This window comes from Hyperolius riggenbachi, chromosome 2, assembly GCF_040937935.1.
Source record: "Hyperolius riggenbachi isolate aHypRig1 chromosome 2, aHypRig1.pri, whole genome shotgun sequence".
Classification (NCBI taxonomy): domain Eukaryota; kingdom Metazoa; phylum Chordata; class Amphibia; order Anura; family Hyperoliidae; genus Hyperolius; species Hyperolius riggenbachi.
In genome coordinates, this window is record NC_090647.1 from 280,372,406 (window position 1) to 280,516,584 (window position 144,179).

The following is a 144,179-nucleotide window of genomic DNA, read 5'->3' on the forward strand; positions in this document are numbered from 1 at the left end:
AGCTGTACAGCCTTTTTGAAGCTTTCCAGCCGGCCAGTCAGAACTGCCCACAAAATTCTGGGCTCTACAAGATATAGCCTGCACATACGCAGTTTTACATGAGAAAATGAAAGAATAAAGACAGCTTGAGACTTTCCAGCCAATTTGTTCTGCACTAAAGCCCATCCACATAAGAAGGCTTTTCACACATCGTGGAAAAAACAGACTGCAGAGTGTTCAGCAGCCTTGAAATATATTTTAACTGCAGAATAGCTTGATGGAGTCATTGCAGCAAACATCATAAATGTGTCTAATAATAGGCATTGTTTGTTTCTTTCTAGCTGTTATTCTGAGACTGGTAGAAAAAAGGCTGACGTTATTCAACAACTGCACTAAATTGATCAATTTAAACTCCTTGGCAGTAATTTTTCAGCAACTGAATTTGTATTACACTCTGGAAAAACTGATAAGCTTACATACCGTAAGTTTCAGTCTATTTATATCTACAAAACGCTCAATGCAAAGATAACAACCTTGCATCATGCAATTGTTGTGTTATTTCTGTGGTTCTGGGGTACACTGACAAAGATTATGCACATTGTAAAGCAGATTTAGGTTTTTATTCAAATTCCAGCAGCTGTGTGTAATTCACCCACGGTACTAAATCAAAATTCATTTTGTGGCCTTAAAATGTTGGCCTTAGGCTAGGACTACACAGGTGATTTTTTTAATCACTTAGGTATGTCATTAACAACTTAAGTACCAGCGGTCTCTGCCCCCTTAAAGAGGAACTCCAGTGAAAATAATGTAATAAAAAAGTGTTTCATTGTTACAATAATAATGTATAAATGATTTAGTCAGCGTTTGCCCATTGTAAAATCTTTTAAATCCCCGATTTATATTCTGACATTTATTACTTGGTGACATTTTTACTGCTGGCAGGTTATGTAGCTGCTGCATGCAGTTTTGGCAGTTGGAAACAGCTGTAAACCGCTATCTCCCACAATGCAACAAGGTTCACAGACAGAAACTGCCAGGAGTACCACGGTCCTCAGAGTTTCTTGTGGGTGGGGTTCACCACAATGTCAGCCATACAGAGCCCCCTGATGGTCTGTTTGTGAAAAGGAATAGATTTCTCATGTAAAAGGGGGTATCACAGCTACTGATTGGGATAAAGTTCAATTCTTGGTCAAAGTATCTCTTTAAGGACCAGTGACCACTGGTACCAACAACGACGGAAACCCGCACTTACCCCTGCAATAGCCATACACGCCACACTTCGGGAACCTGGGCCACCCACTCTGCCTTCTCTTTGACGGCAGAGTTCCTGTGAGTCGGCTTTCATTGGCTCCTGACCCTGTCTTTCAATGTAAGCCAATGGGAGCAGTTTGCATTGAAAGAAAGGGCCAGGAGCGAATGAAATCGGCTCCTTACCCGCTCACAGTGATTTTAGAGACAGGCAGAGCCAGTGAGATGCGGCAAGAGACGTCGGGTTTGAGCATCGCGATCGGCGAGGAGCGACGGAAACGGCGGATGCGCACATCGGCGGCTAATTTAAATCTACACCCTGCCAGCCAGGAGCCCACCAAAACAGGGCGTAGATTTCAATTAGCTCGGTCCGAAAGTAGTTAAAATACCTTCTCTTTGCATGCATCACATAGTTGTTGAAGAGACTATAAAATCTAAAATAGACATTGTATGCATGGTGTTCTAAAAAGTTATGACTTTGGCAGTGTTTTCAGTACTCATCCTTTGAGTTCCTGTGTGCCAACTTCCGGTGGGTAGCCCTGCCCCCTGCAGCCGAATGCCATGGCACTCTCTGTATCAGAGATACAGAGTGCCAAAGAAGCGCCGAGAGCATACGGCTGCAAGGAGGCGGGGCTAACCACCAGAAGTCACTGCACAGTGGGTCTTGGAAGAAGAGTTAAACTGAAAACACTGCTGAAGTCATAACTTTTTAGAAGAACACTATGCATACCATGTCTATGATAGACTTTATAGTCTCTTTAATGAGAGCTGCTATATGTACAATTGTCAGCTGTAGCATGGAGTGATCAAGGGAGACCAACTAGTCAATTTAGTTCTCAGAAGAATGACACAATCTGTTGTGTTCCATCGCAATAGCCAACACGATGCAATTATATTTCAATGTTATATTCACATTGGCGGTGGTGTAGCTTCCGTCAGAACAACATACAGCATACTGTGCATGTTTATAGTTAGTTACAGTGAAGCATACTTGAATCTACTGTATGTTTCATTTGTATATGCACTGTATCGCACTCCTAATGCGCAATGCGACTTTTCACCACCCTTGCATTGGGATTCAACACAACGTGGATAGTCTAAAAGCCGCCTTAGTGATTAGTCTTCCAATTCCTGCTTCAAGGCAGAAGCAGATTCATCACTCAATTACACACTTAGGAGGTTAGTCCCCATTCTAGGTAAACACCTGGGAGATGAATCTCACAAGTCTGGTCTTCCAGCAACTGCTCTGAAAACTCCTAAAGCATCACTAAAGACTGATTTCATTTCTGAGATTGAAATAAAATTCATATATATTTGTATTACTTGTGTAAACCTAGGCTACCTTTTTAGTGACCATCGCTTTAAGATAGGACTCGGGCAAGGGTGGGGATCTCTTCTCATGTTATAGGAAGCAATTTTAGCGAGCTCCAAGCCAGGTTTACATATTCCAGACCTAAAGAAGCTTAGCAAGTAATGCTTACTGCATTATGGAGTTATCTGTTTTTTATTGAAAAACTGAGAAATCGCCTGTATCCAAAAGAGTTATATGATGAGAACGATGTAAACAGCAGGACTGCACCATACCCTAAGGTACATTTATATAGCACTGTGTAGGATTCCCTAAACAACCATAATAAGACCATGTAAAATGTGATTGCATATTTCTGGGGAATGTCCCTATTAATATACAAGGCTGTGTTCAAGACACAGTGCAACGAAATACACAGACTATCCTTATTACATTGCACTTCAAGAGTAAGGCCTGGGACCCACCTGTAGTGCTTTTTCAGTGCTAGCAACAGTGGAACCCTATGAGAGGTTCCACTTGCAGCATTGCAATCATTGAGCAAATCGCTGCATGCAGTATTTTAGGTGTGATTGCATCAGTGGCTTTAGAGCCAAGTCATGATTGCTCCATGAATCACGGTCAAAATTGTGGTCTTCTGCTATTTCGGAAATTGAAGGCGCTTTGCTATCTGTTGCAGAGCGCCACTAGTGGGTCCCAGGCCCTAGAACATAGTACAAATGGTACACAGCACTTAGCACTGCATTTGATAAACCCTGATCACAATGAAGTTACAGGCTTTTAGTTTTCCCAAGATATAGATGGTAAAGAAGCCACAATATTCTGCTGCACCAGTCACCAATACCGAACTGCAATTCCGCTAATTGACAGGAAAACTGAAGAGCCACGGGCTCCCCCAGCACTACAGTACAAGGAACAAACTGCCAATAATAGATGGTCCATCCTTTTATCAGAATCAGTATTACTGTACTTTGTTTCACAGTTCAAAAGGATATTGAACAGTTACTAGGAGGAAGATTTTCCAACCGCAACTGCACATTAACTTGTCAAAGCCTGTCCATATTGATCTGAGAAATAAACGGTCAATTTAGGGATATTTTTGACTAAACAATTTCCATAAATAAATAAACCGTTTCTGCACCATTCCTGTGTAGGTATGAATTGTGTACTACAAAGCTCCGCACAAACTGCAGAACACTGACAGTGTCTTTCTGCACACAACAGCGAAGGGAAGTCTTGCGCTTCTGGACACCGGGGATGTATGGGCAAAGGTGTATGGTTTCACACAGTAGGCAGCTCCTTCATGCCCGGCTAGGAGGCATTCTTGTAAAAAAACAGAAAACATGGAAAGCGGAGGAGCGCTCCATAGTGTAAAACCAATTTTAATGAGTTAAAATGCGTATAACACAATTGCACTTACTAGAAAGTAGATGCATACAAGCATATCAGATAAGGGCAAAGCCCTGTCCTGGGAACCTGGCTGAAATCCTGATCTCCTCGTAACAATACTTTGAATCGGTGATAAAAAAAAAAGCAGATCCAGAGTTATGCATTTGTTATGACTGTACTAATCTTCATTCTTGTTTGTAAGTCATTGTAATAGTGACTCAAAGCACTAAAAAATGAGTATTACATTGCTTATGTTCAAATGGAGGTCAGCACTCCATATCTCTCTTGTGAGACTCATTTCATTTAATTTCACAGAAAACCTATACTGAATATGAAGCACTCCCTATTTGGGTGCATATTAATTGGGCGCGGTGAGAGCCAAATGACGGCTCTCACCGCTGCCGCTAAACTCCAAGGCGGCGTTAAATACTATTCCCCCTCGGAGTTGTCGCAACTTGGAGGGAGATGTAATTCGGGGTCTGGCAGCCGCCAGAGCCCTGAATTACCGCTACGCTCCCTGTGAAGCATAGCATTACTGCTATGGGGCGCCCAGTTTCGGCGCTGGGCTCTCAGAGCCGTGCGCCAAAATCAGCTGATTCATTCATATTTACCTTTAATGCTTGTTTCTGAGTCTGTTTGCCTCACTTTACTTTTAAGCTGGTAGTACAGCTCCAAAGGGACAGCACACATGTGGTAATGCAGAGGGCGGGAAAGCTCATGAGAATCATTTTCTAGTATTTTCTTTAGACGCAGCTCCAACAAACCACTTTGGCATTCCCAGAAAGAACTCATAAATTAACACTTTTCATAAAACTTCTAATTAGACTTGAATTGTGGGACTCGCTTGCCAACAAAATGAGATCTATAAAGAGTCCAGTCTAGAGATGCTTTATGCTACATCACCATAATTACCCTCAGCTCTTAGAAGGACATTTAACTGTCTGGCAGCATTGAAAAACTAAGTGGAAGCGTTACCCATAGCAACCATATATCAGCATTCGCATTGAACAGTGTTTTGGGAACAAATACTGAAAGCCATTTATTTGCTTTGGGAAACAACATCACTTCTCATTACAAGTGACCCTTCCAGGACACTTCTGTGAATAAAACAAATGGTGAAGCAATGCAGGCTCATTAGCAGTGCCAAAGCTCTATGAGGCTAGAGGTGACCTGTTTGAAAATGTCCAGTCAAAATACTGAGATCAGAGCTCCGAACATCTCTTCATAGCCCTAATGTAGTAAACTGCGCTACTAAGCAGTAGAGACCCATATTTCCGGGTGGGTGGTCCTGTGGCAGAGGTTAGGCAGAGCATGAAGTGGATACTTCCAGACTACATGCTTATCTTTCACCTCTTAGTTCAGGATGTACGTTTGTAACACGCTATGTGTTTACTTTAAAATATTCCTAATGTGTCAAAATGGAGTCAGACAGCATGTCATATAATAAAGGTGGTCAAAGATAGGATGACTGATTACACTAGTCTGTAAGCTTGCTACAATAATGGGCGCAAGAACCTGTGGCTGCTCCATTGCCCCACCCTGAAGGCAGCAGCATCACCACCCCCTCCCCCTGTTTTCCCACTGCCCCCCCCCCCCCCCCTCCGCACACAGTCTGCTCTCCATCCCCTGCTCTCCGGACTGCCCCCCTCTGCCTGGGCAGCCAATCAAGACCCACTGGAGCCTTAAGGGGCGGGCATTCAGGGTGGCTGAAGTGCACATGAAGGAGGTGAGGGGGTCATCATGTCCACGCACTACGGCTGACACGGACGCAGGAGGAGGATGCAGCGACTCTTCAACTTTATTAGGCAAGATGCACAATTAGACTTGAACACCACTAGCAGAACAGGGTGGTAAACAAATACTGAAAATAATTGCAGAGTGACATTCTTGTCCAATCTCAAGGCAGATTCATAGGGGGTAAAATGTAAGGCAGGTAGAAATAAGACTGGAATAAAAGTGGAGCAGTTGCCCAACGCAACTAATTAGGCATTTCCTGTTACAGTAAATGAGGATTCTTACTTGTTATGAGGGTTCCCCCTTTTTTTTTAAACTGCTGTTGATAAACCTGCCCCTGAAGTTTTATGGTAGAACATCTCTTCTGTATGAGAGAATGCTGTAGCACATGAAGTGAACCTGACACTCTGGAAAAACAGCCATGTTTCAGTGGAACTTGTCAAACCGACCTTACATTAAAGCACAAAGGTTTTCAGTAACTCAGACTTATACATTCTGCACAAGTGCATCTTCACTGAGATGAAGAGATGTGTTACATACAACATTATGCTACAGAAAAAAACAACAACACAATAATAGCACTTTCTTATTATACAGTCTACTTCCTGTTACACCGACAGGTAGCAACATAGCAAAATGAAAAATGATCCTTTGGTTTTCCTTTAAAACTTACTTTCTACTTCAGTAAGTGCAAGAAACTGAAATGTGGAACAAATGGATATGAAATAATAAAGGATTAATCAATTAGTAATAAAATGAAAGCAAGAGCTTTTACAGGGATCTGATTAGATGGGCAACTGTGGCAGAACTGCTGACACAAAACAAACTGAGCCCACCTCCACAGTTATAAAACAAACATCTGAAATGTGAAGAAAATAAAAAAAGGTGAATAAAACATTTTTTAGGTCCCGTTTCCACTAGAGCGAATCTGCAAGCGTTTCCTGCATGCAGATTCGCATAGACAATACAAGAGGATGGGACTGTTTCCACTTGTGCGGGATTCTGTGCGGTTTGTCATGCAGAAGAAACCTGCATGGCAGATCCATCAGAATTTGCACGCTGCACACGATTCGTCGGTAATGTAACTAAATAGGAAAACCGCAAGGATTTTAGTCTTGCGGTTTTCCCGGCGTTTCCGCATGTGTTTTCGCTTAAAACCCCATGTCAATGCATGCCGGCATTGACACGGTTAAAATCGCGTTGTGCAAAACACGAGCGATGCCGCGTGAAAACCCGCATAGAAACGCCAACGAAACCGCAACTGTATGTGGATTCGTTGCCGCGATTTTCCCGTCGAAATCGCGCCGCACTAGTGGAAACGGGCCCTTAGAGATGGGAAAATCATCTGTGTTTCTGCTTAACCAAAAGCAAAAGAAAACAATCCATAATGAGCTCACATTTCTGGAACTCAAAGAGCAATTGTAAAGAAAACCTACATGCAGAAATACAGCTATAAGAAACACTGGTACATTACAGCAGGCACTACAATTGTGACCGATCTGCTGTTCATGACCTGCATAGTCCTATCCAGCACCCACAAGACAATGACTGGATATTTCATTTGGTCACCATGCCAACTGCTATGAGGACAGGGGTGCGACAACCAGGAAACTCAAGTTTCTTTAGTAACAGGTGTTTGACATTGTAACTGTCTACAGGTTTGCTTTAAAGAGGAACTGTAACAACATAGTAGAGTGCATTAAAGTATTCAGGATCCCCACGTTTACATTAAATATCCTGGTTTCAGCATCAGAAAACTTCCTGTCGCTATATATTGGTGCGTAGGCTTATCCTAGACTGTTTATCATGTGGAATTCTTTCTCTCTCCCCCCCCCCCCCCCAGAATTCTGGGAGACTGGGTATGGTTTTTCACTGGCTTTAGAACTCTCAGTAACGAACATTCCGCAGAGATCACTTGCCAGATGTTGCTGCCTGTGATACATTTCAAAAAGTAAATAAGGGAGAAGTAAGATTTTACAATGGGCAAACACTGACTGAATTTACAAATACATTTTGTAAAAAAAAAAAAAATGGTATTAATTAGGTTATTTTGGTTACAGTTCCTCTTTAAATGATTGTTAGCAATGACAAATGCATTGTCCCTGTTTTAGTGGGAAATGTTTCAATTATTGCAGGTAATAAGTAAAAGTAGTTTTTGGATGGCCAATTGAACAAATTAAGTTTTACCATAGGTAAGAAAAAAAAGTAACAAAAATAAAGGTAACTTAAAATGATTGCCACGTTGCATTTTGTTAGATAATGTCCTTACTTCTGTGACAGTCGTACTGATTCTGCGGCAGATAAACGCTTGGTGGTCAGTATTTACCCTGCTGACTGCTCACTGCTCCACAGAAAAAACAAATGGGCCATAAAATGCACAAGTACGTACTACACATCCAATGTGCACATTGACGTACCCTGGACTCTGCAAGCTTTAGTACCAGAGCAGACAAATGCAAATGTAATAAAACAAAGGACTCTCATCATATCCAACGTGTGAAATTCAAAAGGAAAAATTTGCATTTAGTATGAAATTATGTTTCCCTGATAAATTCGTACATCTTTAAGTAAACTAAGGGGCCTAAAATCACAGACTAGGCAATTTATCAATATCCTCTGGATTGTAGGAAAGGGTAAGTACCGCTAGATGGTTAAACAGATTAATGCAGCTTCATCAGTGTACTAATCTGGGTATTTTTGGTTTCTTCAAGGTATAAATTAACAACCCACTTTTCTTAGGATAACAACACACACATTATCTAAAAGTAACAGTGAGGTATTTTCCTCTTGAAGGAAACAGGTTTCAGAGCTTAAACTGCAGATCATCATCAACATATGTCCCTCCTGCCATGTACATGACTGCACGTCCCCTCTGTTCTACAGGACGACCCCCGTGTGCCACTTCCTTTACATCATGTTACACACAGCTTTAAGTCAACTCTAACATGAAAAGAACTGGTTGGTCTATGAGGCTCCTGATGCTTTTCTTTAGCCAACTCTACAAAAGAGCAGGAGGCCAAGGGCAACTCACAAAAGGGATACAAAGCAAAGAGACAGAGTGTCAGAAGTTTAGAGGCCATTCACCAAGAATGATGGATTAAGGGTGAGAGGATGCTCCATGCGGCACAGCCTCTGAATCATATGAAACCAAGCACTCAGTTACTCGCTCATTCTAAGGATAACACGTTCGGCTGGATGTTCTATTCAGGCGTGTCTCGGTCTTCAATCCCAGCCGTTATCCTTGATCATGTGAGCTAATTCAATGATGTATTTTCCTTCTTTATACTTCTGGCTGCTTTCAAAAGCATGTTCCTACAGAAAAAAAGAGACCTCCGATCATTATACGGACCATTACATAATGTAACCTTCTCAGTTATTAATGAACACTATACAGCAAACTGCTCAATCAAATATTCAAAGAGAACGTTTTGTGATTTTTCCACTTTTTTTTGATTAGTCGCAACACCATTAGGAAGTTAACGGATACAAAAAAATGACAAGTGCTGTGATTCAAATAGTAATAGTTGTTAATGTCCCATTTAATTTCTAGAAGTAGTAATTGGGAGGAGGTCTGTCAAGACCTGCCACTTTAGAAAGACACAGGGGCTCAGATTAATTAAATCATTCGATTTTCAGATCGATCCTGTCAATCTGATCAGATTGGTTGGGAGATTTTTGATAGTTAGTGGTCCCTAATGAACATTTCCGATCGTTTATTCGAAGAATTGTTCGTATACAATCATTTGGCAAATTGTATCATTAGTGGTCACCTTAAAGTGGTCTGAAACTCCGACATAACATTCAATAAAAATGTGTTTTACTACTTTTTATTACTCATACAGTTGTAATATTTGCTTTTGTGCACAAGTAATATTGTCTGTTTACAAATTACCAGTTTCCAAAGTGTAGTTTATCGTGCCCTAGAAGCGGTCATTGCATTTTATTCAGAACAAGATTGTTGCTGCACCAATGATAACAGTATGATGTGCTAGGATCCACTCTGAAGCACCGAGTATCAATCCATAAGCCTTCAAGATCCGCACCATCAAAAATCCAGTTTATGTAATGTATCAAAGTCATAAAAACATGATAAAATAGCATGGGTACATGTCAGATGACGCACAGGCGTTTCGGACCGTTACAGTCCTTTCTCAAATCATCATAGACCCACACTAACTATCCCCATTAAAACTCATGTTTATCTAACACATAGGAGGACCACATAGAGAACTATCTCATTATTGTTGCTGCATATGTATGTCACGGTCAGTTACCTGTCCAGGCGAGGCGGCTGGCACATGCGGATGCTGGCAGGCGTCCTGGGGGGTCCCGGCGGGCCTCCTTGCAGGGTGGTCTGTCGGTGCTCGCCAGTGCGTGTTGCGTTGTGCGGCGTGAGCATTAGCGCTGAAAGGCGTTGGTGTGAGGGCCGTCTGCGCGCGCGCGCAGGGATGTCTGTTTTATGCATCTTTCTTGTTTGTGCGCGTTTGCGCGTGCGCGGGCGCGCGCGTGTGTTTGCGCATGCGCGCGTTCGTGTGTGCGCATGCGCGCGCAGCACGTCGCACCGTGCGTGCGTGACGCGCTACGCCGTGCGCGCATTGCGCGGTGCGCGCCAAAAGGCCTATTTAAGCCTGGAGAGCCCAGACCTCTGTGCTGTAGTATTGCAGCTAGTTTGGTTCCCGTGACCTGACATTCTGTCTGCCTGTATCCTGATCCTGCTCCATGCTGACCTTGGCTTGTCTGACTATCCGCTCTGGCTTTGACCCTTGCTACTTACGACTACCCGCTCTGCTGCCGAACCTTGCCCGTCTGAGAACCCGCTTTGTTGCCGAACCCTGCTTGTCTGACTACCCGCTCTGTTACCGACCCTGGCTTGTTCACGGATCTGCTCTCCTGCCTACTGACTACAGGATCTGCGTGTCAAGACCAACACTGGTGTACGGGTCATTGCAGTACCAGACCCGTCCTGCGGAAGTCTCCAGTTCCGGTTTACTCCAACTACTGGTTCTGCGAGCACTTCTGCCCCGTGCCAACCAGAGTACCCTGTTCCCAGCTCAGGGCCTTTGGTTGGTAAGTTGCAGGAGTTGCTGTCCTCAGCATAACGGTCTCCATAACTCCAGGTACGTGACAGAATACTACAGCCACGACATGGAGACCGCTGAGGCAGCGAAGGTTCTGACTACCCTATATGAACAGATGGCGGCCCTGACTGATGCCATTAAGGAGCTACAGACCAGTCACTTACGCCTGGAAGGAAGAGTCGGTGCACTAACTGCAGCCGGGGGGCAAGCTCCAGTAACTAACCCTCCCCCAGTCAATAATACACCTCCTGCACCTCCAGCTGCAACACCTCCTCCTGAGCCACGTGTAATCATGCCTGAACGTTTTTCTGGAGACAGAACTAAATTCCGTGCTTTCCGTCACTCCTGCCAGTTATATTTCAACCTGCAACCCCGTACTTACTTCTCCGAGGAAATCAAGGTGGGACTCATTATTTCCTTACTTCAGGGTGAACCCCAAGCATGGGCCCATAATCTTATGGATCAGAAGCACGCGTCCCTAGCAACTTCAGAGACCCTGTTTGAGGCTATGGCCGTTTTATACGATGACCCGCAGCGCGGTGCTACTGCTGAGACCGCATTAGGTTACTTACGTCAAGGTCGTCGGACGGTGGAAGAATACACTTCAGAGTTCCGCCGTTGGGCGGCCGACACGGACTGGAATGATTCTGCTTTAAGATATCAATACCGGAAGGGACTTGCAGCCCATATCAAGGATGAATTGTCTAGAGCTGATGCTCCCACTACTCTGGAATTATTAATCACTGCGGCAGTTCAAATTGACAGGCGATTCCGGGAACGCCAGTTGGAGAGGGCTAGTGAGCGTAACCCACGTTTCAACTGGGTACCTTCCTTTCCTACCAGCTCTCCTGCTCCTGTGAAAACTGAAGATCAACCGGATCAGCCTGAGCCAATGCAGAACGGTGTAATCCGCCCTCGTCTTCCTCCAGAAGAAAGACAGAGAAGACGTCAAGGAAATTTGTGTTTCTATTGTGGGGCAGCAGGCCATTTCCTAGAAGCTTGCCCGGTTCGTAGGCCTGGTAAGAAGCAAGCGCCATGGATACGTCCTGTAGGTAATTTCCAGATTATCCGACCAACCTCTAATCATTTTTCTGTCCCTGTTTCTTTTCAGCTAACCGGAGGAAACCTTGAAGTTTCAGCTATCATCGACTCTGGCGCATGTAGTTGCTTTATGGACATTACATTTGCTACCACTCATCAGATTCCTATGCAGTATAAGAAGAACCCCCTTCTCATTCACCTAGCTGACGGTAGTGAAGTCAGCTCTGGACCTGTCATCTGGGAGACATTACCCATAGCCACAACTATTCAAGGGTTACATAAGGAACAGCTAACATTGGATCTTCTTACGTCACCTCTACATCCCGTTATTTTAGGATTACCGTGGCTTCAGGCGCATAACCCTGCTATTAATTGGTCTTCTGGCACCATATCTTTTCCCTCTACCTACTGTGACAAAAGTTGTATAAGGGAGCGGCCAGGACCAGTAGGTACTCTTCTTTGTACAACTTCTTTACAAGAAACCATACCTGAACAATACCATGCATTTCTTGACGTTTTTGATAAGAAGAAAGCAGACGTACTACCTCCTCATCGGCCGTATGATTGTCCTATCGACTTATTTCCTGGTTCAGCCATCCCCTTTAGCCGAATGTTTCCTCTCTCAGAGCCAGAACAGGAGGTGTTGAGAGAATACATCGAGGAAAATGTAAGGAAAGGCTTCATTCGACCCTCAAAGTCCTCTGCGGGTGCTGGAATTTTCTTTGTACAGAAAAAGGATGGGACTCTCAGACCCTGCATCGATTACAGGGAATTGAACAAAGTCACGATCAAGAACAGGTACCCTTTACCACTGATGCCAGAACTATTTCAGAAACTACGTGATGCTAAGATTTTTACAAAGCTGGATCTCAGAGGGGCCTATAATCTAGTAAGAATAAGGGAAGGAGATGAATGGAAGACCGCCTTCAGATCACGCTACGGTCATTACGAGTATCTGGTCATGCCCTTTGGGCTTTGTAATGCACCAGCCACTTTTCAGCACTTTATTAATGATGTACTAAGGGAATTTATTGATCACTTTTTAGTAGTTTACTTGGACGACATCTTGATTTTTTCAGCATCTTTGGAAGAACATAGGAGACAAGTCTGTCAAGTACTGGAACAACTACGATTGCATAGTCTGTATGCGAAGGCCGAGAAATGTGAGTTCGAACAACATACAATTCAATTCTTGGGGCTCATTATTTCTGCTGAGGGGTTCACCATGGATCCACAGAAAGTCCAAGCCATTCTGCAGTGGCCAGCTCCCATCAACCGGAAAGCAGTTCAAAGGTTTGTAGGGTTTGCAAATTTCTACAGGAAGTTTATTAGGAACTTTTCTGCCATCATCTTACCCATTACAAATCTCACCCGGCAACACATTCCGTTCAAATGGACAGCTGAAGCCCAGTGTGCCTTTGAAAAGCTCAAGGAGTTATTTACTTCTGCATCCATTCTCAGACACCCTGACCCAGTATTACCGTACATCCTTGAGGTGGACGCTTCGGACTCGGCAGTGGGTGCAATTTTGTCTCAGAGATCAGGTGAAAAAGCCGTACTTCATCCCATAGCATTCTTCTCTAAGAAATTGTCTGATGCGGAAAGGAACTATGACGTGGGGGACAGGGAGTTACTGGCTATCAAATATGCCTTAGAGGAATGGAGGTATTTATTGGAAGGAGCATCCCAAGATATACTGATTTACACGGATCATAGGAACCTGGAGTACCTGAAGACGGCAAAGAGACTCAACCCCAGACAGGCGAGATGGGCACTTTTTTTTTCAAGATTTTCGTTTCATATCACATATCGACCTGGGTCAAAGAACACTAAACCAGATGCGTTGTCTCGCATGTTTCCTGAAGATGATACGTCACCTGTAATGGACACTGTTCTTTCTAAACAGAACTTTCTATTGATACAACCCGATCTGATAGAGCAACTTCGTCAAAATACTTCAGACCCACCAGATAAAGTTAAAGCACAGTTGGTGGCCAAGGATGGCTTGTGGCTCTTTAAGAATAGAATCTTCGTGCCCGAGGATCATCGACGGGAAGTGTTCAAACTATATCATGACCATCAGTGGACCGGTCATTTTGGCAGTGCAAAAACATGTGAATTAATTCAGCGCACTTTTTGGTGGCCAGCTCTACGAAAAGACTGTGAGAAGTATGTCAAGTCTTGTCAGGTGTGTAATCGGAGTAAGGGTTTGAAGCTTAAACCTTGGGGGTTGTTGGACCCTCTGCCTGTTCCTCCTAGACCATGGCACTCAATTTCTATGGACTTCATTGTAGAATTACCAAATGCGGAAGGTTCAAATACGATTTTTGTGGTGGTGGATCGATTGACAAAAATGGCGCACTTCATTCCCATGACGGGATTACCTTCCGCCAGAATCACGGCTACAGTATTCATCAGAGAGATTGTACGTTTGCATGGGGTTCCTAACAACATTGTGTCAGACAGAGGGACTCAGTTCACGTCACAATTCTGGAAAAGTTTATGCCAATTACTCAATATACAGTTGCATTTCTCATCCGCTTATCATCCCCAATCCAACGGACAAACAGAACGCACCAACCAGACATTGGAACAGTACCTCAGATGCTTCATTTCAGGATTACAGGATAACTGGTCTCAGTTGTTACCATCTGCGGAATTTGCTTATAATAATTCTGTACATTCTTCTACTAAACAAACCCCATTCTTTGCTAATTACGGTTACAATCCGTCATTTTTGCCTGGAATGATAAAAGAATCTCCGGTTCCTGCTGCGGAAGAATTAGTCAAATGGCTGGCTCAAAATAATCAACTACTGCAACAATCTATGGCTCAGGCTCAAGGGAACTTCAAGAGGAAGGCTGATTGTCACAGGAGGGGAGACTTGGACTTGGGAACCGGAGATCGTGTGTACTTATCAACCAGGAATCTGAAACTCTCATGTCCGTCCAAGAAATTGGGTCCCAAATTTATTGGACCTTTTGAAATAAAAAGAAGAGTAGGACAAGCATCCTATGAACTCGAACTTCCCAGCAGGTTCAGAATACACCCTGTATTTCATGCTTCTTTATTGAAACCGGTATCACCGGAACTCTTTCTGGGACAAAACTCTGTACCACCTCCACCGGATATGGTGGATGGTGAACAGGAATTTGAAGTGGAGGATATCCTTGATTCCAGATGGAGGAATGGTGGTGTACAATACTTGATCAAGTGGAGAGACTATGGAGTTGAGGACAACTCTTGGGAACCAGCCTCGTTTGTCCATGCAACTGCATTGGTAAGGAGGTTCCATCAGAGGTTTCCTGATAAACCAAGCCCAAAAGGCATCCGGAGGCTGCCCGTAAGGAGGGGGCATTGTCACGGTCAGTTACCTGTCCAGGCGAGGCGGCTGGCACATGCGGATGCTGGCAGGCGTCCTGGGGGGTCCCGGCGGGCCTCCTTGCAGGGTGGTCTGTCGGTGCTCGCCAGTGCGTGTTGCGTTGTGCGGCGTGAGCATTAGCGCTGAAAGGCGTTGGTGTGAGGGCCGTCTGCGTGCGTGACGCGCTACGCCGTGCGCGCATTGCGCGGTGCGCGCCAAAAGGCCTATTTAAGCCTGGAGAGCCCAGACCTCTGTGCTGTAGTATTGCAGCTAGTTTGGTTCCCGTGACCTGACATTCTGTCTGCCTGTATCCTGATCCTGCTCCATGCTGACCTTGGCTTGTCTGACTATCCGCTCTGGCTTTGACCCTTGCTACTTACGACTACCCGCTCTGCTGCCGAACCTTGCCCGTCTGAGAACCCGCTTTGTTGCCGAACCCTGCTTGTCTGACTACCCGCTCTGTTACCGACCCTGGCTTGTTCACGGATCTGCTCTCCTGCCTACTGACTACAGGATCTGCGTGTCAAGACCAACACTGGTGTACGGGTCATTGCAGTACCAGACCCGTCCTGCGGAAGTCTCCAGTTCCGGTTTACTCCAACTACTGGTTCTGCGAGCACTTCTGCCCCGTGCCAACCAGAGTACCCTGTTCCCAGCTCAGGGCCTTTGGTTGGTAAGTTGCAGGAGTTGCTGTCCTCAGCATAACGGTCTCCATAACTCCAGGTACGTGACAATGTATGAGAAATGTCCACCAATCAGATACAGCCCAGGAGCTGTGATTGCCCAATCACCATACAGCCGACGGACAGGAAGCTGCAGAAGTACAAAAAATACCTCTATCAAATATAAAACCATAATCTGTGACACTCTCCACTTGTCACCCTCGTAATAGCCTACAAGGGACTTACGTTGTAAGATCATTGTGTCCACAAAATGATGTATAAGCTCCCGTCCATTGTAGAGCTCCACAGTCCTCTCCCATCCAATCAGAATGAAGCCGACGGCGTCCGCAACACAGAGAACTTCACATTGTCCAATCATAGGTGGCCAGTACCACCCACAAGCAGAGCGGCCAATAAGCCTCATGCCGACGTGCTTCACTTGTCATGCCGACAACGTCCGCATTGACAAAAGTCTCTGCGGCAGAGAAGGGAGTCCCATCTAATCTCATGTTAGATAAACATGAGTTTTAATGGGGATAGTTAGTGTGGGTCTATGATGATTTGAGAAAGGACTGTAACGGTCTGGATTTTTGATGGTGCGGATCTTGAAGGCTTATGGATTGCATTTTATTCAAACGGCTTTTTATTGTGTATGAACATCTTCTAATTCGCTGTTCTGAGCCGTTTGTGTGCTTGAAGTACAGAGAGCTTCACAGAGAGCTCCTTTTCACTTGTTACACACATGTATCAACGTTGGAATGCAAGATACTGTTATCTCCAGTTTGGATGCGGATTTGAAGCTGAATGGCAGGACAAAGTGCTTTGTTTAACCATTTCAGTGATGTTCTGCTAAAAAAAAAAATTCTGGGATCGTAGCTTTCAAGCTGCAAGGAATCTTTTAGAGCAAAGTAGAAATGCTGACTTTCAGACCACTTTAAAGAGACTCTGTAACAAAATTTTCAGCCTTATTTCTTCTATCCTATAAGTTCCATAACCTGTTCTAATGTGGTCTGTCTTACTGCAGCCGTTCCTACTTGCACTGTCTCTGTAATAAATCTTATCTCCTTTCCTCTGTCGTGTCTGTCGGGCAGAGGCTGGAATGTGTGGAATGTGCAGAACTGCTTGTCATTGGCAGAAGCTTTACACACACCCTCCAAGCTCTGCATGAGTCACACAGTAAGCTAGTTCTCAGCCTATGATACTCTGGTTAGAAGCCAGTCTTTTGTTTGTAAACACTGCCTAAAACTGTTCATTACAAACCAGGATTGCAGCAGGGAGTGGCAGAAACAGCACAGAGGGGTACAGGAGAAAATAAGGAATAGAATGGTATGCTTTTTATTGTAAGAATATTAGAGTACAGATTCTCTTTAAGTGATATTTTCAAACTTGTCATCAATAAAATGCCTTTTAAATCACCAGCAAGCCAGAGGCCCTTTTTCAATTTACTTTTTCTCTTAAGTTTTTCTAATAGATCATTTTTCATCTTTAGTGTAAAATAACTTTAAAAAGTAACAAAAAGTAGATGAAAAAGTACTGTCAAAATGATTCAATTTCAGAGTATGTCCTTGCTTGCTGGCTGCTTTTAAAAGCATTTCATTGATAAGGTATGTAAATATCACCTAGGAGAAACCTTAGGAGAAAAAGTGAATTTTATAAGGGCCATGATCTTTTTCCTTGATATTGTATCACTTTATACATTAATTCATCATGTCAAAACATACATTTTTCATTAAAACATAACCGGTTTTTATCTCATAATAAAAACCAAGTGACCTGTCCAACATGAATGAAAGACAAATACAATGAATTCAAGCAGGCAACAGCACTTTGAGAAGTCTTATTTACATAAAATGCTAAAAAAATTTTTTTTAAAAAAAGCTCCCAACCTATCATGAAATATTAAATAACACAGATGAAACTTTAATATTTGTTCAGAGCTCCAAGCTGTCAAGCTATATAAAGTTTAATACAGGTCTTGTTTAACCACTTTTTCCACCGCTACAGTATATCTCCGTCCTCTGTGACTTCATCTAAGCCTCGAGGACGTAGATATAAGTCGTGTAGCTGAAGCACAGCTGTGCATGATTGGGCTAGCTTCTATGCACTATCTGCTGCAACACCAATTGGTAAAAGCAAATATATGTTCCCTGAGCCAATAAGATTGATTTTTACCATTAAAAATAATTTTATTTATTTTCTTAGTTCATAGTGAAAAATGCACACTGTAACACTATTTCATGATCAAATATCTTCACCATAAATTGTGACAGGAACGTAATTTAAGTTTGGTGATAAACAGTAGAACTAGCCAAACAACATTTTTTTTTTTTAATCTACAATAGCGCTTTTTATGTTTAAAGAGAATCTGTACTCTAAAATTCTTACAATAAAAAGCATACCATGCTATTCATTATTTTCTCCTGGGCCCCTCTGTGCTGTTTCTGCCACTCCCTGCTGCAATCCTGGCTTGTAATTGCCAGTTTTAGGCAGTGTTTACAAACAAACAAGACATAGTTGTTACCAGAATGTGATAGGCTCAGAGGAGCTCAGTCTGGGACTTACACAGAGCCTGCAGGGGGCGTGGAGAGGGTGTGTATAGCTTCTATCCTATCACAAGCAGAGCTGCACATTCCAGCCTGAGTGCCTGAGCCCAACAAAGCTGTCAGAGGAAAGAAGATTAGATTATATAACAGAAGTGTAGGCCAAAGCCCTAATCTTGGTGGAGGGCTGTTTCACTTCACTTCACTTCACTGCTGGGAATTGCAAGCTCTGATTATATTATATTGCTGTTGTTTGTAAAGTGTGTTTTGCTGCTTTGATATCTGGTGGCTTGTGCATTGCGATTCATCAGATATCTAGCAGCAAGTGTTAATTTTTAAAAGTACATTTTTTTTCTCTAGTGTGCTAGGTAATTAGCTAGGGGGAGGGATTAGCTGTAACAGGAGGTATTTGGTCAGCTTCAGGACTCAGTACTGAGCTTGCTCAGTCTGTGGCTTGCTCACTAAGTGGCATAGGCGTTAAAAACAGGCGTTAAAACACAGGCACAAAGAGAGAGGTGAGAGGAAGCAGGTAAGGACTAAAAAAAAACAAAAAAAAAACAAACAAACCAATATTGCGTTTTTTTGCATTGGTTAGAATGTGCTAACACGTCGTGGTGTAGTCTTTAAGTTTTGAGGACTCCACCCCAGCTTCACTCACTCCCCCTCCTCTTCTCCCCTCCCCCTCCTCCACCCCAACTTTACTCACTCCCCCTCCTCCACCCCAACTTCACTCACTCCCCCTCCACCCCTCCCCCTCTTCCACCCCGGCTGCACTCATTCCCGAACTTCACTCACTCTCCCGTTTCATCTTTTACCGCCACAGTTTACTTTAAATAATTTTTCCCCACACAATAGTCATCATGTGTCACATCCTGCGACATGTATGCATGCCTTGATCAGCGGATTGAGGGTGTTTACTGTTGCCCTGGGTGTGTGCGTGTTGCTCAGTTAGAGGCGGAAGTCGCAGAGCTAAATAAGCATCTCGCAACACTGAGACGCATACACAACATGGAGAGGGGCTTGGATCTCACGGTCCAGACACTGGATGGAACCGGTGAAGATGAGGTGGGTGGAGTAAAGCCGGACCAAGAAGCAGAGGTAGCCGCTAGTTGGGTCACAGTTAGAAAGGGTAGGGGAAAAAGTGGCAGGGAGGCTAGTCCCGAGTTGTCCCTCACTAATAAGTATGCATGTTTGCGTAATATTGGGGAGAATGATTCTGGAGTAGCAATGCTGCAGCAGAATGTGCTCCTTAGCAACCAAGGGGCAGACTGCTGTAACGGGAAAGGAAATAGGAGTGCAGCTAAGGCAAGACAGGTACTGGTGGTAGGGGATTCAATTATTAGGCGCACAGATAGGGTAATCTGTCGAAGAAACCGTGGATGCCGTACAGTCTATGGCCTCCCGGGTGCTCGGGTTCGGCATGTAGCGGAAAGAATTGACAGATTATTGGGTGGGGCTGGGGATGACCCAGCTGTCATGGTACACATTGGCACAAATGACAAAGTTAGTGGGAGATGGAAGGTCCTCAAAAATGATTTTCAGGTACTTGGAGATCCAAGGTGGTGTGCTCTGAAATACTGCCAGTGCCACGTGCTACATCTGAGAGACAGAGGGAGCTTAGGGAGTTAAATAAGTGGCTGAGAAATTGGTGTAGGAAGGAAGGGTTTGGGTTCCTGGAGAACTGGGCAGACTTTGCAGTCGGCTACAGGTTCTACAGCATGGATGGGCTGCACCTTAATGGGGAGGGTGCAGCTGCATTGGGGGAGAAGATGGCTAAACGGTTGGAGGAGATTTTAAACTAGGATCTGGGGGGAGGCGGGAGGATAAAGTCTCAATATGTAGACAAGATAAGGTAAAAAGACAGTGGGAGCCTAACATTATGGGGGGTGGAGAGGGTGGTGAGGACAGTGTAAAGATTAAGGAGGTTGGTAAAACTTCAAGTAGCCCATTTCATGTAAACAAAATTGGTAAATGTGGTGGTAAAAATATAAAGTGCATGGTAACCAATGCTCGGAGCCTTGCAAATAAAATAGACGAACTAGAGTTCATTCTGAATGACAAAGGCTATGACATTGTGGGAATAACCGAAACATGGATGGATGAAAGCCATGACTGGATAGCCAATTTAAAAGGATACAATGTGTTTAGGAGGGATAGAACAGGGGAAAAAGGTGGAGGGGTTTGTCTCTTTGTTAAGAATTCTCTTACAGCTGTCCTCAACGATGAGATGGAGGAAGATTGCGAAGATGTGGAGTCCGTTTGGGTAAATATTCATGGTGGAAATAAAAGTTGCCTATTGCTTATTGGGGTATGCTACAGACCACCTCATATTAAGGAAGCTGCAGAACTGCGATTACTACAGCAAATTGAAAAAGCTGCAAGTAAAAATGAGGTCATAGTTATGGGCAACTTCAACTTTCCAGACATTGACTGGGGTATTGAGGCTACCCATTCTGGTAAAAGCAGCAGATTTCTGGCAGCACTACAGGACAATTACTTGACTCAAATGGTAACGGAACCAACTAGGGGGAATGCGTTGCTGGATCTGATCATTTCTAATAGACCAGATAATGTATCAAATGTGCAGGTTCAAGAACATTTGGGAAATAGTGATCACAACATGATAACATTTGATCTGGTGACTGATAGGCCACGGGGCAGCGGGACCACTAAAACTATGAATTTTAGAAAAGCAAAGTTCAATTAAATTAGGCAGACACTAAGTTTGGTGAACTGGGACAATGTACTACAAGGGGAGGACATTGAAGGGAAATGGCAAGCTTTTAAACTTATTCTCAATCAATATTGTAGTATGTATATCCCATATGGAAACAAAATGTCTAGGAATAAAAAAAGGCCTCTATGAATGATTAGAAAGGTTAGGGATAAAATGAAGAGGAAAAAGAATGTCTATAAGGTCCTAAAACAGGAGGGGACCGAGGCTGCACTACGCAATTATAAGGAGTGCAATAAAAATTGTAAAAAAAAGAAATTAGGCTGGCAAAGATCGAAGCTGAAAATCAAATCTCTAGGGATATCAAATCTAACCCAAAAAAGATTTACAAGTACATCAATTCTAAAAAAAAAGAAAGGTTGACTGTATAGGACTCCTAAAGGATGAGGGTGGGAACTCAATGGTGGATGACCAAGGTAAGGCAGAGTTATTAAATGCTTTCTTTGCTTCTGTCTTCACAAAGGAAACAGCACTGTTGCAAATTACAGAGGCAGAAGAGTCTCAATCTTCTAACTGTAATATTAAATACTTAACGCAGGAAGAAGTGAAGGCAAGACTAAATAAATTAAAAATAGACAAGGCACCTGGCCCGGATGGCATGCATCCTCGGGTCCTAAGGGAATTAAGTTCAGTTATAGATAAACCCCTTTATCTTATCTTTTGTGTGTGAGAGAACGCGGAAAAGCCGCCGCGTGTGCTGACAGCAAGGTGGCTGGTTCCGCGTCCAGCGCGGCGGTAGTTCGCACAGGCTTAGGAATACGCGCGCGCGCTCTGAGAGGCAGAACTTTTATGGTGGGCAAGGGGGGGTGGGGGGGGGGGAATCAGCTGACCAAGCCGGTCAGCTGGCCCCAGAGCTGGTAACTATTGGTTGATCACTTAGGGGTGGCGCCAGAGAGCACTACTCCATATATAGTTACTGCTGGCCAGTTACAAGTTGTCTGCCGTTGCGAACACTTTGTGAAAGCACTCAGACCTTAGTCAGATCCAACAGTGTGTTTGAACCAGGAGGACCTGGGAATTCACACTGAGCCAGATTACTTGTATTATCATTCTGTTATTCATCAGACTAGTTCCAGGGTGTAGAGACCACGGATCTCACACCCAGACTAGGGATCTTGTATTACCATTCTGTTATACACCAGACTAGTTTCAGGGTGTAGAGACCACGGACCTCACACCCAGACTAGGCATTGTTTGATATCTGTTATGACTTATTGCTTTCCTGACTATTCCTCTGATCTCTGATTCGGTACCTTGCACATCTGATATTCCGTTGCCAAACCCTGTTTGCCTTGGATACCGAATCAGCCTTCAGTCTTTGTACTTTGTCTGTCCTTGTGTTGCCGACCTGGCTTGCCCGACCTCGAGAGCTATCTCTCCCCTTAAGAGATAGTCTCCGGGTCAGATAGAGACATACACCTTCAGGTGTCACTCACTCTCTGGTCCTTCCTACCACCAGCCTGACTCCACCCCTTGGAGAGTCTCAGGCTGCTAGAAGGTTCCTGTACACTCTAAAAGCAGTATTGCCTATACTGCCAAAGTTCACCTGCTCATCAGGTGTGTTTCTTAAAGTATTACTGTTACACCAAACACTCTTATATACATAGGTGTCCAGAGGTTAGTAATATATCTGTATTATCAGTGATTCTGCAGATCATCAATAATCAGGTATATATCTGTATTCTTGGTGATACTGCAGATCACCAATAATCAGATTCTCTCTGCGTGCTGACACCGATCGTTACATTGTGACTCTCTTTCAACTGGCAGAGTCCCAGTGGATTGGCGTACAGCCCACGTTTTCCCATTATTTAAGAAGGGCAAAAAATCAGATCCAGGAAATTATAGACCTGTAAGCTTAACATCAGTTGTATGCAAACTATTTGAGGGGTTACTAAGAGATACTATACATGACTTCATAGTAGAAAATAATCTTATTTCTCAGCATCAACATGGGTTTACTAAAGACAGGTCCTGTTTGACTAACATGCTCAGCTTTTATGAGGTAGTGAATGCTAATATGGATATTGGGAATGCTGTAGATGTGATATACTTGGACTTTGCAAAGGCCTTCGACACTGTTCCCCACAAAAGTCTGGTGCAAAAGATGAGGATGCAAGGACTGGGGAAGAGTCTGTGTGCATGGATAGGGAACTGGCTAATGGACAGAAAACAAAAAGTTGTGGTCAATGGATCATACTCAAAATGGGAGACTGTTAGCAGTGGGGTCCCACAGGGGTCTGTACTGGGTCCAGTGCTCTTCAATGTATTTATTAATGACCTAGTAGATGCAGTAGTGAGCAATGTTGCTATTTTTGCAGATGATACAAAATTGTGCAGAATCATAAACTCTCAGGAAGATAGTGTCATATTGCAACAGGATCTGGATAGGATGGCTATATGGGCACATAAATGGCAGATGAAATTCAATGTTGAAAAATGTAAAGTCATGCATTTTGGTCGTACCAATGGTCTAGCACCAAACAAAATAAATGGGATACAGTTGGGGACATCAAACTTGGAGAAGGACTTAGGAGTACTCATCGACAACAAGTTAAATAATCGTACTCAATGCCAAGCCGCTGCAGCTAAAGCGAACAAAATTTTGGGATGCATTAAAAGGGAAATAAAAACTCGAGATGCTAGCATAATATTGCCCCTGTTTAACTCTCTAGTAAGGCCACATCTGGAATATGGAATTCAGTTCTGGGCACCACATTACAAAAAAGATATTGTAGTTTTAGAGCAGGTGCAGAGACAAGCAACAAAATTGATACGTGGGATGGAAGGTCTCGCTTACCATGTAAGGTTAGATAAACTGGGTTTATTTAGTCTAGAGAAAAAAGACGCCTTAGAGGAGATCTAATTAACATGTATAAATACATCAGAGGGCAATATAATAGCTTGGCGGATGAGCTTTTTGTCCCTAGGCCTTCTCAAAGGACTAGAGGACATGATCTGCGCATGAAGGAAAAACGTTTTAGCCATTTATTTAGGAAAGGGTTCTTTACAGTAAGAGTGATTAAGATGTGGAATGCATTGCCACAGGAAGTCGTTATGGCAAACTCTATACCTGCATTTAAAGGGGGCTTAGATGCTTTCCTTGCGTTGAAAGACATCCATGGCTACAATTACTAGGTAATGCCTAATGAAATTGATCCAGGGATTTTTATCTGATTGCCATCTGGAGTCGGGAAGGAATTTTTCCATTTTGGGGCTAATTGGACCATGCCTTGTAAGGGTTTTTTCGCCTTCCTCTGGATCAACAGGGGTATGTGGGGGACGGGCTGGAGTTGTATTTTGTACTGGTTGAACTCGATGGACGTAGATCTTTTTTCAACCATAATAACTATGTAACTATGTAACTATGAGATAATACAGCCACTGTGCAACTAGGAAAGGCTGCAGTAAGACAGGGCACATTAGAACAGGTATAGGAACTTATAGGATAGAAGATATAAGGCTGACATTTTTGTTACAGAGTCTCTTTAAACTGAAATTGCAAGAAGTTTTAAACCAGGATGATACCATTTATTAAACTGAAATTGGTAAAAGTGAAAAATAATGTGTTTTTTTCTATTTTTTTTCCTATTAAAATGCATAGCAAACAAACCTGTTCAAGGGAAAAAATGCCATACAATGAAAGCCCAGTTAGTCTTGAAATAAATGATATATATTTCATTTAGGTGTCATAAATAGGGATAACATTATTGCTAAATAGGGACATAGCTAAACTGTCAAAACTGCTCTGGTCCATAAGGGGGAAACAAGGTCTGAATGCGAAGTGGTTAAAGAGACCCTGAGCTCTGCATAAAATTGATATTTGGACTACCTGGGGCTTTCTCCAGCCCCCGGTAGACTGCAAGGTCCCCCGACATCCTCTTGGCTGCTCTCCCGGTCCTGCTGGTGGCTCTGTTAATTGGCAACTTTGGCCTGAAGTCACCCGTATAAGCCCGTGCCACGCACACTACGCATCATCACCCCGGCCGGCACGAGAGTCCTGCGCATTTCTTTTAGACAGAACCGCGCATGCGCAGGACTCTCACGCCGGCCGGCGTGAAGACAGGTAGCGTGTGGCGGGGGCATACACGGGCGACTTCAGGCTGAAGCCAATCAACGGAGCCACCAGTGGGACTCGGGAGAGGAGCCAGGAGGATGTCGGGGGACTTCGCAGGCTACTGGGGGCTGGAGGAAGCCCCAGGTAAGTCCAATTTGCGATTTTATGCAGTGCTCAGAGTCCCTTTAAAGGGCCAGTATCGTAGCAACAGCACTTTTCTACTATGCTGCTATCACGTACAGTATGTAGTAAAAATCTGACAGGCTTTGGACTAGCCCATCTCCTCATGGGGGATTCTAAACATTTAATTTATGCTTTACAAAAGCACTCATTGTAAAGCATCTAAAGATTTCATACAGGCTGCCTACTCACTTGCACACTATGTTGGCACTTAGAGTGTGCAACTGCCATTCAGTGCTTTTGAAAATAAAGAAAACCCTGAGAATCCCTCTTGAGGGAATGGATGAGTCCAAAACCTGTCAAATTCTTCTAACCCAGTGATCTGCAAACTTGGCTCTCCAGCTGTTAAGGAACTACAAGTCCCACAATGCATTTGCCTTTATGAATCATGACTGGGACTGTCAGACTGGTGCAATGCATTGTGGGACTTGTAGTTCCCCAACAGCTGGAGAGCCAAGTTTGCAGATCACTGTTCTAACCTGTTGTGACAGCGACTTGAAAAGAAAAATTATAGTGCATTTTACTCTGGGAAAAAAAAATCTAGATTTCTTATGGATGCACACACGTGCATTAAACCATTTTGGTATTAGTCCTTTAAATGTGGTGTAATCAAAACATTGCCCCACAGAGACAAAACAGAATTTGGACACTAAAGCTGCATACATACTATACACTAAACTTTTATCACAGGTAAAATTCTAGGGTGTATACATAGTCCTACAATGTCACCAGCCTCCCCTTTAGTGATCTGGCACTTGTCTTCGCCAACTGCCTTCATCTTTCTTTTGTAGTGCTTGCAGCTGCATACCTCCCAGTCTTCCTTTCCCCCTCCCCTCTCCATACAGCAAAACAGCCAGCTTGGTATAAAGCCAAGCAGTGCGTTTGTACAGCAACTGTTCCTAAGTTGTCATTTGAAACATTCTAGGTGACCGTGAAGTAGCATCTGCATGAAGCTTATAACCCTTATGTAGTGAAAGTTTATTAGACTAATCCTTCCCCTTTCTGTCTTTGTCTAAGTGAAGTTTAAATGTGCTTGTGTTCACAAAAGTAACTGCCTGCTCTGCCCATTGTCCTGTCCTCTATCTTGGTCTCGCTTTCCCGACATTATTTAAAGAGTAATCTGCACCTACCTTCCTTTTTTAGGGGGCAACATTGCACTTTTCACTAGAAGGGTTTTTGTTCTTTATACATTAACTCTGTAACTTGCATGAATGAAACAATCACAAACGGATGACAGACGTCTAAGGTCTGTACCAGACTTCAGTGAAAACCATTTGGCAAATTAATATAAATTACCAAGTTTTCAGTAATCATAATAAAATATGGTAAATTAATAATTTTATCAAGCTATCACTTATAATATTCATTAAAGGACGTCTGAAGTGAGAGTTATGTGGAGACCGCATACCAGTATTTCCTTTTAAACAATACCATTCTCCTGGTGTCCTGCTGAGGTTTCATGCATCAGTAGTGTCTGAATCGCATACTGAAGCAAGCATGCAGATTATCTAGTCAGACTGAAGTCAGAATTCAGGGTCCATTACTAAAAGTATTGGAGGCAGAGGATCAGCAGGACTGCCAGGCAATTGGTATTGTTTAAAAAAGCAATACATATGGCAGCCTCCATATCCCTCTCACTTCAGGTTTCCTTTGAAGTGGAAGTTAACTCAGGACTTCCTCTCTGCTAAAAGATAAGCAAAAGCATATTAACATTTAAAGAAAAACATTTCTTGTTACAGACTATATAACTCCTACTAAGATTCTGCAGAGTGGCTACTTCCTGGTATCCTTGGAACACAGCAAGGGTTAACCTCCTGTGTTTACATATTAGCTTAGAATTCAGCAGACAGCGGACAACTCAAATTACCCTAGCTCATTACTTGCTGAGAAGGGAGAATTAGACAGGCTGTTCTCTATAAACACACACAGGATGGATTTCTCTGTGTTTCCTTGCCTTTGTGTAAGAGTTCAGGCCCGCTTTAAACCAGTTGTAACAATAGAACTTGAATAATTTAGCAAATCAAATGTATGGTCTCCAGTGCTACTAATGGCTAACCTACATAAGTATACTTACATATTTCCAGCCCAATGTGGTCTTGCAATTTTCACAGTAGATGTCTGCTACTGCATGGAGCCCTGTAAGTAACACTCGCTCTTCTGCAGGCCCGCAACCAACATTTACACTGCATCAGAAGACAAAAAGGTATATTTACACTACAAATCAGTGAAGGAAAGTTTCCAAATAAAAATAAGCACTTAAGAAAACAATAATAGAGAAACAAAGTCTAGAGAATTATTTGAACTGCGTACCAAACTGTTTTCCAATACTGTAACATATACTTTATGGATTATAAAGGACTTAAGCATCTTCATGGAGAAACTAATTTCAAGCAAGTAAAATCTCACAGTTGTAATGGATTCTGTGTGGCATTTTAGATCATTACACATGCTTGTTTGATAGGGTTACTTTATTGTCATGAGGCGGAAGTGGGAATCGTGTTGCAGCTGTGTCCATCTCTCCCCCACTGAGCACCATAATGACACACGTAGAATAGGCAAGGTTGGTTGCAGAAGCAGAGTTTACCTGTCTTTTGGTTCCTGGTCCATTCCAGTTCAGCAGTTACATGTGGAAGAGCCTCCATAAACATTGAATGTTTGTTTGTTTTCTTTCCTTGCATTCAAATAATGCAATTACCTGAGATGAACAGTTGGTCTTTATGAAAAATTAAACACAAGGCTTCATACTACTGGCTATGTACCATAGATCCAGATTCAATAATGTATGTTGGCACTCTTGAAGTATATAAATAATAGCATATACTTCACTTCAGAAGTGCCACAATACATCATAGCTTATGCTGATGAAGAAATTTATACAGTTGGATACCAATTTAATGTTTGAGCACCTATTGTGTAAAACTTCTTAAACATAAGATGGGCAAGATGAATGGTTTGCGGCTTATCAGATAAATGTAACAATATTCCTGAATTGTGGAATGGAGCGAGAGCGAGTTCATCACTTGTTCATCATATATTTCATCTTGAGATGATAAAGTAGGTAATTTTTTTCTGTTATTTTAACTGTGTATCTTGATAAATTATAAAAGGGAATCTGTATCTTCAGGGTTATGTTTGACATTTCCTTAAACTATATAGTTGCTGAATTTTACCCTTTAACTTAAAGGAATACTGTAGAGGGGTAGGGGGAAAATGAGTTGAACTTACCTGGGGCTTCTAACTGTCCCCCGCAGATGACCTGTGCCTGCGCAGCCACTCAGCGATTCTCAGTTTCCTGCCTCTTGTTTACTTCCGGAATTTCTGACTTTAAAGTCGGAAAACCACTGCGCCGGGAGCGTACTGCGCAGGCATAGACCATACTGGGTCTGAGCCATAAACTCCCAGTGACATCAGCAGGTGCAAGGACACGGCCGCGCAGTGGTTTTCCAACTTTAAAGTCGGAAATTCCAGAAGTAAACCAGAGGCGGGGACTGGAGCATTGGTGAGCAGCTGTGTGGGCACAGGTCATCTGCGGAGGACCATTAGAAAGTCCCAGGTAAGTTCAACTCTTTTTTTCCCCTACAGTACTCCTTTAAACCCTTCCAGTATGTGAATCTTAATAATCTGATGATTTAACCTCCTGAAATTTTTCCAGCGATGGGGATAGTGCATGAGATGCAAATAATTCTAAGATGATACAGCTTGAAAATGGATCAATCGAATCCCACCTCAGCTTAAATCAGCTGGTCCATTTTCAAGGTGCTTATGCATAAAACTCTGCATTATTCTACTTGTAATTTTTTACATCTCATTGACCACTACCACTCCTGAATAGATTAAGAATGAGGCAGGCAATCGCGGCAGAGTACATATACTGTATATACGCCCCTAGAGCTAAGATGGAGTCTCAAGGGACCTGAATATACGGTTGTAAATTCAGAAAGTGGTTAATATACAAATTATTGAAAATAAACATTTCATTTGTATTTTGGAGTATCCATTTTTGGTAATGGGGAAAAATGATGGTACTTTACAAAAGCAATATCTCCAGTCCAAACTTGTTGACTAATGGTTAGAAACTGCTGTTCTCTTACTCTGCAGTACAACTAGGCCTGTTTAAACATAAATTTTGTCAGTCAGAATAGAAGTTGAGCAACTAGATTATATTTTTATTTGTCATATTTGATATTTTCTTGATTAATACCATAAAAAAACTTTTTTTTTTTTAATTAAACCTAATGACTACTAGGCATGTATACTGTCTGCAGTAATCAGTCAATAACCAAGTGGAAGTGTACACAGAGCTCAGAAAGAAATGAAACATCTATTTGCAAAATGTCACGTTACAAATTATAAAACTGTTTTTATTTTTTATTGCTACACACTACTACATAATAAAGAAAAAATGCTACAATTACAATATACACAGTACATAAAAAAAAAAAAGCTAAAACACTTTCTGATTGTACAGACAGAAGCAAAACTACGAAATATGGGGCCCTCAGCAAAAAACTTTAGTTGAGACCCCCTATGCTCACATCCCTCCCCTTGGTGACCCCCTCAGAGCCTGGGAGACTATCTTGCTAGGGTCATATAACTAGTGTGGAAATTATGGTCTTAACATCTACAACCAGTGTAGCAACAAAGACACCTGATCTAAAGGATGGACACCTGTATCTGGGAAAGGGAAGGTCAGTACTTTCCCCGACTGCTGTGTTGATCCTCCACCAATAAGTTTCCTCTGTAGGGTTGCGTTTTCACATCAGAAAAAAAATGCATGGTATCTTACAAGTGGTTTTATGCAAATGTTTGCAATGGCCCTAATTTATATGTTCTGCCTAGTGGCATCATAAGTTCCGCACATGAAAATTGGCATTATATGCAATTTTTCCCATTGTATGCCAACAGCCAAGAGAAGCTAATAGCTGGTGGTTAATTTAGCATATTGTAAATAATTACTGAGTTTACTAAATGAACATCAAGGATTTGATAAGCTCTGCTATTATAAATTTTAGATTATAAATAGATTTGTTTTAATTAAAAAAGAGAATATTGGCTTTTCATCTGGTCCATTTTGCTTTTTTATTATTATGTATTACAAATGAGAAGCCTATTATTTTCCCTACAAACTTGAATTTAAAAAATAATTGGGCAAGAGGTGCTACTAGGTTTGTTAAAGTAGACTTGAACTCTTGCACAGGACAGAAGGAAAACCTAGAGAAAAGTACCCTGTATGTCTTGAGATAGTTTAGACTGTTTCATTTCCCCTCATTTGTGTTTAATCACATGTTGTAATTTGATCTCTCCTCTGTGTCACATGACTGCCACGGCAGATAAGCTTATTTGAAAGCACAGGATGATAACAATAGTCCGCTTCCATGATCAGGAAGTAGAAACAATGCAGCTATATTTTAGGATTTGTATCAGCTGTAACAAAGAAATGTTTTTCTTTAAAGGTTATTATGCGGTTTATCTTTTAGAGCACAGAGGACGTTCTGAGTTCAGGTCCACTTTAAAGAGAACCTGAGGATTCCCGCATTCTCCTCCAGATCATCACCACTGCCCACGACCCTCTTGAAGATAGCATCTGCACTCCTCATGCACAAGCGCAGCTTTCCTGTGCAACGCCCGAGCATGGCCGCACCTGTGCAGCAGCTGCTTACTGTGCAGGCACGGCTGTACTTACACAGGTGCTATATGCATAAAGGGAGCATGGCCATGTAACATATTTGACAAGCTCTTGTCGGATATGGTCTGGGTGACCGCATGCTGCAACGGTGGTGGCCTGGGCAGGATCCAGATGCTTCCCTCTTTTTATGTATGGATCTATTTTTTTTTTAATACTGCCTCAGGTACACTTTAAGGACAATGGGTTTACCAATAATGAAGGACTGCACTGCCTGTGTGGCTGGTCTTACCCAAAAAAGAGAAATACCAACAGAACCAAGATTAACAGTGAGGCCTGTTAGCCCAATCCACTCAACCCAAGTACAGTGCTCAATAAAGAGAATGTTATGAAAAACAGGAGACATTTTTTTCCTTTGAACAACAAAATAACTTTCCTCTGAAACCCAAGGGCCTTGTGTGTTTTACAGAGAGCATGCAGTGTTCAATGGGTTATTCCTCTGAGTGACTCAGGCCGATTAAGTGTATGTGCTGTGCCAAGTAATGTCAGAAGGATTTCATGGTAAAAATAAATAAACTGTGCCTCGGAGTAAACTGTTATCATTTTAGAACAGAATCTTCTCGTTTTAGCGATAGCTTCTTTATGTCATCAGCTTATTATCGACCAAATGACCTACAATGCCATACATGCAAAACAGAGAAAGGGATTTTTCTGCTCTGCTTTGAAAACCAATATTATTTCCAGCAAACATATACTTTATAAACAAAACATGCAAGTCCAGTTCATTTAATTTGATACACTAGAAATAGCATAAGAAAAAAAATCTACAGAAATAGTACTTACACAGAATTAAATAGATAAGCTCGACCTTGACTACCTTGAAATGACTGCAAATAAAAAGAAAAGAAAATAATAAGAACAGGCTACTTTTCAAACACATACTAGTAGTCACAAAATTAGCATCAACTCTACCCCCCCCCCCCCCCCCAACAAGACATTTACATATTTCTACAGTTTGTACATAGTGACCAATGCATTTGTAGTCTGTACTGCTCTATTTGCCACACAGTCAACCAGCTGTTTTTGTTTTTTTATCTGCACTGCAGTGGGATAGTGAATGTTATTCTTCATTGATTTAAGCAGCTCCTTTTTTTTGGTTCTTCTTACACATTTACCAATTGTGATCAACAGTGATGTATATTGGAGCACCTCTGAATGTCTGTTGTATCTACAGTGAGATACTAAAATAATCTGATTTTCAGACAATGTTCTTGTTTTTAATGTATAATGTAAAAATGTATTCAAACTGTGTACCAAGCACACGGACATTTGTATCCTGCTGCCACTATTATTCCTCTACAATAAAATGTACATAAACTTGCATATAAAATAATCAGAGACAGGAGGCAAATAAAAAATAGCTGCTAGTATTGGAAGGGAGTAAGTTGCACGCCAATGAACTCCTCCTCAAAGTGCAGCAGATGCAAGTGATGGTGACACAGAGACATGCCACATGCCAAGGGACTGCTCTCCATTTCTTTGCACTTTAGGGAGGCACATGCAGTTGCAGACATTGGCAAGACAATCTTACTCAGTCATCTTATTAGCAGAAAGCAGTTAGCAAAGAGAAAACAAGTCGCATCACCTACTCTATCCAACCAATGACATCCTCTGAGGAGACCTCCCCTCCCCCTCCTTCCCCATAACACTCTCAGACCTACAGCACTTCCCTTGAACTTTTAGGACTATGCAGAACTGTTGGAGTAAAAGGAGGGAAAAAAGGTTGTTTTCCTGAAGACCAAAAAGAACAACAAAACTTTGTCAAAAGTAGTCAGATGCAGCTTTTGCCTATGTTCGTCTGATGTCAGGATCTTTATCGGAGTCAAAAGTTGCAGGTTTAGACTGACATCACCATCCATGACAGTAGCACTGATGAAGACTAGCAGCTGTCACAGCAGGCAAAGAAGCAGAAAACTAGGCTAAGGGAATGAGGGCCAGTAGACAAAGACTGCATTCAACATATAGTCAGACTCAGTGCAGCAGGTGTCAGTAAAGCTAGGCCAGAGGTGCAACTTTGTTTTTTGCTTGTTTTCAAAGGAGTAAGGGTTAAAGTCCTCATCTTTATTTGGTGCAGGAGTATTCACCAAGAATGAACCCGTGCCAACCATAGGATGGACACTAGAAACTAAATAACTGTTTAACCAAAAAGTAGCACAATTATTTATTTTTAGAAAGAATGACAGTTCTTGCTTAGTATAATATGTTTGGAAAAAGTATTATATGTTGTGCACAAATGTTAGTTATGTTAACTAAAAGTTGGGTCAACTGGCAGGCATTGCAGACAAGCAAACTCTGCCAACAATAGGGATATTTTCCAGACTTCAGTCAGAATAGATAAGCTTGAGGATAAGGGAAAAGCTATCATAGTAGTCCTATAGCTGCATACACACGTATGAGGACTATCTCCCGCTGGGATCAGAAAGGAATCTCTGATAACAGTTTGGGACCGAGTTCTGTATAGACATATGTCAGTAGCGTAGAGACAAACTATATGTCTTTTACTGTGGAGCGTGGAGGAGGGCTGATGCACGGCGGAACAGCTTCCAGAGGGTAGGGCGAGTAGGATAACAGTGCACTCGGGGGTTAGTTGGGCATCACTATAGGTCTGGCATGCTAGATCTTTTAGGCAATGTCAGGGGCAAGGATGGGCTTTCGAGTCCAGAAGGACTCGAATTCGGAATTCAAATGAAGTATAATTACTTCAGGTGTGACCACAGGCAGCGGGGGGTTAACTTACCCAGAAGACTTTGGGAACTTGTGTGTTCCATTATGCGTCATAGGCGCAATGAAAGCCGTGTTCCATGACTCACAATGGCGCTTTCTCCTTTCGGCTTGAAAGAGGAAGCACGATAGTGAGTCATGGAACACGACTTTCATTACGGAAATAATGGAACGCAGACGTCCCCGTAGACTTCTGGGTAAGTTAACTCCCTGCTGCCTGTGGTCACACCTGAAGTAATTATACTTCATTTGAATTCCAAATTTGAGTCCTTCTGGACTCCAAAACCCATCCCTACTGGCCATACACTATACAATTTTGCTTTCAATTGCAATTATGATCGATACTATGATCGGCATTACGATCGACCGACTAAAAAAAACAACAATGTGGTTCAGGGTTTTGATCAGAATTACGATCATAAATACTTAGATCCACTTCAATTTAGGATTTATTATGAGTTTTTGTCTTCTTGAATGTCTAATTGGGCAAAACAATTGTACAGTGTATTCATGTTGTGTTGTGTTGTGTTGTGTTAGAATGGCCTAGAGAACACAGAAGGAAAGCCACACATACACTAGGAGGACATACAATCTCCAAGCAGTGAGAATAGTTACCCCCCTTTCTATAGTTACAGGAGATGAACCTCTGAAGATGAAGATCTGAGCTTATAGGTTTTTAATATCATCTCTTTCTGAAAAACAACAACCTTCTAGTAGTTGAAGTGTACTGCCACATGTCCTTCCAGCAGTTGAATTGAACATCTACAATCTGATTTTCATCTACTGTATGTAGGCCGCTTATGCAGATATTCAAGAACTACATTTCTCATCCCTTCCGATCTCATCTATACTACATGTATCTTCACAATGAAAACAGGTTTGATCTGGTCTTGTGCTTTAAATCTACTGACCTACTATAGTGCTCAGACAGATTAACAATAGGAAAGCTAAAGTGTATGTGTCCTTGCAATAAACCTTGTATAGGCTAATCTGCCTACACAGCTCAGTGGCACGATCTATTCTATTAATTATGAATGACGACAAGTGTGTCAGCAATTGTATTTTCAGGTTACATTGACGCCAGAGGGGAAAAAAAAAAATCTATTGTTGTCGTTTATGTGCGCTGCAGACCTAGCATCACCTCCAGCAGCATACATACTGCAATAAGAGGATCAGAGTGTGCTATCTGTCAATGCATCATGACTGCATACACTGGCACTGTACAACCAAAGCAATGAGCTATTACTATATCGTCATGTAAGGTTACACAGATCAGTAACATGAACTTTCAATGATAGTATTTTTCAGGGTATATGAAAGTGTTCAGGTGGGGGACATGTCTGTAATGCCTAGTACACACAAAGTAATTCTCCATCAGATTAACAGCCAAACTGATTATTTCTAACAGGTCCGATACGATTTACGATCCTTTTTCTGATCAATTTTGTATAGAACGGACCTGTTGGAAATAATCAATATGATAGTCAATGTGACAGAAAATTGCACTACTGTAGAATGGAAAGGTGTAGCAATGCACAACAGACAGGGTTCCAGAGGTTGGTATGTATGAGAAAACAACGTCCTTGGAGGATGCACAGGCAAATGATGTCACTAAAGATCCGCTATGTTGGACCTTTAGGCAGGGGACAACACTTGCCAAAAGTGCAGTGCCTATATCCACCCTAGAGGAGCCAATAACACGCCAGAATGTAGTGGATGCCAAGAGGCTCGCCTCTCATTTACTTCCAGTTCTGGCATAGCAAAACATCCAGAGGAGACTAAAGGAGAAGGGATGTTGCCAACAGAGAATAACTTAAAAGTAAACTGTAAAAGGGGAAAAAAGTACTTTTCTTAATAGTCTTTATAAATCCAACTTCCTCCTATGCTTTATCAAAAAACTGTCCCAACTTTTGTCCTTGCCATACAAATCTTGGCAACCAACATAACCAATTAACTAAAATGTGTTTACATTGTGCCAGACTTATGCTGCAGGAAACCCTGTATATCAGCTTATTTTCAAAACCAACTCAAGTGTAGGGTAGCAGTAGTTTGTGAAGCAGAACTAAAGCGTTAATAATTAAAATAACATTAACTGGTTCAGCGCCGCAGTGCCGAAAATCTCATGCATCCGAGCAACGTTCACCTCCCATTCATTCGCCTATAACTTTATTGCTACTTATCACAATGAATTGATCTATATCTTGTTTTTTTCCGCCACCAATTAGGCTTTCTTTGAGGGGTACATTTTGCTAAGAGCCACTTTACTGTAAATGCATTTTAACAGGAAGAATAAGAAAAAAACGGAAAAAATTCATTATTTCTCAGTTTTTGGCCATTATAGTTTGAAATTAATATACGCTACCGTAATTAAAACACATGTATTTTATTTGCCCATATGTCCCGGTTCTTACACCATTTAAACAATGTCCCTATCACAATTTATGGTGCCGATATTTCATTTAGAAATAAAGGTGCATTTTTTCAATTTGCGACCATCCCTATTTATAAGCTTATAATTTTAAATAATATAATAACATATTCTCTTGACATGCATAATTAAAAAGTTCAGACCCTTGGGTAACTATGTTGTTTTTGTTTTGTTTTTTTAATTGTATTTTTTTTTTTAAATAAAAAAAGTGTATGTGGGTAATTTTTGGTGTGGGAGGGAAACTGCTAATTTTAAATGTAAAATTATATTTTTTTTTAATCAAAAATGTATGTGGGTGCAGCTTACTATTTGGCCACAAGATGGCCACAGTGAAAAAAGTCCTGGATGCGAACGATCTCGCATCCAGGAACTAAAATGCTGGCTAAAAGTTTCCTGGGGGCAGAAATACCGCGCTCTCTGGAGAGAAAGCGTCGGTATTTCTGCGGGGAAGCTAGATCGGTGAATGGGAATTATATTCCCATTCACTGATCGGGGGGCTAGCGGCGGGCGGCGGGTGCGCGCGCGGGCGCGATCGCGCGCACCAAGCAGGGAAAACAGCAGTGCCTATCTGGACGAGGAAACTCGTCCAGATAGGCCGAACTGGTTAAAAAACAAATCAGGAGAAAATTAAAAAAAAAACTAAAAATCTTACATTTTACTGAAAAAGGACTCTTATTACTCTGGATGCTGTCATTTAAAAGTTATCAGCAGTCCTTAATGTGGGTGGTGCAATCAGTGCCTCGGACTACCCCTGTCCAACTACACCTTAATAATGTTAAAGCAGGAGGAACAGCCATGCTACCCCAGAAAAAAAACAAACACATAAATACTTGCTCTACTTACACAACACATGTATTGTACTGTCCACATGGTGATTTTAGTGAATTTTATACAGTAAATAAAAAGTAAACTGTTCTTGGCATTTTCCATTTTTATCCCCTCTGACTGAAGCCAATCCTGATGTCATTTCCTACCTTACTTTTTCTTCTCCTAGAAACTGCACTGTCATATCTAGCTTGCTTTATAAACACGTGAGCACAGCATAGATCATATTACAGCAACTTCACACTGAACTGCCCTCAGCCAATCAGTGAGGAGCAGGAATGTGGGAGAGTGATGACAAGCTTCCTTCTCGTCAGCAATGTAGCAAATAGAGCCAGGCTGATTGAGATAAGAATTATTACAGCAGAAACATTTCTGATTAGATTGGAGTGCTTGTAATGCAGGGTCAGGTTGCAGGCTGCATAATAAACACACAGCAGTGGGTAAATGGAATTTGATTTTATGGCTGACAATCCTGTTTTAAGGGGTACCACCAGAATGATAACTGCCATGTCTGCTATTGCAGACTTTACTGATTTTATGATAGGTTCTGCATTGAAGCTCTGCTTTAATGCTTGATTAAGGAGGACAAGGTGAAAATATCCTGTGCTGCTGTTAGTGGGACAGGTTGACAATGACCGGAAGATTCCTTGATGATGGCCTTTTGTGTGCACTATAATGCAGCTTCTTCACTGGGAGGTTCCAGGTGCACTGCAAAAAAATATGTAGAAAAGAAAAGTGCCTATATAGTGCATTAAATATATGGTATGAGCATGCGATTTTGGGCTGGTTAGGGAGGCCTAGTAATAGAAGTACAAGGCGGTCATAGGAAAGGAGCTCAATAATAGGGCACAAGCTCATGTAGAATATAATAGGGAAGGAAGGACTCTGCTAAAGGATTACTATCTAAGGAGAGGTGGACACAGTAGGTAGGGTTGTAAAATTATTAACCAGTAGAAAGTTACTGTGTGGTAGAGGGTGGGTAGGCCATGTTAAACAGGTGGGTTTTAACGGCTTGCTTGAATGTGTTATAGGAGGGGGCAAGTCTGATGGGTAGTGGAAAGAAGCTCCAGAGAGTTGGGGTGGCTCTTGAGAAATCCTGCAGGCGTGCATGGGGGAAATGTGGGGAAGCTAGGTGAAGGTCTTTGAAGGACCGAAGGGGATGGCTTGGTATATACATGTGAACAAGCTCCGATCTGTAGGTAGGGCAGGTTTTGTGCACAGATATATAGGCCAAGCATAGAATCTTAAAATGTATCCTGAATCTGATAGGAAGCCAGTGCTCGGATTTACAAAGGGGGCATGTAGATGCATAGCGGTGAGAAGAATGGATGAATCTGGCAGCCACATTCATAACTGATTGAAGGGGGGCAATGCGGCTCGAGGGGAGTCCAGACAGAAGAGTGTTGCAGTAATCAAGCCGGAGATTAGGTTAAGCTTTAGCAACCTAGCTTAACATCCAGGAGGAAATAGTTGAAAGGCATGATGAGACCTTGTCCATGGTGGTGGAGGAGAGATCAGGGGTATGGGGGTAAATCTGAGTTGAGTAGGGAATTAAGGGTTGGAAGCTTGGGTTCCGATCATGGCTGCAAAGTAACATTTGTTATCCGTTTGGCTTCAGAGAGGGCAGTGTGGAAGAGTTGCAGCTTGGCCTTGTAATCTAGGAAATCGGGATTGAGACGTAATTTCCTCCATTTCCATTCAGATGCTCGAGTTACTTTTCAGAGGTTACATGTGTGCCAGGGTTGGGGGGCTTGTTAGGGCAGAAGATTAAGGGGACAGCCTCATCTAAAGCAGATGAAAGGAATAGATTATATTGTGCAGCTGCTTCATTGGGGCATGTGAGGGTGGGGAGGTGGGAGGAGAGGGAGATTATATCGTTATCCTATAAAAAAAGCAGCAAATCTGGGTACTTGGCTGTGAAAGCATTGGCAATTCTTACATAATCCTGATGGGTTTGTAAGGTAAAGAGCAACTCACACAACATTGTTCATACATTGGACTTGATTCACAAAGCGGTGCTAGGCTGGTGAAAAGCCCTTTATCACGCCTAAACTCAGTTTAGGCGTGATAAGTTTAGGCGTGATAACTATAGCACCAACTGGGTTAGCACCGCAGTGCACAGCTGATCAAAAGTTTTGCACTAGCAAAGTCTGGTGCACTTCGCATAGAGTTTAATGGCGTTGCTTTGCGTGCGGGACTTTGCACGCGATCTAAACTTATCTTATCACGCCTAAACTGGCTTTTCACCAGCGTGGTGCAATGGTTATCACACCTAAAGTCTCTAACTGGGTTAGCACCGCTTTGTGAATCGAGCCCATTGTGTTAACTATGTACTGATGAGGATCTCAGTAGATTATGTTTTTGCCCTCCATCATAATTTTTCACACTCTCTTATTAGAAGTAGCATAAACATCATATAATAGACATAAAACACCACATATCCAATACCACGCATGACAGCACTACACTGAGGCGTCTGTCTATACAGTATACACATATTTTACATATTTGATTAAAAAAATTTGTCTCCTGAAACAGAACATACATTTTTACAGCACATACATTTCAGACACAGACCTACTGCACAAGTAGCTAGCAACAGTAAAATATATCCATTGTCTATTTTAGGCAGTTTCATAATCTGAGGGTGGAAAAGTGGAGGATGGAGTTTCAGGAGAGATCTAAAACAAGGACATACTTTGTGACTCTCAAACACAAACTGCATTAATAACACTGAACCGTAGAATGCTAGGTTTTTTAAACAAGGAGAATGCCTCATTTGACTGTAGGCAGAGTAATGGGATACATATTGTCAGGGGTGTTGCTGCATGAAAGCAGTAGCAATGATGAAATGACATTTTCAGTTGAATACATTTTTGATCTTTCCCCATGCATATTCCTACAATTTAGTACAATCTGCAAGGTCTCCTTTGTTCTCTTTGTAAGCCATAGCCTACGCAAAGCATATAAAGCATGCTGTACTACAGGAAATGTTGTTCATTTGTTTGCAAATGATATCAAACATCTAAGAATACTTTGCTTTTATCTGATAGGCATAAGCACTATTAAAATTGTATGAATATCCCAGAGGCTGCAAACAGCGACTCTAATCCCCAGTTCAAGAAGAGCCAGGAATTCTAGCCAGCTGTAGAATTCATTGTAAATGTGCGAGGCTGATGGTACTCTACTACAAAGTGACTTACTAGGAAATATACTGTACATAGTAGAGCAGCCTTTCTACCCTCGGGAACACTTCACATCATTGTTAGAATGCAATTAACTTTTTCAACTAAGCTATCTCCTAGGAGATCATTTTCATCTATTTAAAATAACGTTTCAACACTTTAAAAAGTACCCTAAAAAACGGTGAAAAAGTACTACCAAATATATTTTCAGTATTGTCTTGGTTGCTGGTGGTTTAAAGGGCATTAAATGACAAGGTATTAAAATATCACGTAGGAAAAAATGAAGAAGAAAAAAATAATTGCATATGGCCCAAGGTATGTGTGGTTGTGCATCATAACAGCCTTGTTGTTTAGCTCCCATTCCATGTTTCTTCCTTACAGTGTTTCTTATACTAGTGCATTTTAGTGTTTCTTGCTATACACCCCCACAATTATAGTGCTCTTCTATAGCAGTACTCTTTATTACACTACCCCTTATTAGGTTGCAGCTCTTTAAAGGATACCCAAACTGAAATTTGCCATAATAAGATAGACATGTGTATGTACAGTGCCTAGCACACAAATAACTAGGCTGTGTTCCTTTTTCTCTTTCTCTTCATGAAAGAGTTAAATATAAGGTATGCAAGTGGCTGACTCAGTCCTGACTCAGACAGGAAGTGACTACAGTGTGACCCTCACTGATAAGAAATTCCAACTATAAAACACTTTCCTGGCAGAAAATGGCTTCAGAGAGCAAGAAAGAGGTAAAAAAGGGGAATTTCTCATCAGTGAGGGTCACACTGTAGTCACTTCCTGTCTGAGTCAGGACTGAGTCAGCCACTTACATACCTGATATTTAACTCTTTCAGGCAGAGAAAGAAAAAAAGGAACACAGCATAGTTATTTGTATGCTAGGCACTGTACATACACATGTCTATCTCATTATGTCACATTTCAGTTCGGGTATCCTTTAAACTGCCTCCCTATTCTATCAATTTAGTGCTTCTTCATTTTAGTACCCCCCTCTTACAGTGTTCTCTATTATACTCCACCCCCACCATATTCGGGGCGAACATACAAAGAGGCGCCGATCGCTTGCTAGTTGCAGTTGGTCTCCAGGCCGCATATCTGCTTATACTCACTCTACTTCCTGATTAGGAGGAAGTAGAGTGAGTATAAGCAGATAAGCGGACAGGAGACCAGCAGCAACTAGCAAGCGATCGGCGCTCTGGAGCGGGGAGGGAGGTGAGCTGTCCTTACAGTCTTCTGCTGCGCTATTTCTGCGTACCAAGGAGGGGGTGAGCACGGAGGGGGGGCCCCAGGGAGAGGGAGGGAGAAGTGGGGTTCCCCTCCTGCGGCTGAGTCCCAATGTGGCCGCGGCTCCCCCCTCCATCACTGCTCCCCCCACCTGCCACTGAGCTCTGAATTTTAAATAGCAGCCATGACAGTAGGGTGTAAAACCTTTTTCATATAGCTGCAAAACATACAGAAGTAATGACCCTTCGACTGTGAAAACACTGCTGATAACCCTTTAGTGCTGAAAAGTTCAAACCAGTGTGTTTTTTCACCACACCTGCAACAACCAGCAGATATGTCAAGGAGATGCTAATATTTAAAAGATTGCATGCAATTTTAAAGCCAATGGCATGCAGCTTGGAACTGAGTCAAATCGAAACAAAACCAGCAGCTGGCAAATTTGACTGACTCAAGTTGTATTAAATCTGCATAGTGGATGGATATTTTAAATGTTAAGAGCTCTGCCTCTGACACAGGAGACCTGGGTTCAAATCTAATCTTGGTTCTTACTGTTCAGTAAGCCAGCATCTATACAGTAGGAGACCTTGGGCTAGACTCCCTAGCACTGCTACTGCCGACTGAGTGCATCCTAGTGGCTGCAGATTAAGCGCTTTGACTACGCCAGGAGAAAAGCGCAATGAAAATGTCATTTGTATCAGAAATGTCAGAATGCCTAATCTGCATATTTGTTTTATATTAAAAAAAAAAATTATAATTGACTATTCAGCACTGCACATCCATATAAAGATTTCTATGACAAGAACCACCTCCAGCACAATATGAAGAGTTACATAATATTCTGAGACCTAATTATATCAGTTGTGTTACACCAGAGTACATTAGCTCTGCATATGTTTGTGGTGGTGGAAGATTGTTGATTTTCAACCCTTCGCTTTGTTATACAGTGATCTCAAAGCATCAGCTAAATTTAGAAGCTGAGAACACGCAGAAAGGTTAGTGCGTCATAGCTTACAGCATATGCATACAGAGTGGCAAAGTGAACAATGTCATATTTTGAAAGATTGTTTGTGTCTATGGCTTCCTTTGTGTGTTAGTCACTCCTGTTTACTTCGGAACGTTAGCATTCATCATCATCATCATCATCATCAGCAGCAGCAGCAGCCGCCATCAACGCCGGTCGTATTTTATAAAATAATAGAAAAATAATAAACTCGATATCAAAAGGAATGTTAACAGTTCAGAGTATATGTACAATAAAAACAGTGAATAAGTGCCAAAGACCTATTGACACACTGCGCTACAAGCCCTTAAAGGGACACTTAAGTCAAACAAAAAACATGAGTTTTACTCACCTGGGGCTTCCAATAGCCCCCTGCAGCTGTCCAGTGCCCTCGCCGTCTCCTTCCGATCCTCCTGGCCCCGCCGGCAGCCACTTCCTGTTTCGGTGACAGGAGCTGACAGGCTGGGGACGCAAGTGATTCTTCGCGTTCCTGATTACAATAGCATATATCATATACCATATAGCAGCATAGATGGCGCTAATGTGTCTGGGAACGCGAAGAATCACTCGCGTCCCCAACCTGTCAGCTCCTGTCACCGAAACAGGAAGTGGCTGCCGGCGGGGCCAGGAGGATCGGAGGGAGACGGCGATGGCACCGGACAGCTGCAGGGGGCTATTGGAAGCCCTATGTGAGTAAAACTTATTTTTTTTAGTTTGACTTAAGTGTCCCTTTAATGTAGGACCTAGTTTTATACATTGCCTAGGAAGGAAGGCAGAAAAGCGCCAAATCACTACTATTGTGTAAATAATCTTCAGCATATTCTATCTAATCCCTCTATCCCCACACCATCTAGCAGGAGCTGAAATTACAGACATGACACAGGACTTTGAAACAGGAAGCATAAGAATTTAGCATCCTTGTTACACAGCAAAGGTCAACCCACTCCAAACAAATTCTGTGTGTTGGCCACATGTATGGGGGTTACTGCAACTGAAAGTTATTTGAAAGTTATCTGTTCTATTCAAATAGATCTAGGTTTTCCAGCCCTCCCATACAATAAAAACATATATTATTTTATTTAATGGCAAGGGCCATCAAAATGTCCACAATAAAAATGTATGCGGCTAGCATTAACTCACCAAATGAGTTCTGTTATGTGCAACCAAAAAAAAAAAAAAAAAAAAAAAAAAAGGGTATCACTTCAATTTCCTAGCCTGTTATGAGGCATGCTCATTCTTCCAACTGTGCAGAATAAGAGTGGAAATAACAAAACAAAATATTACAGGCAGTGACAGAATTAGGAACCACAGCAGGGTGATCTTGCCAAAGGATTTCCCAACAGCTGAAGGATAAAATAATCCTCAGTATTCATTAGCTGAGCAGACCGTCTGTTCCTAACACAATAGAGCTGATTTAACAAGACAGGATTGTACAAAACTAGAGCGAAAACGGAGCAGTTGCACAGGGGAGCCAATTCAGTTCCAAATGGTAAATTATAAAGCACCTGTTCAGTAAGGAGTCCTTGGGCTAGGCTCCTTAGCACGATACAGTCATAGCAGCCATTCGGCTCACATACGCCCCTAACACTGCTACTGCCTACTGAGTGGGCCAAGTGGCTGCAGCACAAGCACTTTGAGTCCGCTAGGAGAAAAAGCGCAATAAAAGTGTTATTTGTCTTGTCTACTAATCTCCTTCCACTGAGACTCAATCTGTTCCTACTGTTTTTACACAAAATAGAAGGGTGGTCATATTTTAAGGGCTGAAGTCTAATTAAGAAGGCGACCATCACCTGTACAATTTTGACTGAACCATTGTACTTAAATTTATTACATTATTCTGAGTGCAATAAAAGAGTGCACTTAATTGATCCACTCCATTCACAATATCAAAACCAGTTGCAATCACAAGCATTAAATCCACTGTACTTCCCCACCCTCCGAAAGTGGTGTTCTTTCTGCCAATCCCCCCCCCCCCCCCCTAGCTGCCTTGGGGATCACACAGGGACGGATCTAGGGGGGGGGGGGGGGCAGACGGGTCTCTTGCCCCAGGCGCAGTTTGCTGAATTGTTAAAAAGGCATCAAAATTTGGATGAGGAATGGCAGTTTAGGTGCCAAAACCTGACCTTGCCCCAGGCGCAACTTGGTCTACATCCGTCCCTGGGATCACATGATGAATAAAACACCACATAACCCAGGTAGAAAATGATAGAGAATAGGTCTAATAAAAGACAGATAAACCGCAAATGGAGGCCCAGGACTGACTAAAGCCGCATCTACACACGTAGATGCGGCCGCAATGCTCCTTATCAATCGAGCCGCTGATGCGGCTCGATTGATAAGATCCAACAGGACGGATCTTGCTTCCGCCGATTCCCTGCTCGCTCCCCGCGAGGGGACAATGGCAGGGAATCGAGCGGAAGATAAGCGGCGCCGGCGGGGACTCGAATGCGGCGCACGCGCGGCGAGCGGGTACGCGGAAGAGGCGATCCGGCGGCTAATCGAGCCGCCGGATCGCAGCCTCATCTACGCGTGTAGATGAGGCTTAAAAGTAGTCCCTCCGAGTAGAACAGAAAGGTTTGTTCTTGGCAGTTCCACTTACATATTTACAGGTTGCAAAGCATGCTAAAGTGGCCCTGAACTCTTGCACAGGACACAAGCAAAACATGAACACGAAACAGAAATGCACCCTGTATGTAATTAAAGAGTTTAACTTGTTTAACTTGTTTTATTCCCCCTCATTTGTGTTTAATCACTAGTTGTAATTTGATCTCTCCCCTGTGTCACATGACTGCCTATGGCAGATAAGCTCATTTGAAAGCACAGGCTGTAAACAATATGTCTGCTTGCATGAATCAGGAAGTAGAAACAGTGCAGATTTATTTTAGGATTTGTATCAGCTATAACAAAGAAATGTTTTTTGTTTAGTTTATTATGCTGTTGTGTACCTTTTTAGCACAGAGAGGAGTTCTGAGTACAGGTCCATTTTAACAGTAAAGAGGTGATTAGGCTCCAATAAGATCTCCATGGCCCCTGACAAGTCGGTGATGAGCTGCATTGGGCAGAGCCTAGGCAGGACATGACCAGTGTGATGTGCTGAGAAGACATCTTCTGATTTTACTAAGAGCTTTTTACAATTTTAAAATTGTGACTAGTACTTGCCTTTTTCTATCAAATAAAATAAGGGTTTACACTATTTGAGACTCCTTAATCCTTAGATAAAATGGAGTGTATTTGCCGCCAAGAGGTGTGTTGGAGACCAGCAGGTGTTAACACGGAGTTGTCTGGAGAGGGGAGAACTGAACTCTGGAGTGTGGTGCAGTGGCATGCTGATCCAGGAAGTGCATAGCCAGGATGATGGAGAAACACACAGAGGTGCCAGAGCGAATACAGCTGTCAGAGAGGACAGCCATGTCTAAGGGTGAGTGGACAGGCACCTGTATTTTTTTTTTGCCATTTTGGTGGCATTTGTATTTTTGGTGACAGATGCTGCATGTGTTAAAGAGGAACTCCAGTGAAAATAATGTAATAAAAAAAATAATAAAAAAAAAAAAAAGTTCATTTTTACAATAATTATGTATAAATGATTTAGTCAGTGTTTTACCCATTGTAAAAGCTTTTAAATCCCTGATTTACATTCTGACATTTATTACATGGTGACATTTTTATTGTTGGCAGGTGATGTAGCTGCTGCATGCTTTCTTGGCAGTTGGAAACAGCTGTAAACAGCTATTTTCCACAATGCAACAAGGTTCACAGACAGGAAACTGCCGGGAGTACCACGGTCCTCAGAGTTTCTTGTGGGAGGGGTTTCACCACAAAAGCAGTCATACAGCGCCCCCTGATGGTCTGTTTGTGAAAAGGAATAGATTTTTCATGTAAAAGGGGGTATCAGCTACTGATTGGGATAAAGTTCAATTCTTGGTCAGAGTTTCTCTTTAAGTGTCGCTCTGGCAATGCATGTATGCTCAATACCGATAGTGTTGTGTTGCACAACAATCTCTCTCTGAATTGCTTTGAGGGTATCCACGGCAGACACAGTGGAAGGTTGCCGTGAGCAGAAAGTCTAGGTGTTGATAATGCACAGTTGCGGTCTGTGAGTCACGTGTTGGACTCTGCACAAGGTGAAGGCAGGTGACCTGATAATAATCACTGGTGGTTACACTTGGGGAATGGCCCCCTTCATCGCTGTTACAACAGTCTGCACTATGATGTTGTTTTTGTTCGATTTGGGGAAAAGCTGGGTTTAAAGAAGACAGGAAGAAAATGATCACATATGATCTAAGCAGAACATTCTAAAGAGGACTGATTTCCTTTTAGGGTGATAACTATTGTACGGACATTTGGACAGTGTACTCTGAACATTGTATGGATGTTTGTGGTGTAATGTGTGTATAAAAGTTGGGCTAGAGCCTAACCAAGCGGCTAAGCTCAGCTTCAGAAACATCACTGTGTGCTTACCATCACCGCAGCTGTCCAGCTGCTTCCACACCTTCTGGCTCTTCATCTGGGTAACTGCTGCAAGTCCAGCTCCTGATGTCAGACCTGGTACTGAAGCTATCCTTTCCTTTGTTCATCCCTTCTGGACATTGCCACAAGCCTGGACTCCGCTTCAAGTGGGACACAAGTGTGATTGCTGGCAGCCCGTTTGGGTACTCCAGCACCACCTAATAGGTGAGATCTTTCCAAATAGGGTTCTAGCCCAACTTTTATACGCATGTTACAGTATGCGCTCTTCTTCTCTTTGGTCTTTTCATAGATGTACCATTCCACACAGGAAGCAGAACTTATCCTCCCTACACACTCACAAATCACTGTCTACAGCAGTGGTCCTCAAACTAAGGCACGCGGGCCGAACGCAGCCCGCCGAGGCTTTTTCACTGGCCCTCCAAACACAAAATGTGTAACTTATAGATGTAGCCCACTGTACCTTTAAATATCAGCTTCTCACATATAGAATAGCAGTGCTGGCACCACCCATCCACATACTGTAGAAGCCAGCTAGTAGTCATTCGCTAACTACCAATCCAATTCTGCATCAGGTGACACTGCTGTCCAATTGGTCAGCAGGTTGTCACCTGGTTATGCTTCACTGTCTGGTACACAAAGACGTTCGAGCGACGCACGACTAATTGGCTGCTGCTGGGAGTTCTCCAGGCATGTAATGTATGCTCCGGCCCGCCGGCAGTCTGAAGTATGTTGACCCGGCCCTTGACCGAAAAAGTTTGGGGACCTCTGGTCTAGAGGTTACTAACCAATGAACACCCTTCTTTTCGGTGTAATGTAACACTATTGGTGGTGCAGCAAGCCAGCATTACTGTTTGAGGGATAGGTGAGGGCTAGGAGAAGGCACATATAATAAGCAATATGTCTCAACTGCATATTTATAAACAGCATGGTGCGCTAAGGATCCAGACAGTTTGCCTTCAAACACCAAAAAACATACACATACATGAATACATCAAACACATACATTTACACAACCATACAAATATACACATATGTATACATATACTTCTGCAACACATACACACATAAATAAACATGGATATAAACACACTTATACGGTATTAGCACACACAAACAAATAAAACCATGTAGACTGCTAGGACGTAATCTGTCTCCACTCTACCATACTTCCTGGTCTGTCCACAATTCAAGTACACAGAAAGTGGCACCATGTAGACCTGTACTACTGCTTAGCAGTGGAAGGGACCTGCTTAGTAACATCTACAGTGATGGCATAGCACAAGCACCATCCCACTGATTTGCACCCTAGGCACTTGCCTAGGTGTTGTACATCTACAAAGCTGGACTTAACCCAGTGAAATTACTGTCAAAACTTTAGTAACTGTGATCCACATAGAAGCCTTTAGTAGAGAGGAAATTGTTTCAATACCCTGTAACGATCCCATGATTTAAAATGGGTCAGGTTGTTGGGCCTGGAAAATACTGGCCAAAACAAATTACTGGAAAAAAAGAAAACTCTAATGATAAGTTACTTAACTTATTAACTCTGAACTGATGAAAAAATATCAGCTGAAGATTTGTGCCATCAAATGATGATTTGACTCATGGTTTTCATTGCAACTGATGGAGCGGTTGATTATTCAGACTATTATGTGTATAACTGCTTTTAATAATTTGTCCTAGTCCTGTTTTATAAAACATGTAAAACAAAATGTTTCAACTGCTTTTCAAAAGCTGTAATTTAATGGGTACATATTCTCCTTTGATATGATGATGCCGCTGTGTATCACAGACGCATGTGTTCATTTGGTCTCCATAGCAACTGTATAAATGAGCTGCTCAAGTATGAGGTAAGCAAATGTTAGTGTTTAAAACCTGGACAATAAGTAATTTCTACAAAGCTCCCTTAAATGTAACAAATCTAGTTCTGACAATGTGCAAAGAGAAATGGCGCTACCCAGATCTTCTAACGCTTTAGCAATATATTGAAACGATCATCAATAACCATCATTTCACCCCACACAGGTGCAGACTCACCAGATAAAGTGACAGAGCAAACTGTCATAAATGGTGTGTGTAATCCTCGCCCTTCAGGTCAGATATGGGTTGGTTGAACACAGGATGCCTAACTTAAAGCACTCGATTCCCACCATATAAAAGATAGGACTAACATAGTGTAATACCTTCTAAAACCATTTAAGAACAACAATCAAATATTCAACTTAACAAATAGTATGCCCCATTGGGTACATACAATACAAGCAGATGAGCACTATAGAGGCTCATCTCTATGTAAGATATCACCTCCTCCACGTCACTCCTCTGTCAGCAACGACCACAGGTACTCTGCTGCCACTTGTGCGCCGTTAATAATGACTGGTTTTGTCCGCCTGGGATGTTATCAAGGGTTAAGGTGGCCACACACTTCATACAATTTTTTAAATATCTGTTCAATTTAAGAATTGAAATACATTTTTTCTGACGGATTATAACATTTAAAAAATATGACCAATGTACCACACACCTAAGTTCAATGTTTCCCCAATTATGATAAAAATGATTGAAAACTCTGAGAAAATTGCTAGGGTGTGTATATTAATAAATTGACAATCTAACACACACCATACAATCTATAGAGAAATTGAAGAGAAATATCTGGCATTCCGGATAGATAAAAATCGAAAAAAACGGGAAATCCGATCGGATTGTTCAGTTGAATGAAAAAAAAAAAAAAAGCTTTTGATTGTTTTGGGAGATCCGATAGTTTTTATCGAATCGCCATAAAATCGGATCATTTTATTGTATCGTGTGTGGCCACCTTAAGACTGATGCCTGTCCCCCCAGGATTCCTGGGTCAACCTGTTTTTTTTTCATCATCATATCCTCATGGTAGTGTGGGCTCAGCTTTGTGACAGCGTGTCCTCAAATTTGAACTTGGAAGACACGACAGCTTTCTGGTGGCATGGATAGAGGTGGAACCTAGTCATAAAGCAGACCAACAAGGAGGGGCCATAATGTCTAATTTGCAGTACACGATTGAGGCATTGCAACTACTGCAGAAACCAGAAATGTATGGGGCTTTGTCAAACAAAGGTGTTCAAGTCACAGAGGTTACCCATTGATCTCCTCCTGCTGTCCCCACATTATTCTGTGTAGTACCATTTCCCTGAACTACATAAATCTATGGCCCCTGGGTTGACCAATCGTCTTGGGGTGTGGTTCTCTGACCCAGCATTCATGCTTTTTGAATCATCGGTTATGTCCGCTATAGGCCGGGGTACCCTCATATATGGCAGTACACATTGGATGTCCTCAATTTGATTGAGAGTTTTGAGTGGGATCCTGGGTATGGCCTGGCCACAAATGATGTCAGAGTCTGTACAGCAGGAACTCCCCATGCAGCGGGTATCAACTCAGTACGAACATTTTAAAGTCGGGCCGACAACGATGGCAACTATATTGAGTTTTTGTGCCAGTGTCTTCATTTTGTTTTAACACAACTCTTTTGTTTGTTAGTAGATGGCATCACCAGGTGTTGGAAACAGCAATGGGGACCTCTGTGGCATGTACTTATGCAGGCCTGTTTTGGGGGCCATGGGAGGAGGATTGTGAGTAAAATTTTGCCAATCCTTTTTGCACCAGGTTAAGGAAATGGGTCTGCTAAGCAGGCGATTGTGTGCGGGTTGCAACAAGATGAAGGTCGGTGATTTCATGGAGTACCTCAACCCTAAAGCAAACCCAATGCAAACCTATTAACAAAAAACAGATAAAACACCTAAGAGGAGGAAATCCCTTTTCATTAACTCTTTCCCGGCTTTTCCACCACCCACTTTTCTCTTCTTCTCCTCCCCCATTTTCCAGGACTGTGTGGTTGTGAGCGAGGGTGTTTCTATGTATCCTGAATAATGTATTACATTCGACTATATGTTGTTACGGTGCTTCTGAAATTTAAAAAAAAAATTCAATTAAGTGTCTGTTAGATGGTAGTTTTAGATCTGCATCTGCAAAAGGACTTTAGGGTTTTATCTTCTCAGGCTTGCATCTTTCTTCAGTCTTCATAATTCAGCTGCCCATACTTCTGGAACCTTTCATCCTGATAAGCAGTTTCACTTTAGGTAACCAGTAATTAAGTATCTTTTCATCACACACTTTCTATTGTAGGAGTCATTTTCTACTTTATCTCAGGTCAATATTCAGCTTCAATTTAGAGAAGAAAACAAAACCAAGTACAGCTCATGTGAACCAGCAATACTGAGCCAACATCAGTGTGTACAAATCTTTACAGAATGCAATCAGGTATAACAGCAGCAAAATGCTACCATACTGTGACTACTTATTCCAGGCTTCTTGTTTCAACAAGGCTAAAAGAATGAACACCACATGGTTTAATAGTAACGTTGCAAAAACTGCAGGAAAGCCTCTACAAATCAATACACTAATGGAAATGTGCTAATTTTATTTTAAAGAATGACCTGCAGATACAAAATGTAAATTAGTTAAAATATAAGTTTGTTAGGGTTATTCAGGTAACATCCACCATGATCCTAATAATAAAAAAATGGTTTTAATTACAATTAATATGTTTCCACCATTCCCACAGTAGTGGTATCCTATAGATGGATTAGGGTACATCAAGGTTTACATGGGCTTTAACCACTTCAGCCGTTTTTCACCTTATGCATCGGAGCAATTTTCACCTCCCATTCATTTGCCAATAACTTTATCACTACTTATCACAATAAATTGATCTATATCTTGTTTTTTCCACCACTAATTAGGCTTTATTTGGGTTGAACATTTTGCTAAGAATTATTTTATCTAAACGCATTTTAACGGGAATATTAAGAAAAAAATTGAAAAAAATTATTTCTCTGTTTTCTGCCATTATAGCGTTAAAATAATACATACTACCATAATTAAAAAAACACATATTTTCTTTGCCCATTTGTCACGGTTATTACACCATTTAAATTATGTGCCTATTACAATGTATGGCGCCAATATTTTATTTGGCAACAAAGGTGAATTTTTACAGTTTTGCATCCATCACCATTTACAAGCTTATAATTTAAAAAAATAAATAGTAATATTCCCTCTTCACATGCATATTTAAAAAACAGTTCAGACCCTCAGGTAACTATATATTTTTTTTTTTTATTGTAATTTTTTTTATTAAAAAACATTTGGGTATTTTTTGGAGTGTGTGGGGGTAAACAGTTAATTCAAAATGTAATAAATTGTATTTATTAAAAAAAGAAAAAAAAAAACACATATGTAGATGTAGCTTTACTATTACTACTACAGTCAAAAACATTTTTTTTAGTCCTGTAAGCAAGCTCTCTCGCTTACAGGAAGTGAAGGGAGGACGGGAAACTTTTTCTTTAGAAAGATCAGGGTTTCTAAAAGAAGCCCGTCAGTCTTTCTAATAGGGACTTTGATTAATGATCATTGATCACCGGGCTAACGAGCGACGGCATAAGAGCGTGCGCAGCAGTGCAGATGCAGCCTTTTGGACTTAATAGCAACATCCAGAAAGCAAAAGTAGTTACAGGACCTCTGTCACAACCATCTTAAAATTTAAAATACATGTAAACATATATAAATAAGAAGTACATTTCTTCCAGAGCAAAATGAGCCATAACTTACTTTTCTCCTATGTTGCTGTCACTTACAGTAAGTAGTAGAAATATGATATTACAGACAGATTTTGGACTAGCCCATCTTTTCATGGGGGGGTCTCAGGGTTTTGTTTATTTTTAAAAGCACTTCGTGAATGGCAGTTGCTCTGTCCAACTGCCAAAAAAGTGTGCAGTGGGCATGGAGGCTGGCCAGCATCTTTGTATAAATCTTTTTCAAGGAGTGTCTTTATAAAAGAATAAAGGCCATGCTGAGAATCCCCCATGAAGAGATGGACTAACCAAAAACCTGTCGGTGATGTTAGATTTCTACTACCTACTGTAAGTGACAGCAACACAGGAGAAAAGTAATGCATCGCTCATTTTACTCTGGAAGAAATGTACTTATCTGTACGTGTTTTAAATTTCAAGATTTTCGTGACAGTTCCTCTTTAACCATTTCAGCCTTTTGGACATAGGTGCTATCTCCAAAAGGCTGCTGCCGCACTGCTGCACGCTCCCGCGTCCGATTGACGCAAAACTAAAATAATGCACCTTTATTTCAAAATAAAATATTGGTGCCATACATTGTGATAGTGACATAACTTAAATGGTGTAATAACTGGGACAAATGGGCAAATAAAATATGTAGGTTTTAATTATGGTAGCATGTATTATTTTAAAGCTATAATGGCAAAAAAACTGAGAAAATTAAGGTTTCAAATTTTTTTCTTAACCTCCTTGGCGGTATTGACGAGCTCAGCTCGTCAATGACCGCCGGAGGGCGCCGCTCAGGCCTCGCTGGACCGATTTTGATATTTTTTTTTAAAAAAAAAACTGCTGCGCGTTTCTAGCGAATGCCGCCGCTCGCCACCACCAGACGCGAAAGAGGGCCCGCCCCCCGCAGATTCCGTGCTCAGCCTGGCCAATCAGTGCCAGGCAGTGCTGAGGGGTGGATCGGGACTCCCGATGACGTCACAACATCGATGACGTCATCATGATCGTCGCCATGGCGATGGGGGAAGCCCTAAAGGAAATCCCGTTCAGAACGGGATTTCCGGACGGGCTTGATCGCCGGCGGCGATCGGAAGGGTGGGAAAGAAGGAGCAGGGAGGGGGGAATCATGTAGCTAGTGGAAAAAAAAATACCAAAAAAAAAAATCTGCTGCGCAGCCACCCTGGCAAAATAAATAGAACGCCAGGGTGGTTAATATTCTGGTTTAAAAAGCATTTAGAAAAAATAATTCTTAGCAAAATGTTCAACCCAAAGAAAGCCGAATTGGTGGCGGAAAAAAACAAGCTATAGATCAATTCATTGGGATAAGTAGTGATAAAGTTTTTGGCAAATAAATAGGAGGTGAAAATTGCTCAGATGCATAAGGTGAAAAATGACTGAAGGCTGAAGGGGTTAAGCAATGAACCTGCAATTTTAAAATGTTTAAACTTCTTATTGTCATTTTATGCAGATGGATTTTTCGTTTATATGCATTATTATTATTTGGCTACGTTCACAGTGGGGAGTTGTATCAGACAATATAATACTGTAATGGTACACTCCCATCAGCAGGTTAGAATTGCGGTATGATGGAATCAGTCAGCATAACATGATGCAAGCATTAGTAGCATACGTCTGCAATTAGTCATTCGGCCAATTAGTCATTCGGCCTATTTTAAAGATGTAATATAGTCACTCTCCTGATATCACTGTGTGATATTTTACATGGGCCAGATAATGAAAAGGAGAACAACCGGTATTAGAGATTAAAAAAAAAGAATAATTAGACAAGCATGCTAAAGGCAAATAAGACAATCTCCAATGGCTGTTTCACACCAAAAATCAGTGATTTTCCAGCAATTTTTTACAGTCACTCCCAAAATTCTATCTCAATCGCTTTTGCAATTGCAACATGATTCAGTGCTCCAATAAGAAGACACTGGACTAGCGATTTGCTGATCCCTGGCGATCACCGCCTACTGTGAAAGGCCCTAAGGAGCTTGATGTTTCTGTAACAAGAGTTGCAAATACTGTATTAAGAATTTTAAGGTTCATAGGATTGGAGCCAACCTCCCTGGAGATGAATGCAAGAGAAAAAAAGAAGATATGGGCAGAAGGCTACTAAGAATGGTAGATAAAAAGCCAAGGACAACTGCTAAAGATATACAAGTTGAATTTCAAGGTCCATCAATGTGCGATCGCACCTTCCATCACTTTTTGAGTGACAGCTCAACAAAAGTAGACCCCGGAGAACCCTAACATACAGAAGCTTTACCAAGATTAGCTAAAATACAGACTGATAAATCCACAGTACATCTGGGAAGACATCCCTAAAAAGAAGAGCAAAACTTTAATCATCTCCATGTCCACATGCGAAAAAAATTATGCTTTCAAAAGAAAAAGAAGACCATACCGACTGTGAGACATGGATAAGATCAGTTATGTTCTGGACAATTACAAGTTGTCCCATACACCTTTGGTATGTGCCACAAATATAGTGGAATATTTGAAGGGGGTGTTTAAAAGCACCACTACTAATCCATAAACAACAAAATCAATGAGGCTGTCACTTCCTTGTTATTTTTAAACTTTAATTCAAGCAGACATTACCGTCAATGTTTCCAGACCTCATGGCCTCTTCATCGGGGCATACAGGTCTGTCAAATATATCTGGCGTTTCAATGCAGCATTTATGGCCCCTCCCACTCGCCAGCAATAGTACTCCGTCTGCTGCATCCGCTGGTCACTTATATCAGTTTAACATTGTCTCAACTCCATACAATGCATATGTTTGTAGTAGTGCCAAAATGTATAAAAAAAAAAAAAAAAGACCCCCCTTCCTCGTACCATAGCATCCACTTGGCCTCCTTCCTTGATAACTAACTCTACTTCTACTACACTTTAACTGCCTCAGTTGCGCACTTATTATGCAGCCCTACCTGGTGTGTCCCTCCCTTTTAAAATGTAAGCCTTTGGCAGGATTCCCCCTCCCCATGTGTACTTCTTGGTCTTGAAACCCCCGCCATTTAATTCCCTTATACCCCCCCCCCTCCCTCCCCTAATATTCCGTTTGTGTGTATAACATTGTGCTGTGTTGTATTACTACTTCTCTATCTGACACTGCATGTTAACATTATACAGTATGTATTCCTATTTATTGTCCAGTGCTGTGTAATATATTGGCACTTTACAAATAAAATAATAAAAAAAATAAAAATTAATAATGATAATAATATACCACTCATGTTCAAGGTCTCACTTTGCATGTTCACAGTTCAGTCCTCTCTGCACCTTAGCTTTTGCTACATTTATACATCAGTCGCGCTCTATGAGCCTGTACAGTCACTCGCTAATTAATTATGTTTCCTGTTATACATATTCACCAACTTGTTAGTATATATTCATTAGGTGTTAACCTATGTAAAGCACAATTATGTTTGCAAGTAAGGGGGAAGGGGGGGGTAAATTACACAGGATCTGCTTTACATGTAGCTGGCTACATATCTTATATGTATACAGTTAGAAGTGGCTTAGTAGGAGATGCATATTGGAGATTTGTATCAGCTAACAGTTCCTGTATGTCATAGCACTAACACCACAACGACTGGCACAGAAGAGTAGTGTTATTTGTGTGTACAAGAATTCATGGAGAAGCATGTGAATGGTTTGTCCAGCTGATCGATTTGTAAGGCTTTGATTTGCTGGTCCTCATCGTATGCGAAAGTGATCACAGCAGGAAAGCAGAGCCTTACAAATCTATCAGCTGATTCAACAGATCACAAGCTTTTCCATGAGTTCTATACAAGGTGTATATATATATATATATATATATATATATATACACACTTAAGTATAGCATCAGTCCCGTTTCAGGGGCAGTGAGGCAGGTGTCTGCCCAAGGCACAGTGCAGGAGGGTTGAGCAGCCGACACACTGACACAGAACAAGACATGGGCACACAGTTGTGTGGGGAGGGTGGCCCACTTTGGCACAGCCGGTGGAAGTTACAGTGGACACACACCTCCTACAGGCCCCATTCAGAGGTCCACATCCTACCTGTCTGCAGCGCCACTGCAACTTCCTGATGATCGAGTATGAGCGACTCTGCAGACAGAAAAGAGGCAGAACTTGGGGGTAAGGGACGGGGTGTGAAGGCACAGAAGGGTCAAGGAGAGAGTGTAAGGATCCCTCCTGCCGGTTGCAGCGGAGCTGCAGCCGAGCAGTTTTGATATTTCTGCCTGCATTTGGTTGCTTGGTTTTGTTTGCATTTGCCATGAGAGCCTTTGCTGTTTGCAAGCACACTGCAGTTCAGAGTAGCCCAGGATGTTGTCATGAATCCACCTATGGCTGGCTGAAGTTGAATTGCAGCCAGACAGTCGTGGATTTCTTACATGGATGTGGTTGAATAATCTGGCATGCATTTGTAATGAGAGTTACGTCCATTCCCAGACAGCTTGCAGCTTTCAATCAGTGTAGCACAGGATTGCATGATTACCATTCAGCTGTGTGTGAATTTGCATGTCAGTTTCCATTGGCTGATGTCCACATTAGTTGTCGCTGAGTCCATGCTGTGAAAGTTGTATTTTGTATTGCCTTGCTTTGCATTGCCTGTCTGGACGGTTGCTGTACCCACGGGGGTGCAGTGGAGTCTTACCGCCCTGCTGGCTGGAGACTGCCTTACCCACATTGGTGACTGGTGGTTATCTTGCCTGCTCTGTTCCTGAGGACATGACTGTGGCGGCAGTTGCTGTTGGTTGCGCTCCTACCTGCTTGTTTTGTCTGCGTCGGTGTGGATGTTTGCCGTCACTGGGGCGGCGACTGGATTGGCGGGCATTCGGTGTGTCTGTGGTCTGTCTTTTTAGTCAGAGGCTCAGGCGGCGGTCAGGGAGACCGTTGTATCTTGTTCGCTAACAGTCAGTCTGTCTGTCTGTCGTCTGTCTTGTTTCACAGATCAGAGGCTCATTGCGGCGTCACACTGAGCAACCAGTGTCTTGTTTATTATTTTTTATTATTATTATTATTATTATTTAGTATTTACATAGCGCTGACATATTATGCAGCGCTGTACAGTATATATATATATATATATATATATATATATATATATATATATATCTTGTCATTAACTGTCCCTCAAAGGAGCTCACAATCTAATCCCTACCAATGCCATATGTCTATATTATGTAGTGTAAGTACTGTAGTCTAGGGCCGATTTTAGGGGGAGCTAATTAACTTATCCGTATGTTTTTGGGAATGTGGGAGGAAACCGGAGTGCCCGGAGGAACCCCACGCAGACACGGAGAGAACATACAAACTCTTTGCAGATAGTGCCCTGGCTGGGATTATAACCAGGGACTCAGCGCTGCAAGGCGAGAGCGCTAACCACTATGCCACCGTGTTTATTTGTGGCGGTATCGGAAGCCCAGAGCTGTGGTTGCTCTGGGCAATCTTGCTCCCTTATTCATTGCTCCTGTGACAACCTGTGTAGCCTCTTCCATCACCCAGCTACATAGTCTTGTTTGTCTGGTGGTACTCTGGCTTTCTTGCCCTCAGCTGCTATACCTTGCACCTCCAAGGCCTGGGTGTAACTGAAGTCGGGCGGTGTTGCTCTTCACCTCCCATTCAAGCGGGGACGCGACACATAGGGTTAAGAAGGTGAAGGTAGATTGGGGCATAGCGGATGAAAAGAAAGCAGGAGATCTGCCAGGCATTACAGGGAGGAGTCACATCCCCACCCCAATGACACTAGACACTGGGAATCATAAGGCCAGCTATACTGGTTATACCTACACTGCACATCTTTTTCATGTGGCTAACAATACTAAGGGGACATCGGGATATTTATACTGGGGGGGAGGGGGAGCTACATGTGGCAACCTCTAGCCAACTCATACTGGGGGCTGCCTAATATCACATTGCAAACAGCGTTCTTGAGCCAACGGGAGAGGGGGGCCAGAATGTTTACACCCTTGCCCAGGGAGCAATTTAGCCTAGAAACTGCCCTATAGAGCATTAATCATTGGATTTGATTTTAAATAAAATTGCCACGAGTCTCAGTAAAATGCCTCACAGACCAATAAAGGAGCAGTTCAGCCATCTGTAGGAAAGAGGCCTGACATCACTATTGACTTCAATGGTGTTCAGTTCTGAGCCCTTACTAATTCCCAGTACTTTGCCCCAATATCCCTTGGGGCAAATAGAGGCATAGACTAGTAATACTAAGGAAGAGCTAGGCTATACAGCATCATTACTTGCCCAACAGCATACTGTCAAGGGATCTGTTTTTGTGGTCACATTTTGTGAAAATGTATCCTCCATAACCATCTGTAAATGTTTGCCGACTAAAATGACATGTTCTTAAAAATCAGCTACTCAGATTTTCCAGAGAATAAGCCTAGACTTTATTTGATCCAAGGCAAACTTTCCATGCTTTTCATCCACATTTCTCCTGGCTCGGTTGTGCACTTCATTTCAGCTCTATATTTAGCTTTTATAAACGAAGCCTACACAAGAGACTTTGCTGCAGCAAGAACTGCACAGACAAACAAATACATCCTGAAAAGGGAATTGGGGGAGAGCCTTAAAAATGTACAGAGCAAGACTTTCTTAAAAACACATAATGTACTTTTCTAACCTTGCTCTTGTACTAGTATTGCGTTTATATACAGTATTTCCAAGAATCGCCTTAAGCCTGTACACAGCCTGGATATAGAGACTGCAGGCTAGATGTGGTTTATCAGCTGCCATTTGCTGCATTTTTCTGTATGCAAATTTGGATGTGGTAATGCAGCTTATTGAAACCAATAGGCTGCCGTCCAATTCAAATACCGGGGGGAGGGGGGGGGAGGGGGGGGGAATAAAAAAAAAAAAAAAAAAAAAAAAAAAAAAAAAAAAAAAAAATCGGACGGCATGCAGTAATAAAAACGGAGAACACATGCAAATCCCTATTGCAGTGTATGGCATGGCTCGAGGGATTCACATGCGTCTTGCTTCACAGCTGTGCCAGACACACATCTCACAAAACAAAAGCATACAGTGATGGCAGCCAAGCCCAGCCAATCACAGAAAGCCAAAAGGCACAAGACCATCAGGACAATCCAACAGCTGAAAATCTGCATGTGAGCAGGCCATAGCATGGCCAGGAATGTGCAAAGGGCAGTACTTGCCATGCCATGACTGTGCACTTTAGACACGCCCACATATATAAAGGTGTCTGACCTCCAGTGGTAATGGGGTTGATTCACAAAAGACCGGTAACATTGGCCACCGCGTGGCAATGTTACCGGCCTGTGCTGAAATTAGTAACGCTCGTTGGGTACCGAGGCAATGCACGTAAATCTTGTGCCATGTGTTAGGTAGTAGCGTGCGCTATGCTACTTCCATACTGTATGTATACTGTGTATGTAAGTTGCTATGGTATTGCTTGTTGCGCTATCGGCGCAACGAGCATCACTATTTTCAGTACAGTAAACACAAAATTATCTGCACTCATGCCCCATCAGTGTGTGCTGGGGCTGTTATAATAGACTAAATACAAGGAAAAAGAAATTCAGCCCTTACATAATAGCACTACAACACATTATTTGCAAATAGACAAAAAAAGTTTATTATCTAGTCTGCAACACTACTATACATATCTAAAACCAATTTAAAAATACCGATACCGGTGGAGCAGTCCGCCGGGGGTTTTCCTTGGCACCTTACCACTGGTCTCCTTATCCTGGCCAAGTATCATTGCTATCTTACCTTTTTGTGTTTCACCATACTGGTCACGTCTGATCTCACTCAAAATCCTCATATTTAGGGCTGACCACTAACTGTTTATATTGTATAGGTGTGATATAGTTTAGTCATTGTTTTGCATATTTGTTTGTGTACCTTCTATATTCACTTTTATGCACTTTATTAGCCTTGATACTTAAACCAGGTTCTGGGCCCAGGATAGCTCAATACTGAACATCCTGATAGCCATCTGAGATATTCTATTAATGAGTTGATTTTGCGTGCGTGCGTGTCACCATATGAGATAGATTATATGGGTTTGGTGCCCATTTTTTAATTGGTTTTAGATATGTATAGTATTGTTGCAGACTAGATAATAAACTTTTTTGTATATTTGCACATATGTGGTGTAGTATTATTTAAGAGCTTGTAAGAAACGAGGCAGCTCCGGCGAACAGCACCGCCGCCGCCTCCATGCGGCCATCCGTCCGTTCGGCATCCAGGACGCCGAGGACGGAACTTTCTCCCGTGCAGGGGGCTGCCATAGCGCGCGGGCACAGACGGGACCTTTATGCGGGGAAAAAGCCCGTCAGCTGACCTGCTGGTCCACTGACGTCAGAGGAGTCCCACGGCGCCCAGGATTGGCTGAAAGAGGAGGGGCGTGCCAGTGGGGTCTCCTCTGCTTCTTAAGCCTCCGGGCTTCATTCAGCAGTTGTCTGTTGTCGTGAATACTTGCGTGTTAGTGCTCAGACCTTAGGCTAGTTCCCTGGTGTTGATGCTAAGGATTTCACACCCAGACTAGGATATTGCTTACTGTTTGATCTCCTGTGTATGACTCTTAGCTTTTACCTCTGACTCTGATCCTGCCTTCCGATGCTGTACTTTCGCCCATCTGCCTACCTGTTGCTGAACCTCTGCCTGATTACCGATTACTCGATTGTCTCACGATTCTGTACCGATACGTACCTTCCTGTTGCTGAACCTCTGCCTGATTACCGTTAACTCTCGTCTCACGATTCTGTACTGATACTTACCTCTCTGTTGCCGAACCTTGCCTGCCTGACCATTCTACTCACTAGTGGGCCCTCGCCACTGGTGAGGTGTTAACTACGCCAGCTCCGCTGGTGAAGCAGTTCTGCTAGGCTTTAGTTCAGCCTTAATTACCTGCTCATTAGGTACCTGTCATTTTAGTATTACCGTATCTCGTAGGCTGCAGTACAGTCTGACTCACCCGCCCCTTGGGTGTTCATTTGCCTGCAGTATATTCTGAATCACCAGCTCCTCGGGAGATTCAGCCTCTTCAGTATTGTTTCTCCAGCTTGTACGTTAGTGCACACTCAGTGTACTGTTTATACCTCACCAGCCCCTCTGGTGAGGCCTCATTTAAGCATTAAAGTTACGGTTACACCAAATCACTACACTCTCTGCTCCTTGCCTGCTATACTAGTATTATTGGTGATTCTGCAGATCACCCATAATCAGGTATAGCATCTGTATTATTGGTGATTCTGCAGATCACCACATAATCAGACATCTGAGCAACTACACAAGACCGTTACAGGGCTGCATTTCTTTTTTCCTTGTATTTTCAGTACAGGCCGGTAACATTGCTACGTGGTGGGGAAGGAGATCGGTATTGAGGCAAGCAGCAGCTTTAGACACATCCAACACTAGTCAGAAAGACTGAGGGCATGTCAACACAATTAAAAAACACAATACAAAACATACTTTTCACTCTATTTTTTACCCACAATGACATTATTGAAACGTATTGAAAAAAAAACACTATTATATTTTCAAATTAAATTAAACACACATTTTCCTTATCTTTGTTCTCACAAACAGCAAGTCTGGGACTGGCCGTTTATGAGGGGGGGGGGGAAGAAATTCACAAAAACACATCTCACACAGCTTGTTCAGTGGAGTACACACAAACTCAAAGAGTGTTTTCCATCTGGAGCAAGCTTGAAATGTTGGGTAATACTGCGGTGTAAAGACGTGCTCCATGACTGCAGTCTCCATGAAGGAGTAACAACAGCATGGTGGAAGATGGAGCTCATTCTGGTGGGAAGGTTGAGGAGTGAGAACAATGGCCTTGGGCGTCAATAACATTTCCCTGTGTTGGATCTTTGTGCAGCCTTGGAGGACACCTCTACAGATTCTTGACTGATACAGTACTGCTTTAGACTTGTGTCATCTAATGCGTGAACATAACCTTAAGGATAAAGCTATTTAAATTTTCTTTTCATATCAGTCCTGGTAGAGCAGTAGTGTTCATTTTGTTAAAGGATTTCCCAAAATCTCCTGTAAATGGTTCACTACTCATCTTGCAAGACTACACAGAATGTGTGGTCACATTACAGCCATTCCCAGAAATGCCTTTTGTTTTGCATTTATCTTGCCAAAAATGAAATTCCTAGTAAACAGATATCTGGAAAACAAACAAGCACGTCTAAGCAGATGTCAAGATCAGCAAGGACACTGGCAATATACACTCCAATGCTTAATACGCAAACCCTTCAACAATAACCATACGTTGAATAAGCATTTTGCCAAGGGTACCAGACAAAAATAAAGAATTGATTTTTGATTTTATGCCCGACAGTTACACTTTAAAAAGCAACTCCAGTGATAATAATGTAATAAAAAAGTGCTTCATTTTTACAATAATTATGTATAAATTATTTAGTCAGTGTTTGCCCAATGTAAAATCTTTTAAATCCCTGATTTACATTCTGACATTTATCACATGGTGACATATTTACTGTTGATGTAGCTGCTGCATGCTTTTTTGGCAGTTGGAAACCGCTGTAAACTATTTCCCACAATGCAACAAGGTTCACACACAGGAAACTGCCAGGAGTACCACGGTACTCAGAGTTTCTTGTGGGAGGGGTTTCACCACAATATCAGTCATACAGCGCCCCTTGATGGTCTGTTTGTGAAAAGGAATAGATTTCTCATGTAAAAGGGGGCATCAGCTACTGATTGGGATAAAGTTCAATTCTCGGACGAAATGTCTCTTTAAGGCTGACTGTGTTTCAATGCCAGAATTCACCTGTTGACTAGAGTTCCACAAACAACACTAAAGAATTTAATATATATATATATATATATATATATATATATATATATATATATATATATATATATATATATATATATATATATATATATATATATATATATATATATATATATATATATATATATATATATATATATTTATTTTTTTAATTAGTATTATTATTTTGCAAGAACACTGACAAGGCTTTACATGAATGCTTGAATGCTTTTTACAATCAGCTCTACTTTAATGAGTAGGTTTTACTGCCCACTTGAGACCTGCTTGGAGGACTCCAATTTTTTATGGAAATAGATTTCTACATAATGGCAACAATCTCACAGGTTTTTCAAATTATATTGTGGTAAAATATATTGTAAGTGGGCGAGTGCCTTTATTCTCATGGTCCTAACAATTCACAAAAATGAAAATAAAAGTAGTGTACTGAAACAGTAAAACAAATCCAACTTCATAAAAATGGCAACATTTGTGTTTCCTAAGGCAGACAATCAGATTATTTCATTTTTACAAGAAGTACTCAGAGCCATGGATTTTGGCCACCGTACCGGATAATGGCAGCTAACAAATCCGAAACAAAGGGCAAAACAAAATCTGTCTAAATGTTGGAGATGATCCAACAAGCATTATCACATTAACTGAAGACTGGAAAAAGTGGCTGCACTGTATTATATACACAGTATATTCCAACTACACATACGCCGATTTATATTTAGTTTTGAAACACAGAATCAATGCAATAGTCAATAGGATTCACTTAAATTTGGCAGAGTGAAGAAGAAATCCCTACTGAAAAAGTATAATGCTGCTAACACATAGCAGGAAATATCATCAGTCACAAACAGGAAGACCAAATGCCTGGAAACACAAAGCTTACCTTAGAGATGAGCTCATCGTGATTTGCAAGATGAGCCCTGCAGTGGATGCAGCTGTATGTTCTATGACAGGAGGGCAGGTAGGCCTGAAACGTTTTGGACCTTGTCATTTTCACCATTGGAGCCACTGAACGTTGGGAAAATTCAGGAGTGGCCCACGAGGCACTGCCACAGGAAGGATCGCACGGGAAACAGCGGAACACGCAGGTAAAGGCCGTGGTTTGGCAGGTTGCGGGTGTGGGGGCAGGCTCCACACACTGAGGAACACACTAATCTTCAAACGATTTCTCCAGAATCCAGCACAACAATCTAGGTGAAGAAAAAGAAAGAGTTAAAAACCCATTAAGGGCAACAAATCAACTGCAAGTCTAGACTACAGATATTAAATTATTATAATCAATTAGCCACCTACGGGAACCCTTATAAGGCATTGGAAGCACTCATGTTCCCGAGTGCTTCTGAAGATGGGTGGCTCCTTACTGCCCATGTGCACGCACAAGCCTCAAAGGCGTATTGGATAAGTTGGTCGAATACAATGGGGTCACTGTGCTAAAACTAGCACACCAAGGGAGGAACAGGAAGGCTCTGCAGGATCCAGAGACTTTCCGTAGGGGAGTATCTGTCCTTTTCTTCCCCAGGTCACTTCAAAGCATAACTGACCGGAGGCAAAGCTACCCAAGGTAAGCACAGAGGTATGTTCTAGTGTTGCCAACTCATCTCTTTAACCATTTCAGCCCACGGGTATTTTTCACATTATGGACGAGAGGAATTTTCACCTGTCAGTGCTCCTCCCATTCATTCCCCAATAACTTTATCACTACTTATCACAACAAAATGATCTATACCGTGTTTTTCCGCCACCAATTAGGCTTTCTTTGGGTGGTACATTACGCTAAGAATTATTTTATTCTAAATGCATTATGATGGGAATAATAAGAAAAATATGGGAAAAAAATTATTATTTTTCAGTTTTCAGCCATTATAGTTTTAAAATAATTCATGCTACCATAATTAAAATCCACACATTTTATTTGGCCATTTGTCCCGGTTATTGCAACGTTAACATTATATTCCTAGTACAATGTATGGTAACAATATTTTATTTGGAAATAAATGTGCATTTTTTAAGTTTTACATCCATCAATAATTTGTAGCCAATTATTTAATAATTATATGCCCTCTTGTCATAGATATCCCCTCCACCCCCCCCCCCCCCCCCCCAAAAAAAGTAGGTGTATTTTACTATTTGGCCACAAGATGTCCCCACTGAGAAAAAAATCTCATTAGAGTAGAAACCTGTTGGAAACCTGCGATCACAGTGCCGGCGGGAAGATTATGAATGGGTGCATTGTTGCCATTCATAAATGTAACGATCAGGCGTCGGAAATCACGACGGGAGATATCGCGGCGGCTCAATGTAAGAATAAACACTGTTTTTGAACAAAACCAGTGTTTATTTTTGGCGGACATGCTCAGATTGGCACAGGGGACTTTTGTCCCCTGCAGCCAATCCTCCCTACTAGCAGCAGAAGTGCGATCGCGGGCATCTGCCCACACGATCACCTGCAAATCCCCCGAACTGCAGGGATGTGACTGCTGCTGCGGACGTGAAGCTCATGTCCGCGCGGCATAAATGGTTAATTACTGCAGGGACGTGACTGCTGCTGCGGACGTGAAGCTCATGTCCGCGCGGCATAAATGGTTAATTACTAGTTAAATGCAGTTTAGGCACCAATGACAGCAAGTAGTTCCAGAACCTGCATAAACTTAGAGGTGTCCGTATTTAAAGGGATGATTTGGCAACCCCATTATGTTCATGATGGATCCCCACATCTGTTCCTCTCCTTATTCCCTCTGGTCCATGTACATATGTTCCTGGCAGTGTTGAGCTAAGTGTGGGGAGAAGCTGAGAGACAGTGCTTCCTGCGTGCGGCAAAGTAGAGGAATATAATAAATATATATGTATTCTCATCAGCAGATTGTGTGGATCACAACTATAAGCCTGGAAGGGCCTGAGTTTACAAAGTTTAGAAGTTACCACAATACCTTAAATATCTCTCTCTCTCTCTACCTCTCCATCTGTGCACTTGGTTCCCAGTTCGATTCCCAGTCAGAGCACTATTTGCATGGTCTCCCTTTGTCTGCATGGGTTTCCTCTGGGCCCTTTGGTTTCTTCCCACATCCCAAAAACAAATACATTTGCGATTGCATTTTGCAGTAAAACAGCTGCCTAGGAATTGCCATAGATTCACCCTGAGCATTTACCTACTATACAGCAAGAGTCACGAGTTTCCACATCAAAGAGACTGTACAGTGACAAATAAACTTTCCTCTGATCTTCTTTTCAGAGAATGTTACAATTACTTCCAGGGTCATTTTATCCTAACTCACTCCCCGAGTCCTCTTGTGCACGGCTTCTGGCACTTAGCCCTGTCCCCGTTCAGGAGAGTGCCATAGCACCCTGCGGAAAACAAATGGGAGCACCACAGTAAGTCTCTGAAAGAAAGGGGGGGGGGGGGGGGCTAAGTGCCAGAAGCTTCTACACATGAGGACTCAGGGAGTGAGTAACAAAGATCTGGCCCTGGAGGGGATTATAACTTTCTCTACAAAGAAGACCAGAGGAAAGTTTGTCACTGGACAGTCTTTTTAACTTGCAAAAAACATTTGCCCCAGGGACATAGCAGTTAGCCGCAGCATTCGCTATGGGGATGAGAAGTTTAGACAACCGGTTTATATCTCCTTAGTCTTACCCACCCTACGATACATAATTAAACTGAGTGGCAAGGGTAGAGGGATAGAGGCAGAGCCAGCTCTAGACTTCTTGTCGCAATACATTGTGATGCCCCCCCCCCCCCCCATGTGTGTGTGCTAAGCCTGAGAGGAGACACACATTGGGCTATGCATTGCAGGCACTGGCACTATGCTCATCTCCCTTTGCTTTTCCTCCAAGACAGAAACTCCTCCCTGCTGAGATGCTGGGTATGTGCAGCACTGCCACCGCATCACTCTCCCACCCCTAGCAGATTAGCGATGGGATCACCTGCCACACGTGAAGTCCTCCTCCCTCTCCTTGAACAGTGTGTTTCAGAAGACAAATCAGTCTAGCATATAATTTCTACATGCTCTCTGTTGGTGGGGGAAAGTGTGCCCATGTTCGTGCACCCACTGCATGCACTGTAAACCAGAATAGGACTATGCTGCCAAGTCCACTTGCATCTATGGGGGTCACCATCAGTACTCAACCTGTGAGCAGCAAGTATAAAATTTTGCTGAGGGTCAACATGATTTGTTACACCCCTGACCCATCAATATATAAATACAGGCATATTTACCAAGCTGTTTTATCTACCATGATGACTGATTAAGTATGCATTAACCAATTTTGCTTGAAGCAGGAGGTACCACTACTGCCCATTAGCCATTATCTGCTCTATTATATGTAAGATATCAGCATTATTTCCTGAAAGTGCATAGAACGTGGTGATACTGCATGCAGTTTATTCAAAGCTCACTGAGATGTTAATAGCATAAAGATATTGGAGCATGTTCAAACCTTTTCATTTATGTATATCCTTATTTATTCATTATCATTCAGGAGCTCCTGATAGCCACTGTTAATGCACTCTCTTTTTATCGGTTAAATACAATACCATGGAGGGCTGGAACAGCTTAATAACTATTAGGGCAATTTACTAGCATAAAAGATTTAAAGGAGAACAACAGCCAAAATAAAAGTATTCCTCATGGCAAATAAAAGCATACTGTATATTTCTTAATTTTTTGGGCTGGCAATTAACTGTAAGTCACTGAATCTCAGTATCAACTCTGTCTCCTTTCAGAAAAAAAGTCTGGCAATCTGTGTGTGCCACTTATTTACAAGAAACAGTGTTTGGTAATTAGGACTTGCATTGCGTCTAGTGCTGCAGTCCATTTTGAACTTTAGAACCAGCAATGATATGTTTTTGTACATTTTTGACCCATAACGGCAAGTTTATTGTTCAAAATTGCACCATGAAGTAATGCTAAATGGTAGTAATTCAGCTAAAGCCAAACTTTTAGACAGGAAAGGGCAGACTTGCCGCAATGTTCCCACCTATCCCTCACATTTCCTCCTTTTCCCTGCTCCATTTCCTTAAGGGGAGTAAATGGGGCGGGGAAGAGGAGGGAACGAGAGGGTGATAGGAGGTAAGCCTGCCTCTTCCTGTCAAAAACGTGACTTTACATTTACATTTTTCATGGGCAATTACAGAAACCAGGGGGAACGAGGAGAGGAATGGACAACTCACAGCTATGTGGCTCCAGCGTGAACATGCCTCTGTGCTAATCTTAGGCAGCATTGCCTTGTGTCAGTTGCACTAAATGCCTGAATATCTTCACTTCATGTAAACCACAAATCTCCATCCTCAGAGGATACAGTGCTACAAAGTGACTGATATGACTTTTCACCTATCACTTGTGTATAAAACTGAATATGGATGAAGAGGATGGGAAGGGAAACTGTGCAGCTAGGAAAAAACACCTTCACCAATGTGCAGAAAGAAGGTTAATAGGTCTAACATGGAAACATTTTTATTCCATACCTATCATCCTCCTTTGCCACTTCTCATGTGCAGCTACCCAATTTGCATGACCTCACTAACGTTAAAAACAGGTACTGTAAAATTCCTGGGATGTGCGCATGCAAACACCGCTCACCTCAGCAGCAAAATAATAAATAATAAAAACAGGAATAACAGGACATGTGCAGGTGCTATTTCTACGCTCACTACCTCTGCTACCACCCTTATGAGTGCCCTTTACCACCTTCTGTCACGTTTACCAATGTAAAAAGGTGTGTGTGTGTGTTGGGGTAGGGGGAGGTTGTACTTTGAGTGGTCACAGGACTGACTCATTAGCCAGCTGCTGCCTGTGAAGGGACAATAAGAGCTGCACGATTTTGCCATTTGCCATTCACTCTTCCCTATGAAACAGGTATTCAAGTCCACATGCGTACGGTGGACAATTTCTATTAGAATTTGCATTGCTTTAGATTGTAAGCCTCTGGCAGGGTCCTCCACTCCCTAGTGTAATCTACAGGATCATGTGCTCCTGTCCTATGACAGCCTATACTTGTATTACTGGGCCTACCTAACCAGCCCATATTGCATGATCATGTAGTTTGTACAATTTGCATGTATAACTTTGTTCTATGTGTATAACCCTATGTATGTCATCCTTGAATATATTTATTGTCCAGCGCTGCGTAATATGTTGGCGCTTTATAAATACAATAAATAATAATAATAATAATAATAATAATAATTCAGTTTTTGGTTTAGAAGGGCTTTTATGGCTAGCGTCCACTATGCCGGCGTGCGTCTTCCGGGACACATGCTGACATTTGCAGTGATGAGAGTAAGCATTAGAATCCCTGCAGCTGTGCCATGCACGGCTATAGGTAATCGGATTTGTGCTGTGGTAAACTGCAGCATGGCACTAGAATCACGCCAGTATCCAATTCGGACAGCAAGTCCATTGACGGAATAGGCAGCGTTTCTCCGCTCTAATCGCTTGAAAGGGGAACACTGCAGTTTCTGCTCTGGTGGGAATAGGCCCTAAGGCTTTTTTCCCCAGTAGCTGTGATCTGCTCAAAAAAAAAAAAAAAAAAAAAAAAAAAAAAAAAAGTGGATCGCAGCAGTTTTGACGGTCACAACAGCACCACAATTTCCATGACCACGTTTTAATTTTTCCTGAATTGCAATTGTCATGCTACATGATTTTCCGTAACCGGCGGTTTACGGCGCAATCCCAGTGAGTGATAAAAGCAGCCTAATGTGCTTGTAGGGGAGTTTATTATCTCTGCAAGCTGCATGCACATAACGTACAGTCAATTAATCTGTATTTTATGACATGCTATACCTTGATCTGCCAGGACCAAGAAGTTTAATATTTGTTCCAGTGTGTGGCCATTCCCCCTCCACTGATCTCAGCTTATCAGATCTGTCTTTTGTAAGCCTATCTGTGTTTCAGCATGAAGGACTGAAAGCAGTTAAGGTGGCCATACACTGGCCCGATTCGCGGCCGTTTCGACAGCAGATTCGATCCTGGGATCGAATCTGCTGCCAATCGTTGGCGCTTAACGCACCCGCCGATCCGATTTCCTCCCGAAATCGGATCGGTCCGTCGATCGCGCCGTGCGAGAAATTACCCTCGATCGCCCGCGGGTAGGGAGCGCGTCGCTAGCGGGGGCCGATCCGGTATACATTACCTGACGCTGGCTCCCGGGCGTCTTCTCCGCATCCTCTCCGCGCTGCACCCGCTCCATCCCGGCGCTTCCTGTCACTGCAGTGACCAGGAAGTTCAAATAGAGAGCACTCTATTTGAACTTCCTGGTCACGGAGTGACACAGGAAGCGCCAGGATGGAGCGGGTGCAGCGCGGAGAAGATGCGGAGAAGATGCCCGGGAGCCATTGTCAGGTAATGTATGCGCGGGGGGACAGGCGGCAGCGGCGGCTCCACAAATTGTGATCGGTTTCAGGCTGAAATCGATTCACAATCTGTTTGCAGTAAAGGCAGCCATACGATCCCTCTCTGATCAGATTCGATCAGATAGGGATCTGTCAGCTGGTTGATCTAATGGCAAATCGACCAGTGTATGGCTACCTTTAGTCTTGACCAAAGCATTAAATGGTGTAAGATCCTATTAACTGTTCTATTACTTTAAGGAAAGCAGAAGTATGGGTATGAAGTGATTTCAAAAAGGTCATCCTTTTAAAATAGCATCCTGTTTTTTTAAAATTATACTTTTTAAAAAGAAAGCATGGACAAGACTACAAGTGTACACACACACACACACACACACACACACACACACACTTTGAAGGCTACTCTACTCATGGTCATCCTCTTCTCCCTCATTCCATGGTAATCACCTTGGCCTGCAGTCCCAACTGCTGGGGACTGTACAACAGACACAACACCACCTTACTCAGGTGGGGAGACCCTGTACTGAAGGTAGGGTGACTAGATGGAAGCTCTCCCAGTAGTTCAATATCTGGTAAGAAATTATTTTGCATTTACTCTAACAAAATTTTCAGCCTTATTTCTGCTATCCTATAAGTTCCTGTACCAATGTGGTCTGTCTTACTGCAGCCTTTCCTAGTTGCACAGTGGCTGTATTATCCCTGTTATATAATCGAATCTTCTTTCCTCTGATGGCTTTGTCGGGCTCAGGCACTCAGGCAAGAATGTGCTGCTCTGCTTGTTATAGGCAGAAGCTATACACAGTCTATCACATGCCATGTCTTTTGTTTGTAAACACTGCCTAAAACTGGCAATTACAAGCCGGGATTGCAGCAGGGAATGGCAGAAACCGCACAGAGGGGCCCAGGAGAACATAATGAATAGAATGGTATGCATTTTATTGTAAGAATTTTAGAGTACAGATTCTCTTTAAAGCGGAATAAAACCCAGCATTCCTTCTTTGCTCTAAAAATTATTTACAGCATATTATATACAACCAGCTTTTTTTTTTTTTTTTTTTTTACTAGACCAGCATTCAAAGGGTTACACACAGGGCTGGAAAGTTCAGTGCAGAGAAATGTGGACACATCCGAAGTGTAGATTGTTATCTTGTGGTTACTTAATTGTATCAAGTGAGGAATATGACACATTCTCTGACTTGGAGAAGCTCCTGGACACAGACAGACTCAAAGCATTTCTGAATTCATTACATAATGCATAAAACCAGTTATTAATAAAATGCAAAGTCAGCTCACAAACAAAAAACAACAAAAAAGGTACTTTTGGGAACGTATAATTTCTAAATGAATAATACTACTTATACACAAATGCAAATATGATAACCGTATGGCATATAAAAAGTAGAAAAACATGTTTTTATTGAATATTATGTCAGGGTTTTATACCGCTTGAAGAAAATAGTTTGGAGGGCATTAAAGAGAAGGTCCAAGCAAAATAAAAAAAATGAGTTTCACTTACCTGGGGCTTCTACCAGCCCCATGCAGCCATCCTGTGCCCTCGTAGTCACTCACTGCTGCTCCAGTCCCCCGCTGGCAGCTTGCCGACCTCGGAGGTCGGCGGGACGCATTGCGTACATTTTTACGCATTCCCGCTAGTGCAGGAACATTAACACATACGTTTTTACGCATTACTGGTTCAATGCGTAATACGCATTGAACATGTAACGCGTAAAAATGTATGTGTTAATGTTCCTGCACTAGCGGGAATGCGTAAAAATGTACGCAATGCGTTCCGCCGACCTCCGAGGTCGGCAAGCTGCCAGCGGGGGACTGGAGCAGCAGTGAGTGACTACGAGGGCACAGGATGGCTGCATGGGGCTGGTAGAAGCCCCAGGTAAGTGAAACTCATTTTTTTATTTTGCTTGGACCTTCCCTTTAATACCGCATGAATGAATACCGCATACTAATGAAACAATAGATCAATCAAGTTTATTTGGTTCTTGAAGACATGTAAGCTTCCCCTAAGAGGAAAAGCTAAAGTTAGAACTTACCAGTTACAGTACTTCTTCATGTCATACGTGACAACTGGAGGACATACGGATCTGGCCCTTTGGAAACCCAAGCACCAAGTAGGTTAAAAGACCATCCCTCCCCAAACCTCTCAGTGCATATGAAAGTTAACAAAAATCGAATTAACACACAGAGTGGAGAAGCTCCCTACACTGGCAAGTCCCGGGGACGAAGATAAAACGAAGGATGAATCATGCCCTTTAGGTGTTCCCGACAGAAACACAGGTAAACTTAGGGGTTGGGGAAGGGTTGGGGTTTTAATCTAATTTATTTTTGTGTTTCCAAAAGGGCGGATCTGGATAACCTCCAGCTAGCTGTCCCATATGACAGCTGTAGTTATTTTTAATAATTGCCCATTGATTATATGGCTGCTGTATGGTCTGATTTCTGAACCATGTTAGTCTCTCCAATTGTGTTTAAATAATACATTAAAAAAGCCAAATATCGTTGGGTATCAGGAACCTCTATCAGGATTTTATTACCAAATTTCCCAAAGGAAGGGAGAAACCACTCAAATATACCAGCTGGGAGACATCGTATATATGGCGCATCCAGAAAGTATTCACAGCACATCACATTTTCTACATATTGTTAAGTTGCAGCCTTTACCAAAAATTGATTACATTCATTTTTTTCCTCAGAAATCAACAGGGAACACCCCATAATGACAATGTGAAAAAAGTTTACGTGTGGTTTTGGCAAAATTATAAAACATAGAAAAACCTGAGCAATCATATGTACATAAGTATTCACAGCCTTTGCTCAATACTTTGTTGAAGCTTAGCACATCTATCCTTGGACAGTTTCGCCCATTACTCTTTGCAGCACCTCTCAAGCTCCATCGAGTTGGAAGAGAACCAATTCAAAAAGATGAAAAAGAAAAGTTTAAACTTATCAACAAAAATCAGAGGGAAAAAAAAAAAGTGTGGTCAGCAACACACAGGGATAAGAAAATAAAAAAAGTTAAGATAAGATTCCTAGCAATCTGGAGATAATTTGCAGAAACACCATCTACATATTTAAAGCCTTGACCTTTCACTGATAACGTGGCTATTTAAATGTTATTCGCCAACCCCCCCCCCCCCCAATAATTTGCATTAATTTGTGTTACCTTTAAAGCTCTACAACAGAAATATATAACATATATGTAAAATAGTAAAAGATGCCTCAATAAACAAACACTTGAAATGTTATAAACTTGTCAAAATCTAGAGTAAAAGATGCAACAAAGTCACAGCGTTCTTCTCCCTTATACTGTACAAGTACTAATTCGCCACGTTATCACGAATACAAATAATGAAACCTCTATCCTGTACATTCAATTCCTATTGGACTGTATTTCTAAGTCTGCCAGCAACAGACATTGCATGAACTTTGTCTAAATGGAAATAAAACATAAGAGCAAGCTAGAATCTGTGTTATGTCCATATACAGTAGAAACAGGAGTACATGCATATATGTTAAAGGGAGGAAAACACACTTGATGGCTTTATGGCTCACTGTTTAACCACCTTCATAAGAATATGCACAGTTTAATTTTCCTTTGCCCATATATCCTAATATTGCCAGTGTTCTACAGCTGACCTACACAGTTTCAAGAGATTGTAAGGAAATGTGGTTAGATAATGGCCTTATATTTCTCTACCCCATGACAACCAGAATGCAGGTTCAGATAGAATTGCTTTGGAAATGACAAGTGCAGTTTTGTTTGGCTGAAATGCATACAGATGTAGTTGTCCAAGACAAATGGATCTGTCTGCCCAAACACGAACCTGCTTATGGCTAGGGTCAGATGAGAGATTTACATGCCTGTGGTTTGTTTAATAGGAAACACATAACTGCTGTTAGACAAAGCGATCTTCCAAAAAACACACATGCAGTTCACTCGTGCGAAAGTGTCAGAACATTTGCTACTGACATCCACACTGAGATGATGCAAATATCATCACATCAGCAAGTAGAATTTACATACCACAATTTTACATTTAAAGCATAATGGGCAGAAGCAGGTTGAATTTCTTGCTAAACTTTACATTTTCCTTCCTTCTGTGGAAGGATATGTGGTAGTATTTTGTATATCATTCTCCTGACAAAAAAAAAAAACAACAACTTGAGAACTACAAAACTCCAGTTGTATGTTTAAAGAGAAACTCCGACCAAGAATTGAACTTTATCCCAATCAGTAGCTGATACCCCCTTTTACATGAGAAATGTATTCCTTTTCACAAACAGACCATCAGTGGGGGCGCTGTATGGCTGATATTGTGGAAACCCCTCCCACAAGTAACTGAGTACCGTGGTACTCCTGGCAGTTTCCTGTCTGTGAACCTTGTTGCATTGTGGGAAATAGCTGTTTACAGCTGTTTCCAACTGCCAAAAAAGCATGCAGCAGCTACATCACCTGCCAGCAGTAAAAATATCACCATGTGATAAATGTCAGAATATAAATCAGGGATTTAAAATATTTTATAATGGGCAAACACTGACTAAATCATTTAGGGCCCATTTCCACTATCGCGAATTCGCATGCGTTTTCCGCATGCGAATTCACATAGCAATACAAGTGAATGGGACGGTTTCCACTTGTCAGGATTCCTTTGAGTTTTTCTGTGCAGAAAAAATGTGCATGGCAGAGCCATCAGAATTCGCATGCCGCTATGTGAATCGCATACAATGTATTTAATAGGAAATTCGCATGCGATTTGGAAATGCGAATTTTCATGCAAATTCGCATAGAAACAATGGAAAAAAAAAAAAATCACACCAGCACTGCCATGGTTAAATTTGCATACATCGTCATCCATGCGAATTCGCATGAAAATGCGCATGAAAATTCGTATAGACCCACATGCAAAATTTGTATCTGCATGCGAATTTTTTCCGCAACGATTCCCACCGCACAAGTGGAAATGCAGCCTTATACATAATTATTGTAAAACTTTTTTTATTACACTATTTTCACTGGAGTTCCTCTTTAAGCTACAGTACTAGCCACAATGCCTGGCCTTTAAAGATCAGCTTTCAAAAACATAAATGCATTTGACTTCTATGGTTTGTAAAGAGCTAGGGGTTTCATTGCAATCTGTGGTCATATTTAGGAAAATTTCCTTTATTACACATGGAACAGGAACAAAGATTGCAACAAATAAACACATTTTCTAGTTAAAAAGGGAACCCATGGCAAGGTCATTCAATGTGCTTCCCTAGTTTGCCAAGATCCAACCACTTATATTACATGGTCAACACAGACAAAATGCACACATTATTATTTCATATTAATACAGCACCGACCTGCAATGCAATGCACACACAACACATGGGCAACAAAGCAATAGCCCCAGTTCCATCTGGAAACTAATGACATTGAGGAATGGTAGACAAGTATCACTACACAATGGGGTGCTGCTTATATTCCATAATTACAGGTGAGGGAGCAAAGGATGGTTGTATTTGACTGTGAGATTAGACTTCCTCAGGGAAAGAGATTGCAACTCGGGTACATGCACTTACACTGCCAACACCGCACTGAAAATACACAACCCTTAGACCAGGGGTCTCAAACTCGTGGCCCATTTGCGGCCCTCGATACAATATTTTGTGGCCCTCGCCGGCAAAAGCTTCCTTATAGTTCGCTTCAGTGCTCCCAAGTAATCCGCCACATCACGAGGGCTGCAGAGCCCCCAAATCGCCCGGGGGGCAATCCGCCGGCATTTCCTGGAAGGGGCAGAGCTTTCAGCTTCAGCTCTGCCCCTCCTGACATCAATCGCCGCCTCTCCCCGCTCCTCTCTGTGAAGGAAGAGTGAGAGGGGCGGGCAGAGGCGGCGATGCGCCGCGATTGTGAAATTGCTTATGCGGCCCAGCCTCCTCCTAACTTTGCCTCCTGCGGCCCCCAGGTAAATTGAGTTTGAGACTCCTGCCTAATGCTACGTACACACATGCGACAACGATCGTTCGTTAAGAACGACGAACGAACTTTTAATTGATGAAAGAACGACCTAAGTAAAGGTAGTTTTAAAATGTGTGTAACGATCTGATCGTTAGAACGAACGTTACATCACAGAAAGCAACTATTGCGCCTGCGCATAAAAATGAGAAGTTCCATGGAGAAATAGTGAAATGCGCATGTCAAGCCTAGTACGAACGATCGTTTCCAACGATGTACTACTTTTACAAACGATCGTCGTTGGTTAAAATCCGCCGAGACAGAACTTTCTTTTGTAGCGATTTGGCTCGTTCGTCGTTTGCCTTAATAGTCGGTGGTTCGTTTTTTGTAACGATCGTCGTTGGTAAAGATCGGGGAACGATCGTTACAAACGACTATAGTCGCATGTGTGTACGCACCTTTAGACAGAATCACATATACATAGCACATCTAGGATGTGCATATCATTTAAACACACACACATATACATACACATGAAATTCATATACATTGATAGCATCCCTCTCCTCTCCCACACGATTTATCTCATGTTGCCTTCTGTCTTCTCCCCTCCTGCAGAACCATCCCAGAGCAGAAAAGCCGGCTGAATTTTGCTATGTGGCATAGCAGCTAGGAACAAAGGATCTGCAGACAATGTTGTACAGTGGAAGGAGGGAGATCAGACATCAGCCTAAAGGTGGGTACACACGTCAGATAAAAGTCTTTGGAAAATGAAAGATCACAGACCAATTTTACCCCCTTTCATGTAGTATGAGAGCCATACTCTACACAGTCTATGGAGCTGAACTCCCCATCAGACAGAAATCTTTGCAAGATGCTGCACACAAAGACCGCTGTACACATGCAACAGATCATTATCTGCAAAAGATCAGTTCCTGCAAAAGATCCGTTCCTGCAAAATGCATTCAAAGTCTATGATATCTGCAGATCTCATACACACCTTGTTTAACGGACAATTATCTGCAGATCAGATTCACCAGGTTGGATCTTCAGATCTGCAGATAATTGTCTGATCTGCAGATGATGGTCCGTTAAACAAGGTGTGTACGAGATCTGCAGATATCATAGACTATGAATGCATTTTGCAGGAACTGATCTTTTGCAGATACTGATCTGTTGCATGTGTACAGCATCTTTGTGTGCAGGATCTTGCAAAGATTTGTATCTGATGGGGAGGTCAACTCCATAGAATAGACTGTGTAGGTATGGCTCTCATACTACATGGAAGGGGGTAAAATTGGTCTGTGATCTTTCATTTTCCAAAGACTTTTATCTGACGTGTGTATGCACCTTTAATGGATCTGCCAGTAAAGCACTTTCTAGAAGAAAACCCAACTTGGGCAGAACTACGCACACAGTGGGAGGCTCAGGTGGGTGACATCAATTCCCACACCAAGCTATCCATTCCTAGCAATGTGGACATCAAGTCAGCCTTACCCCTCTGCATGGAGCAGTATCACTCACGGCCATGTGTATTCCCCTGTGAGAGTGTAGGTGGGGTACAAGGGTTTTGCACAGGAGGACAAACAACATCATTAATAGCAGACATAAAGTTGCCTGGGAATTGGGTGGCCAGATAAGATGGCGACAGTCAATGCACATTCCCTATACCTTACCTGTTGTGTCCAAGGTTAGTGCCTATCCTAGGCTCTGCCTATCCTAGCTATGAGTTAACCTATACCTGGTATAGGCAACCTGAAAGAGGTGGGGATCTACTCCTAAAAGAAACATGACCGCTGGGCAGGGGGATCATATTTTATCATGGGCATGGTCAGGAAAATAACTTATTGATTACACTGCCTTTGTTGTAGTGCCCTACAATTACTGAATAATGCCCAGTGTTATTGTGCCCCATAAGCCTAGGCATTCTAATCCCCACTCATCCTCCCCAGTAACAAACCGGGAAGTGGAGTGCACTTAGAGCACAGATATAGGAGCACTACACTAACCCATGGTTAAAATAAAAAAAATCATGCAGTTAAACAGGTACAATCTTACCACTTCTATGTCATATGAGGGACAACTTAAAGGGACTCCGAGCAGTGCAAAAACTATGGAAAGATGCATATCATTTTAAAGCTCTCTTTCTCCTCTTTCCAATGATATATAAACCACCACCCTACGTCATTTAGTTTTCGCTATTTTCGCGATTGAAATTGCCGCTGCCGCGATTTCGATCGCGAAAATAGAGAAAACTAAAAGGTGTAGGGCAACGATTTAGGTGTCATCAGAAAGAGGAGAAAGAGAGCTTTAAAATGATATCCATCAAGCCATAGTTATATTGTATTACACAGGACGACACTTTCCCCAGTGTCAGCAGCTCCATTTTGCTGAATGCAGCTGCTGACTTTGACAAAAAGTCGCCCTGTGTAATACAATATAACTATGGAAAGATGGATATAATTTTAAAGCTCTCTTTCTCCTCTTTCTGACGACACCTAAATCGTTGCCCTATGCCTTTTAGTTTTCTCTATTTTCGTGATCGAAATCGCGGCTGCGGCAATTTCAATCGCGAAAATAGCGAAAACTAAAAGGCGTAGGGTGGCGGTTTATATATCATTGGAAAGAGGAGAAAGAGAGCTTTAAAATGATGTGCATCTTTCCATAGTTTCTGCACTGCTCGGAGTCCCTTTAAAGTATTCATACAAATGATGTCCCTTCTGCTATAGTTTTGGTAAGATTGTACAATCAAGAATGTATAATTTATGGGTGCCTTAGGGCTCGTTTCCACTATCGCGAATCTGCATGCGTCCAACGCATGCAGATCCGCACATGTAATACAAGTGGATGGGCCTGTTTCCACTGTAGCGTTGTTGAGGTGCGTTTTTTTCAGCGTGAAAAAAACGCACAAAAGAGCCAACGATTTCGCCTGCGTCGGGAATCCGTGCGAATCGCCGCTAATGTATTTAATAGTAAAAACGCATGCGTTTGTTACATGCGTTTTTTACCCGCGATTTCGCGTGCGATTTCGCACCTTTTTCAATTTTATTTAGCCCTGGCAGTGTCATGGTTAATTTCGCATGGCACCCTGCCATGCGAAATCGCAGGCGAAATCGCGGGTAAAAACGCATGTGGAAACGCATCCGCATGCGTTTTTACAAGCGTCGGAATGCGGCCGAAATCGCGTCGCAACAGTGGAAACAAGCCCTCAAAGGACACCTGAAGAAAGAGGGATATGCAGCCCTGCATATGTAATGCAAATTGCCTGGCTGTCCTGCTGTTCCTCTGCCTTCGATACTTTCAGCCATAGACCCTGAACAATCATGGAGATCAGATGTTTGACTAAATGCTGCATGCTTGTTTCAGGTGGGTGATTCAGACGTGTTTGCATGAAATATCAGCAGGACTTCAGCAACTGGTATGGTTTAAAATTAAAGAAATGTCTGCATCCATATCCCTCTTTCTTCAGGTGCCAGTTAGGACTACACTGGTCTTATTAAAGGACCACTATCGTGAAAAAAGTAGGTCGTTAAAATCTGACAGAACCGAAAGGTTTTAAGCTGGCCACTAACGGTCCAATTTCTAGCAAAAAATCGTTCGAGCGATCAGAAATTCTGATCGGATTGGTTGTAAATAATCTCCATTGGTGGACACAATCGATTATGAACGAGTGAAAAAAATGTCGCCCGAATGAATTTTCGTCGAACGAAAATTTGGATTTTCTTGGTGGTCGTGATAGATAGTAAGCAATGATTGGTTAGTTGATGGTGTAGTGAACGATTTTTCGTCCGATCAGAATTTCTGATCGCTCGAACGATTTTTCGCTAGAAATTGGACCGTTAATGGCCAGCTTTAGGCCAGTCCATCTCTTCATGGGGGATTCTAATGCTGGGTACACACGATGAGATTTCCCGTTCGATTTGCGGATCGATTCGATTAAATCAAACATGTTCGATTGGATTTCGATCGTTTTTTTTCATGATAGGTATGCAAAAATCGACGGAAAAAACGATCGAAATCCAATCGAACATGTTTGATTTAATCGAATCGATCCGCAAATCGAACGGGAAATCTCATCGTGTGTACCCAGCATAAGGGTTATCTTTGTTTTTTCAACAGCATTTCCTAAACACCAGTTGCAAAGTCTAACTGACAAAATAGTGTGTAAGTGAGTAGGGAGGCTGGTATCTTACTATTTTAGCAGTTAAACTGCTGATCAGGAAATGCTGTTGAAAACAAAGAAAACCCTGAGAATCCCCCGTGAAGAGATGGACTGGCCCAAAACTTGTCGGTTCTTTCAGATCTTAAAGAGAAACTTCAACCTAGAATTGAACTTTATCCCAATCAGTAGCTGATACCCCCTTTTACATGAGAAACATAATGCTTTTCACAAACAGACCATCAGGGGGCGCTGTATGACTGAATTTGTGCTGAAACCCCTCCCACAAGAAGCTCTGAGTACCTGGTACTCTGGGGAAACTGCCACAATGTAACAATGTTCACAGACAGGAATTAGAGACAGCTGTATCAGCTAACAGCCAAAACAGCTAGGAGCAGCTACATAACCTGCCCACAGTAAAAATGTCACCATGTAATAAATGTCAGAATGTAAAAATCGGGGAGAGGAAAGATTTTACAATGAGCAAACACTGACTAAATCATTTATACACATACTATAAATATATACAGTATATATTATAATATTATATATGATTATACTAAATCATTTATACATAATTATGGTAAAAAATGAAGCACTTTTTTTACTACATTATTTTCACTGGAGTTCCTCTTTAACCTCCCTAGCGGTATGGACAGAAATGTCCGTTCAAAAAAACATGCTGTGAACAGTATTAACATGCATACACATCAATACTCTCCTGCACTGTATACTAGACCCTTGCTTGACACATTTTGGTAAGTTACAGGAAAAAAAAAGTTTTAAAAATAAATTTTATCACTGTTTGCACAGAAATCCTGGGGAAATTGAACGCTGGGGAGGTTAAGGCTGGTTTCACAGTGGGACGTTACAGGCGCACGTTAGAGCAGCCTGTAACGCACTCCACCGCACAGCAATGAAAAATCAATGGGCTGTTTACAGTGCCCACGTTGCGTTACATAGTAACGCTGCGCCACCAGACAACGTACTGCATGCAGTACTTTCTAGGCGGCAGAGCCGCGTTAGACTGCTTGCACATGCTCAGTAACGTTGGGGAAGAGCGGAGAGCGGCCATGCACATGGCTAATTAATATTCACTGCACTCAGTGACGTGCAGTGTTTACTTCCTGGAGCGGCCGCTCTGTGCAGCGATTGGCCGGCGGGACCACGTGATGCCGCATGCGCACAAGAGTACGCATCACGGACGCCAGAGTGAGCTGCACAACGCGGCTCACTCTGACGTCCAAAGCAGGGAGCACCAGGCGTTGCGTTAGGACCACGTTATGCGACCATAACGTCCCCTAAAACGCAACGTCCTGGTGTGAAACGAGCCTAAAGAGAAACTCCGACCAAGAATTTAACTTTATCCCAATCAGTAGCTGATACCATCTTTTACATGAGAAATCTATTCCTTTTCACAAACAGACCATCAGGGGGCTCTGTATGACTGATATTGTGGTGAAACCCCTCCCACAAAAAACTGAGGACCGTGGTACTCCTGGCAGTTTCCTGTCTGTGAACCTTGTTGCATTGTGGGAAATAGCGGTTTACAGCTGTTTCCAACTGCCAAAAAAGCATGCAGCAGCTACATCACCTGCCAACAGTAAAAATGTCACCATGTAATAAATGTCAGAATGTAAATCAGGGACTTAAAAGATTTTACAATGGGCAAACACTGACTAAATCAAACCTTAGTGTAATTGCCTCCTTAAAACAGAAGGAAATTTGCAATAATTCAGTTATAAGTGAACATTTGTGGTTATCCACAATGCACTACCACTAAATATGCAAATTATCTCTTTTCGCCCTTGTAAGCCAAGCAAGCATCCAGAACCGCTGGTTTATAGCAAGCCTATAGCTTTTAGTTTTACACAGCCATATCAAACCCACATGTAGACAGCCTGTTTTGGACTTTTGGTCCTCATCAGTACATGGCAGGGATTGATAAGGCTGTATGAAATAGGGCTTGGACCAGTACAACAGAGTAACCAAGCAGCTCAGGGTGACCCAAACTACTAGGAATGTATAGGGGGATAAAAGGAACCAAAAAGCCCTCCTACTAAAAAAGCAAAGCTTGGTGTAATTGCCTTCTTAAAACAGGAGGAAATTTGCCCCATCCCCCCCCCCCATACATTCCTATGGAGTCAATAAGAAAGTAACCAGGTGACACCCAAAAAAAAATAAAAAAATACAAAATACAAAAACATACTGATGGATACAGGTGCATATACTTAAAATTATTATTGAATATTGTATTTACATTAGAAGTTAAAAACTTTACCCATAATTTAAAAATGTTGATATTTAAAGTATCTGTCACATACCTGGCCAGTCCAAATGGAGCTTATGTAACTATGTAAACAACGTAAAAAAAAAAAAAAAATTACTTTGCTCCCGTCCTTTCACTTCCCCAGTTTCGTTTATCATATTCTCACTTCTATAGCCCAGATTTGTGAAAGGATTGCTCCTACAGATCTCAACAAGCTCTTGTTTTCCTCCTGCACTCTTAAATGAACACAAGTGAACTACATTAATTATGCATATCTGCAGAACCCACGGCTACAGCACAGAGATGAAGTCAGTTGGCAGTTTCTTTAGGCCTCGTTCACATCAGGGCCGTTTCTGTGCGCTTTTTACAGCGCACTGCCCTGTGCGATCAGCAAGGTATTTCCTTTCCCATGTAACTAAATGTAGCTGGTTCACATCTATGCGCTGCGCTGAGCAGCGTTACAGAAATGTAGGGTTGCATGCATTTCTGTGCGTTGAGCTGGAAAGCGCACATCAATGCAAGTGAATGGGTGCGCTTTTTTAGCGCATAGAAGCGCGTACAAGTTTCATGGAGAAATAGCGAAATGCGCATGTCAAACCTAGTACGAACAACCGTTTCCAACGATGTACTACTTTTGCAAACGATCGTCGTTGGTAAAAATCCGCCAAGCTAGATCGTTCGTATTTAACGATCTAGCTCGTCCGTCGTTAGACTTAATGATCGTTGGTTGCTTTTTTTAAACGATCGTCGTTTGAAACGATCGGGGAACGATAGTTTCAAACGACTATAGTCGCATGTGTGTACGCACCTTGAGGCTCTTAAACACTGGCCTCAAGAGAGCTTTTGCATTCATAAATTAAATTCAAAATTTTTTAAACTAGGTTTATTTTATTTTTTTTATCTTGGCTGCACCTCTTTTGCAAAAGCAATCAGACATTTCCTAGACACAGAAATCTCTGAAGCTCTCTATATAATTATGAGCCTGTATCAAGACAATGGCTGAATGCTAAGGCTGCATTTCCACTTGTGCAGTGCGAATCGCCGCGGTAAAAATTCGCATGAAAATTCGCATGGATAACAATGTATGTGAATTTAACCATGGCAGTGCTGGTGTGCTTTTCCATGGTTTGTATGCAAATTCGCATGAAAATTCGCATCGATAACAATGTATGTGAATTTAACCATGGCAGTGCTGGTGTGCTTTTCCATTGTTTGTATGCGAATTCGCATGAAAATTCGCATACCCAAACCTCATGCAAATTTCCTATTAAATACATTGTATGCGATTCGCATAGCGGTATGCGATATGCGAATTCTGATGGTTCTGCCATGCAAATTTTTTCTGCACAGAAAAACGCAAAGGAATCCTGACAAGTGGAAACAGTCCCATTCACCTGTATTGCTATGCGAATTTGCATGCGAAAAACGCATGCGAATTCGCGATAGTGGAAATGGGCCCTAAGACTGAGGAGTGAGGAAGTATTTTCAAGCAAGACAAATGCTACGTACACACTTGCGATAACTATCGTTTGCAAGGAACGATAGTTACCAGACTAACGATATTGGAAAGATTGGAATGCAACGATGGGATGCAGCGATCATCATACACATTTTAACGATCGTTAAACTCCACTGACATGGAGTTACAATAGATACAAATATATGATTGTTAACGTGAAAACAAAGTTTAATTGAAATGAGCAATGTAACAATCTTTACGGCCGCGCTACAAAAGGAAGTACTGAAGCTGGGCAGAATTCAATGCAGGCGCATTGGCCCTTGTAACGATCGTTCTCGGCCGATGTCTGTACACATTATAGTTTTGTAACGATTGTCGGTAGATACGATCCGTCAGGTTGGATATTTCCATCTTCCCGATGTCGTTCGTGTTAATGATCGTTGGGTAAAGTTTTTCCCCCCGATTGTCGGCGGAACGATCGTTAATTAGCTGTTTCAAACAACCGTAGTCTCCAGTGTGTCTGCAGCATAAGGAAACAAAAATGTTTCACAAATCTGAGTTTAAGGGGCTGATTTACTAAAAGCAATTCCAGAAATTTCCAAGCATCTTCTGCAGGGATATCATAAGTGATCAAGCAAATCTGGACTGGATTAATTAAACATTGTGTGGTTTAATACTGCAACTCTTACCTGTGGCATACTAAAATATTAATTGAGTTTGCGTAAACTTAGTAAATTAGCAGCTGTGGAATTGGTCGTCTCATACTGGCAACCAAAAACAGAACTTTTCTTTAATGAGCCCAGACTGTTGGGCATTAATGAAAATGACAGAAACCTCTTATTGTACAAGATGCATTCAACTGCAATTAGAAACCAATAATTTTGTAATAACTGCTGACAACTATGAGGTAATGCATTGCAGCCCTTGTCTGGCTCATATGGAAACTTAGTAAGGTTGCTCCACATTTCTGAGATAACACGGTCAGTGAAATGGACGCCTAGGCAGTGGCAAAGATGAAGCAGGGCAAAAGAGAGGAGGCAAGAAATTTGGGCGCATGAGGCAGGTGGACAAAAAGGGCGCCGCCATTCACTACCATAATAAATATCGTTTAATTGGCGCCCAACAGGAAAAAAGGGCGCTGGAGAAAAATAACGTTTTACAAGCGGCACCCGGAGACTTTTAATGTTTTATAACTGCTTCTCATGATTACACATTATTTAATAATTTATCATTTTTTAACCCTCCTGGCGGTTTGCTAAAAAAAAAAAAAAAAAAAAAAAAAAAAAAAAAAAAAAAAATCGCCAGGGGGCAGAAAATCTTTTTTAAAAAAATGTTTTTGTTGTTTTTTCATGTAGCGAGACAAAGTCTCGCTACATGATAGCCTCTGCTCAGCGGCATCCCCCCAGCCCCTCCGATCGCCGGACAGGAGATCCCGTTCAAAGAAGGGGATCTCCTGGAGGGCTTCCACCGTCGCCATGGCGACGGGGCGACGTCGTGACGTCAAAGGGGATTCCGATCCACCCCATAGAGCTGCCTGGCACTGATTGGCCAGGCAGCGCACGGGGTCTGGGGGGGGGGGGCGGCTGCGGCGCGACGGATAGCGGCGGATCGGCGGAGATCGGGCACTGCACGCAGCTAGCAAAGTGCTAGCTGCGTGCAGCAAGAAAAAAAATTATGCAAATCGGCCCAGCGGGGCCTGAGCGGTGCCTTCCGGCGGCATAGCCCGAGCTCAGCTCGGGCTTACCGCCAGGAAAGTTAAACGAAAAACAGCACAATATTTTTTTTACAACGTTATAAATGCTTATCACAGGGTTTTAGGTTTAGGCACCAGCAGGGGGGTCTAGGGGTTAGGGGTAGGTACAGGGAGGGTTCTGTGTGAGAGTAGGGTTAGGTATAGTTTTAGTAAAAAATTCTTATTAATCTTTTATAAAACGTTATTATACATTTCACTTTTTAAACAGGGAAGATTAACTTTTTTACAATTGCAGATTTCATACACATTATTTAATGATTTATAACTTAATAAAACATTATTTTTAAACGAAATATAGCACAATTTTTTTAAACCGTTATTTATGCTTATCGTTTAAAACCCTGCACCCTTTTTTCCCCGACGCCCTTTTTTAAACGTACACCAAAAGAGAGGTGTGCATCAGTGGCAGACATACGGCCGTGCAGCCGCACGAGGGCCACTGAAGTTCCGTTGCTTCAGGGGCCCATTAAGTTTTTTATAATTTTTTTTTTACCCTGGGGGGCCCCGACTCCTATCCTCCCTCCCTCCCTCACCTCGGGGGGCGCGGCGGCAGAGCCGCAAATACAAGAAGTCTCCGGGGCTCCAGGCAGGCGCTAGAGGCTCAGCGGCCGCTTGGTCTCCGATGTCTCCAACTCTATATACTGCTCCCTACTAAACCAGGAAGTAGCGAGCTGTATACAGAGTTGGAGACATATTGGAGACCAAGCGGCTGAGCCTCTAGCGCCTGCCTGGAGCCCCGGAGACTTCCTGTATTTGCCACTCTCCAGCCGCGCATACCGGGAGGGGGGCCCCCCCGAGGTGAGGAAGGAGGGGGGGGGGGGGAGGATAGTAGTCGGGCCCCCCACCCGGATAGCTACCCACCCGGCTTCCTACCTACCCACCTGGCTTCCTAACCACCTACCCGGGTACGTACCCACCCACCAGGCTTCCTACCTACCTACCCAACCGACTACCTAACCACCCACCAGGCTACCTACCCACCCGGCTACCTACCTAACCACCCACCTACCTATCTACCGGGCTAGTTACCAACCCACCCACCCGGCTACCCACCCACCAGGCTGCCTAGTGCCTACCGACCTGGCTAAGGGCTACCTACCCACACACCCACCAGGCTTCTTACCTACCTACACACCCACCAGGCTTCCTACCTACCTACCCACCTACCGGGCTAGTTACCAACCCACCCACCAGGCTACCTACCCACCAGGCTGCCTACATACCCACCCACCAGGCTACCTACCTACCTCCCGGGCTAGTTACCAACCCACCCACCAGGCTACCTACCCACCAGGCTACCTAGCCACCCACCCACCCGGCTACCTACCAACCCACCAGGCTACCTACCCACCCAGCCACCCACCCGGCTACCTACCCACCCACCCGACTACCTACCCACCCGGTTAAGGGCTACCTACCCACCCACTCACTAGGCTACCTACCTACCCACCCACCAGGCTACCTAAGCTACCTATCCACCGCACCACCCATGGGAGCAGCGCGCCGGATGGAGGCTGGGACAGGAGGTCTGCTGCTGCAGGTGAGTAAATGTTTTTGTTTTTTTTATTTATATTAGCAGGTGTATGTTCTGGGCAGGTCTGCCACATGATTGCGGGCTGGTGCACACCAAAACCCGCTAGCAGATCCGCAAAATGCTAGCAGATTTTGAAACGCTTTTTCTTCTTTTTCTGTAGCGTTTCAGCTAGCGTTTTGCGGTTTTGTCTAGCGGTTTTGGTGTAGTAGATTTCCTGTATTGTTACAGTAAAGCTGTTACTGAACAGCTACTGTAACAAAAACCGCCTGGCAAACCGCTCTGAAGTGCCGTTTTTCAGAGCGGTTTGCGTTTTTCCTATACTTAACATTGAGGCAGAAACGCATCCACAATCCAAAAAATGCCTCACCCAGGCATTTTTCGTTTCTGCAAAACGCCTCCCGCTCTGGTGTGCACCACCCCATTGAGATACATTGACCAAGCAGATCCGCAGCCGCAAGCGGATCTGAAAACGCCCAAAAAGCCACTCGGTGTGCACCAGCCCTGCATGTATTTTCTGCGCAAATCTGCCGACATGATTGCACGTATTTTCTGGGCATATCTCCCGACATGATTGCACGTATTTTCTGGGCATATCTGCCGACATGATTGCACGTATTTTCTGGGCATATCTGCCGACATGATTGCACGTATTTTCTGGGCATATCTGCCGACATGATTGCACGTATTTTCTGGGCATATCTGCCGACATGATTGCACGTATTTTCTGGGCATATCTGCCGACATGATTGCACGTATTTTCTGGGCATATCTGCCGACATGATTGCACGTATTTTCTGGGCATATCTGCCGACATGATGTGTATTTTCTTGAGAAAACCTGGACAATTATGTGAATTTTCTGGGGAAAGGGTCACCAAAACTTGGGCCCACTGTCTTTGCGTTGCACTTTTCAAGGGAACCTGAGGTGAGAATAATCTTGAGGCTGCCATATTTCTCTCTTTTTAAGCAATACCAGTTGCCTGGCTGCCGTGCTGGTCCTCTGCCTCTTATTCTTTCAACCATAGACCCTGAACAAGCATGCAGCAGGTCAGGGGTTTCTGACAATATTGTCAGAACTGAGAAAATTAGCTGCATGCTTGTTGCTGGTGTAATTTAGTTTATTACTGTAGTCAAATAGATCAGCAGGGCCGCCAGGCAACTAGTATTGTTTAAAAGGAAATAAACCCTCACCCCGGGTTCGCTTTGAATTACAGTTAGCTCCGCCCTCATCCGGTCATTGCTACGCCCATTTTTGCCGCGCCGCTACGCGCCGCAGGTTCTATCCACGCCTATGTTTTGACGCAGGTTATAGCCACACCCATTTCGTAGGGGCCCGCAATTGCAATTTTGCACAGGGGCCCACTGCTGGCTGTGTCCGCCACTGGTGTGCATCACATACACTGTGTGAACAGCCCAATGATACAATTTTCTAAACGATTGACCAGCTGATTTGATAATTGCGGTCAGTCTGGAAAGATTGTTTGGGCCCATAAACAGGAAGGGAAAGGCAACCAATCTGATTATAATCAATGGAATCAATTCAATGTTAAATTCATCAATCATTTTTTATGTATTGCCACTATCGGCAGGCCGATCCAATCTATTGGACATTAATCACTCAGAAATACTGAGCACCTTTATGGCCGGTTTACACTACAATCACAATTGTATTGCAATGCGGTTTTCGCGAATTCTACCCTATTTTTCTGCAATTCTTGAATTTGCCCTTGCATTTTGGATTTTTGAGTGCTTTGGTGAAGGAAATAACATTAAAACAGGGAAATGGGGTATGGGAAGTTCTGTCATAAAATACTCTACGCCATGTGTAAGATTGTCAATTGTCCTTACCTTGTTTGACTGTAATGGTGGGAATACACAATGAGATTGTTCAGCAGGTTTACTGTCCAATTGATTTTCCAATTGTGTTTCCAATCTGTTTTCCGATCGTTTATCCACTTCTATGAGAAAATCGATCAGAAAAATGATCAGAAATCAGATCGGAAATTATCGAATCATCTATATGCCAAAAAAAAAAAAAATCTCATGGTGTATTCCCTTCACAAAGTTAATTTGCTTGTCTGTTAAAAAAAAATTAATCCAATTACAGGAGGAAAAAACACCACAGGGAAATTGCAAGAAAATCCCATAGCACCACGTTTTTGTACACGTTTTCCCCACGGACCTTACGCAAATGCTCAAAAACTTGATTTATAGTACTGCACTGGTGTCGGCAAAAGTGAAAAAATTGTCGCCATTCTGAAAATCGTATCAAAATGCATGAAGCGAAAACAGGCCCTTAGCCTTTATCAGAGTAGCCCACTTTCTAAAAACTGCAGGTCATCCCTCATGCTCTTACATGCAAGGTAGCCTCCCCATAGCCACTTTGGTCCTGATGTGTCCATCCTCCAGTGCTGTACACATCATTCTATGGAACAGACTACCGCTAGGCTGTTGAAGCTGATCATATGGAAAGAGTAGAGGAAGAAGGTAGATAGACAGGAATCAGAACAGCAGGAAAGTAGTAAAGCAATCCTGAAATGATGTGGGAAAAATAGGAAACTGGCAACTTGGGCCCATAGCGCAACTGGAAACCTGGGCACCCCTATAGGCCTTAATGTAAACTGCGGCTATTATGGCACAGACTGGACAAACGGTGCGCTGGAGTTTGGTTATTATATAGTAACTAGATTCACTAAACATACCGCACTCAAGCAGTGCAAGCAAGCACACGTTATGCATAGTGCACTCTTAGGGCTCATTTCCACTATAGCGAATTCGCATGCGTTTTTCGCATGAAAATTCGCATAGCAATACAAGTGAATGGGACTGTTTCCACTTGTCAGGATTCCTTTGCGTTTTACTGTTCAGAAAAAATTCGCATGGCAGAGCCATCAGAATTCGCATACCGCTATGCGAATCGCATACAATGTATATAATAGGAAATTCGCATGAGGTTTGTGTATGCGAATTTTCATGCGAATTCGCATAGAAACAATGGAAAAGCACACCAGCACTGCCATGGCTAAATTCGCATACATCGTCATCCATGCGAATTCACATGCGAATTCGCATGAAAATTCGTTAGACCCGCATGCGAATTTCGCATCCGCATGCGAATTTTTACCGCGGCGATTCGCACCGCACAAGTGGAAATGCAGCCTTAACTTACTCTGTGTGATATGATGGTAGCACGACCACGATACTTCACTAGTGCAACTGCTACTACTACTCTAATTAATGTAGTAGCGTCCACGCTAGTGAAGTATCACAGTCACACTACCATCACATCGCACGTCACTTCAAAGGATCATGCCTAAGTTAAGAGCGCACACTATGCTGACAGGACAGCATGTACTGTGTGCTTACTTGTATTAACCCGCGCTGTTTGAGCGCTGTATGTTTAGTGAATCTAGCCCATTTAGCCCAACTATGGCTATTATCGGAGGTGGAGGTAGTGTCGGTGCACCGCAAACAGCAGAAATAGCTGCAGTGGTTTAAAGAGCTTGGTTACTATGTAGCCCAACTCCAAATAGAGGCAGAAGTTTGTTAGCGGCAGCAGTAGTTCAGTTCTAACACAAAATGTCGGCGTATAAGGTTCAGATATAATGTACCTGAACTCCAAATATGGCTGATAAATTGTAATGCATTATTAGCAACACCTGATGCCAGAGCATTCCCAGCTCAAGGGTAGCCACTCTGTCATGCACTGCACATTGTCCCTCCACCCCTCCTCTTCATTATCAGATGCCTCACTAGCCTGCAAGATAGTACAGTAATGCATCTGTGCAGCATTGCACCCTGAACTGGCGTACGTATATGTACGCTGTCGGTGAGTTAGACGCAGGGTGAGCTGAATGACGGCTCAACCTGCTGCCGCTCAAATTCCTGGTGGCATTAAATACCATTCCCCCTCCAAGTCATAGCAACACAGAGGGAGAAGTAATTTGGGGTCCACCAATCGCTGGAACCCCAAGTTACCCACAAGTAGGTTGGGGACTATAACACTGCTGCTGTAGCGGCGCCAAACTCAGGCACTATGCGGCCGGTGCACAAATCACCTGCTTTGACAAACTGCTTTGACAGCCAGTGGGATTGCTCCCAATCCCTGCTGGGCAGCAGGGATCGATGGTGTGTATATGTTACGGCCAAAACCAGAAATCGGCCAATTCTAGAATTGGCCGGCCGTTTCTAGAACTGGCCGATTAGATGTCGGCCAAAGTCCAAAATGCTGGGAATTTCTGACATTGGCCGGCCAGTTCTAGAAACAGCCAAAGTCAGTCGGCCAAAGTCCAAAACGCTCTGAAAGATACAGCACAATAATCTTTTTTTTAAGAAAAGCATTTCTTAGTTACAGCCGATACAAATCCTGCAATAAATCTGCAATGTGCCTTCATCCTGCTTTCTTGGGAGCAGACATATTGTTAACATCCTGTGCTTTTAAATTAGCTGTTCTGCTGTGGCAGTCAGGTGACACAGAGGAGAGATCAAATTACAGTGGTGATTAGTCAAAGATGAGGGGGGGGGGGATGCATGGCTGGGGGGCTTTTCTGGGTGCTGTGCATGGCTGGGGGTGTGTGCTGGGTGCTTTGCATGCCTGTGTGTACTTTGCTAGGGGGCTGTGCATGGCTGTGGGTGCTTTGCTAGGGGGCTTTGCATGGCTGTGGGCGCTTTGCTGGATGGGGGGGGCGCGTGATTAGTGACAGAGGAAGGGGAATTAGACAGGCTAAACTCTCTAAATTAGACAGGTGAAACTCTCTAAATACATACAGGGTGCTTTTCTATGTTTTCCTTTTACCCTGTCCAAGAGTTCAGGTCCACGACGTGGAGAGCTGTGAGGGCGGAGGTGGAATCAGCTGCAGCCGGCAGCATACAGGTCAGCCCCTGGTCCCTGCAGGAGAAGTGAGAGGAGGACTTCGGGGAAGGTGGCAGCAGCCAGGGACACAGCACGTACTTAAAGAGCGCTGCCGCTGAGCAGAGCGGGGATAGATGGAGCGGCTGAGCGGGGAAAAGTTGGAGAACGAAGGCTGCAGCCGGCAGCATACAGGCCAGCCCCGGGTCCATGCAGGAGAGGAGTGAGGAGGAGGATGACTACGGGGAAGGTGGCGGCAGCAGCAGTGAGACAGCGGGGAACTGCAGCTGAGCTGGCAGCAGTGGGGAGAGGTGAGCTTCGGGACATGGCCGGCCATGTTAAGTCACAACGCGTTCTGGCCGGCCAAAGTCCGAAATTCATAGACGTTTCTTACTTTGGCCGCATGAGCCGGCCACTTCGCATTCTGACCGGCCAGAACCCGAAGTGGCCAGACTTCGGGTTCTGGCCGTAACATATATAACTTATAGCTCCATACACAGACTCAACCATCACCCAAAATGAGCTGATGATATGGGGCTAACATACCTTTGGGCACTTTTACCCCAGCTAGACCAATCCATCCCGGCAGATCGATGCAGACAATAATCGATGTTAGATGTTCATATTGAACAATAAGGGATTGCTCCATTCTCACAACTCATGTGTGGCTAGTTATGCACTTCTGGGTCCTCCGTTTGGCAATTATGCTAACAATCTGATTGGTTGACCATCATTGTGCGGTCAGGGAATTCAAATGTGCGCTGATGTTCATTTGTTGCAAACCGTCGTGGAACACTCTTTTTATAATGACGCAATTGAGAGTGTGTACAGAGCTTAAAGGATACCCGAGGTGACGTGACATGAAGAGATAGACATTTGTATGTAGAGTGCCTAGCACACTAACTATGCTGTGTTCCTTTTTTCTTTCTCTGCCTGAAAAAGTTAAATATCATGTTAAAATGTGTGTGAGCTGCAATGGAGGCTGGATATAGACGTTAATTCAAAGCCTAAATGCGCGAGTTAGAATAATGCAGAGATGTGAACAAGCCCACAGAATTGTGTGGGCAGTGAGTGGAGACAGAATTATTCTTTACCGCAGCTTGTGCACTGTGAACTAGCCCTGAGTGTACTTATACTTGTGTGCATAAAATGAGGTTATGATCAATAACACAATAGATTTGCATTACTGATTTTAGTTCTGTTTTAAAAACACTGGCACTGACTCACAGTATTTACACGAAGAAATGACTTCACTAGTTTGCTAAACCACTAATAAGGTCTGAACAGAGATATTTGGCAGTGAAGTCGAGAGAAGAGAAACAAAAGAATCACATTTTTCAAACAGTGAACAGCCAGCATTTTATGTGCCAACTGGAGTTGACAAGTCAATATTATAAATGGAGCTAAAAATGAGCAATGCATGTGTATTGTATTACTGATCAGGGCCCAGTTTTCAGGAAAATCTATTAGGGCTTGTTCACACTACAAGAGCTTTTCTAAGCACTTAGGCCTGGTGCACACCAGAGGAGTTTTTCTGAGCGTTTTGAGTTTTAAGGCTGGTTTCACACCAGGACGTTGCGTTTTAGGGGACGTTATGGTCGCATAACGTGCCCCTAACGCAACGCCTGGTGCTCTCTAAGGTGGACGTCAGAGTGAGCCGCGTTGTGCAGCTCACTCTGGCGTCCGTGATGCCGTGATGTGCACTCTTGGACGCATGCGGCATCACATGGTCCCGCCCGGCCAATCGCCGCACAGAGCTGCCGCTCCAGGAAGTAAACACTGCACGTCACTGAGTGCAGTGAATATTAATTAGCCATGTGCTTGGCCGCTCTCCGCTCCTCCCCAACATTACTGCGCATGTCCAAGCAGTCTAACGCGGCTCTGCTGCTTACAAAGTACTGCATGCAGTACGTTGTGTAATGGCGCAGCGTTACTGTGTAACGCAACGTGGGCACTGTGAACGGCCCATTGATTTTTCATTGCTGTGCGGTGAGGTGCGTTAGGCTGCATTTCCACTTGTGCGGTGCGAATCGCCGCGGTAAAAATTCGCATGCAGATGCGAAATTCGCATGCGGGTCCATGCGAATTTTCATGCGTATTCGCACGCGAATTCGCATGGATGACGATGTATGCGAATTTAACCATGGCAGTGCTGGTGTGCTTTTCCATTGTTTCTGTGCGAATTCGCATGAAAATTCGCATGAAAATTCGCATACCCAAACCTCATGCGAATTTCCTATTAAATGCATTGTATGCGATTCGCATAGCGGTATGCGGTATGCGAATTCTGATGGCTCTGCCATGCGAATTTTTTCTGCACAGAAAAACGCAAAGGAATCCTGACAAGTGGAAACAGTCCCATTCACTTGTATTGCTATGCGAATTTGCATGCGAAAAACGCATGCGAATTCGCGATAGTGGAAATGAGCCCTTACAGGCTGCTCTAACGTGCGCCTGTAACGTCCCACTGTGAAACCAGCCTTGAATCTGCTGCTAATGTTATCCTATGTGTCTGTGCACACTGGAGTAATGAGGTTTTGTAAAAAAAAAACCCATAGCATTACATTGGGAAGAGCTTTTGAAACCTCTAAAAGCTCTTCCCAATGTAATGCTATGGGGTCTTTTACAAAATCTCATTGCACCAGTGTGCACAGACACATAGGATAACCTTAGCAGCAGATTTAAAAACTCAAACCGCTCAGAAAAACTCCTCTGGTGTGCACCAGGCCTAAGTAATTTTAAAAGCACTTGCTATGTTATCCTATGTGTGTGTTCACACTTTAGCGATGCAATTTAGTAAAATTCTCCCCTAGCATTGCATTAGCAAGAGCTTTTCAAAATCAGTAGCGCTTAAAAAGCTCTTGTAGGCCTGGTGCACACCAAAAAACGCTAGCAGATCCGCAAAATGCTAGCAGATTTTGAAACGCTTTTTATTATTTTTCTGCAGCGTTTCAGCTAGCGTTTTGCGGTTTTGTGTAGCGGTTTTGGTATAGTAGATTTCATGTATTGTTACAGTAAAGCTGTTACTGAACAGCTACTGTAACAAAAAACGCCTGGCAAACCGCTCTGAAGTGCCGTTTTTCAGAGCGGTTTGCAGTTTTCCTATACTTAACATTGAGGCAGAAACGCATCCGCAATCCAAAATCTGCAGCAGCCCAGGAGTATGAGTTTCTGCAAAACGCCTCCCGCTCTGGTGTGCACCAGCCCATTGAAATACATTACCCTAGCGGATCCGCACCCGCAAGCAGATCGCAAACAGCAGCGGAAACGCTCCGGTGTGCACTAGGCCATAGTGTGAACAAACCCTTAGGCTTTGTTCACATTAGAGGCGTTTTTTTTGAAAAATTTAAAGGGACTCCGAGCAGTGCAGAAACTATGGAAAGATGCACATCATTTTAAAGCTCTCTTTCTCTTCTTTCCAATGATATATAAACCGCCACCCCACGCCTTTTAGTTTTCGCTATTTTCGCGATTGAAATTGCCGCGGCCGCGATTTCGATCGCGAAAATAGAGAAAACTAAAAGGCGCAGGGCAACGATTTATAGCCATAGTTATATTGTATTACACAGGGCGACTTTTTGTCAAAGTCAGCAGCTGCATTCAGCAGAATGGAGCTGCTGACACTGGGGAAAGTGTCGCCCTGTGTAATACAATATAACTATGGCTTGATGGATATCATTTTAAAGCTCTCTTTCTCCTCTTTCTGACGACACCTAAATCGTCGCCCTACACCTTTTAGTTTTCTCTATTTTCGCGATCGAAATCGCGGCAATTTCAATCGCGAAAATATCGAAAACTAAAAGGCGTAGGGTGGTGGTTTATATATATCATTGGAAAGAGGAGAAAGAGAGCTTTAAAATGATATGCATCTTTCCATAGTTTCTGCACTGCTCGGAGTCCCTTTAAGTGCAGGCATTTTTTCTAAAACGCACAGAAAGCGGTTACACCATGTTGTGCTATAGTGTAGTTCAGACTAAAGCGTTCCATGCTCTGTCAGCTTTCAAAAGCAGTGCTTGACCCATTTCAGGGCGTTTTTGCTATAATGGGAGGTATAGGAAAAACACAAAACGCTGACAAAACCGCTTTGTAGAGCGATTGCGTTTTTAAGAATACATACATTATATTCTTTTTGTACTCTAAAGTTGAGGCCCGGTTCGCACTGGCACGGATGGAAAATTGATCCATGTAAAAACGTGTGTGGAACAGATCAGTTTTCAACCTCCTTGGCGGTAACCCTGTGACACGGGGTAAGCCGCCGGAGGGTGTCGTTCAGGCCCTGCTGGGCCGATTTACATAATTTTTTTTTCAAACACGCAGCTAGCACTTTGCTAGCTGCGTGTTTGGTCTTATCGCCGCCGCCCGCCGCCGATGCGCTGCGGAAACAGGCCCCCCCCCGCATACCCCTTGCGCAGCCTGGCCAATCGCGGCCAGGCTGCTCTATGGGGTGGATCGGGATTCCCTGTGACGTCACGACGTCGGCGACGTCACCCCGTTCGTTGCCATGGCGACGGGGAAGCCCTCTAGGAAATCCCGTTCAGAATGGGATTTCCTTATGGGCAAGCGGCGCCGATCGGTAGGTACGGGGGGGGGGGGGGGACACCGCAGGGAGGGGGGGGGGGGGGAGCATGTAGCTAGCGCTAGGCTAACTACATGCTAAAAAAAAAATAATTTGAAAGAAACCCTCCCGCGGCCGCGCAGCCGCATTTATCATACCGCCAGGAAGGTTAAAGGCATCAGTTTTCCCTCCATGACCCTCTGTTCTGTTACCGTGCGGTCAATGCAAGGCATCTGTCTGTTCAGGGGAGGAAATAAATAAAAATAAAATTGCTGCAAACCCAAACTTGTGGTCCATTCGGCGTAACGGGTCCATTAGAACGGAGCAAAGTAAATGGAACCTGTTGATTACCATAGGATCCATTCACCTCCGTTAGGCTGGATTCACAGTGGTCAGTTGCATAACACACGTGTTGAAGTGTTGAAATGTGTGTGAACTGCAACTGAGACAGGACATAGACTTTACTGCAAAGCCTGCATGCAGCAAGTTAGAATAACGCAATCAATTACTGTGAACAGCCCCATAGAACTGTATGGGCAGTAAGTTGACTTGCAGAATTTTTCTGCAATGCAACTGAGCACTGTGAACCTAGCCTAAAGCTACGTACACACATGCGACAACGATCGTTCGTTGTCAACGACGAACGAACTTTTAATTGATGAAAGAACGACCTAAGTAAAGTTAGTTTTAAAAGGTGTGTAACGATCTGATCCTTAGAAGGAACGTTACATCACGTAAAAGTAACTATTGCGCCTGCGCATAAAAATGAAAAGTTTCATAGAGAAATAGTGAAATGCGCATGTCAAGCCTAGTACGAACGATCGTTTCCAACGATGTACTACTTTTGCAAACGATCATAGTTGGGAAAAATACGCCAAGCTAGATCATTAGTTTTGAACGATCTAGCTCGTCCGTCGTTAGACTTAATGGTCGTTGGCTGCTTTTTTTCAAACGATCGTCGTTTGAAAGGATCGGGGAACGATCGTTTCAAACGATTATAGTCGCATGTGTGTACGCACCTTTAGGCTCCGTTCTGTTATGGCCCACTAAACAGACTTTTTTTGTGTCCAATGTGAGTTGGGCCTTAGTGTGCCCTCCTGCTTCTACTTTCCACCAAGGCCATGTTCACAGGGGCTATTGTGTTCCTCGTGATGGCAGGGACCTAACAGACTGGAAAAGTGGCGCTGCAAATGATCTGCTTGTTGTGCCATGTACAGTGAAGCAAGCAGTTAATGGAAAGTATGCTTCACTTTTACTGTTGACGCATGTTTAGCAGTAACGTTACAATACCCCAATGCAACCGCCACACTGCGATCGGCGCATAGGTGGTGCATTGTAGTGCGGTAAGCCATGTAACAAAGCAGCAGTTAGGCCAGAAACCCACTAGCAGCGATTTCTAATCTCTAGTGATTTGGAAATCTCACGCTAATGCAATGCTATGGATGATTTTTATAAAATCACATCACTCAAGTGGGATCACACCCATAGCACTCCATTAGCAAGCGTTTTCAAATCAAAGCGCTCAGAAAATCGCTCCTAGTGGGTTTCTGGCTTTACACCAGACCACTGTGAATGTGGCCTGCGAAAGTATACAATAAAATAGTCTAAACGATCTTAGTATGCTTTTCAAGCAAACTTGGAGAGAAAGGTACAAGCCTCACTGTGCATTTTGTGTTCTGTTCTCCCTTTTCCCTACTCAACCCTTTGGAATTACCCATTTTTTTTTCTACCAGAGCCTACCTTTATTACAAAATTGAATATCATCACTATACATTGTAGCAACATAAAATGTAAGTGTTATAATAAATGAGGTAAATAGTCAGGATTAATTAGGGTTTATTATCTACAGTAGTACTGTACAATTGATTTTAAAAATAGTAATAGGTGAAAACTGAGAAATTGTGTACTTTTTTCCCTTCTTTTTCCCTGAAATGCATAGAAAATACAATAATTCCTGAGAAAAAAAAAAAAAGACCCAACAAAAGTCTAGTTTCTACTAGGAAAAAAAAACGAAGCTTTTATTACTAAGGTGTCATAAGCAGTGATAAAGTTATTGGTGAATAAATGGAAGATATTTTAAATGTAGAAAATCCTCTACTTTTTAATAAAAAAAAATTACCTAGGGTTGGAAAGCGATGTATATTTGTCGCAAAGTAAAATATACTATAAATGACTCCTTTGTCACTGTCACTTTACAGTAGGTAGTAAAAAGATTGACAGGTTTTAGACTAGTCCATCTTCTTTTGGGCATTTTTCAGTATTTTCTTCATTCTTTAAAGAGACTCCGTAACAAAAATTGCATCCTGTTTTTTATCATCCTACAAGTTCCAAAAGCTATTCTAATGTGTTCTGGCTTACTGCAGCATGTTCTACTATCACCATCTCTGTAATAAATCAACTTATATCTCTCTTGTCAGACTTGTCAGGCCTATGTCTGGAAGGCTGCCAAGTTCTTCAGTGTTGTGGTTCTGTGATGCATCTCCCCCATCCAGGCCCCTCTATGCACACTGCCTGTGTATTATTTAGATTAGAGCAGCTTCTCTCTTCTCTCATCTTTTCCAACTGGATAAATCCTCCTCTGAGCTGGCTGGGCTTTCACATACTGAGGAATTACATACAGGCACAGCTGTCTGCACTCTGCAGGAAGAAACAGCCTGACACTTCAGTGGAAGATAGCTGCAGGGGGAAAGAAACACACAAATGATCTCTTGAGATTCAAAAGGAAGGGTGTATACAGCCTGCTTGTGTATGGATGTATTTTCTATGTGTGGACATACTGTACATCAACCTACTTCCTGTTTTGGTGGCCATTTTGTTTGTTTATAAACAAACTTTTTAAAACTGTTTTTAACCACTTTTAATGCGGCGAGGAGCGGCAAAATTGTGACAGAGGGTAATAGGAGATGTCCCCTAACGCACTGGTATGTTTACTTTTGTGCAATTTTAACAATACAGATTCTCTTTAAAAAAGAAAAAACTAAAAAGAAATACAAAAAAAAACAACAACCTCATTTGTGCACTATTGTAGCAGTTGAACTGAGCTGCTGCTGTTCAGCAAGTACTTTTGGGGAAAAAAAAAAAAAATCCTGAGAAGTTAAAGTGGACCTGAACTCAGAACTCTCCTCTGCTCTAAAAGATACACAACCGCATAATAACCTTTAAACAAAAAACGTGTATTTGTTATAGCTGATACAAATCCTAAAATAAATGTGCACAGTTTCTACTTTCTAAATCATGGAAGCAGACATATTGTTTACAGCCTGTGCTTTCAAATAGGCTTATCTGCTATAGGCAGTCATGTGAAACAGGGGGGGGGGGTCAAATTACCAGGCTTAACTCTCCAAATACAATCAGGGTGCATTTCTCTACGGCAGGGGTCTCAAACTCGTGGCCCGCGGGCCATTTGCGGCCCTCAATACAATATTTTGTGGCCCTCGCCGGCAAAAGCTTCCTTATAGTTTGCTTCAGTGCTCCCAAGCAATCCACCGCTAAACAAGGGCTGCAAACCGCCCCAAATCGCCCGGGGGGCAATCCGCCAGCATTTCCTGGAAGGGGCAGAGCTTTCAGCTTCAGCTCTGCCCCTCCTGACATCAATTGCCACACGGATCACCGCCTCTCCCCGCCCCTCTCTGTGAAGAAAGAGTGAGAGGGGCAGGCAGAGGCAGAGATGCGCTGCGATTGTGAAATTCCTTATGCGGCCCAGCCTCATCCTGACTTTGTCTCCTGCGGCCCCCAGGTAAATTGAGTTTGAGACTCCTGCTCTACGGTTTCCTTCTGTCCTGTGCAAGAGTTCAGGTCCACTTTAAAAAGATGCACTGGTCCAAAATCTGTCAGATTTCTACTACCTACAGTAAGTGAAAATATTTTGCAATAGTGGTCCTTCAAGCTGGAAACATGTCAAGTATATTTTTTACTGTTAAGACTTGCCTTAACATTTTTTAAAGTAGCCTGTAGCCTTTTATGCCATTCATACGTGAAATACAACCCATCTACCTGTATTTTTATTTTATACATTATCTGGTATTCTGTAGGGGGCTTTCTGGGCCTTATTGAAAGAAATCTTGATACTATCAGAACCTTTAAATCCTATGACATGTATATGGAGCAGGGATGGTCAATGAGATGCAAGCAATTCCTGCCAAGGTGAAATTTGATTGATCCATTTTCAGGCTACATGAATGGTAGACAATACAGGCATTACATGGGAGTAGAAAGAAGTCTGACAGACGTTTCATGGGCAATTTGCCCGCTTCCTCAGAGACTCTTTCCTCAGAGACTCTGAGGAAGCGGCCAAATAGCCCGTGAAACGGCTGTCAGAATTCTTTGTACTCCCATGTAATGCCTGTATTGTCTACCTTGTACCTGATGGAATAAACCCTTAAGCATTCACCTGGAGTGCCCAGCGCTGTCTTCTTTACTACTAGGAGGTGAATCTTTATGCTGTGAGCACCTGGGTGGTTTGTGGAATCCAGGTACAGTGCTCAGCCCATTGTGTGCCATCTACCTTCTGAATCTCCCTATAGGTTTGAATTTTCTGATGGAACCAAAAAGTGAAGACTAAATCTAATTTAAAAAAAAGTGTAGCTGAAACAAAATTTAGAGAAAACGAATGAGATATTTACCTGAATAGTGGGAAGCCTCTGGAATAGTCCAGAGGTCCCTCCACCCCTGTTGACCTCACCGTTGAAGCCCTTATCCACAATACTGTATATGTTGGATAAGTAACATGGCTGCCCTCCCCTCTGTACATGGGCACACTGGTGGCCTGCACCTGTAGAGTAGCACAGAACACTTGTGCACTGCCTTTTCCTCTATGCAGGGGTGGGCCGTCAGTGCAGCCGTGCTTATACACAGACGGGAGCATGGCCATGAATTAAAAAAATATATATATATATATATAAAAAAAAAAAAAAATATATGTTTTGGCGAGGAGGTGGACTCAAGAAGGATTGAGAACTTTTTGAAGCATCTAGATTCCCACTACTGAGGTAAGTATCTCACTTTTTTTGGTTTTTGTTGTTTAAGTCACATGTTGGCTTTAAAGTCTGGTTCAAACACTTTTTATATGCTTCTAACAGAAATTAAAATAGTCAATTGTGCATATAAAAAAAGTTTTGAAAAACAAACACAATGGAAAATGTAAAAAAAAAAAAAAGGAAACTCCCAGCATTCACTAGTGTCCCTTATATGCACATCCTAAGCAACTGGCACTGTCTGCTCACAACCAGTTAGTTCTAAATACTCTGAACTTGGTCACATGGATATGATAGAAACTATGTGCTAATTTCAATTATTTTAGGTAGAATTCCCCCTTCCCCTCTCTACACAGACAAAACTTGTTATGCCTGACTATTTTTAAACAACATTCAGATGTAAAAGATTACATTTGAACCTGGACTTTATTGGTGCTCATTCATACCAGAAGCACTTTGGAAAGTCCTGCATTCTGGTGCACACAGGCCTCTTTTCCCACTCCTGTCAGTCTGTTCTAAAAACGCAACACTTGACAACATGACACACCTTAATGCATGCATATCTGATAGAAACCAGCCCTGAAGAATAAGGTGCTTTCTCATATCAGCAGACACAAACATATGGCTGCACTTTGAACCAACCTCAGAAGTGTTTACATCGTATGCACTGCAGCTATGTGGGATACAACCACTATTTCAAGGACTTTCCTCAGACAGCAGTGGTCAGAAATAAGAACAACGATTTTTTTTTTTTTTTTTTTTTTTAACACAACAGATTTAACTGCTATTCCCTATCTCCCCCCCCTCCCCCCCCCCCCAAACTGGTAAAGCTTTAAAAGGTCAGAGTACACCTGTACAGAAAGTTCTTACCTGATCAAATCACAAACACTTATGTCAGACCATCAAGATCAGTACAAGCCTTCAGGAGTACCTAAAGTAAAAGACAGAGCCCGCCATGACACCTTGATCTGGCCTTCAACCTCCCCTCCCCCGACTGGCAGGCTCTGTCATTTTCTGGCTCAGCTCAAACGATGCTGGATCCAGATAGTAGCATAGCCAAATATAATGGAATGGATATGCTGTACTGCTCTGGAGGAACATTGCAGTACCTCCAATTACCAAATTAAGCTGCTTTATCTTTTGCCAATGCCCAAATTACTGACAGAGCGCCACTATAGTCTTAATTCACATTACGGCCTATGGCGGCGCACAAATTTCAGCCCGACTCGCTGCTGAGTACCCTCTCAACAACACCTATTGTGTCTCTTACTCCCACCCTTTACATTGTAAGCCTCTGGCATGGCCCTCCCCTTTCTCAGCTTGATCAGGCACCTTCACTGTCTTGGACTCTTCTCACAAACTAGTACGGACTTGAACTTGGAAACACAATGAACAAACCCAGATAAAACAAACAGACCGGTAGGAAAACTTGTGCCCTCCTGCATGTCTGTTGGACTGATGTTGCCTGCCCTGGCAAATGGCAAGGTAGCGGACCTAGGGGTTGATTCACTGACGTCAGGAAGTAAAAAAAAATAAATCGCTCAGCGCAAGCACTTAGAAAAGCACTTTTGTAAGCGCAAGGCGCAGGGAAAGGCGCTTAAAAAAAAAGCTCAATAAATCACTCAGCATTTGCAATAGCACTGGCGATTTATTATGTAAACAAGGCCTTAGATTGGTTTACATAGAATGTTCAGGCCCCCCTTTACAAATGCAGGTTAAACCTGCGTTGTGTTATCCTATTTTTGCTGCAAGGGGTCGCATAAGCAATGAAAGTCTATGGAGACTTTCCCAGTTATTGCAGCCTCTTGCAGTGAGGCGGAAGTATCTGATGTAAGGGCAATAGTGCATTACCGCAAGAACCACACTCAAAGGAAACCTGTAAACTGGAAAAAAAAAAAAATAAGTTAAGCATTTAACTTACCTTGGGCTTCTCACAGCCCCCTGCAGCCGTCCTGTCCTGCGCCGGTACTTAAAGATCTTCCAGTCCCCTGCCGCGACTCACTTTCGTTATCGCTGGCTTTCAAGTCCATGACAACTGGCCGCGCACGTCCTCATTCACACTCCTGACCAGAAGCATCCTGCACAACCACAGTAGGAAAAAACCCCGTACTGGACCTGCACAGGACGCTCCTGTCGATGGGAATGGGAAAGAGGACACACATGGCCAGGGACGTGCAAGCGCAGTGGCTGCCGACTGACAGACCGAAAGTGAGCCACGGCAGGAGACCGATGGATAATTTTGTCCCAGCGCAGGACAGGACTGCTGCAGGCGGCTGGGAGAAGCCCTAGGTAAGTTAAATTCTTTTTTTTTTTCTTCCAGTTTACTTTAAGGCACAGTGGTTGGGGTAATGTAAGTCTATGGACGACTCACGTAGTGTAAACGACAGAGTGTGGTGCATCGCGGCCCGCATGCTCGGACAGATGGGAAACACAAAGAATCTCAGTGACATCACTGAGCGGGGGGTGGTGCTATGCATATGACTGTCGGCGCACTCTACCGCAGGGTCATATGTTTGTCATTTTTTACGTTGCAAAACCGCCTCAAACAGAGTTAGGGCTCATGTTAACATTTCATAATCCATTCAGATTATTTTCAACCATGCAGACCTACACAATGAACAGATACAGGAAAATCTGATTGTTCCAGCAGATATAATCTGAAACGATGTGTTTAGTTAATGATATATTAGAGAAAATAAGCAAATATTGCATTTGTGACTGTGTCCCGGGACAGCTATAGATTAGCTTGGCCAGCTATGTATTTATTCTCTGAACCAAGGACACAAAACAAATGTGATAACAGCCAGTTTCACATAAGCAAAGCTATAGTGCTTCAAGAGACAGACTCACACAATCCATTTTCCGCCTTGAGGCCAGAGCAGTAAGTGAGGAAGTCTCCTCCTTTTCATGTGTTGGTAAATAAGGCAGTCACATGGATGCTGCTATTTAGCAACCTTCACCATACCTCCTGTCCTTTCAAAATGAGCCCTGCCTGGCTCTACTGACATACTGACTGAAATCCAATGTAAACAGAACAAGCCTGACTAGCTTATCACTTGTCAAGCAAGAATGCACTGTGTGTCAACACTGCTTACTGAGCAAATGCAAGGCTCATTCACAATATAATTGTAGGGGGTCGTAAGATTTTGGAAATACAAGGAATTTTTAAAGCTGGTCACAGACAAACATTTTAATGCAATCTTCCATATCTATTTATTTTAAAACACTCATAAAAGAATGGAAAATTACCACCAGAATGGTTAAAATTATGTTTTTTAAAAAGATCCAAATTCCCTTTTATGTGAAATGATTGCATTTGATTGATCTTAGAGAATTAAAAGTGCAAACATTTTGGTCTTCAAAGTGTCCCAATCAATATTACCTTATGGGAATACTGAAAACATACTATTACTTTTTTCCTGGAAAACTGTACTTGTATACTTTAACATGACAATCAAGCCATTGAGAAAGACTGCAATGGTCAAACTCATTCCTCATATCTGTGTGAACTGGTATGTATGATATGTCCCACCTAACTGCAAAACCACTAACAAGACCAATACAGCAAACTAAAGGTGCCAACTAACTGTACAAATTGTAAGCGAGCAATCTCCCAATCAATCAGATAAATGTGATAGGACTGGCAGGCTATAAACCTTGTTGATGTCCAAAATCAACTTGTGAACAATTCTAATGGTGATCGTTCAACGATCATTTCAGTCGATCGGAAAAACGTTTTTTGTCATCGGTTGTGATTGATAGCAAATACAGATTGATTCAATGATAGTTTAAAAAAAAAAATTAATGCATTTTTATTTCTGATGACATTTATCTAATCAGAAAATGGTACCGGTAGTGGACACCTTTATGATGTGCACTTCAGTATCACGCACAAGAGAAACTCTGTTTACTGCAGAGAGCCAGGACAATGTGCGCCAGCTAGGCTGGTACGTGTACAGTACATACAGGAAACCATAAGTTCATGGCTAGCAGAGTGGGCAGCCAGACACTAGCACAGCCTCCATGAGGACCTGCTGCAGACTCCCCTGTACACTGGCGCTCATGTCCAGGCAGGAAGCTCCCTCCTGCCAGCCTCACATCTGACGCACAGCCTTTGCATCAGGTTGACATTTTTTATCCGCAGAGGCCACGGGAGCGGAGCGCCACTCTCATGTGCGCATGTTGTCCTGGCTGTCAGCTCTCACACACTTCCCCAGCGAGATATGTGACAGCAGACAGAGCAGTGCTGCACGACAACACGTACAGCGCCAGTGCTGTCCACATACATACGTATCTACATATACACACACACATATACACACACACATATACACACACACATAAACACACACGCAGGGAGAGAGCCTCTAGCAGCACGCAGCTTCTGCCACTTACTGAGCCCAGCGAGACGTTATATAGTGTCCCGGGTGGAAATGGTCAGCCAGCTAAAGTCACTTTCCAGCCAGATCTGCATTTGAGCTCTATTGCAGTTTAATACAGAACAACCGAACCAGCTCTCTAATAAGTGACACCTTGATCCACCTATACGTAGTAGCTAGAGCCTAGCAACACTGAAGTCATTGGTTGGAGCTAGCCACGGCCCATTTTCTTCACATTGCTCAATTTCAACGGCGTCCTTCGCATCCCCACAGACGTGCATTCTACTTGCTGGCCTACAGGTGGCGTTTTGTATAAGCGAGCTATACAGCTAACATTCCCTTCAGATCATTTTCAGAGGAAAGGAGTTCAGTGCTGCAGATTACTTAGAAAATACCACTACTTCCTTGGCTTCTGTGAACATCTGCCTTTTCAATTATTGTAAAAAATAAATAAGTAGATTAGACATCTGGATTTTAGGTGGCCACAAGCTATCATAGCTCCTAACTATTCCTCTTATGGAGGGACAGTCCCTCTTTGGGAGCCCATTCCCTCTGTCCCTCTTTCCTCCTCATTTGTCCCTCTTTCAGGACTTTGTCCCTCTTTCTATTTAAATATATATAATTCTCTACTAAAAAATGTATTTGACTTGAAACCTTATCCCCATCCTTTAAATTGGTATATTCCTAATTGTAAAATGTTAATATGAAGGAAAATGAACCAGGATAGAAAGGACCCGTGTAGTTTGATTTATAAAACAACAAATTTTTCTTATGAAATCTTTATCGTATGCGAGACTAGTGGTGTGACGGGGCGTGATCAGGGGTGTGGCTTAAGTATCCTCTTTTTATCTCAAAAAGTTGGGAGGTATGAGCTATGACTAGTACACAATCTAAGGGCTGGGAGTCCTGAGACCCACTTAGGCAGCGTTTACCAATAGTCGGTGATTGGCAAAGTGATTTGCCAGTGGACCCTGATGGAGTTGATAGCCCTAGCAGCGTTGCGATCTCTGAGCTATTGAAAAACACTGCTTGCAGTAGTTTAGTAGTGGTACTAGAGTGATTGCATCAGTGGTTACAGTAGCCAAATCGCATTCCTGGAAATCACACAGGTCTGCAATTGGGCAATTTGTGCTTCCACAAAGCACATGTACTGGTTTCCAGCCCTTGCAGTCTGTTTTCCAGCCCTTGCAGTCTGTTTTCCCACATGATACATATCTTTCAGGCCCGGATTTACCTCACAGGCACAGATGTCCTGGACTTCGCCTTGCCATGAACCTACAAACCCCCACCAAACGGCACCGTAAGTGTGCTGGCTGTCCCAGCTTTCACTTCTCCCTTACTTCCCTTGCCAGTCATAGGTAGCTGCAGGTGCCCCTTAGTATTAGGTAGTCAGAAGTACCCTCGATATTAAGTAGCTAGAGGTGCCCCCAAGCAGGGCCGTTTCTTGGGCAGTGCGGGCAGGGTGACCGCCGTGGGCGCAGACCGGCTAGTAGAAGAAGGGGAGCGCAGGCAGAAGGACATAACCACTAGGGAGCTGGCGACACACGGTGCAGCCAAATGGAAGAAGAAATAAGATTACCAGTGCAATCACTTTCCTTGACTCCTCCTAGGCTGACTGCGTCAGACGTCAAGTCTTCATCACGTCACCACCGCGTGATGACACCTGATTTCCTGTAGCGGTACTGCAGGCTGTCAGTGCACAGCGCCCATGGAGGAGTCGGATTTCCGGGCTCTCTTCACCTGTGTGTTTTTCCTGGTTCCTGCTTCCTCCTGGATGAGCAACTGGTCACTAGTAAGTAGGCAGATCTACTTGTGACCTGTGGCTGTACGACTGTCCTTTAAAAATCAGGGTTCACGAGTCCACTGGGGTGGGGGGCACAATTTTTCACCCTTGCCCTGGGTGCAATTTAGCCTAGAAACTGCCCTGCCCCCAAGTATGAGGTAGACACAGACACAGAATATTTATATCACACTTTTCTCCTGGCAGACTCAAAGTGCCTGAGCTGCAGCCACTAGGACACACTCTATAGGCAGTAGGGAGTCTTGCCCAAGGTCTCCTACTGAATAGGTGCTGGTTTACTGACCAGGAAGAGCCAAGATTCAAACCCAGGTCTCCTGTGTCAGAGGCAGAGCCCTTAACCATTACTCTATCCAGCCACACAGGTAGCTAGAGGAACCTCAGTATTAAGTAGCTAGAGGTGCCCCTGATTGAAGGGGGATCTTGTCAGTGGAATGCAGAGAGCTGGGTGAGTAACCTCTCATTTACGCTTTCATCAGGACTCTGCATAGGAATGGAGTGAGGAAGGCGCTCGGAAAGGGAGTAAGCCTTTCCATCATTATGCGACTGTAGGCACATGCCTATAGTATTTTATGGCAAATGTAGCCCTGATATCTTTGGTAGGATTGTGCAATCAAAATTATATGGTTAGTGGGCAGCATAAAGTAAATGCTGTAATGTGGGGTGGATGGGTGTGGTTAGAGGTCCAGAGGCTTCCTGGATCCTTGGGGAGACCACACTTGCACCACAAGGTTCCTCTTCATCTTCTGCCTGCACTCCTGACCATTAACAAGCGTATCTGGACTGGGTATGCACAAATTAAGCCTGTGTATCCCCAAGTACAAAGTCATCTATTAGACATGTCCCAATTTAAAGGCACTGCACGCGTCAATTCCTGGCAGTCTGGTTTTAGTGGCAATTAAAGAGGATCTTCAGTGTACTCAATAATAAATTACTTGTCTGCCTATTGTCCAAATAAATCAGAGTGGGCATTAAAAAGTAAATTTACTAATCCGCTCACCTGAAAATTATTACTATCCGGAAGCCCATCGCCGCCACCACTGAACTTCATTCCAATCAGTAGCTGATACCTCCTTTTCCATGAGAAATGTCTACCAGTAGTAAATATGCTGACCTGCAGGTTCATTGTAAATCAAACAACATGCACAAAGTACACGGCAAATATCAATAATTTCTTGATCCATCTTCTATTCTTTAACTTCTCACTTTGCAATGTATTGGTTTATTTTTCCCCCTTCTACTATTTTTCTGTAAAGTTCTTCTTGGAGTGTACCTGAGATGGGGCCCCTGCAATAAAATATACATACCTGGGGCTTCCTCTAGCCCCCTCTGGCCTGATAGCTCCCATGGCGCCCTCTTCTACCTCTCCGTTCGCCTGCAACTGGCCCTGGAAAATCCTCCAGGCGGCGCATGTGCAGTCCGGCCAGGCATGGTCCCACTGTCTCACTCTCCAGGCAAATGCAGCGGTAGCGCTTTTGCGGCAGGGCCACTCATGTGCAGTTGGCCCCGAACCAGAGGACTTTCCACAGCCAAATGCGGGCGAACAGAGAGAGAGTTCCCCAGAGCGTCCTTTTCCTCTGTTATCTCCTATGGGCAGGGTAAGCTCTGTGTTCACAGGGAAAGATTGCTTGGTTCCCCCTTAAGGCCTTTTTCCTGTAGCTGTGATCTGCTTCAAAAAGCGGATCACAACAGCAACGTGATTTACATGTAAAATATGGTGCTCAAAAATTTCAACTGTTAAAAAAAATAATGGTGCTCATTTTCCATTAGCACAATTTGTTTTTGCCAGAAACGCAATCGCCAGCCTGCCTAGTTTACAGTATGATTGCGCTTAGTTCCTTACGGCTTGAGGTGCAATCATGGCGAGTGGACATTTCGGGTTGCGCGTTTGCAAATGCGGTGCGATTGCACTTGCGTTCGCACTTCCTAGTGGAAAAGGGCCCTTACAGGATCTACCTACCACCTTCTGTAGGTGTTGATGAAATGGGGATTTGGGACGGAGCTTAATTCATAAACTGTTCATAAACTGTATCTTAGTCCAGACCTGTCAAGCAGGATCTGATGTTAGCACAGGAAGTGAGCATTGCAAACACAGCCAGCCAGATCATAAAATATTGTATAGTGCTAAAATGGTTTGTGTGCAATCTGGAAATGTTGGGCACTGTAAATTATGATAAATTCCACACAACATCCATTAAAAACATGAGCCTGAACTAGGGTTTTAGGATTATAATTTGATTTTGCATAGATGCATTTTTTTATTTAATCAATGGAAGCAGTGATTTTGCTTTATGATTACAGCTACATGTGTGGCCACATTAGTCAAGCTGTGACTAAATTTGTGGTTTCAGCTTTAATGATAAACAAAAAGGAAACACTCAAGTCATTTTTGACCCCTGGTACACATATTCAACTTAGATTGGCCAATCACTGACCAATGTTATCACTTCCATGTAGTATGAGGGTTTACCTTACCTACACAATCTGCTCATAGTATTCAATATCTCTTGACCTTCATACTACAAGGAGGTGATAAAATTGGTCAGTCATAATGCAAAGTGTGTACCAGGCTCATTTGGACAGGAAAAGGGTCACTCTGGTCCTAGACTTTCTCTGCGAATCGAACTTGTGTGACACCTGCCTTAGAACCATGTTTTTGTTACTACACTTATTGAATCCCCCTCAAAAATTGGCCCTTTTAGACTATAATACCACGAGTGCCTAGATCTGAGTAAAATTAAAATGAAATGATTAATTTCGCTCCTGTAGCTGAGGCCTTTGTAGCATGTGAAAGTGTACAAACCCAGTTGAGGCTTTTATTGTAGTCTTTACCCTCGTTATGCACATTCACAATTTCACATCACTTCCTGTGCTGTTAACATGATCACAGAGTAAAGAATGTCCCTAAAGGAGGTCAGAGTAAAGAAAGTGAAAGAAAATAACTTCATAAGAAAAACTATATAACAGATGATGAACACTTCCTCATTCTGTCCAAAATGGTGAAAAAATTACTGTGATTAAATATTCATCATATACAGAATACAACAATCATACTGCAGCATCTTGTATTTATCTAGATGTGTACAGTAGAAGTTTCCATATGCATAGTACCATCTACTGGCCATTTGTGGACCAGCACATCTGTAGGCATACTAGGGTTTCACTGTCTCATGTTTTACTGACCAATCACAACAGAGAATATCTGTCAATCCCGCCTCATTTATCTAATCGCTCCTGATAGCAGCATATGGTTAGGTTGCAGAGGAGAGACAACAGCTGTGCAGCAGACAGCCAATGAGACCGCTGACTGAGCTGTCAGCATGGAAGCCCTAAGGAGGCCGAGCCAGCTAGACAGGTATCATAATGGGACCATGCAAGTGGCTGTGTGAAGTGTCAGCTGAAAGTACAGCCTACTGTGACCTTATTAAAAGGTTTGCACATTTCTAAGTGCTTAAATGCCACAAAAGTCAATAAATAGACATATTAAGCAAAACCAGTTGCCTGGCTGTCCTGCTGATCTTTCATGCATTAGTAGTGTCTGACTCATACACCTGAAACAAGCATGCAACAAATCCAGTCAAACTTAAAGGCTAGATTCACAGTGGGACGTTGCGTTTTGATGCCACGTTAAAGTCGCACCGCAAGCTTACAACGCAACGCGCCCAAAAAGTGGCAACGCAGCTTTACCGTCGCATACAGCAGATACAGTAAAAAATACAGGCAATGAAAAGTATGCTTCCAAGTCATTACTGAGCATGTGCAAACAGTCCAACGCAGATAATAACGTGTATAACGCACTGCATGCAGTACTTTTACTTAACGTGCAGCGTTAGACACCAACGCAACGTGTGCACTGTGAACAGGGCATTGATTTTTCATTGCAGTGAGTTATTCTGCGTTAAATGCTGTTTTAACGCGCGACTTTAACGTCCCACTGTGAACTTAGCCAAAGAGACTCTGAAGCGAGAATAAATCTCGCTCCAGAGCTCATAGTTAGCAGGGGCATGTGTGCCCCTGCTAAACCGCCGCTATCGCGCCGCTAAACGGGGGTCCCTTCACCCCCAAACCCCCCCCCGCAACACTTGGTCGCAGACTTGGTCGCTCATGGAGGCAGGGCTAACGGCTGCAGCCCTGCCTCCAGTCACGTCTATCAGCGCTGCGTCGCCGCCTCTCCCCCGCCCCTCTCAGTGAAGGAAGACTGAGAGGGGCGGGGGAGAGGCGGAGATACGCGCTGACAGACGCGCGTGGGGCAGGGCTGCGGCGGTTAGCCCTGCCCCAACCAGGAAGCGCTCCCCCGCTGCACGGAGGGGATTTGTGAGGTGAGGGACCCCCGTTTAGCGGCGCGATAGCGGCGGTTTAGCAGGGGCACACATGTCCCTGCTAACTATGAGGTCTGAAGCGAGATTTATTCTCGCTTCAGACTCTCTTTAAGTCAAATATCTGAACTGCATGCTTGTTCAGGGTCTTCACTTAAAAGTATTAGAGGCAGAGGATCAGCAGCACAGCCAGACAAATATGTCAGCCTCCGTATCCCTCTCACTTCAGGTATCCTTTAATGGGCCATATGCAATTCCCTTTTTCTCCTGAGTTTTCTCCTAGATGATATCTTCACACCTTGCCATAAAATACCCTTTATACCACCAGCAAGCAAGAAAATACTTAAAATAATTTTAATAGTACTTTTTCACCAACGTTTGGCTAGTGTTTCAATTGTAAAATGCTAAAAAGTTATTTTAAAGAGAAAATGAAAATGATCTCCTAGGAGATAACACAAGAGAAAAAGTTAATTGCATATGGGCCATTATGAACAGAGGCGTAGCTAGGTTTTTCAGCGCCCAGGGACAAATACATTTTTTGCACCACCTGGGCGGGCACGCAGGTAGCCTATTATGGGTGAGTATGTTTCTTTGCCAAAACTATTAGCAATAAGTGGACTCTGAACTAACTGAATAATGAATCTGTGGGGCCAAATGACATATGTGGAGCATTGGATCATGGGCAAAAAAAAAAAAAAAAGAAGTGCACTGAAAGTAGTTACTTTATCAATGATAAGGAGATGAGGGATGCAGGGAGGCGGGGGGGGGGGGGGGGGGGGTAAATAAGGAGTGGGCAGAGAGCAGTATAGAGCAGGGGAGAAGATCTGCAGCTTTTTTATTCTTTCAAAAGTGTTGCAGGGACTGGGTGGCATTGGGGGATGGTGCGGTTCGGTCCAGCGACCCACAGATTTAGCACCCGGGGACAGATGTCCCCCCTTGCCCATCCCTAGCTAAGCCTCTGATTATGACAGAAGCACTAATTCTGCACACTGTCAAAAATGCTTCATCTTAGCACTCCAGGATTACCAAATCCAGTGCAATAATATGTGGGTGGTGTTGGCAGAGGGATTCAGCAAATTATGCAAGCAGATGGATTCTTCTAATAGCAAGTGTGCAATCCTCAAATGTTTTGAAGTAATGGGGCTACATACAGTCTAGCTGTAAGAAGCATAGTCTTCCATACTCCTGCAGCCACTGAATTGTTTAGCATAGCTAGCGCAGCATTATGCAGTGCGCAGGGCAGAGGCTAAGGAGGCGCCAGCCTCTGGGTGCAGCGCCTGCGGCCTGGAGCGCATGAGCATGACATCACAACTATGTCATGCGCAGGGTGCTCCCGGCCGTGCACCATAGGATGCATGCAGCCTGGCCAGTGCCTTCACACAGAGGTGCCAAGCCCTATCAGGACCTATAGCTGTGAGATACTCCTATTGTTTAATGCCTGAAGAAGCGGGTTTGTGCCCGTGAAACGCGTCGCAGTGTTCCTTGGAGTATGTGAATAGATTTTTGTTGACTTTAATCGACAGCATCGTGTCTGCTTTAGGTTGGTTGGTCCACCACCACCTAGATGTTTTAACCTTTTAGCATCTTTTATCCTACTGTCGCCTCTGTACATCGTTTCGTCCAGTGAACCAACCTTGGTGGAAGGGTGTTATACCCTTCCTTCTTCTATCACAGAGAGCGACATCTTAATCCTGAGTGGGGACAGGTCTATACTCCCCACCTGCCTATACAGTGGTTGCCTCAGCGGTAACCCGTGTTTGTAAGTATAATACTTACCTGTCATTTCAACCCTCCTGGGCTAATACCTACTACACTATATTGGGCTCTCGGTTTGTCTGTTTATATGGCCAGTGCCTGCGCACTAATGCCTAACTTTGGTGAAGAGGTTGCTTGGGGACATTTAGGTAGGATTGGATGGGCAGAGAGGAGAACAGAGAGACAGCTACCAGCACATGCCTACTCACCCCCCCCCCCCCCCCCATTTCCTACTTAGTTCGCATCTGGTATCCTTTAAAAAAAAATCACATACCTATGAAGAGGGACGGCTCAGGATCTTATAGAGCCTTCCCTCTCCTTTCTTGGTCTCCTCTTCCAGCGCTGTCCCCCATTCAAATTTGCCACCTACAGGAGCAACCAGAAGGCTTTGGAAGCCCAAAATGAGCGGCTCCATACTGTGCATGCACTCCTGAGCGCTCACGCATGCATAGTATGGAGCCGCTCATTTTATACTTTCACTATGTGGAAGTATAAGCCCCTGCAGTCTTCTGTCACCTGCTTGACTTAGATTATCCACATGCCTGATCACTTTTTCAGTCAATGTAGCAGAGGGCCCAAGGCCATTGCTCTGCTTGGGGCCCAGGCTTGTCTTAAACCGGCTCTGCTGAGGGTGTGCCTGTGTCCCCCGATTGCCCTGGCTATTGCAGAGTAATTGTTAGCAGAGCGTGTTGCAGGCAGCAATTACTCACCTCTCGGCACCACCAGGACCTCTTTTCAGCCCGTCACGGGTAATAATCATCGACACCAGTGAATGGGTGGAATCAATGGAAGCCTATGAGAGTGGAAATGTCTGTCCTCACTAGGCTGGTCGCTGCATATGTTTTGCCACTGTTTTACACACTTGTCTTCTGTCATCTCAGGTCCACCACTGCTGCTCCTCTCTCAAAGGGAGGGTTCCCATTGGTCTGTTGCAATACAGTGGGGAGCTCCATGCTTCTGCTGGGACTCCGATCTGTATACCAGCTCTTGTCCCCTGCAGTGGACCTGAGCAGCGGTGGCAGGAGCAGCGGTGGAACCCAAATGTAGCAGCAACAGGTGGACCGGACAGGTTGCTGTATCATGCAAAAATGGTACGTATGTAAACGAGTGCTCATAGACACTGCACAGACCACAGCATATCTTGAGCAGATACACTGTGAAAGCATTGTTGTGCATCTAGGGCAGTGTGAATTGATTCCTTCTAGGACCCATTCCCTTGTCCTCTATGTCCACTGCCATGGACAGGGCCGGATTTACCATAAGGCATGTAGGCAGGCGCCTGTGATGGAAAGGCAACTCACTCTCCACCCTAGTGACTCCTTCCCTATGCAGAGTCCCGAGCTGAGCATAAATGAGAGGTTACTCACCCAGCTCTCAGCATTCTACTACAACTTCTCCCTCCAGTCAGGGGCACCACTAGCTACTTAATACAGAAGGTACCTCTGGCTACCTAATGCTAATGGACACCTGTAGCTACCTATGACAGGCAAGGGAAGTAAGTGAGAAGTGACAGCTGGGCTAGCCAGCACATCTGTGGTGCGAATCAGCGGGGGGCTGTAGATTCATGCAGGGCGAATTCTAGGGTGCCAGGACATCTGTGCATACAGGCTCCTGTTATGTAAATACGAGCCTGGCCATGGATGTGTCTGACCCTAGAGTACTGTTTTGGCATCCCTCCCTCCTTTCACACATTGCTCTTTTGGCCTGCAACATTCCACTGACCGTGCACCCTGTCCACTACAGTGACGCAGAGGATTAGGCAGAAGCACCCAACAAGTTAGTTGTACAAAAACAAAAGATTTTTATTAGACAATGGAAAATGGTAAATTTTCATACTGATACAGCAACGTAGCTGAGCTTTGAGTCCCTTTCTGGTCAGAATTTGCGTTATCAATTTGCATGTGTTTGGTCAGCATAATGGTTGTGCTACACTTCTTAGTTTGTAGCTGCATTGCAGAGATTTTTAGCTAGCTGTGACACAAGTGTATACAGCTACTCAGTGGCTAGGTGTGCATTCTGCTTCTGTTGGAAATGTGTAATGATCCGCTCAGCTGGCTGCACAGGCAGACAGCTGTTTGACCATTTCTTATGTCTGAGGGATGCAGGTCTCTGGAAAAGAGACCTGGCTTCATCTTGCAACTTTCAGAGTTGCTTTGCTGAGGGATTTGCATACATGCAAATTGCCCAGCTGTCTCCTTTGAGGGCTGGCAGTATAAAAGCCTTCTTCTCCCACAATCTTTTGCTGGTCATAATGGTTTGTTAACACACTCCTGGAGTGTCAGCCTTTCCTGTTGGATTGTTAAAGTTATCTTAGAGTATTCTGGGGGCTGTATTAGACACCCCTCTAGTTCAGTCAGGTTGTATTATTTGTATTGCCTGTTCTGTCTGTCTGGGGGTGCTAACCAGAGCAGCGGTTGCTACTGGTAGCTCCTTCTGTTCGTCTGTTTGGATCGCACTAGCCTCTAGCGGTAGCGGCTCTGGATCCTTCTGATCTGTATTCTTTTAGGGTAAGCTGGAGCAGTGGTTGCTACTGGCTACCTCATCTTGCTGTACCTGGATCGCACTCGCTCTGGTGGAAAGAGCAGTGGATCCTGCTAACTCTGTTTCTATACTTGGATCGCACTCGCTCTGGCGGAAAGAGCAGTGGATCCTGCTAACTCTGTTTCTATACTTGGATCACACTCGCTCTGGCGGAAAGAGCAGTGGATCCTGCTAAGCTCTGTTGCTTTACTTGGATCGCACTCGCTCTGGCAGAAAAAGCAGTGGATCCTGCTAGCTCTGTTGCTTTACTTGGATCGCACTCGCTCTGGCGGAAAGAGCAGTGGATCCTGCTAACTCTATTTCCCTACTTGGTTCACACTTGCTCTGGCGGAAGAGCAGTGGATCTTTCCTATCCTGTTCCTGAACCCGGATCGCACTCACTCTGGCGGAAAGAGCAGTGGATCTTTCCTATCCTGTCCCTGAACCCGGATCGCACTCGCTCTGGCGGAAAGAGCAGTGGATCTTTCCTGTCCTATCCCTGAACCCAGATCGCACTCGCTCTGGCCGAAGAACGGTGGATCGTATCTCTCATATTCCTGTTGTCCGTCCGTCTGTCTGTCTTGTCTGATATGAACGCTTGCGGTAGGCTCGGTGAGGTAACAGTTAAGCAAGTGCTCACGTTATCTGTTTCGTGTTTGTGTGTCGGTGGTTAGTTAGGGTGGCGTGCTGGTCTCTGTTGCGCTTAACGTGCGGAGATCGCGCTGTTAACGTGTTCGCTGTTGCGAATGAGTGCGGTGTTCGTGTTTAGTTAGTGTTTGTTATTTTCCTTATCATTCTCATTGTATGATTTACTGTGCCTTTGCTCTGCTCCTGGGTTTACCTCTGCTTAGTCTTGTGTCACCTCTGGCAATCGCCTCTCTCGCGATTGCGCTCCTACTCTGTTTCTGCTGTTGTGTGTGCACCGTCGCGGGTTGGCGACTAGATTGGTGCACACACATACATTCTGTCCCTGTGCTCATTCTCATTCGCAATCGCATCTCTTGCGATTGCGTTCTCACTTGATTTCCTCTGTTGTGTGTTCACCGTCGCAGGTTGGCGACAAGATTGGTGGACATACATACATCCCTTTTCTGTGCTTATTCAGTCTTGTGTCGCGATTAGCAATCGCTATCTCTTGCGATTGCTTTCCCACCTGATCTTCACGGTTGTGTGTTCATCGTCACAGGTTGGCGACTAGATTGGTGAACACACATTCACCCTGTCGCTGTGCTCTCTCTCTTTAAGGGCTATCTTGCCCTGCTCGGTTGCAATTCGGACAATTCCCATTGGCATCTGTGGCAGTACAGAGGCTTGCTCCTCTGCACTCCACAGCTCCACCTGCCGGTGGGAATTTCCCTCTACTGGTGCTTTGCACCAAAGCTGGGTTCTCTCCTTTCATACGCTTGTGGAGGATTTCCGCCGTGTCAGCACACGCCTTGTGCGCTGATCACGGAGATAATTCCACAGTCGTTACAAAATGCTCTTCAATTTCCTTATGCAATCTTAATACTTAGGTAAAAGTCTGTAGCCTTGTTGTAGGTGTGTGACTACTGAATATAAAAGACCAGCATGACAGTGCTGCAACTGGCATTTTGTAACAGGAACTAAAGATCATAGTGACCTAGTCCTCTTAGTTAAAGGTGGCACAAATTTTTAATTTAGACTTGTTCTTTTGATGCATATTGATTGATGTAGAAACATTACAGGAACAAAATGGTCTAAACACCCTACATATGCTGCTAATGTTTACTAGATCACATTTTAAAGCATGCTGACAACTTTTATAAAAGATCTTACAGAGTAGAAATGTTGTTGCCTTGTTCTGGCAATGTATTTCCCGAGATTTGTCATTTCCCTTTCATCTGAAATGTGTTTCCTTACACTCCACAGCAGCTACCCTGTGAAGTGACAATCTTGCCATTCTGCTCTCTTCCGTCTGCAGTGTTTTCATCCCATTTTTCACTTGTCTAGGCTTTTTTCTCCTTTATAAGTACTGTACACTCAGAAAACACATCATCCTAAATGAATAATTTCCACCTCTTGAGCCATTCCGAAGAGTTTTGAGTTGATTTACAGCTATATTTGAATCCCAAAAGAACAAGGTCCGCTCTTGGAAGCAGCCAAAGAAGACAATGGGCTCAATCCAAATCACCTTTTTTCCTGAGTTTTCTCCTAGGTGATATTTTCACTTCTAATCAATAAAACGCCTTTTAAGCTGCCAGCAAGAAAAAAAAAAACATGCTCAGACTAAATTCTGACCAGGGCCGTTTTTTCTTGGTCAGTGAGGGCAGGGCGACTGCCCTGGGCGCAGACTGGCAAGTAGAGCAAGGGGGTTGAAGGCAAAAGGACATAACAGCTAGGGAGCTGGTGATGCGCTGTGCAGCTAAATGGATGAAGATAGAAGATACCAGCGCGATCACAGGGTTGCCTGAATCCGACGTCAAGTCATCATCACGTCACCACCGCATGATGACTCCTGATGTCCTGTAGCGGTACTGTAGGCTGTCAGTGCGTGGTGCCCATGGAGGAGTCGGCTTTCTGGGCTCTCTTCGCCTATGTGTTCTCCTGGCCCCTGCTTCCTCCTGGATGAGCGGCTGGTCACTAGTAAGTAGGCAAGTCTACTTGTGACCTGTGGCCGTGTGACTGTCCCTAAAGAGTAAGTGTTTGCGAAGGGGGGGGGAAAGGGGCGCAATTTTTACACCCTTGCCCTGGGTTTAATTTTGCCTAGAAACTGCCCTGATTCTGACAGTACTTTTTCACCAACTTTGTGTTCCTTTTTGAATTGCAAAGTGCTGAAAAGTTATTTTAAACAGAAGATGAAAAATGATCTACTAGGAGAAAACTTGAATTGGATTGGGCCCAATATGTGCTGCACGGAGAAGTGAGCATGCTCACATATGTTTGGCCATGCCAACAAAGAAGTATTTTAAAAAAAAAATGACCCAAGGTATAATTTTATAGCTATTGTTACAATGTGCCAACCTTTCTGTACTGATACAACAGCACATAAGCAATTCACTGTTTTCTCCTAGGTGATATTTTCACACCGGCTTGTCATAAAATGTCTTTTAATTTAAACCACCAGCAAGCAAGAAACTACTCAAAATAATTCTGATAGTACTTTTTCACCAACTTTAGGGTACTTCAATTGTAAAATACTTAAAGGATGCATGCAGGCAACCTGAAAAAAAGCTTGACTCACCTGGGGCTTCTTCCATCCCCTAGAAGTCTCTGTGTCCCTAGGCGCGCCTGCACAGAGCGCTCCCAGCCATGAGATCGTGACCTTTAGCGGCACGTGTGTGCACCCACACAAAAAGCTGACCCAGCCGGATCGCCAGCCATTGCGAAGGGAACAGCTGATGACTAGGCACAGCTTCAGTGAGGGACACAGAGCCTTGAAGGGACTAGGAGAAGCCCCAGGTAAGCCAACTTTTAAAATATTTTTAGGTCAGAAAGAAACTCTAGTCGATGACACAATAAAGGTGCCGCCTGTCTCCTTCCCAAAGGAAGGTGCCGCCTATCTCCTGCTTAAGAGAAGGAGACAGGCGGCACCTTTATTGTCTCATCGGCTACTGACCAACACACACAAGCAATTTTCTCTCAGGGTTCCCATGTCTTGGACCCGTATGTAAGTTTTATTGTTTTATCTTATTGTACTTTTGTGGTTGACATTTATGGCTTTTAAATAAACGGTTTACACTTGCCGGTTAACTTTGTATGCTGATATTCTGGATACTGCATCTCGGATCCTTCATCCCTTTTTCTCCCATCTCCCAGTGTTGTAACAATGATCTTGAATCTGAAAAAAAAAAGGTCTAAGGACTTCTGTATTTATCTTTTGCAAGACAGAGATAAGTAAATATGGTTCCTCATAATGCCTGACTATCCTGACTAGGTGAAGAAAGGTTGTGGGAGACGTGGCAGTCCTGGCAGCTGGCACTATCTAGGTAGATTGCATTTTCTTTCTACTTGTTAACAGTATGTGCTCAGTGTCAAATCACATCCACACACTTATCTTCAGTATCTTTGGCATCCTGAAAGTGTAAATCCATTAAAGAGATAGTAAGCTTGAAACCTGAAAATGCAGCTGCTGTGGATTGGCTTGCAAGAAGTGGTAACACGCATCCACAACCTATCAGCTGCCGATAGACCTGATAAGTACATTATGGCCTCAATTCATAAAAGGCTTTGCAGTAAAAAAATCTGGGAGGGAAAATATTTGGTATTTTAGACCTTTGTGTGCTAATTCATAAAGATTTTCACAGCTGCCTTTGAAGTTCGATAAATTACCGCAGCCCACTGAGCGGTACAGCAGAAGTGTGGCGATATTTCTCCTTTGTTACAAGCTGTAATTACGGTTCCCTGCACAGACTTGCAGAGACTTCGGCTCCCTGTACAGAAGACTTACAGAGACGTTGGCTCCCTGCACAGATGACTCCCACAGACTTCGGCTCCCTGCACAGATGACTCACACAGACTCCAGGTCCCTGCACTTTGCATTGTTAAGACCTCACCAGAGGTGTAGGTAACTTGTTAAGACCTCACCAGAGGTGTCGGTAATTATCGTCTGGCTTTCCGCTTGTTAAAGGCTTTATGAATTGACATTTGCTGACAATTTACTGACATGTGTTGGAGGTAATTACAGCCAAGTTGGTAATTTACCTCACTGCTCGGTAATTTCAGTTTTTAATGCGGTAACAGCCTTTATGAATTGACACTTTGCTTGGGAAAGTCTGCTGTTTTCAGCATTACTGCATGTGGTAATGCTTTATGAATTGAGGTCTATGTAAGATGATAGCAAGCTAACAGTTCCTATGGCCAATCTGCCTTTGAGCAGATGCTACCATAAATATTGCAAACTATTGTCTGCTAAAACAGTGCTTAGCAGCTCAGCTTAAGGACACATACATGGGCAGCCAGGTGTTAGATGTTATGGCAGTAAATAGAGTGACTGCATTCAGAGTTGTCCAGCAACTCCATAGACCTGTGAATGATGCTATCTCAAAGGTCATAGCGCCACATCCAGTTCATACCTGGCACTGATAAAGGCCAAACAGCCTCAAATGGTTGTATGCAAGTTTGTTTATGTGACTTAAAATGTATTAAATGTATAAGACTTTCATGAACATTATGGAATAATCTGCATACTCTATGGAGTGCCCTGAAGTGATGTATTACAGGTGGTGCATATTGGTCATGTGAAGGCAAAAGTGTGTATTTTTATTGTTTTTTACATTTAAGCTGTATAGCAAATATGACATAATACACATAAGGAAGAGATGCAGCTCTAGCATATACAATATAAATACATTGTTTTATGATCACAAAACAGTTCATAATTCAAAGCTCATGTGAAAAACCCAACCAATCAAGTTTCAGACTGACATCATTCATTCATTCATTCATTCACACACACAGTAATAATTCCTCCCATGCACAATATAAGCTAGTTTATCTGACCAGCATATCTTGACTTGACATTTTTACATCTGCAGCAGTGAAAGGTTTAGAAAGTTGACCACCTGCATCATTAAGTTCCTATACCAGAGGGTTTTGTACACAGTATTGTCTTATAGATTTCTGACTTCTTTCCATCAGGCACACTTGTGTTGTAGTTACTATCTGTTTCTTGTATTGTACAAAGGAAAATACAAAAATGCTGTTTGGCTTGTCGGTAATGCTCTTATGTTACACAATGTTATTATGCTGCAGGGGTGCACCTGTCATGACATTCATGAGCTTTTGACCCCAGGGCTCTAGAATTTTAGATTATTTGTGTCTTTTGTAGTCAGGGCCGGGCGGATCATCCGCCGGGCGGATCGCTGAAAACCAGTCTTATCACCCGAACGATAGTCTGTACACACGCCGGATTTGACGTGCGAACGACGGAACGTTCAAACGACGGGTCGTTCGCAAAAATCCGACGTGTGTATGGGCCTTAAGTCTCACAGCTCTTTAAAAATGGATTCTATGAGAGTGAAAAAAAAAATAACGTAATTATGGCCACCCCCATGCCTCTTAGCTACCGCAGGTCACAAAGTAGCTGTAAATTCCTGCTTTTAACTTTAGTCACGATCTAATAATTTTAGGCATATAATCTCTTATCAGTGAGAAGTGTTTGTTCTGTGTGTGACCTTTGCTTCAGGAAGACTCACATCTGCCCCTTCCCTGCCAATGTTAATTACCTTCCAGAGTTATAATCCCCTCCCAGCAAGTCAGATTACATGGTAGAGAGTCTGTTCATGTAAAGGTGCCCATACATCACTCAATATTGCAGCCCATTCCACCCAGCAATAGATCCCTCGCTGATGAGATTCAATCAGAGAGCGATCTGATGAGATTCTCTGGCAGATTTACTGTCAGATCGATTATTTCCAACACGTCCGACTCCGATCTGATTTCTGATTGATTTCCAATCATTTTCCATTCACTTCTATCGGAAATCAGATCAGACATGTTGGAAGGAATCGATCTGACAGTAATTTTGCCAGAAAATCTCATAGTGTGTACCTAGCATAATGATCAGTCTGGCCATACATCGAGTAATGTAGGACCAGCTTAAGATTTCCAGATCTTCCTAAAGGTGCTCATTAGTGGTACAATTTTTAGTGTACCATTGTATTGTCTATCAGATTACTCCGATTATATTACATGAAAACAGTGAAACTGGTGGGCCCAATTGATCATGAACAATCGCATTATTGATTGTTTCCTTCAAGAAATCTATGTTCCAAATTGTGGAATTTTTTTTCATAGATATGACTATAACTGTTTTAGATATGATCGCAAGTTGGATTCTTTAAAGGGATCCTGAGCAGTAAGGAAAAAAATGAAATTCGTACTTACCTGGGGCTTCCCCCCCCCCCCCCCCCCCGTAGCCCACGCAGTCCCCTTTTCCTCCCTTCCATGGCGGTTCCGGTAATCCAATGACTTCTCTAAAGACTGAACCACGCATACGCAGGGCTCTTACAGCGACCAGTATGGTGACACGCAGGGTGTGTGCTGGGGCGTACACGCGCGACTTCAGCTGAAGCCAGCGGCACCACGTATGGGAGGAAAAGGACGCCGGGGGACCTCCACGGCTATGGAGGTCTGGAGGAAGCCCCAGGTAAGTCCGTATTTCCTTTTTTTCCTTACTGCTCAGGGTTCCTTTAAGGTGGCCACTAATAATTTGCCCTATGATTGTTTATGAACGATTCTTCGTATGAACAATCAGAAATGATCATATGGGACCACTAATGGACAAAAATCTCCTAACCAATCCAATCAGATTAATGAAATTGATCCAATTTTTGAATTTATCCCGTTAATCTGATTGGATTGGTTGAGAGATTTTTGTCTATTAGTGGTCCCAAACTATAATTTCCAATTGTTCATGCAAAGAATTGTTCTTAAACAATCGTTTGGCAAATTATACCATTAGTGGCCACCTTCAGAGATGTAGATCGATTAAATATGACCCTTTCTTTCAATCTGAATGATCTTATTGAAAATAAGATAATTTACAAAAATTGCATCATTAATGGGCACCCTTAAAAGGAACTGTAACCAAGGATAGCCCTTCATCCCTATCAGTAGCTGATACCCCCTTTTCCATGAGAATCTTTACATTTTTACATTTTCTTGAATAGTTCATCAGGGATGTCTGTACGGCTGGTATTGTGGTGAAACCCCTCCCACAGTGTGATGTCAGGACCTAGGTCCTGACAGTTTCCTGGCTATGAACTTTGTTGTATTGTGGGAAATACCAGCTGTTTCCAACTGCCAAACAACCAGTATCTCCCTCTGTGCATATGTATATCTATAATAAAAAAAAACAAAAAACCTTTTTGCCTATTGCATTGTTAGTGGGTGTGGTTATAGATTATGGCAGTTGGTGCTGTCTGTTTTTTTCATGTCTACCAGTAGTAGACATGATTACCTGAAGGCTCATTGTGGATCAAACAATATGAACAAATTACATGGTGGGGTGAATATCAATCATTTCTTAATCTCTCTTCTATTTTTTAACTTCTTTAAAGGGAATGTCCAAAGAGTTAATAAAAAAAAAAAAACGACTTACCTGGGACTTCCTCCAGCCCCTGTCAGCCATCCTGTGCCCTTGCCAAAGCTCCGCTTCCCGCCGTTGGTGCTGACGTCATCTGCGCAGTACAATCCAGATGAAGTCAGCGCCACCGCAAGTGGCTGTCACGCAGGCGCAGAGGATGCCGACCTGACGAGATTAGCATCTTGCACTGGAGGGGCCCCCGGGCCACCGACAGGAAGTGGAGCTGCGGCGAGAGCACAGGACGGCTGACGGGCTGGAGGAAGCCCCGGGTAAGTAGATTTTTTCATATTACTTCCTCTGACATTCCCTTTAAGGTGGCCACACAAGATTTTTGTTTACATTTCTTTTTCTGATTATTACATTGGAAAAATCTGACCAATGTATCACACACGTGTTCAATTTTTTTTTCCAATTATGAAAAAAAAAAATTTGAAAACTCTGAAAGTTGTTGCTTGAGTCTATAAATCAACAAACTAACAACCTATTCTACACCATTCAATTTTCATAAAAATTGGTCAGAAATTTCTGTCACCCCCGATGTAGTTTTATTGAAAAAAAGGAGAAAGTGATCAGATTTTCCGAACTACCAAAAAAATAAAAACAACCGATTGTTTTTATGGGGTTACTGTAAAACTGGATTATTTTATTGTAATGTGTGTGGCCATCAATATGAAGATGACATCTTCTTGATAGTCTGTGCTACTAAACCATGGCTCTTAACAGTCATACAGCTGCAGTGCTGATACCCTTATTATGACAATCGTGTGAAGTAAAATGGCTATACAGGACACAACTCATACAAGAGTTTCCATGTACTGTATGCCCAGATTTGCCAATGGTCAAAAATAATTATTCTGTTCACATGATCAAAATGTTTTCTAGGATACTTAAAGTTGTCCAGTTGATTCATTTGAATTATTTCCACTCAGGGCCACCTTCAGGGCATCACAGGGGGGACTGCTGTATGGGGCCTGAGAGAATCTGGGGCCCAGCAAAAAGTGCCACACACGGGCCCCAGCTGCGTTTGTCCATCTGGTTGCCCAGTAATGTGATGAGAGGTGCAAGGAGGCTCATCCAGGAGTTACCTTAGTCAGTTAGTGAATAAAGTAAACCTTAGACAAATGGGAGAAAAGGATTTTTCATTTACCTGGGGCTCCTTCTAGCCCCCTGTAGTCTGTCAGCTCCCTTGATACCCTTCCAGTCCGATCTGTTGTGCTCCTTTGAAGTCTGCTCAATCCAGCTTGGTTACAGGGCACTGCGCATGCACTGTTCTGGGTCATGTGCCTCCTCCATCATGCTCCCGTAGCTGGGTGCATTCTGTGCAAGCACAGTAACAAACTGAGCATACGTAGAATGGTCCCAATCATGGGAAGGTGTGGGAAGTGGACACACAGATGTTAGTGTGTTCAGGCCTTCAAAGATTGTGATTTGCCATGTGGGGGCAGAAGGGAGTAAGTTTGCCCAGTATGGGGCCCATAAATTTCTGATAGCGGCCCTGTTTCCACTAGATAAACCATGCTCTAGCAAATGAGAACCTGGCACTTGCAGATGGTATGTTAGGTGTTTGGGCACCCTCTGTTGGACCACCTGTCCCTGCCTTGGACGACGAGGACTTCCAACTTCTTACAGTTCCTCCCTCTAATACAGGGGCCCCTACAGAACAGGTGTTGTCGCCACACTTGTTATGGATAATGAGAGTTAAAGTGGCCCCAATGTTATGGGTGAAGCACATTGGCTACTTATGTAATATGAGCCCAGGCTAATAGTTCCCCTTTTGATGGAGGCCACCATGGAGGATGGGGGGTGTAGTTTCACCGCTGTTTCCTGCCCTATTCCAACATTCACCTCAATGCCCTTTTATGTTCTCTATCAGACTTCAGACAAACATAGGATCCATCTACATGTCTGTTTCATCACTGTGGTCAGTTGCGGAAAATGATCCATTGTGGGGTGCTAGTGAAGGCCTTATGAAGTCATCAAATACACATAAAACCTTAAATAGAATACTTTTTTTTTTGGGTCCACATATTCATAGGTAGGGCAGTGAGTCCCAAAGCTGTAAAAATGCCAAGCTTATTCTAAGGTCCTTATTTAGTGGTGGCTGCAGACCCATTTTACATAAATTATGAATGTATTCACTGTGGGACAGATATCTCTTTGAATGAAAAATTGAGAGTGAATTTAGTTGCCTATAGTGCCAGAGGTCCTAACCTCAGGAGGTGAAGCTAGCAAAGGGAGTGGGGAACCACAAGGAGAATCCTTCTGTGTTGCTGTACCCACTGTATCAAACACAAAAAAGAAGGGTAGTTCACTCAGCCCATGGGGCTTTTGGGAGCCATTCTTAAAGTTCACCTGTGATTTTTTTAAAAGCAAAACATTACATAACTATCTAAATATAGGGATGCCTCTGGATAATCCAGAAGCTACCCCATTCCCCTTTTATCTTGGCTTACCAGCAGTGAGAACATCTGAACCTATTCAACAAGGGCTTATCAAATAAGTTTGCATGGCTGCACTCCCATCTTTGTACATGCACAACAGCTCTGTGCAGGGGCAAGATGGCCCATGTCTGTGCAGTAGCATGGATCCGCTCATGCACGTTTTTCCCTCTGTGTAGGAGCAGCACTTTGCTACCGTACAAGCATCAGTGCACACTCATTCACAGACAGGAGTGTGGCCCCGAAGATGAAGAGGGTTCTATCCAGCAACTGAGGGGTCATGGGGGATCCAAAAAGCCTTTGGAGGACTCCAGAGGCTTCCCTTTACTTTGGTAAGTATTTTGTGTTTTTTTGTCCATTAAAGTCAGAGGTTTGCTTTAACACAGCCAATGCAAAGCTTGGTAAGTAGGCTGCCTGATCGGGCTTGTTTGATAAAGTCCAGGTTTGCTTTAGTTTTTATGCACACCTTTTTTAGTTTTCAAAATTAAAAGAAGTTTGTGCAGTGTGGTCATTTTAGATACAAGCAGTGCAATATACAGAGTTCATATTAGAAGTGGAACAGCAGCAGAATGAGATGAACAATTTCCACAGATGAGGGATCACAGAGGATCACGTTTACCAGGTTATCATTTATTTTGTGACTGTAGCATTTTTGATCTTTTACAACTTGGCTTACTGCCATCTTTTGCATAATCCATATTTCCTCCTTGAACACACATTTTTAATTAATCCTATTATTTATCATGTTTTTTGACTTGCAAACAGTAATTTCCTGTTTTCGTGCATTGAGCAAGGTCCTATCTCAGATAAGGTCCGTGGTGGAAAATTACAAGCAGAAATTATCCTCTAACCTCCCTCACCTTAGCAACTGTAAGTCACTGTGCTATTCAGCATACATCATTTAAAATATTGCACTTGAGGTTAATGTTTAATTACAGCAAGAGAATATGTTTAAAATGACTAAATTGCACAGAAATGAGTCACTCGGAAGAGAGATTGGCTGCATTACATATGGGTGCATATACATTGCAGGAAAGTCATGGATAAGTTTATGAATTGCACCAAAGAAGACGCAAACAGCTCAGACATATGGAGCCGCAACTTAGTCCTTGCATTAGGGATTCCTCAAATGGTCACAAATTTAGTGTCCGCCTTCTTTAATTGTGCTGTGATTGTTTCAATAACCTTCTCAAAAGACTCTACTACCAATTGCATTTTCATTCTTTTTTGTAACTTGGCTGTATCCGATTTTCTGGTGAGTTTATCTGGCTTTTGGATCTCTCTGCAGTTTATTACTGAACCTGACAGCACCATAATTGGATCCCGGAAAATACTCATTTCATATGTATTTTACGCTATATCAATACTATCCACAGTATACAACTTAGTGAGTATTGGCATAGAGCGCTATCTCACCGTATCTCAAAGCACTAGGACGACATGCAGAGTTTCCAGGAACCAGGTCCTGGCTGCTGTGTTCATTATTTGGACAGTGGCAATCATTCTTGGCTCTTTGCCTCTGATGGGATGGGACTGTCTGAAAAAGGATGGAGCTGTATCTACTCTCTATGGACCTTTTTGTATTGACTATTTGGTTTTCATCACTGCACCTAACTGTATCATTGCCTGTGTCGTCCCTCTTATTACCTATACTGGAATCATTGTAATATTAAGGAAACATAATCTTAGCATGCTGGCACATGGGCTGCATAATAGCATTTACAGAGCAGCGGAAATTAATGTTGCCAAGACCTGTGCTCTCATATGGATCCTAGCAGTTGTCTCTTATGCTCCCTTTTTTGGTGGGGTTCTTTGGGATATCATCAATACAGTTTGCCCAGAACAGTTAAAAACAAGTGCCTTTATATTCCGGAACATCAGCGCAATGATGATCACATTGAACTCCTTGGGGAACCCAATCATTTACGCTCTGAACTTTAAAAGTCTGAACTACAGTTTTATATTTTGTAGATGCCAGCCTAATAATCAAATATCAGACGAAGCTTTTGGTAATGCTTGACTGTATCATAGCCTGCAACACATGAATAGGGCTATGAGCAATGAGGTGACTCAGCTGAGTGACAGTCCTGGACTTATGTACAGTTTCCAAGTGTAAGCACACAGAAGCGAATGCATCAGAATTTATTAAAAGCATTATGAAATACAGAAGAATGGTTATACAAACAAATATATCATATCTTCTCATAGTTAGCTTCCTTATATGCTGTATGTCAGGTATTTCACAACACTATGAACATACCACCTCAGCTAGTAAATGCTTTGTGTGTCCGGTAGTACTTAACAAATACAGTATACTGGTTCATGCTCTATGGATTTTTTAAAGCAACTTTGAATATTAACAATGGCTTATGTTGGAGGAAGATTTATTAAATGCTGCCACTTGTACAGTTGGAGCCATGCAAGACAGATTAACCATAGTAGTGCAGCTGGATTCATAAATCATCCCATCATATGCATATTGCAACTGCCTTCGCCATTTTCTATTTTCCTGCATTGCTACCTAGGTTGCCAGCACAAATGCTTTGCTGATGCTTGCCGGACTATAGGGATGAGCTTAAATTTTGCATAGTAGGAATTTTGCTATGAAATTCACAATTACAATGCACAATTGTAATGTGACAGTTCAAACTATTGAAAAATTCAATACACCTGAAATTATTTTTATGATGCATAATTTCTCAAGGACTCATAATTTTGTGATCCTAAAATGGATTTTCACAAGATACATATTTTCACGAAAAATTAGAACTTGTATGTATTTTCTCTCTCTTCAATGCATTTTTCCAAAAATGTGATTTCTCATGCTCATAGACTTCAATTCCTATTTGAGGAAATTTGATTTCTCATGGCAATAGACTTCAGTGTATTTTTTCAAAAATGTGTTTTCTCATGCCCATATACCTCAATGCATTTGTGTGAAAATGTGATTACTCATGCGCATGAACTTCAATGCAATTGTGCAAAAATGTGTTTTTTTCATGCCAATAGACTTAAATGGATTGTTGTGAAAATATGTTTTCTCGTGCCCATAGACTTTAGTGCATGTGTGCAAAAATATGTTTTCTTATGCCCATGGACTTCAATGCATTTGTGCAAAAATGTTTTTTCTTATGCCCATGGACTTCAATGCATTTGTGTAAAAATGTTTTTTCTTATGCCCATGGACTTCAATGCATTTGTGCAAAAATGTTTTTTCTTATGCCCATGGACTTCAATGCATTTGTGCAAAAATGTTTTTTCTTATGCCCATGGACTTCAATGCATTTGTGTAAAAATGTTTTTTCTTATGCCCATGGACTTCAATGCATTTGTGCAAAAATGTTTTTTCTTATGCCCATGGACTTCAATGCATTTGAACAAAATGTGTTTTCCCATGGCCAGAAACTTTAATGCATCTGACAAAAATGTGTTTTCCTATGCCCATAGACTTCAATGCATCTTGTATCTACGAATATGCTTCTGTCAAAAAAAAATTCTCATGTGCATATATTTTCACAAATATTCTCATTTGTGCAAAAATATGGCAAAACGAAAATGACCATATTTCCTCATCATTACTCAATAGACACATGGCACACTTACTTTAAATGTATGTTCATAAGGTAGGTGAAAATTTGTAAGTGGGTTACGTAAATGTCTTGAAAAAATGTAAATCACTTTTCAAAAGCAATTTTGCAGCGACTTTGTAGACAATTTTGCAGTCTAAATAAAGTTTTGATTATTTGCCAGGTCTCCCGATGTACGGCTTCTTCGTAGCCCTTTTCTGAGCGCTTCTGGCATGTAGCCACACCCCTAACACAAGAGGTCATCTGCACTTTTTTAATTGGAGATGGAGAAGCGCCTATGACCTCTTGTGCTAGGGGTGTGGCTACATGCCAGAAGCTGTCAGAAAAAGAATCTCAGTAGGGCCGGTAAGTATTTTAAACTTTATTTCCACAGGGTAAAATAAACACCAAGAACTCAAATCAGAAGCACCGTAGAATCACCTGCAGTAGATTGTACAGCTCTTCCAAACACAGGACAAATTGCACCCGGTGAATGCTACACAAAGTGATTGCATGATTGCAATCGCAGGAGTAATCCCCAGAGGGTCCAGTGCCTTAAGGTGGCCACTAACGGTCCAATTTCCAGTGAAAAATCATTTGAGCGATCAGAAATTCTAATCAGAAGTGAAATCGTTCACTACACCATCAACGAAATCTATCACAACCAACAAGAAAATCCAAATTTTGGTTAGATGAAAATCCAATCGGACGACTAATTTTATAATCGTATGTAATTGAATGTGCCCATCAACTGAGATTATTTACAACCAATCCGATCAGAATTTCTGATCGCTCGAACGATTTTTCACTAGAAATTGGACCGTTAGTGGCCACCTTGAGGCTCTGTTCGCATAATATCGGAGCGGCAGTGCAGTGGCGTTCCTACTGTAGTGCGCAGGGGGTGGGGCGCACCGGGTGACAGACACCCAGGGGGTGTCGCCACGACCCCCCCCCCACAGCACAGAGCAGGAGGGGGAAGCAGCGCTAGAAGGAGGGGCAGTGGGGGCAGCGGTGGGGAGGGGGGAAATATCCCCCCCTCCCTCACTTGGGACTCCTTCTTCTGCCTCTCTCCCTCTCCATTCAGCGGTGGCAAGTGCGGGCTCGGCGGCGGGGAGACGTGCAGAGAATTACTCACCACTTCCGCGTTCCAAGCGCCGGCAGCGTCATGTCGTCACAGATCTCCGCCTTCATTGAAGGCGGAGATCTGTGACGACATGACGCTGCCGGCGCTTGGAACGTGGAGGTGGTGAGTAATTCTGCGCATGTCTCCCCGTCCCCGCCGCCGCGCCCGCACTTGCCACCGCTGAATTGGGGGGGAGAGAGGCAGGAGGAGAGGTCCCAGGTGAGGGAGGGGGGGATATTTCCCCCCTCCCCACCGCTGCCCCCACTGCCCCTCCTTCTAGTGCTGCTTCCCCCCCTCCAGGGACATCTATACTGGGGGCAACTATACCAGCTATACTGGGGGCAGCTATACTGGGGCAACTATACTAGCTATACTGGGGGCATCTATACTGGGGGCAACTAAACTAGCTATACTGTGGGCAACTATACCAGCTATACTGGGGGCAACTATACTAGCTATACTGGGGGCAACTATACCAGCTATACTGGGGGCAACTATACCAGCTATACTGGGGGCAGCTATACTAGCTATACTGGGGGCAGCTATACTAGCTATACTGGGGGCAACTAAACTAGCTATACTGGGGGGCAGCTCTACTGGGGGCAGCTCTACTAGCTATACTGGGGGCAGCTCTACTAGCTATACTGGGGGCAGCTCTACTAGCTATACTGGGGGCAACTATACCAGCTATACTGGGAGCAACTATACCAGCTATACTGGGGACAACTATACCAGCTATACTGGGGGCAACTATACCAGCTATACTGGGGGCAACTATACCAGCTATACTGGGGGCAGCTATACCAGCTATACTGGGGGCAGCTATACCAGCTATACTGGGGGCAGCTATACTAGCTATACTGAGGGCAGCTATACTAGCTATACTGGGGGCAGCTATACTAGCTATACTGGGGGCAGCTATACTGGGGGCACCTATACTGGGGGCAGCTATACTAGATATACTGGGGCAGCTATACTAGCTATACGGGGGGTTCAACTATACCAGCTATACTGGGGCAACTATACTAGATATACTGGGGGCAACTAAACTAGCTATACTGGGGGCAACTAAACTAGCTATACTGGGGGTAACTATACTAACTTCCTTGGGGGCAACTATACTAGCTTCACTGGGGGCAGCTATTCTGGGGGAAACTACTAGCTATACTGGGGCAACTATACTAGCTAATACTTTAAATTACAGTTAGCTCCGCCCTCATCCGGTCATGACTACGCCAATTTTTGCCACGAAGCACGCCGCAGGTTGTGGTCACGCCCATTTTTTTTTAGGGGGGTGTCTTTTAATACCCAGCACCGGGTGCCAAATGCCCTAGGTACGCCACTGCGGCAGTGTACTACTGTGTAGTATGCATATGCTGTACCACTCCGGCAGTTGGTGGTACAGTCCTCTGCACTTGTAGCAGATGTGTGCTATTCTATGGCAATGGGTCCGCTGTCTAGAAAAGTCCTGCAGGTCCGATTTATGCATTTTAGAACCACAATAGATAAACTTGGAAATGGCAGAGATGGATATGTGTGAATGGGAAAGCATGGGGTCTCTTCTGCATAACTATTGTTCCACTGAAGTTTGCTCTGGAGAGCAGTTCGGTGCTCCAACATTTCAGCATACCCATAGAAATAGCATACAAATGCTACTGAGCATGTGCAAAGTCATGCATCCCATAAATGAACCCCATAATACCCAGCAACACCGACAACAGTTCCAGTGTGAGTCGCCCTTACTCACAGCCCCTGCCTTTTTCTAGAGGGAACAAGCCCAAAATCATTTCAAGCGTTAGTAGTTTGATATATGCCCAGTCATGGCCAAATTCTAACTAAACTCTTACCTGCTTGACAAATGTTCCCTTCTGTGTCAGTTGAATAAATATTAGTAGCATTTGCATAACTGATTACAAATTTAGAATTTTAGTTCAATTTACAGGTGTATACAGTAAGACATTTATTTTATAATTAAAAATGAGAGAAATAATTACATTAAATTACATTTTAATCAGAGCAGAGGTATTTTGCATGGCTCTACAAAACAGCAGTTTTGGAGTGAAATGCTTACCTTGAATTATGACATTTGAACATACAAGTTAGCTTTCTGCAAATTTTAATTTTAAAACTGAGCTGCTTGTTCTACATGAATGATTCACTGTAATGACAAACTGGATCTTCCTCCCACACGCCTCTTTGAAGGGAGCTAGCTTTCTCACTACATCACTATCTGTACAGCGTGATGCATGAGTGAGGCCTCTTTCACAGTCGCACGTTAGAAAATGTTCCAACGCAGACTAACGCACAGCAATGCAAAGTCTGTGCGACATTCACAGTGCACACATTGCGTTGTGTGTAACGTGTAGGAATATTTAGAAAGTGCTGCATGCTGTGCGTTTAGCAATACATTTGCTGCGTTATGTGTGTTGCTCAGTAATGTTTTCTTATTTTTTTTTAAATGTAACGCATGCGCCGTTTTCGTTCCATCAGTATGCAGCGAAAACGGTGCTACAAGAGACACATAACGTAGTACAAAATAACATCCAATTTTATAACCTACATGCGCTGCGTTAGGGGCACGTTGTGCGACTTTAACGTCACATCAAACGCACCGTCCCACTGTGAAAGAGGCCTAAATGAAAGCTGATGATTGTGGTTAAGCGGTGTCAACAGTATGTAATGGAAAGGTGCATTGTTTACGTCTGTGGCAAGATGAAACATACAAAGAGTACACAAACAGGTAGCTCTCTACTAACTAGAGATTCTAGGTTGTCTGTAGATCTTACTTTTATAAATTACTTTTGTGTGATGTCCCTGTCACTTAAAATAGGTTGTAAAAATATGACAGATCTGAAAGGTTTTGAAATATTTCATCTCCTCACGGAGCATTCTCATGGCTTTCTTTATTTTCAGTAGCACTTACTAAATGGTGGTTGCTTAGTCCAACAGCCAAAATAGTGCCGGGCTGAAATCTTTATAAAGCTCCTTTCCTTAACCACTTCTGTAGCAGAAGGTTCTGGTACCTTAAAGGACCACTATCACGAAAATTTAAAATACATAAAAACGCATACAGAGTCATAAATTACTTTACTTTTCTCCTATGTTGCTGTCACTTACAGTAGGTACCGTAGTTGATATGTGACTGTACAGATGGGTTTTGAGCTAGTCCATCTCTCCATAGGGGATTCTCAGCAAGGCCTTTATTCTTTATAAAAACACTCCCTTAGGGCTGGAACCCACAAGGGCGATTTTCAGAGCATTTTTGGAGCGTTTGAAAACGCTAGCATTTTGTAAAAACGCTCAGCTACAGTTAATGGTATGGGCAACTTCAACGGGAGCGATTGCGATTCAGAAAATCGCAAGCGCAGGACATGCAGCATTTTGGGAGTGTTAGCGCTTCAATGTAAAGTATATCATCACTGGCGTAATCGCTCAGCAAAACCTGCATGGAGTGATTTTGCTAGCGTTTTCAAGTTACTGCACACTGTAGCAAAATTAAAATTAATTGAAAGAATCAATCAGACTTTAAAACGCTAATCGCTACACAACCGCTGGCAAATTGATACACTTTTTAAAATCGCTTCCTAAAACGCTCATTAAACCGCTTACAAACTGCTCCTACAAAATGCTAGTGCTTGCGATTAGCGATTGCATTTTGCAGTGGGTTCGAGGCCTGAAAAGGATTTATAAAAAGATGCTAGCCAGCCTCCCTGCTCACTGTACACTTCTTTGGCTGTTGGAGGGAGCACCTGCCATTCACTAAGTGCTTTTGAAAGTAAAGAAAACCCTGAGAATCCCCCATGAGGAGATAGTCCAAAGCCTGTCGGTTCTGTCAGATTTCTAATACCTACTGTAAGTGACAGCAACATAGGATAAAAGTAATTTGTGACTCATTTTACTCTGGGAGAAAAGTACTTCATACTTGTATGTGTTTACATGTATTTTAAATGTAACATTTTTCGCAATAGTGGTCCTTTAACAACCAGAGACTTCTGGGTAACAAAATGGGGCTCACCAACGTCATGCCACACGGACCAGTCTCTCACACTGTTTGGCACCTGGTGATGGAAAGGTGGCTCACTTCCCTCCCTGATCCCCTCCCTGAGTGCCTCCCTCCTTCCTTCCCTATGTAGAGTCCTGAAGAGAGTGTAAATGAGAGGTTACTCACACTACTCTCTGCATTCCCCTCCCAAAATCTCCCTTCAGTCAGGGGCACATCTAACTACTTAATACTGAGGTTCAAAAAGCAAAGATTAGTGGTAACATTTCTGTGCTGCTGTCCACATCATGTGAGTATGTTTGAACCAGATCCTACTCTAACTGATAAAACTAACCTCCTCCTACCTTATCCCTTAATACTAGAGTACTGCTGCCTGCAGGGATTGAGACTTGATCCCTCAGGTGCCAATTCTGGGAGGAGTGCAATACAGCTGCATCACTTGCTTAAAGAACAACTGTTAGCCATCATATGCCCCCCACAAAAAAATACATATATAAGTAGATAAATGCTTGCTCTACTTACATATCAGATGTAATGCACTGTCCATGTTTTTGGTTTCTTTTAATTTTCAATTTATTTTATTTTCCTGGCAGGGGCCATCTTATGCCCTCCAGGTTAAAGAATCCCCTACTCCGCATCCCCCACCTCCCTGCACTGATTCAGAGCACAGCAGGGAGGATAAAGGCAGCAGGCAAAGACTCACCTAATAATGTATCCAAGTGCTGGCATTCCCATTTGTTCTCTGCACTACCACCGGAGGCAGTGCAGAGAGTATAGAAGGGAACTGCAACGCCTGGAACCATTATTCAGGGAGTCTGTGTGCAGCTACTTTATCCTTCCCCAATATTCAGCACGGGGAAGAGGGAGAATTCTCTGGAGGAGGGGGCCGTGGACAGTGACAGGAGACAGCCTCTGGCCCCCCTCCCTGCGCACTAACGTGGCTGAAACATAGAGAGAGAAGGGGAGAGCAGGCATCCAATCACAGCGCAGAGAGGTGAGTGACAGAGGCTTAAGCCAGTCAGGCTGATACAGCATAGCATGTCACTTCTCTTTTGCGTCTGTGTTAGTCTGCGTACCATCTTAGAGCCTGGGGGCATGGGGAGAGAAGGAGCACAGTAAGATTGATTTTAAAGTTTGGATTTGCCTGGTTAGCATCCTCTTGACTATTGTAACAGCCTGCACTAGAAAATTAATTTTGTATTTAATGCCTAACAGTTACTCTTTAAAAGGATTCTTAAGCCTAACCAAAAAATAATTTTTACTCACCAGCCCCCTGCAGCCATCCTGTACCCTCGCAGTCACTCTCGGATCCTCCTGTCCCCCCCCCCACCAGCTACTTTTGATTTTGGCCAACAGGCTCACTACACCTGCGCAGGCCTGGCTACACGTCTCCTTCTTTGCGTTCCCGTCCGTCTGCAATAGCGCTACTGTGGATGGGAATGAGAAGAAGACTACTTGTCGCCAGGCCTGTCGGCGAAACGAAGGTGGCTGGCGGCAGGGGACAGGAGGATCCGAGAGTGACTGCGAGGGCACGGGACAGCTGCAGGGGGCTGGTAGAAGCTTCAGGTGAGTAAAAATGATTTTTTTTTGGGGGGGGGGGGGGTTAGACTTATGTGTCCCTTTAAAATTGCTTATTTTTACAATATTCATTTACAAATTATTTAGTCAATGTTTGCCCATTCAAAAAACTTGCCTTACCCTGATTTACAGTCTTAAATTGATGAGAGATGCCAGCATCTTTACTGCTGGCAAGGTGAAGCACTGTGGGATTTTTTTTCTTTTCTCACTCTGTGTAGTGATCAGTAATTTCAGTTGATCTCCAAGTGTGCTTCGGAGCAGAAGACGGTTTGACATCATAGCCAAGGCTAAATTTATTTCACTGGGAAGGCAGGGTTACATATACAGCAATATATATAGTTATAAGAATCAATTCTGATGCTGAAACAAGGATAATTCATGTAAAAATGGCTTGGGCATCCCAGTTGACAAACGTCCTCTTTTAGGGCTTGTTCACACCTACAGCGTTTTCGGGGGTTTTTAAGCACCAGCGATTTTTAAAATCGCCCTAAAAGTGCTTGTACAATGATTCCCTATAACAGTGTTCACATATGAGCGGTTTGATTCCGATCTGCTCACCAAAGCGCTGCCTATACCATTTTCAGGGTGATTTGCCTCAATGGAAGGTATAGGGAAATCGCAAAGCGCTTGAAAAAGCGCTTTGTATTGTGATTTCCCCAGGGCTTTCATAAATAAATACATTGGGCTTGATTCACAAAAGGGTGCTAAGTGTTAGCACGCCAGTGAAAAGCCACTTTACATGTGCTAACATGCTTTGCACTTGCTAACTAGGGTGCTAAGTAGTTAGCAGTAGCACATGCTAACTGCTTAGCACCCTAGTTAGCACGTCGAACTAGCACATCATGATGATTATCTTAGCAGTCAAACATCTAATCAAAGAAATAAATAGAAATAACAGTCAAGTAAAATAAAAACACAATCCAGTTTTATAAGAGTTATGAAGCAATATGTGGGAGGATAAGCAAATACAATAGCAATATCAATACAAATACTGGTCTGTTGATAGATGTGTAAATATACTGATACGCACTCTGCAGTGATGTTACACATGCAGCTCGTACACACTAATATTCCAACGTTTGCCGATGAAAGGAAAAGTTGTTTAACCATTGTTTGATGCTACGCATACATTTCTTATATATATCCATGGGAAAAATGGAAACGTTTTAACAATATGGAACACTATAAAAGAAAGGTTTTGTTTATTGTGCATCTTGTATTGAATAAATCATGTAGCTAATGTATGTTTTTGTTCAGGCAAAGTCTTTGTGTGCTTAGTTAGTATGCTACAACTAATGGCTGTTTTATATACAGAACTGCTTGTGATTACCGCTAAAATGTCGCTATAAACAGGCTTTTATGCCCTATGGGCTGTCTCACACAGAGGAATTTGTAACCCCTACAAATCTTCAGCTAAGTTGTTTTTGCTACGAACTATGCCTCACTTATGGCAATTTGTATCTTCATACACTTAGTGTCACTGCATGCTGCCAAAAAGCTGCTGCAGAAGCAGACTGTATAAGTTACAATAAACGTTAGCAGAAATTGAGCGAAGGATTTGTAGATGCTTCACTTAAGTAAGTGTGTATTAGGTCTAGTTCACATTGACCTACAAAATGGACGATTTAGCAGACCGTAATAGAACAGACGAGAATGGATGCGAACGGATCCATTGTTAACCAATGTGTATCTGGCATTACACCACAGACCTCCAGAGCTGCAAGCTGTACTCTTCTTCATGCATCTCATGCAGAGCAGGATCATCCACCAGGCAACCTAGGTCGATACCTGGGGCCTAGTGGGCAGGGCCGGGTGGCCCATAATGCGGAGTGAGGCAGCTTCCTCAGGCGGCAATGGGCCCTGGGGCGGCATCTTGACCACCCCACTTCTCTCCGTGGCATCCTATCCGTCCCCTCCCCGTGGCCACCTCTCTGTTACTTTCTGAACTGGCGGCAGTGGCCGCTTCCTCTATATTGCTCCCTGGCCCTTCTCCTCCATCATAGAAGACTGCCAATGTTCAGATCAAACTTTCACAGGCACAGCAGCACAACCTGGCGAAAAATGAATCGCGATCAAAGCGCCATAGTGGAAAATGAGCACCGTGATTTACATGTTATTGCGGCGCTCTAGCGATTAGAAAAACTGCTGCGATCAGCTTTTTTAATTGGATCGCAGCCAGTGGAAAAGGGACGTAAAGCTTGATGTTTTCAGTTGTTCATTTAGTCATTATCATGTCATACAGTACATCCCCATATGGTGGCAGTGCAGTCTTTATTTTGTGTAGAAACCAGGAATTATTCTTTGTTATGAAATTACTTTTTCAATGATTTACTACTAATAAAGTGCATTGACAGAATAGCAGAGAGAGAGGATGTAATACTATCCCATGTTGCAGGAGTTTCCCTGTGGCTGATTGTGTGTGGGAACAGGAGTTCTGGTGGTAGCTACCATGGGCCAGGATTACAACTGCTATTCTGCACTGGTAACGCTTGTACACCAGTATTCCTGCAGTTATTTAATTAGCCAATCACATGACAGCTGTGCAAAACATCAAACTATGCAGAAATCGGTCAGAAGCTTCAGCTAAAGAGGCCTATGTATAAAAGTAGCAGGAAATTCAATTAATGTTTTTTCTTCCATTTTCCAAAATCTGTTCTCTAGATTTTGTTTTCACTCAGTGTATAAAAGACAGAGCAGACATTTCTCTTTCAAAGGCGCTGGAAAAGCACTGAGTTTCATTTCTCATTTCTTTGGAGAAATGAAACTCAGGTATAAGGAATAAAAACCCATTTTCACTAGCTACGATTCGATCCAAAAATTGGATTGTTCACGTTTCCTGGATCAGTACACAACTGCTGTTTTGCCACTAATGCATTTTTTTTTCTAAATCCTAATCACTGGCCTGCTGCATTTGTGCTCCCTTACAAAGTATAGAAAAATCGCAAAGCTATCTTGTTGCGATTCAACAAATTGAACTGGTTTTCCTGGCAAGGTTTTTTCCTCCCGTTGGAAATAGCAAATGCACGGTAATTGTGCTGCACACCCATTGGAACGTGATGAGATCATGGCGAGATCACAGTAAGAAATGCAATCGCATCTCAGCATGATCATGCATTCGATCATGTTTCTAAGTGGAAAAGGTCCCTAAAAATGCAAAAATGTAGGTCTTTTTTTTAATAAAAAATACAAACTATAAATTGCAGCAGCAATCAAATACCAGCAAAAGAAAGCTCTATTAGTGGGAAGAAAAGGGGATAAAATTCATTTGGGTGCGAAGCTGTATGACTGAGCAATAAACCGTTAAAGTTGTGAAGTGCTGAATTGTAAAAAAAATGGCCTGGTCACTAGGGGTGTGTGGTCCTCAAGTGGTTAATAGCAATAGAAGTATTCCACTTTAATGTTCACATATTACCAGAATACAGAAAAATGTGAAGAATGCATGATGGATGGTACATTATTGTTGAGCTAGTTTAATTACTTCTGTTCCTGCTGATTTCATGGGATTCTCATACAAAGCATTCTCTAAAGTGTAATCAGATAGGTGTGGAACTGATGTGTGAGGTCAGAGGAAACATGTTGGACTGATTTGTGCTAAATGAAAGGCTACAGACAGTAATACAGATTACACTCTACAGCTATGATGACCAAAACATCTCAAAGTGCATGGTGGCATAGCAGATTGCACTCTCGCCTTGCAGTGCTGGGTCCCATTTTCTATTCCCAGCCAAAGTACTATCTGCATGGAGTTTGTATGTTCTCCCCGTGTCTGTGTGGGTTTCCTCCGGGCACTCCGGTTTCCTTCCACATCCCAAAAACATGTAGATAAGTTAGCTGGCTTCCCCCTAAATTGTCCCTAGATTACGATACATATACTACATCATATATAGACAGACATATGACTATGGTAGAGATTAGATTTTGAGCCCCTCTGAGGGACAGTTAGTGATAAGACAATATACTACTGTATGTACAGTGCTGCAGAAGATGCTGGAGCTATATAAATACTAAATAATAATAATAATGCACAACACATTGAAGGATATAAGGGTCAGCAGCAGAAGGGAGAGAATGCCTGCATGGACCTGATGGTTTGTGTATGCCCTGGGTGAGGTTCTGGCCATGTGACTGCTCTAGACTTGTGGAATGGTGGTGCTGTTGGGGGTGTTGCACTTGTGCTGTGCTGATCAAAAACTACAGATTAACGTTCACATCACTCTGTCACAACTGGTGGCAGAAGCTACATGAATGTTTTGTAGCAAAGTAGGGAAGTGTTGTTTTAGTTTTTTTTACAACAGTAACAAAAAGTAGTTGTGTGTCACACAACAAATAAATGACAATCCACTTTTTTTTAACTGGATAGACCAGCCTTTCTCAACCTTTCTACCCTGGAGGAACCCTGCAAATAACTTTTGGATCTCGAGGAACCCCTGCCAACAAATTTTTGATCACGAGGAACCCCTGCATTTATTTTGCAGGAGACGTGGTCTTTAAAGTATGTGTGGCTGTTTATTTCACTACTCCCTATTATGCTGCCATTCATTATACTGTCTTCTGACCCCCAAATTAGTACTTCTTGTTACAGTACCACCTATTATAGTGTGCTCTATTATACTTCCCCACGATTGGGGAAAATGCCAAGGAACCCCTGCAGAGCACTCAAGGAACCCTGGGGTTTCAGGGAACCCTGGTTGAGAAAGCCTGGGATAGACTATGTAACTAAAGTTGTTCACACAGTAAGTTGTTTATCTCTTTTAATTATTTGTATGTTTTCAAATGATCACAGTAACTTAGTGAAACAGAAAATAAAGTTTGAACTACACTTATATTTGCACTGGCCTGTATGATAAACTAAATAATTTTTTAGACAATAATATAAACTTTTTTCTTTACAGTCACAGTAACTTATTGTAATAAAGAAATAAAATAACTATCTCACTAGATGCTATGTGATACAATCCACAATGGATGAGATAGACGTAGTCGGGAACAGGCTAGGATCATACACGTTAAATCAGATGGCTGCAGTACAGTGGACTAGAGCTGCTCAAATCCGGATCCGGGAGATACTCAGATAGTTGCTATCCGGATATCTCCCAGTAAACCTGTGCGGGTGGGCGGGGGGTCAATCTAACCTGTCTGACGTCTTCTTCGTCCAACCCTCAGCGCCTCCATGTGCGTCACATGATTACAAACACTTCCTCCTTCAACCCGGAAGTGTTTGTAATCACGTGACCACCTCTTGGACCGCATCGTGGGAGGTGCCGAGGGACGGACCAAAGAAGACGTCAGACAGGTAAGTGTAATGAGCGCAGCCGCGGCGGACTGCGTTGCCACCACGGCTGCCTCTGGGCTCCTGTCCGTCCCTAGACGCCGGGGACGGAACTACCTTCTTCCTGTAAGGTCGCTGTCTCGCGCGGGCGCGTGCATAGACAGGACCTTTACCCTGGGAGAGCGCTTGTCAGCTGACCGGCTGGTCAGCTGACAGCGGAGGAGACTCACGGCGCCCCGGATTGGCTGCAGCAGGGGGCGTGCCAATGAGGTCTCCTCTGCTTCTTAAGCCTTCGGCTTTTAGTCTGGCGCTGTCTGTTGTCATGAACGCTTGTGTGTCAGCGCTCAGAACAAGCTTAGGGTTACTGTGTCATTGCTGTGTTATACTTTAGACCAGTTCCAGGGTGTTGAGACCAGGAACCTCACACCCAAGCTTAGGATTACAGTGTCATTGCTGTGTTATATTTTAGACCAGTTCCAGGGTGTTGAGACCAGGGACCTCACACCCAAGCTTAGGATTACAGTGTCATTACTGTGTTATACTTTAGACCAGTTCCAGGGTGTTGAGATCAGGGACCTCACACCCAAGCTTAGGATTACAGTGTCATTGCTGTGTTATACTTTAGACCAGTTCCAGGGTGTTGAGACCAGAGACCTCACACCCAAGCTTAGGATTACTGTGTCATTACTGTCTTGTCTGTTAGACTAGATCCCAGGTGTGATGCTAAGGATTTCACACCTAGACTAGGATATTGCTTTATTGCTTCTGTTATCTGTTAGACTAGTTCCCAGGTGTGATGCTAAGGATTTCACACCTAGACTAGGATATGACTTTATTGCTTCTGTTATCTGTTAGACTAGTTCCCAGGTGTGATGCTGAGGATTTCACACCTAAACTAGGATATTGCTTTATTGCTTCTGTTATCTGTTAGACTAGTTCCCGGGTGTTGATGCCAAGGACTTCACACCTAGACTAGGAGATTGTATTGTATGGATTTCTGTGTATGACTCTTGGCTAACTACTCTGACTCTGATCCTGCTTTCTGATCTTGTGCTTCCGCCTGTCTGTCTTGTTTAGTTGCTGAACCTCTGCTTGATTACCGATTACTCTCTTGTCTCTCGATTCTGTACTGATACTTACCTCTCTGTTGCCGAGCGTTGCCTGTCAGACTACTCTACTCACCAGCGGGTCCTCGCCACTGGTGAGGTGCTAGCTTCACCAGCTCCGCTGGTGAAGTTGTTCTTTAGTGTAGTTCTGTTTGTGTCTCAGGTTATCACTAGCCTGC

General features: G+C 43.1%; 1 protein-coding gene across 1 annotated transcript; it reads right to left on the reverse strand.

Moving 5' to 3' along the window:
- Window positions 1–5,546: 5,546 nt before the first annotated feature.
- Window positions 5,547–106,662, reverse strand: YPEL2 (yippee like 2). Its single transcript, XM_068268773.1, has 5 exons — window positions 106,501–106,662; window positions 64,144–64,450; window positions 31,776–31,819; window positions 27,384–27,492; window positions 5,547–8,968 (listed from the first exon to the last, which is right to left on the reverse strand). Exons 2-5 carry the CDS (start codon window positions 64,258–64,260, stop codon window positions 8,879–8,881), a joined length of 360 nt encoding a protein of 119 aa, XP_068124874.1. The 5' UTR covers window positions 64,261–64,450; window positions 106,501–106,662; the 3' UTR covers window positions 5,547–8,878.
- Between the last annotated feature and the right edge of the window lie 37,517 nt (window positions 106,663–144,179).

Coding starts and splice junctions, on each gene's coding strand:
- YPEL2 (XM_068268773.1), bottom strand. CDS start 64,260: ATGGTGAAAATGACAAGGTCCAAAACGTTTCAGGCCTACCTGCCCTCC. Junction 27,493..31,775: donor GCTTATCTATTTAATTCTGT/GTAAGTACTATT, acceptor CTTCTGATGCAG/TGTAAATGTTGGTTGCGGGC. Junction 8,969..27,383: donor CCACATTGGGCTGGAAATAT/GTAAGTATACTT, acceptor TTTTTTCTGTAG/GAACATGCTTTTGAAAGCAG.